Raw genomic sequence first — 144,179 nt, 5'->3', positions numbered from 1 at the left:
AACCACGGTGGGGAATTTGCTTGCAGGTATGAAGAAGAGAGAGGCAGCCGATGGATCGTGTCTGCTTGGAGCCAGCGGGTGAACGTCACGGGTGAGTCGGTTGGGGAAGGTGCGGTGAGCAGGAGAGAAGAGCCCAGGGCAAAAGGTCTCCCCAGAAATGCTAACATGTCCGTCCTCCTTTCGGCATCTCTCATCAGTCCAGATGCCACATTCGGGCACCCTGTGGAGTTACGCGTGGCTGGCGCCTCCTTTAATAATCCTGCTGGTGGCTTTTGCCTTCTACGGCTGGAAGAAAAAGAGCAGTAAGTGAAGCGATGTGAATTCAACGGTCAGTTCCCTGAGTTGCAGTTAGAGGCAGCTGCTTGGGGTTGGGGACGTTGACAGAGAGACCTGCCAGGGACGGTGGGACTGAGAGGAGGGGAAATACTTACAGGCAGTCCTCAACTTACAACCATTCATTCAGTGACTGTTCAAAGTTATGATAGTACTGGGAAAGTGACTTACAACTGTCGCAGCATCCTTAGAGTCATGTGATCAAAATTTATTTGCTCGGCAACTGGCATGTATTTACAATGGTTGCAGCATCCTGGGGTCACGTGATCACCAGTTGCAACCTTCCCAAAAGTATTCTGACAAGCAAAGTCAAAGGGGGAAGCTGGATTTGCTTAAGAACCATGTGTTTCATTTAATGACCCTGGTGATACACTTAATGACCATGGCAAAGTTGGGTGTGTCTCACTTAATGACCATATCGCTTAGTAATGGAAGTTCCAGTCCCAACTGTGGTCGTAAGTCGAGGACTACCTATACCAAGGAATCCAGGAAGAAACGTAAGATACAACCTCACCCCTTCCTCTTTCTCTTCCTTTTTCCTGTTGCCTTGGTATTATCACCATCCTGGGAAGAATCTGAAGCGAAGGAGAGGAAAGAAGAAAGAGGTGATCTGGGAGAAACGGATCCCCGAGCAGCAAGGGCAGCTGCTCCCTCCCCTGGCAAGGTACCTGGTGGGATTCGTAAACGATTTAGCTCAATCCATGCTGGGGAGATCTATTTACACTGGAAAGTTAAACCAGGTTCATAGAATCCCACTTCGTTACTCATGGTGTCCTCTACAGTCATCCAACCATGGTTTGTGCAGAATGAGAGTGTAATGGTTGCCTAATCCCAAATACTCAGTCTCACAAGCTCGGGCTTAAAGATAACTGATTTATTAAAGGAATAGTATGCAAATACAGAGAAAGCTGAGAATGAGCAAAAGTGCGCCAAACTTAAAAGCCTTGCCTTCAATCCAGTCCCGCCCCAAGCCCCCGTCAGCACGCACCCCTCCCAGGTGCTAGCAACCGTTACACGCGCCTGGGAAAGTAACCTTGAACAGGATTGCAAACCCAAACATACATTCCAAAGATCCAAAACAAAGGAGAGTGCAGGAATGGAAAAACCCCAGCATGAGCCAGGCGGGTATACACGTAAAACGGCTTGACATGTGAAACGTTACAATGTTAACAGAACATTGAAAGGGGAAACATGACATATTGCCCCCCCAAAAGAATGCTAAGGAGCGGGTTTGTCAGGATAGGTAGAGTGGAAACGAGTAACCAGGCGGGGTGAGCGCACATCAGGAGCGGAGACCCATTCAGGATGAGGGAAATGTTTCCAGCGAATGAGGTACTGCAAAGCGGAACGCTGGCAGCGGGAGTCTAAGATTTCCGAAACCTTGAAGTGTTGTTGCTTATCAATCATGAGAGGAGGCGGTGGAACCGGTTGGGGATGCCAGTGGTCCGACGGCAGTTAGGGCTTGAGCAAACTGCAATGAAAGACAGGATGTAAACGTTTGAGGTTATGGGGTAAATCGAGCTTAAAGGTAACAGGGTTAATTTGTGCCACAATCGGAAAAGGACCGACAAACTTAGGACCAAGTTTCTTTGAGGGTTGTGGTGACTTGATGAACTTGGTAGACAAGTAGACCCTATCCCCCACAGCAAAAGTAGGTTCATGGGAGCGTTTGGCATCGGCATGACGTTTGTAGGTGGCTTGGGCATGTAGCAGAGCTTGTTGAATGTTTAGCCACGAGTCCTTAAGGGTGTCAGCCCAGTCAGTGAGAGATGCTGGTAGGGGCTGCGGGTGCGGGAGTTCAGGGATCGGGACGAACTCCCGCCCGAAGACAGCCTTAAAGGGAACTTGACCAGTGCTTTGATGCACGGCGTTGTTATAGGCTACTTCAGCAAATGGAAGCAAGTCCACCCAGTTGTCCTGTTGGTAATTGACAAAAGCTCGAAGATATTGCTCGAGAGTAGAATTAACTGCCTCAGTGGATCCATCTGTCTCTGGATGCCAAGTGGTGGATAGGGCTTGCTTTGTGCCCAGCAGTTTTAAAAAAGCCCGCCAAAATTGTGACGTAAATTGTGTACCTCTGTCACTCACCAAACGGGCGGGGATACCGTGAAGGCGGTACACGTGAACGAGGAAGAGGCATGCCAGTTGTTGCGCGGTGGGGATAGAAGCGCATGGGATGAAATGGGCTTGTTTTGAAAAAAATTCTTTGACCACCCAAATGACGGTTTTTCGTTGACTGGGGGGCAGGTCGACGATAAAGTCCATGGAGATGTCTTGCCACGGGAAGGACGGAGTGGCAACTGGTTGGAGGAGACCTTGAGGCTTGCCAGTCTTGCGCTTTGTGGCTGCACAGACAGGGCATGCCGTGACATAGGCTTTAAGGTCTTTCAGCAAAGTTGGCCACCAGAATTGACGCCGAATTAGATGAAGTGTCTTTAGATATTCGAAATGTCCAGCTAACTTGTCGTCATGGCAACGCTGAAGGATTGTTTTCCGCAAAGCGTCAGGCACATAAAGACGATTGTTGCGCCAGGCAAAATTGTCAGTAAAAGTTACAGTGTGTCGGTTAGCCTGTAACCAAGTATCATTTTTAAGGTGGAATAGCAACTGTTGTTGCAAATCTGATGGAATTGGCAAGTGCGGTGAGCGGCCGGGAGGCGGAGTGGCTTGAGGTTGTGTTTGCTGTGCTCGCGCTTGGCTGCGTGTCACCGCAGCCAAACCCAATTGCTTTTCAGTCCAGACAGTACCCTGAACTGTTGGCCCTGGGCCAGCATCTTGGGGTCTGTGGGAGAGTGCATCGGCTAAGAAGTTTTTCTTGCCTGGTATGAATTTGAGGGTAAAGTCAAAACGGCTGAAAAACTCAGCCCAGCGAAGTTGTTTGGGGCTGAGTTTACGACTGGTGCTTAGTGCCTCCAGGTTCTTATGGTCAGTCCAGACTTCAAAAGGGTTTGAAGCCCCCTCTAATAAGTGGCGCCAAGTCTCTAAAGCAGTCTTTACAGCAAAAGCCTCTTTTTCCCAAACATGCCACCATCTCTCTGTTTCGGTGAATTTGCGAGAGAGGTAAGCACAGGGTTTTAAGGTGCCAGACTGGTCTGACTGGAGTAGTAGTGCTCCAATGGAGAAATCAGAAGCATCCACTTGTACTACGAAAGGTTTGGTAGGGTCTGGATGCTGCAAAATTGGTTCGGTAGTGAAGATTTGTTTGAGCGCTTCGAATGCCTGTTGACAGGTTGGAGTCCATTTAAGGAGCGCTCCTGGGTTTTTTGAACGCCGCGTATCCCCCTGCGCTTTAGTTTTCAACAGTTCAGTAAGGGGGAGGGCGATTTCAGCAAAATTTTGGGCAAATGCCCGATAGAAATTGACGAATCCAAGGAAACTTTGTAATTGTCTCCTGGTACGTGGAGGGTCCCATGCTACAATAGCTTCCACTTTGGCAGGGTCCATTTCAATGCCCTTAGCGGAAATCCTATATCCCAGATAATCAATTTGTGATTGATGGAAGGCACATTTGGACAGTTTAGCATACAACTCTGCTTTTCTCAATTTAGCAAGCACTTGACGCACCAAGTGAATATGTTCTGACATGGTTTCAGTATAAATCAATACATCATCCAAATACACCAGTACTCCCTTAAACAGGTGGTCATGCAAGACCTCATTGATAAGTTGCATAAAAACCCCAGGTGCCCCCGACAAACCAAAGGGTAAGACCTTGTATTGAAAAGCCCCGAGAGGACAGTTAAACGCTGTTTTCCACTCGTCCCCTTCCCTTATGCGAATGCGAAAATAGGCTTCTCTCAAATCCAATTTTGAGAAGATTTTGCCTCTGGCCAGATGTGATAACATATCTTTGATCAGGGGCAAAGGATATTTATTTAATATTGAGACTGCATTGAGCCCGCGAAAATTGGTACAGAGCCTCAATGAGCCATCCTTTTTTGGTCTAAAGAGGACAGGAGCCCCCACCGGGGAGTTAGCCAGCTCAATGAAACCCCTAGCCAGGTTTTTGTCAATGAACTCCCCCAGCGTAGCCAGCTCTTTGGGAGACATGGAGTAAATCTTTGGGTGAGGTAACTTTACATTAGGTAAGAACTCAATGGCACAGTCTGTTTTTCGGTGAGGTGGCAAGCGATCTGCTTCTTTCTCCCCAAACACATCAGCCAGATCTTGGTATTGGCTGGGCAACCCTTCTAGTGGTGAAAGAGTTTGTACTGTAGTGTTAGCCACCCGACCTCCCTCCATGTTCTCTAACAAGTCCTTTTCAGGTACTTTATAAAATCCATCAGCAAACGTTACTGTTCTATGTAACCAATTGATAAAAGGGTTTTCTTGCACAAACCAGGGCATTCCCAGAATCACCAAAGGGCCCCCCACCGGAGCAACGACAAATGACAATTTCTCCCAATGGGTGCCCATCTGTAAAGCCACCAGTCCTGTAGAGTGTGTGACTGCCTTCCCCCCCGCCATGGTCCAATTGCATGAAGATCATGGGCCGTGGCAGAGGGAACGTGGGCAGTTCTAGGGCAGCTACGACATCAGGATGCATCAGCGAACGAGAACAACCCGAGTCCAGCATGGCCCAGACTTTGACAGTCTTAGTTCTAGAGCCCAATTTTACTTTGACAGTCATTGTAGGGAAGTTCCCACTCACCGAATCGTGGTCGCGCCCGGTTTCCTCCACCTGTCCAAGGGCGCCCTTCAGGACAGGTGGAAGGCGTTTCCCGCCAGTTTGTGAAATTGTAATTCCTCGTCCTCATCCCCGAATGGGAGGTCTGGAGGGTCGAGCTCAGCACAGGCAGCCTTCATCTTGCGCGGCAGGGATGGCAATTTTCCCGGCGCTTTCCCGGGCCGTTCTTCTGGTCGGCGCCTTGGGCACGAAGTAGCACGATGCCCATCTTTCCCGCATCTTAAATGCTGCCCTCTCGCCAATCGCCGTTCCCTTTCTTCTTCCCAGGTTTTCGGTTTAGGGCGACTCGAAAATCCAGCGGCACGAGCCCCCTTCGCGGCTCGGGTCTGTCTCAGCTCCTTACTCTGGGCATACACTTGTAGGGCGCTTTCCGCACTGCCTGCCAACTGTATCCAGCCGTATAACATTTTGGGATTGTCCCTGCCCAAAGCCCAATGGAAGATTTCCGTCTCCAGTCCTTGCTTGAACATCTCCACCAAAGTCGACTGGGACCAGTCTTCCACCTTCCCCGCCAGGGCTTTAAATTCTAAAGCGTAGTCTGCGACAGAGAGGGTCCCTTGGTAGAGTTTTCTTAGGGCGTTCTTCGCTCTCTCCTGGGCTAATGGGTCTTCAAAGTGCTGTTTCAGCGCCCACAGAAACTCATCAAAGTCCTCTAACTCGGTGGCCTCAGCTTGGCACAGTGTTACGTACCAGTCAGCTGCCCTCCCCTTCAGCTTATTGGCAATGAAATTAATCTTGCCTTGTTCAGAGCGGAAATTCCGACCCCAATCTTCCATATAATGTCTAGCATTGGTAATGAAGAAGGAAAGTGTGGTAGGGTCCCCATCAAACTTCACCCCAAAAGGTGGGAAGGTTCTTACCGGCTCCACCGGCTGTGGTGGCTCCGCAAACAACAACGTGCGTCGAGCCACCAGTGGTGGCCGATCTCGGGACGCCCTTGACTCCCTTCCCCCCACGGGCCGGGGAGCTCGAGTCTTGCTTCTTCCCCTGAATGACAGGGAACTCCGTCGGGGGGGAAACAGCTGAGAGGGTTCCTCTTCCCAGTCTTCCTGTAGGGACCCCAAGCTTTTAGTGGCATTTTTGATGAGGGTCACTATCATTTCCATCTTGTCCTCTATTGCTTTCATACGTGCAGGGGTGACCGGCTCTTCTAAGGGTCTGTTGGTTACCACCACCCTCGGTGATAAGGGGATTTCGGGTTCCCAGGAAGGCTGTGGTGATCCCCTCCCCTGTGCTGCTCCCACCTCGGGCTGGGGTTGGAGTACACCCCCGGTGGCACCCTGCACCGCTAACAATAGCTCATCCAGTTGAGCATCTCGCCTCTCCCGACGTGCGGCTCTTTGCGCTCTCGAAGTTGGAGCTACCAGAGTCTTCGTCGAGTCTGGCTCTTCTTCGCTCCCCTCACTCTCGCGAAGCGGAGGTTCGATCATCGCTAGGGCTCCTCTCTACCCAACTTTGGACGGGGCTAGCGGAAAGTAATTAAATGATTCTCAGCTTTATGTAATGGTTGCCTAATCCCAAATACTCAGTCTCACAAGCTCGGGCTTAACGATAACTGATTTATTAAAGGAATAGTATGCAAATACAGAGAAAGCTGAGAATGAGCAAAAGTGCGCCAAATACAAACTTAAAAGCCTTGCCTTCGATCCAGTCCCGCCCCAAGTACCCGTCAGCACGCACCCCCTCCCAGGTGTTAGGAACCGTTAGACGCGCCTGGGAAAGTAACCTTGAACAGGATTGCAAACCCAAACATACATTCCAAAGATCCGAAACAAAGGAGAGTGCAGGAATGGAAAAACCCCAGCATGAGCCAGGCGGGTATACACGTAAAACGGCTTGACATGTGAAACGTTACAATGTTAACAGAACATTGAAAGGGGAAACATGACAGAGAGTGAGGAGGATGGGCTTTATGCTGCCCCAGTCGTGGCCACGCACTGAAAGGAGGTGGTGTCCTGTTAGCCCTGATCCTCCAATTCAGCCAGAATCTGTCTTCCTTAAGAGCGTTTTGCTTCGTAGATCCTGGGATATCAGAAGAAAAGCTTTAGCCCTGTGAGGACACTTACTCCAAGTTCCTTGATTTCCTCGGCTTCAGTCAAGGCACTGAATTGTGTTAGTACCCCTCAATCTTATTTAGATAAATGGGGAAAATTTGTCTCAATGGGGTCAGATATGGAAAGGTTTCATTGTCCAAGACGTGAAATGGCTGTAGCATTTCTTGTGGGCTTCTCAGGAGCGTCTCTTCAGCCCCTGGAATCAGAAACAGGAAACAGGCTGGGTCAGATCTGGGCCAGAGGGCAATCTGTCTCTTGCTCAGGCAGCTGTCCATCTTCCCACCCCTCAATCTGTGTATTAGTTTCCAGGGTCCCTTGAGGTGGTGCCGGAAAAGTCAAATTCATGTCTTTTGAAGCATGTTCCAAAATTCCGGAAAAATACTCTCTTAAACTCAATGAGTTCCTGTGGTGCAGCCACGTTTAACCCGTGAGCAGCATCCTCTGTTTTTCTTTCTTTCCCAGGACTCAGAGGTCACCTACAGCGTCCTTCAGGTCTCCTCCACCCAATCTGCTCCTGGACCAACGAGGGAGGACCCTCGCCCAGCAGAGGAAGAGGGGAGGGTGTTGTACAGCGACCTTCTGTTTCAGCCCAGCAGAGGAAGGGCAAGAAAACAGACAGAATACTGATTGCCTCAACATGCAGCTTCCTTTTCATCATTCGTCCTCTGATAGAGGACTTTTATAGACCACTTTTCCAATGTCTTCATTTGTGTAAACAGTTTTTAGGTCTTTGCAACTTTTAGAGACATGGGTTCTTCAAAGAATAAATACACAGTTAATCCAGGCAAGTGTGACCAAGGCTAGTTTGCTGAAAAAAGACCATCAGAATCATTTCCCCTCGTGTTGGTCCATTGTTTCTGACCTCCAGCCTGACAGGACGGCTATTTTTATTTTTAACTCTCTTGGGGGACGAGAGAGGCCAGGAGGACGGGTGCAGTGAGCTGCCACACAGAGAAAGGCTTTGGTGTGGTGAAGAGGGCCTGGCAGCTGAGCCGCGTCCTGGGCCGGAGCGTGGGTGTGAGGTCCTCGGTGGGGATGACGCAGTTCCTTCCTTGGCCCTTGCTGTTGAGGACTGACTCAAGAGAAGGTGCAGGTCTCCTTCTCTCTGGGAAAGGGAGCCTAATTCCAGTCTTCCTCCTAGGGAGTGAGGGCCAAGCAACCCGTACCCCAAGGAGGATCTGGCCCACCTTCTATTCCACCTGGGGAGGAGGCTCAAAGTGAATTCTTTCTCAGGAAATGGAGGGGATAATCCTTTTTTGACCTCACCTTTGAACCACTTCTGAGATTTCTTCCCAAAGTTTTGATGAAAACATTGCTTCTGCCACATGCTTCCCAAAACTGCTGCAGTGGCTGGGGAAATGGAGCGCCTTGTTTGCATAGTAAAGGTGGCTGTCTGTGGGACTCACGACTTGAAATTACACAAAATTTAACATTTGGGTCATCTATATTCATCTCAAGTCCTGAAGTCAGGGGGGTTTTCTAAAAAAATTTTTTTTCTAAAAAAAGTTCTGTTCCCCAGTGAGCAATCTGATGGCGTTCCTGGTTGTTGGTAAGAAGTTGCATAGATTTAGAGCTCCTTAGAACTAAGTGAAAGTCTATTTTGGTGACTGTAAATCATCTTTGAGGTAGCTAACCTCAGAATGCCAGACTTTCCTCGGCAATGACTGCGGTTGGCTTGAGGAAACAGGGTTTTATTGTGGTTCACAATTGTGGGGAAAGAGATGAAGCCTTTCCTAAGCACTGAATGATTCAGGGGTCTGGCTCTGCCTGCCAGGCAGTGGGGGGAAAGGTCCGCCTCCCTTCTGAAGCCTTCAAGGCTGATCTCCCTGATTGCCCAGGACAGCCTGGCACGTGCTTTAGTCTCTGAGAGATTCACATCTTTTTGTAACTAGAAAATCACCAACCCTCTGGAACAGCGTAAGGAGTTTTACTGTGAATGGTTGCAAACATGTCAGTGATCAAACCTGGGAAGTTACAGGTTAAAGTAGAATCAGTTCTAGATATGAGTTAGATACAGAATACTGATTGACTCCTCCACGCAATCTGCTCCTGGACCAACCAGGGAGGACCGTCGCCCAGCAGAGGAAGAGGGGACGGTGTTGTACAGCGACCTTCTGTTTCAGCCCCTCAAAGGAATGGCAAGAAAAGCGACAGAATACTGATTGCCTCAAAATGCAGCTTCCTTTTCATCCTTCTTCCTCTGATAGACGACTTTTATAGACCACTTTTCCAATGTTGTCATTTCTGTAAACAGTTTTTAGGTATATATAAATATACAGTTAATGCAGGCAAGTGTGACCAAGGCTAGTTTGCTGATTAAAGGCCAAGAAAATCATTCTCCCATCCTAAAATGCTTCTCCCCAAATGTTTGCTCAGGAGCAACTGAATACTTTGGAAACAGAATACTCACTGATTGAGTCGATCAATAGCGATGGTCGGTGCCCTAATTCCAAAGTTCTTGGAGAGATATTTGTTTGTTTGTGAAATTTTGTCACTGCCCATCTCACTCAAAGACTGACTCTGGGTGATAAATACAGATTGAAATACAATAAAAGCAGCAATTTTTAATAAAACATAAATACAAAGACACACACAGGCACACACCCATCCATCCATCTTACGAACAAAGTTTAACACCTTTTTGAAGAGAGAGGATGGTTTGGGTGCCCTTCACACCCATCAGAGTTTTTGAAGTCGTTCTGATGTTTTAGACAAAGCAAATTCCCCTTAGAGCTGTTTTAGTGGAACACACTGCTCATTCGCAGACTTAAATGTTCCAGAATTAAAGCTTTAACAGTTGTTTTATTATATGTGTCTCTGGCTCCACTATGGGAATGCGGGGCTTAGGATGAGAGGTGGAGCTGATCAGGTCAGCCATGCAGAAATGGCACTTAGGCCTTGCAAAAGAACAGCACATCCTGGCCCTTCCCTTTCTCACCTCCAGCCTCACAGGACGGCTATTTTTATTTTTAACTTTCTTGGGGTACAAGAGAGGCCAGGAGGATGGGTGCAGTGAGCTGCTGCACAGAGAAAGGCTTTGGTGTGGTGAAGAGGGCCTGGGAGCTGAGCCACGTCCTGGGCCGGGGTATGGCTGTGAGGTCCTCAGTGGGGATGACACAGTTCCTTCCTTGGCCCTTGCTGTTGAGGACTGACTCAAAAGAAGGTGCAGGTCTCCATCTCTCTGGGAAAGGGAGAAGAGAGCGACGGGGCCAAACTCCAGCTTCCCAGGGAACCCTGAACATGGAGAGCATCACCTGGATGACAGGTCTGGGACCTCCTTCTTCCTCCCTCTGATCTTCACCTGATTCTTCTCCTCCATCACTTTCTCTGGGCTCCTGATCTTGCAAGGCGTTGCCTTCACCAAGTCCTTGAGAATCCTTTCTCTTTTCTCCTGGGGGAGTTTCCTGCTGACCTCAGGGTGCCACTGCCTGTTGTGTTGCTTTTGTCCCCCAGCTTCCCATCCTCTTGAGCCTCCCTCCTGCCCATGCATTGCACGGGCCAAAGCCCCATGGCAGGGGCCTCCCGGATGTCTCCTATCAACATTTCAGGGCCTTCCTGGGAGGAGGGGGCTGCAGGCAGAAGCAGGAGGGATGGTTGTGCAGTGAGAGGCAGGAAGACCTTGAATTCCCTCATCTTCCTCCCAGGGAGTCGGGGCCAAGCGCTCCGTCCCCCAAGGAGTATCTGGCCCCCCTTCTCTTCCTCCTGGGGAGGAAGCTCAAAGCCAATTCTTTCTCACGAAATGGAGGGACGATCCTTTTTTGACCCCACTTTTCAACCACTTCTGAGATTTCTTCCCAAAGTTTTAATGAAAAGATTGTTTCTGCTACATCCTTCCCAAAAGGGCTGCTGGCTGGGGAAATGGAGCTCTTTGTTTGTGTTATAGGGTAGGCAATCAAAGGTCGCTCTCTGTGGGACTCACGACTTGAATTTACATAAATTTAACGTTTGGGTCATGAAGAGTCGGAAAAGACTAGACAAATAGACAACAAAACAAAAATAGACTTACGTTTAGTTTCTAATGAGCACTCAATCTGTGCATCTTCTCCATAAAATGGCGGTCTCCTTGTTCCTCTCGGCAGGCAGGGAGGTGTGGCTGCTCACCTGCTGGAAGAGGCCTCGGGAGACCCAGGTACGAGGCTACGCCCAGCCAGAGCCAGTCCTGGGGGCCTCTGGGGTCAACCACTCTTTCTCAGCCTGATCCACATTCAGGGTCAGCTCCTCTCGCTTGGAGAAATCAAGGGTGAGGGTTGGAGGAGAGCCAAGTTGGGCGAGGAAAATGAAGGAGGCAGAGAGGACCGAGAAGGACATTCCTCCATCGTTGCTTTAGGAGTCGAGATCCCCAACGGAAACTCAATGGCTGGCCTTGATCCCAGCAGCGCAGTCGTTCCCAAAGATAGGGCAGCATCTGCTTTGATGGAGAGGCGTGTCCCCAAATCACCCATGTTTTACATGTCTGAAGGTTACAGAACAAGCTTTTTAGGAGGCAAAGCACTGATATTTCGGAGTATAGAAGTCCACATGGAAAGCAAGAGAGGAGAAGGAATTTTACTGCAGCTTCGAGGGAAAATAATAGCCAGAATGCTGCCCCTTTCCACAAGGGAGGAATGAGGCTTGGATCAAGAAATCAGAATTCCCCACTTGCTGCAATTCCGGTCCTTTGGCTGCTTCAAACCACAGCACTCGACTTTGTTTCCCCTTTGAATGGTCAGCGATAGCATCTGGATTGTGTGTTTCCAATTTGTAAACCTGAGGGCTGCTCTCTGGGTCAATGGAGTCTAGCATGGAGGTGTTCTCTTACCAACAACCAGGAACGCCACTGGATTACTCACCGGGGAACAGAACTCTCCTTTTCTAGTCCGGGATTTCTTCCAGCAAACGCAAGTAAACTTCTTCGTTGTTTCATTTGCATTCAGATTTGCAGTGCTGGTATTCAAAGTATTTATCTGATGACACTTTTCTAGGGTGTCTGAACCTGATTCATCCTTACAATGGAAACAGAACTGTCCTGGCCCATCTCTTTCTGAAACTGAACAATTCAAGGCCATCCATTCTCCTGGAACAAAGATGGTGTGTGAAGGAAACAAGGACGGTCTGGAAGCTGCTTGAGGTGGATCTGTCCGTGAACCTGAGGAAGGAGACAGAAGCCATTTAGCCCTTCCTTTTGATCCTTTCCTGGAACCACATTTCCACTGACCTCTTTCTATTTTTTTTTCTATAGATTTTTTTTACTCAAATTTTTTGAAGACCTCTTAGAAGTAGCTGTATTGCTGGTAGCAAGGAATGTGGGAAGCGGTCAGGAAGAAAGGCTAGGAAGGGAGGTTGGTCCTCAGAGAAGCCTTACCTAGGAGGTTCATTCCTGTCACGCTGACTCTCGGTGTGCTAAGGGAGTGGACGTCCCCACCTCCTTCAATCACCCCGGAGGAAATGCTGCGTGAGAATTTTGTCTGCCTCTGCTGGAGAGATTGAATGTGGCTGACCGCTTTGCCAGGTGTCAAGCTCTGCTCGCATGATGTCAAAGCACCGACAGCTCATCTTCATTTTTACTTATTTGGATAGTCATTCAGTCAATTTATTCATCTCCAATACACGACCCTCGGTGGCTAACAAGGAATAAAAGCAAAATAAAAACATCCTGGCCAAATAATCATAAATTACTTGTGCAGCAGCCTAGATAAAACCTGACCCACACAATTAACATAACCCTGATGTGGGCTTAACCACACACCAGGGCCCCAGGTGCGCGAACAAAACCAGGTTTTCGGGGCCTTGAAGGAGCTGCAGCGTCGAAGCACGTCTGGGGGGAAACGAGAGGAAAGGTGGAGAGGCGAAGACGCCTTCGTTTGCCCCCACCTTTTTCTCCCCAAAAGTGATGGGTCAGCCTGACCAGCAGGTTTTCAGGGAAACACCTTGCTGGGAGGACCTGGGGAGACCTGCGAAGCCTTTCCAGGTCCCTTCCCTCCCCCCAGGCCTTTTGCACAGCTTCTGGCAGGACAGCAGTGTCTCCTTCCGGTCGGTGGTTCCTGCTTTCCTGCCTTGGCCCTGCAGTTATTTTCGGAAGCCCGGCCCCTCCTTCGGTCACCGGTCCTCTCCTGCGGCAGGCGGGAGCGAGCAGCGGCGTGTGTGTCTCGCAGTGCGGCAGAGGGACGGAGCCGGCTCGGCTCTTCCGGGGAGGTGGTCGGATTGCGATCGACGTGACGGGGCTGGGCTGAGAACCTCCTAGCCAGATAACCCTAAAGAACTTATGCAGCAGCCTGGATGAAACCTGAGCCTTTTGCTCATCAGGGCCTGCTTTGTGGGGAACAGGATGTGGGCTGGTGACCTCCAGTTGCCTCTTGCACTTTCAGCCCTCCTGCCACTTCCTCCTCTGGCAGAGCTGCGGACGCAGCGGAGGGGCGGCTGGTCCGGCCATTTCCCCTTCCGCCGGCAAGGGCCTTGGCTCCGTATTAACCTTTTGTTCTATATTTCCCCTTCTTACATTTTGAGGAAGGCCATTTGCATCTCGGGGGTACTTTGGCCGGGCTAAGGTGGAGCTGCAACTGTCTTTGGCTGATGGACCATCGGGAGAACAGAGGTGGGATGCTGCTGGCTGGGAGGCGGCCTCATCCCGCCCCGATGGGGCCGCTAGCTGCGTGGCCCTGCGCTTCTCGTCCGCCGTAAACCCAACCTCAGCCGGCACGATCCATGAGGGTCCAGGGAAACGAGCCCCGAAACCAGACTGAGCCAATGAACCCCAGCGCAGCCAAAAGTCTGGGCCAGGCACTGCACACAGACCAGCTCAGGATCACCTGTTTTATCTATTTATTTATCAAATTTATCACCGCCCATCTCCCCAGAAAAGGGACTTACAATGAAACATAGATTAAAATCCCTATAAAACAATAGAATGAATATGAGACGTAGTAAAATATAAACATGACAGGAACCCGATGGCTAAAAGGTCTCCGTACCCGCAAGCTGAATAGGGCCAACCTAGGAAACTAGCCATCCCCAAAGGGTGTAGCCACATGGGGAGGTTCCCTGTGCCATCCCATATGTGCCACGTGAGGGTTCCCTGCAGAATCCCATATGTGCCATGTGGGGAGGTTCCCTGTGGCATCCCATATGTGCCACGTGGGGAGGTTCCCTGTGGCATCCCATATGTGGCACGTGGGGAGGTTCCCTGTGGCATCCCATATGTGGCACGTGGGGAGGTTCCCTGTGGCATTCCGTATGTGCCACGTGAGGGTTCCCTGTGGCATCCCATATGTGGCACGTGGGGAGGTTCCCTGTGGCATCCCATAGGTGGCACGTGGGGAGGTTCCCTGTGGCATCCCATAGGTGGCACGTGGGGAGGTTCCCTGTGGCATCCCATAGGTGCCACGTGGGGAGGTTCCCTGTGGCATGCCATATGTGCCACGTGGAGAGGTTCCCTGTGGCATCCCATAGGTGGCATGTGGGGAGGTTCCCTGTGGCATCCCATAGGTGGCATGTGGGGAGGTTCCCTGTGGCATTCCGTATGTGCCACGTGAGGGTTCCCTGTGGCATCCCATATGTGGCACGTGGGGAGGTTCCCTGTGGCATCCCATAGGTGGCACGTGGGGAGGTTCCCTGTGGCATCCCATAGGTGCCACGTGGGGAGGTTCCCTGTGGCATGCCATATGTGCCACGTGGAGAGGTTCCCTGTGGCACCCCATAGGTGGCATGTGGGGAGGTTCCCTGTGGCATCCCATAGGTGGCATGTGGGGAGGTTCCCTGTGGCATCCCATAGGTGCCACGTGGGGAGGTTCCCTGTGGCATCCCATATGTGGCACGTGGAGAGGTTCCCTGTGGCATCCCATATGTGCCACGTGGGGAGGTTCCCTGTGGCATCCCATAGGTGGCACGTGGGGAGGTTCCCTGTGGCATCCCATATGTGCCACGTGGGGAGGTTCCCTGTGGCATCCCATATGTGGCACGTGGAGAGGTTCCTGTGGCATCCCATATGTGCCACGTGGGGAGGTTCCAGAGCAGCAGAAGGGGCGTGACCGTCTTCATTCCCTACCTAGAGTAGTTTCATTAACATGCACTCACATCCCTCTTACACGGTGTGCCATGAGCCAAGAAAACTTGGGAACCTCTGCATTAGAGTACAGTCATATGAATTGGACATTAACAGATCGTGGATCCCGGTAGATTTATGTCTGACGTACCAGCCTAACCTGGTAAAGGGGATTCGATGCAACAGAAGGCACCACGTATCAGTTCTAGCTTATTGTCAAAATAATACTGTAATCAGAACTGCCTGCATGCTGGCTGGGGGGATTCTGGGAGCTGAAGTCCACACATCTTCAAGCGGCCAAGGCGGAGACCCCCTGCTCTAACCTGTCCCTCTGGCTTGGAAGGACGTTTGGAGGAGATGTTGGCCTTCTGCCCTTCCCCACCACACAGGGTCAATCATCCTCTGTTTCTTTGTTTCCTTGGCTGTTTCTCATGATTTTGCATGGTTGCATCTTAATCCCCCAGCTCTGATCTGCTCCCGTAAGAACTTCTCGGCAGCCCATCTAGCACCGTAGAAGTGAAGGGCTCTTCAGGTGACCGGTATTTCCATCTTCTCAATCTAGTTTAAAATAAATGCCAGATGGATCCTGGTTCTTCAGATTATTTTCAAATTTTGGAGAGGAAGGCAAACCAGAGGGATGCGTATATGTTTTCCCAGAATCCCCAATCGGTCAGTGTTTGCTTCTTCTGGCCAATAGCAGAGTGCAGAGAACTACCAGCCAATCAGGGCTTGGTTGCTTTCCTTCCAAGCTGGCCAATAACAGAGAGCCATCTCCTGCTCCCACAGGTATTCCCAGATCCATGCCTGAAAGAGATCTCTTTCTTTTTGTCACAAAGGAATGGAAAATAAATTGGTGTTTCTGGGCAAATATTTCTGAATACAGGTAGTCCTTGCTTAATGACCACAACTGAGACCAGAATTTTGGTTGCTAAGAGAAGTGGTAATTAAGGGAATCTGACCTGATTTTACGAACTTCTTGCAGTGGTCATTCAGTGAATCACTGCAGCCGTTAAGTGGACCACATGGTCATTAAGTGAATTACACGGTTCCCCATTGATTTTGTTTGCCAGACACCAGCCAGGAAGGTCGAAAATGGCAATCACATGACCATAGGATGCTGTGATGGTCATAAATGCAAACCAGTTGCCAAATACCCAAATCGTGATCATGTGGCCGTGGGGACACTGCAACAGTCATAAGTGTGAGTACTGGTTGTAAGTCAGTTTTTTCAGCACCGTCATAAGTCTGAACCATCACTAAATGAATGGTCATTAAGTGAGGACTACCTGTATTGAATCCTTGTAAAATCCTAGAGGCTCATGTGCGAAGGGAGGAGGGCTGTTCACGAATAACCCTCCCAGCTCCTATTTATCAGGGCAGCAAACTGCATTCGGGCTCCCTTTCCTAACCATGCCAGCACACGGTCACGATGGGAGATGCAGAAAGCCCAAATCCCTTCTGAGGGTCCCTTTTCAAGCACAAGTCCGTGACAGATCATCGTTTTTGAAACGGCCTTCGCTGCCCTTGGAGTGGGGTTTTCCCTCCCACCGATGCGGGGATTGTGGTGCAAGGATGCCTCGAAATGGCTTGCAGCCTCTTGGTGGTTCAGTGATGAGGTCAACAGAATGTGGGGACTCATCTTGCCTCGCGACCAGGACGCCACTGTTGCCTGGAGGATCTCACAGAGCAGGGCTGATGAGTTCTGTGGCTGACTTGCAAGATGCAGCATGTGGGCCGGGCCACTGAATTTGGGAGGTGAAAAGAAAAGGGCTGTTTTGGAGGTAGGAGGGAGCGTTTCAAGCTGAGGGCTGAATTAGGGTTTGAAAGAAACTCTGTTCTTTTGCTCCTCTCTGTTCTCCATTCCAGATGCTTCATGCAACCTCTTGCTATTCTGAGGCTCTGTGGTTACCTGGTGGATTTGCAAAAGGCGCAGCAAGGCCCAGAGGAGGTGAACTGTCCTTGTGAGGGTTCATTAAAGCTTTGCTGTGCTCAGGAAGGCCCAGGAGCTCAGCGGTGAGCTGGGCTGGCCTGCGCTGGGCCTGCGAGGCACAGGGCTTGTGCGGGTGGAGAGGTGGGGATGACGTGCTTCCTCTCTGGCTCTGTGCTGTCAGGAGACCGTGCGTGCTGGTCCAGGCTGTCAGCCCTCGGCTTAGAAAGCCAAGCAGTGGTGGCGCTGAGAAGTCCTGCAAATTCAAGGGCACCTGGCAGAGCATGGAGGCCATTGCTTGGGAGACATGTTGAATGTTCCTCTCTTTTCTTGGTCTGCCTCAGCTGATGTTCCCTCCTCCACCATTCTGATGGCTCTCTTCTTTCCTGCCCTTTCTCTCCAGCTCCTCCTCCCTGAATCTATCTGCGGAGGTAAAGGTGACGTATTTCTTTCCTTCTCGTTTGCTGAATTTTGCTCTTTTCTCAGGCAAAATGGGGTAAAGGATGTGGACCTGAAGCTTTCCCTCCTAAGATACAGAGGGAAAAAAAGAATCCTAGCCATTACGGTTGAGAACGTGTTGGTACTTCAAGAAGCCAGAGAATAGATAATTGGTCAACCAAATAGGTGTGAACTGAAGGCTTCCTAAATCATCCTTTTCCTACCAGATTGGAATCATTAGTATAAAAGACCGAAATGGTGAATTAATATTGACCCTTTAATCAACCATTTGCATCGCATGCTAAGTAGCATACGATGACCACCGTTTATACAGGCTCACGTCGACATGTAAGAAATCTGAAAGCAACAGCTGACATTTTGTGCTTCATGAACAGGACGAGTCGTGAGATTGAACTTCCCTGGAACTCTTGTTTCTTTCCCTGAAACTTTAGGGATCATCTGAGATCGCTTCTTCACTTGAAAAATGGGAACTTGCCACTAATCCCTTTCCTTCATCATTTAAATAGAGAGAGTGTGGCTATTTAAACAGATTACAGTGGAAATAACGATATTGCATTCAGTAAGATGGATCCCTGTCTTGTTAGCAATAACAGAAAGCCAGACGTGGCTTTCTGCTTGCAAACAAGACTGTGATGCGTCACGGCCAGCTGTGACTGCAGCGTATTCAAGGGGCAGCTCTGGCGAAGATCTCCCTCTGCTCTCCTGTCTTCTCCATTGAGGCCACGCTTGCTGACCCGCTTCCTCTTGCAGACCATCTGGGAGGGGTTAGCAAGGCTGCTGGAAGAGGCACTTCACACAGATATGAATCTGGAGACAGATGGAAACATACCCCGTAAACTGAATTGATGGAGCACATTTGTTTGCCATCAGTGTTCTAAATCAACAGTGGCTGCACAGAGTTGATAGAATCCCAGGTCTCATAATCCTCATCCACCATGCGTAAGAGGCAATTGGAGCTGGAGCCCATCAGCCATCAGAAGGCCACCTTTTGCACACCCCTCGCCCAAGCCGTGCACTGGACTAGCTGCCGTGACTTCTCCCGAGGAATTCAGAGAATTAGAGCTGGTAGAGGTGTGGAGGGTTATGGCCCCCCTCGCCAGAAATGAAGGTTTGAGAGTTATTTGGGAGGAGAGGATTTGGTTGTTTCCACGTAAGTCCACCACGTGGGTTTCTCTTGAATTCTTGAGACACCCTGCTGCTTAACCCCTTGCAAGGATTTCTATGGGATTCTTTTTCAATCTCCTTTCCTTTCTCAGATTCTCAGCCCCTACCAGCCCCCAGCCTGTCCTGGTCCCCTCGGTATAACGTCTTCATCAGAGGAGAACATATCAAGCTGAGATGTTCCATCCCCAGAGGCCAGACCGGGGAGCGCATCTGCTTCTCTCACACGAAAGGAAACGGCCGATGGACCGACTGTGAAGGAGGGAAGGGAAGTACGGCGGAGATTTCCACACTACGCCTGTCTCCAAATGTAGCATTTCGTTGTTCTTATTGGGGGAGGAAAGTTGAGGGCACAGCATCCATGTCTGAAATGAGTCAACAGGTCGAAATCTCTGTCATGGGTAAGGGCCATTCTTCTCCTAAATGAAGCGTATGCATTTTCTGAAAGACGCCTGTGAGCCTCTTTTTCCTCTCTGGGACTGCCTAGATCCTCCACCGGCTCCCCGCCTTTCTCCAGTTCCTCCAGAGCCCCTGTATCTTGTTGGGGAGACGGTTACCCTCCGGTGCTCAGCCCCCAACACCACTCTTCAAAGCGGGGGGCGCTACCAGTTTTCCCAAAGCACAGAGGATCAGACGCCGAAAGAGAATCTGGACTGGCATGAAGACCCCTCGCTGGTCCTCACAGCCACAAGGGAGAATGCTGGAAGGTATGCCTGCCGGTACCTAGAGAGGGGACACGAGAGGAACACCTCTTCAGAGTGGAGTCGTCCTGTCTCAATTGTGGTGAGAGGTGTGGATTTTGTCTTCCTTTTTAAAATGTGGGTCTCTGTAACGGGGGCTGTGTTGATTTAGAGCCTGCATCTGGAGGTCTTTCCCTGACGTAGTCAGAGGAAAGTCTCCCCCCCGAAGACCGTGGAGTCAAGGCAACTCCAGGCTCGTTCCCGTCTCTTGCTGTCTCCAGGTCCACCGCCTCCCCCAGGGTTGAAAGTGGACCCTCCCTCTGGAGCGGTGGGGGAAGGCGAGCCCCTGTCCATCTCTTGTGTGTCCAGCGAGGGCAGCAATGCCAAACGGTTCCATTTCTCCTGGGAGGGTGTGGAGATGACCTCCAGCCCTGAAGGGCCCCTGAGGAGCAGCAGAGCACCGGGGAAGGTCACCCTGAGCATGTCTGTGGCCTTCCTGTCTGCCAAACACCAGCCAAGTGGGGGACTTGCTTGCAGATACGAGGAAAATATAGATGGGCGGTGGATCCTGTCTTCCTGGAGCCAGGTGTTGAATGTCACAGGTGAGGCTTTTTCAGGGGATGAAGCCATCTGCTGGCTAAATGCCATCAATGTTTTTGGTGACTTTTTAATATTTCTAGTAAGTCTAAACAGAATTCATCTGCCCCCAAAAGATACCAGGAGAAAAAAAAGAACTCCTTTATTCCTCCCTTCCTCTGTCCTTCGGGGCAAGGGTTTCCGAATTTCTGGCCCCAACATGCCCCACATAAATTGGGGAAGCAACATTTTCCAGAACCTGATTTAACTATCCAAAGACATCAGGCAGAATGATGCTTCTCCCCGCTCCCCTTTGTAGTTCCATCAGCACCGCTGGCCCCATCCCTGGGCTATGCCGCGTTGGCTCTTCTCGTCCCCTTCCTGGGAGTCCCGCTGGCCTTCTACTGGAGCAGGAGGAAGAACGGTAGGAGTCGGGGCTTCCTCTTCTGCGCATGCCGGTTCAGAGATAGTGCTTCTTCTTCCCGCCTTTCCCACACTTTAATGGACGTTTAGCCTTGGGATTCTCAGCCTTGGGACCAGGAGTGTCTTGGCTGTTGATCTAAGTGAGATCTCTGAGCTAAGAAGCCTGCTGTAACTACCCTCATTAGTCACTGAACAGGGGACATTTCCTGTTCTGGGAGCAGGTGGCTGAATTGAGAAGAGCGGAGCCGGCTTGAAAGGGGGCCTTCTCCCCCCAGCCTGAATTTAGCTTGGATCTCAGCAGGTAGCAGACCTCAGAAGGTGAGCATGTTGGCCCTGATTGATCCTTGGATGAGAGGCCACCAGTAACTTGCTTAGCCGTGGGAAGGGAACAATATGGAGACTGCGGCCAAGCGTGGAGCTGAGGTCAAGGGTTTCTATCTTTACTTTGTAAGATAATGAAATAATCCAGATGAGCAAGTAATGCCTGTCTATTCCTGGCTTTCTTTTCATGTGGATCTGAAAGCATCAGGAGGCCAGCAAAAACCTGAGCCTAAAGAGGAGGAGGAGGAAATTAAATTAAATGATCTTGGATCTGAGAGACTTGAGAGAGAAGATTTACAGGTAACCACCTGAAATATTCTTGCATTTCTGGACAGGACAGTTTGTGAAGGATTCGGGGAACCCAGGGCAGCTTCCGAGCTTTTCTGTGTCATCCGAGTGAAATGACCCCAGAGCAATGGGCTTAATTTACCGGTAGTGGAATTCTGACAGAATGCTAGAAACAGCTGCCTAGGGAGAGAGTGGGCTCACACGGAGAGGCTGGGCCCTCATCTTTCAAGGATACCTTAATTTAAGTCCTGCACTGTGGTGCATGGCCTAATGGCTCCCTTTGAGCTCTGGGCTCTATGATTCCCCTGACATTTTCTTTTTCAGACAGTTTGCTTTATTGTTATTTTCCAAACTAGAAAAGTTTGGGAGCTATAAATCAGTGCAATACAAAGTTAAAAAAAAATCTTTGAAATTAGCGATTCCTCCTGTCCTCTCATGCCCCAAATAAATCCAAGTGGATGGTTATACTGGTGTAAGTCTCTCTCTCTCTCTCTTTTTAATATATAATTTTTTATGAAGAATTTTGATTATAATAGTAAAATCTAATGCAAACTAAACTTAAAGAAAAGAAGGGAATAGAAAGAAGGAGTAAAAATGCAAAGGAAAAGAAAAAAAAGAAAGGTCTCTGATGTAATTCTTTCAAGGGCATTCTCTGGATGACAGGAAGTGGAGCAACTGGCCCTCCATTGATGCTGTGTTTTTCTTTCTTTCTTTCTTTCTTTCTTTCTTTCTTTCTTTCTTTCTTTCTTTCTTCCTTTCTTCCTTTCTTCCTTTCTTCCTTTCTTTCATTTCATGGGTAGCCCTGGTGAGGATTCCCTGTGGGACGGTGTAAAAGCTAAGCCAGTTTCCATTTATAATCATGCCCCAAAACCAGAATGGAAAGCCTCATTTATAACTCACGGTTTACTGTTACCCTCGGCTTCTCTTGGCTGTCTAGAATTCAAAGCTCGCCATCTATGCTTTGGCCAGTGGCCCATCCACTGGGACTCCTTTGGGATCCAGGACTGAGATTCGTCTGCCAACAGTGGAAGGTGACCACGTCCTGTACAGTGGGCTTTAGGGGAAGAACACACCAGAGACTCGTCAAAGGCCACTTTCAGAAGACCAGCCTTTCCATCATCAGGGAAGGAGGCGTTGTCGTGAGTCTGCCGGAGAACCCGAGAACAGGCAGGATTAAATGGTGGTGAGAACACAGAACGTTTTGAGCACCAAAAGCCCACCAGCCTTGACCCTTCCTCGCTTGTAGAGCTATCAGCCTACCAGACAGTTGCTGCCCTCTCCTTTTTGTTCAAAAGGTACATCCTGTCCCTCTTGCGTGAGAAGAAAAAAAGTGGAGGAAATGTCAATATTGTCAAATAAATATCAAATATTGTAAAGATTTTTTTAAAGTCCTGGTGATGATCGCTGTTGTGGTTTTCCTTGCCCCTGCTATGGCTGCTGTTCTGCCCCAGCACAACTGGATTCCATGGGGCTGGAAGAGGGGTCTACACAGGCGTCCCCTCCGATCATACAGATCTCCTATTTGTGCCATGCGTTCACTGCTTCAAATGGGGAATGCAACAGAGGAGAGCTGGGATATCCTGTGATGACAGAATCCTGGACCTGGTTCCATTGGATAGGTGGGGGGCTCAGTGATGGAAGAGTGGAACTACATTCTGTGGGGAAATCATCACCACCACCACCACCACCACCACCACCACCGTCCCTTTATGCTTTTGAAGTATACAGTTGACCATTGTTTCTCAAACTTGGGAACTTTAAGATGTGTGGACTTCAACTCCCAGAACTCCCCAGCCATCTTAAAGTTCCCAAGTTTGAGCAACACTGCATTAGACCTAACAGTCTGATGACCCTGGAGAGAAGGATAACAGAAGCCAGATTGTTGCCTTTTCTCTGGTGTGAAAAGAGACAATAGAGAGGACACCATTTATGTTAGAAGGTGCTGGCATCAGTAGAAGGGGGCAGGCTTGCAGCCTTTGTCGGAATGCAGAACTTGGAGGCCCTGGGTCAGACCTCAGTAAGGCCACCCCCTGTTGTCATCAGATGCTACACCGGGCTGCGAAGGTCACAGTGTGATTTACGTTGCTTTCTTCATCGTTTCTACGTAACACCTCCAAAGCTACGGTATGTAACTTACAACCTTACTTGCCTGGGGGCTCTTCTGCGTTCCCCTGGGGAGGGGCCCAGAGATCACTGTAGCTGTGCACGCCAATGCAAAATACCCTGTGGCATCCATCTCCAGTTGCTTGGGTTCCTCACTGCAGTGGGCAATTTCCCACCACTGCCCAGTCAATCGTTGCACTGGGAAGTGAGGGTCTCCTGAGCCTGACCCAGTTTGCTCTGACTTGCTGCCCTCCAGTCGCAGGGAGCTCCAATTCTCCCAAGTCTCAGCTGCCTGCTAGGAAGATTTGGGGCCAAGCTGTTTTACATCACAGAACACCTGACTGTATGCCTGCTGCTATTGTCCACCTTGGAAACCTCTTTAGTTTTTTAAATTTTGAAGTCACGTTTTCCCTCTTCTCCTGATACACTTGTGTTGCGGTGACAATCTAGCACACTTTATTCCTGATGTGATTGCCGATCCATTTAAGACAGTGATCCACTGGTCTCCTGTTGGCCACTGGGCAGAGCCCTCAAAGGCCCTTTTGGCTTGTGCTGCAGGAAGGACCAGACATTTTCTGGGTTATTTGTCAGGTTTTATGTGGGTTATTATAAGCATTCCTCCGGGTACTTTTGACAGAGTGCACTAGACCTATTTTTAAACTATGGTATCAGCCCTGCGACTGTAACTTGATGAGTTAAAGATTAAGATTGTCAGAAGCAAAACAAAGGAATCTAAAGGTGACTTGTTTGACCAGGGATAAATTAAGAAATATTTCTATAAAATTCTGGAAACCTTTTATGGACTTTTTGCCAACACATGGACAGAAATTACAACGATGTTTGGATTTGCAAATGGACAAGGGGGGGTGTTATAGAAAGAAGTGAATAATGTATGTAATTTTATAGGGGGTGGGGAAATATTAATTCCTTTGTCCTTATTTCAAGGAAATCAGGAGTCCTTTCTTTAAATACTTTTTTCTGTCTCTTACCTTCTCTCTTCCCTCTTCCCTCTTCCCTTTTCTTTTTATTTTCTTTTGCAATTTGTATTTCTTTTCTATTTCCTCCTTTCTTTCTGATTTCAGTTTGTATTATCTTTTAGCACTGTATTGCCAAACTCTTTAATAAAAAGTATTTTTTTTTAAAAAGTCATGAATAACTCTCCCAAATCCTATTTATCAGGGCAGCAAACCTGCATTTTGGGCCCCCTTTCCTAAGCATGCCAGCACCCGGTTACGCTGGGAGATGTGGGGAGCACAAATCCCCTGCATAGGTCCCTTTTCAAGCACAAGTCAGTGACAGGTCATTGTTTCTGAAACGGCACTTCCCTTCCCAGCGATGCAGTGATTGTGGTGCAAGAAGGTCTTGAAATGGCTTGGCTTGCAATTGTGAACCCTTGGTTAAGTGATTTTTATTTATTTATTCAAAAGATCTGTATGGCTGCCCAACACAACCCTGGGCGTTTCACAACAGCAGTAACTATAAAATCATAAACCATAAAGCCATGAAACCAAAACAGAATGGCCACGTAGCTTAACCTCCTCTTACCCCATTACTAGGACTCTGCTGTTGTCTGGAGGATCTCACAGAGCAGGGATTTCCAAACTTGATCAGGCTGTGGACCCTGGTTGGCAGAACGGGCCGATTAAAGCGCAGATGGCTCTAATTTGGGAATAAAGGAATCTTTTGCCACCGTGGAGCATGTTCAAAGATGAGAGCATGGAAAAGAAACTCTGTGGTTTTGCTTCTGCGTTTTCTTACTCTCGTGCAATTTCTTGCTCTTCTTGAGCTCTGTGGTTACACAGAGGCCTTGAAAAAGGCACACCGAGGACCGGGGGTAGTGAAATGCCTGTGTGGGTTTTCAGTCAATCTTTGCTGTGGTCAAGAAGGCCTAGGAGCTGAGCGGTGAGCTGGGCTGGCCTGCGCTGGGCCTGCTGGGGAAAGAGTTGGTGCGGGTGCAGAGCTGAGGACGACAAGCTTCCTTTCTTGCTCTGCTGTAGGACACGAGGTCTGCAGGTGCAGCTTGTCATCCCTTGGCTCAGAGAGCAGAGAAGGATCCCGTCCTGCAAACCGAAGGGAACCTGACAGAGCACGGAGGCTGTAGCTGGGATGACAGGTTGAAGGTTTCCCTCTCCTCTTGGCCCACTTCAGCTGATGGTCAATTTTGGGAGGAAAGAAGGAAAAGTCAACATTTTGTCCTTGGTCAATAGGATGAGAAATGAGATTTAGCTTCCTTGAAACTCTTGTTTTTCTTACTTCCTTTCTTGAAATGTTATGGAGTATATGGCCTTTGTGTCCTTCCTTGGAAAGTGGAAGGAAATGTCCCAAGTCCCTTTTCCTCTTATTTAGAGGAGACTTTATTTAAGTTGCCTCGAGTGGGAAGACGTTTTGTTGTGCCAGATAAGATAATCCACATATAATTGATCATGGGAAGATTGCCTTATTTTCTGCTTACAAGGCCCCGAGGTTTCCGCCCTGGCTTCAGCCCTGCAGGATTTCAGGAGGGAGAGATGGCAAAGATATTCCCGTCCTCAGTATTGGGCTGACGTTGATCTATATCTGTGCTCTTGGAGACAACCTGAAAGGGCTTAGGGAAGCTGCCTGGAGGGAGAGCTTAACACAGACAGGAATCTGCGGACGGAAGAAAGAATGTCACTTGCCGTGAATCTATAGAGGGTTCCTGTTTGCCATCAGTCGATCAGTCAACATGATCTCATCTGTCTACTTGAGGTCCTGCAGAAGTTGTGGAACACCAGCTATTATGAGCCCTATTCAGTGTGGCCAATAGTAGGGGATGATGGGGATTGTAATCCAGAAATACATGCAGAAAGCCACATTTTCTGTACATGCAGCTCTCAATTAGTATCCATTTAATTGTCTGGACTTCCATCAAGGAATCCTGTTAATTTTAGTTGGTGGAGGTGTTGACACTTCTGGTCTACTCCCCCTCCCTACTCATCAGATGTAAAGACCTAAGAGTTATTTGGGAGGAGATGATATGGTTGTTTCCATGTAAGTCCACCACGTGGGTTTCTCTAGAGTTCTTGAGGCACCCTGCTGCTTAACACCTTGCAAGGATTTTTATGGGATTCTTTTTAAATCTCCTTTCCTTTCTCAGATTCCCAGCCCCTACCAGCCCCCAGCCTGTCCTGGCCCCCTCGTTATAACTTCTTCATCAGAGGAGAACATATCAAGCTGAGATGCCAAACGGGTCCATTTCTCCCGGGATGGCGTGGAGATGACCTCCAGCCCTGAAGGGCCCCTGAGGAGCAGCAGAGCACCGGGGAAGGTCACCCTGAGCATGTCTGTGGCCTTCCTGTCTGCCAAACACCAGCCAAGTGGGGGACTTGCTTGCAGATACGAGGAAAATATAGATGGGCGGTGGATCCTGTCTTCCTGGAGCCAGGTGTTGACTGTCACAGGTGAGGCTTTTTCAGGGGATGCCATCAGTGTTGTGGGTGATTCTTTTAAAGGGGTACCTTTGCCACAGGAGGAGGCTAGAGAACATCTGATCCAGCCTTCCTGCATTCCAGCTGAGCTGCCTCTGCAGCTGAGCGCGTCTTTCTGCGGCTAGTCCTCACGGAGAGGACGTGGCAGTCCTGAGAGACACGTGGAGAGAAGCCCTCCTTAGCAGTTGCAGTCCAGCGTCATATTTCTGGATGGAAACGTCCTTTTCTTGGGGGTATATGGCTGGGAGCGGAGGGGAAAGATTTGCTTTGTTAAGACCAGGGCAGGGATTCACACAGTAGAAGGGTCTCTTCTTTCGTCCTTTGCTTGCCTTCGCTTTCACTAATGGGTCATTGGAGCCGAGCCAGACATTCCCATCTGTTTGTTCTGAGGCGGTTTTACTGGGGTGTGTGTTTGCGTGTGTGTGGATTAGTGGCACTTTTCCCTCCCTTTTCCAGGGAGAGAATAGTTGTGCCTCCCCTCCATTGCTCTGGGGTAGAAGTGTCCTTGGCTAAAGATGCAAACTTGAGCCGCACCATCACAGTAGCTTCCAGAGGCTTGCTTCCTATCGCTCTCGGACAGGCAACCTTTTTTGGAAGAAAAAGTTCTTGTTGAGACTGTTGCCTCCAAACGTCTTCTGTAAAGTCTTCTTTGAACACACAAAGAAACAACATGGGCTACCAGCCTTTTCCCCTTTCATGTCTCAGTCTCATCAGCAGCCTGGTCTCCAGGGGCTTTAGGACTTGGCTCTGCACGGTTTGCTCTCCTCCTGGCTTTCTTCCTGGGAGTCCCACTGGCTTTCTACTGCGGCAGAAGGAAGAACGGTAGGTGCGGGTGTTGGGTTCAGCTCCGACGTTGGGAGGAAGTGGCTGAATCAGGAGCGTTTCTCCTCCTGGACTGGATTTAGCCGGAGACCTCAACAGGTGGCGATCTCTAGCTGACCTGGGCTGTGCTGGGCAAGAAAGCTGCCCCTGGGTGATACCTTGGTGGGACACCAGCAGGAAATCCCAGGAGTGTAGGTCAGACTGGGAGGCAAACGATGCAACATCATCCTGGAAGAAATTGACGTCCATAATGCAATGAAGGAAAACTGCTGGTACCTCAAGAGTCTGGCTTCTTTAGCTTTTTGCAAGTGCCGAGGAAATGTGCAGACAGGGTGACAAGCAATGAGGCTTTATTTTAGATCAGGGAACCGGGGTGGGGTGTGGCACAGGCGTCTCTCGCTTTACCTTGCTACGTCTCCACCCCCCCCCCCCTTTACAGCATCCTGATAGAGTTTTTTCTACCTTTTCTGTACATCAGGCAAACTTTAACTCAAAAGGACAATGCAAGCAAAGGAGAGGAAAACAGAGAAACAATGGCAGAGGGAGCACCCTGACGAGATGTAGTGTCCCAGAGGTTGAGCTATTAGCAGTGAGCGAGGAGACTGCCAGAGATAAGAATTCACAGGACCTCCTGAGGTTTAGGCACCTACAAAGGTCCTGAGGGGGGCAACCAGGAAGGATTCTGGGCAAGGTGTAGCTGTGATTAGGTAATTGCCAGTCCCAGTCAAGCTCCACCTGAGAGGCTTGATCTCTTCAGTGGCGGGGGAAAGAGCCGCTATTGCTGAGATGTGTTGGAAGAACAGCGGGAAGCAGGGAGGGACGTTCAAGGGTGGGGAACAAGAAGGAAGAGCTCAGGGAGGTAGACCTGTCCTTTGCTCAAACCCATGATGGCCATGAGTAAAACAAGGGGAACGAGAGGCAGGTTTTCTCCTTAGAACTACAATCTACCTACCTACCTACCTACCTACCTACCTATATATATATCTACTTACCTACCTACCTATCATCTATCTATCATCTACCTACCTACCTACCTATCATCTATCTATCATCTACCTACCTACCTACCTACCTACCTACCTACCTACCATCTATCTATCCTCTGTCTGTCTATCAAATTTCGTCACTGTCCACCTCCATTTTTTACAGAATAATGTAAAAGCAACAGACTTAACAGAGAAAAGATACAGGAATGTAAACTTTCCATAAGAGAAAAGAATGAGGTAGCTAAGATGACTAGCTAATGCAGTTTTATACCTGGATTTCTTTTTCTTTTTCTGTGGAAGCATCGAAATATCAGCACACGTCTGAGCAGAAGGAGAGAAAGGAGGACCCCGCGTTAAATGAGCTTGGATCTTGGAAGGCAGCAGACTGACGGGCAATTGACCATACAGATGTAAGTCAGTTTCCTAAGGATTTCCCTGAATGGGAATTGAGAAATTATGGGATGCAAGAGAGACACTTGTCCACGGTGGCGCCCAGACTCCAGAATCACCTGCCAAAGGAGAACAAGCCACCTCCATCTACTGCCGGCCAGGGAAGAATCTTGTTCTTTCAGCAGAGCTTGGGGGTTTCGGCTCGCTTGTCTGAGGCTGCTCCAATCTGCTCCGAGTAATGTGATTTATTTCTGAAATAGACTCCACATTCCCAAAAACGGGAAGGTGACCTGGTGGCTGACACATGTTGGTTGCTCCCTTGCAGTTGACTTTGAGGAGATTAGACTTGTGGGTTTCTCCTTGCAGAGAATTCAGACAACGTCCAGAACTCTGTAGAGATTTTGAAACCACTAAAAATGCCACATGTCCTTTTCCCACCAAACTTTCCAGAGTGTGCAGGCAAACCAGGGACGAAACTTTTGCAGCCTTCTGTGAATCTCACTTAAAATGTCCTGCTTGACTTGTGCGGGTGATTTTTTAAATGATTGTTTTCTGTTTGCTGTGGCAATGGGCTTTCTGATAGCCGGTTAGTGGCTCCTTCTGATCCTCGCTTAAGAACATTGGTCATTTAACAGATCCAGTTCTTGGTCCTCAAGGGAGTGAGAAAAGCCTGCTTAATGGATTCCAGGACCAGGGTTTCGTTCCTGAGCACCGTCTTCTTAGACTCGCCTCGTCTCTGCGGGAAAGATGTCACCCAAGCTATTGTCCATCTCCCGCCTGCTACAGTTCTTGTGGTCTTAAAGATGAAGACTGGGTCTGTGTTGGAAGGAAAAGGGAGGACACCATTTTCTGCAAACCATCCAATAAACTATGTGTTGTGTTTTTTATTATTGCATTAAAGTTGTGATCCTAAATATAATTCGTTTAAATAAACAGATTGATTATTGCTACTGTTATTTGGCAATGAATGTGATGCTCAAAGTTTAAGGATCGTCTTTGCCTTGGTTTTGGGGTCATCTGACATGACCTCAGCTCTGCCCAGGCACCTGCCACCACCATCAGCTCTGTCTCACTGCTCAGGTCCACTGTCGGCCATTCTCCACGAGGCCTGCGCCCAAGGCGGTTGCTTTGCAGCTGAAAGGCAGGCCAGGGTCCACCCAAGGGTTGGCTTTCCCCATAGTCCATGCCGTGAAGGGCGTCTTAGGACATCAGGGGAAACGTCTGCCCATTTCCTTCAAACAGAGGCCAGAGACACCACTGAAGGAAAGGTGACGTGAAACACGCAGAACACTGAGACTTCAACAGGAAACCTGCTGTGGTTTACAGCGTGCAGTAGAAGGAGAATTTAATGACACAGTGTTCTTCTGACTGAAAGCTGTTGTTTCCAGTCATCTGGTTCACCCCCATAAACTCGGCAAAGGGAGGCTTGACGCCATTACAGCACCTTTCCTGTTGAAGAGGGGAAGCTACTTTGGCAGAATCGGGAGCGGTGTGGTGTCCCAGGTGGGAGACGAGAACCTCCGAAGGGAGGCTGTGGTTTCCGAGGAAGTTAGAGAAGTCGCTTAAAAGAGTCCTCAGAAAGCACAGAGACGGAAGTGAATCCAGCTGGAGCGGGGGGACAGCTCTACCACCACTGTCTTCTTCACTGAGTGGGGGAGCCCGTGATCTGGAGCACTAAGGGCTGGTGGTTATGACAGTGCCTTTGTAGACAAGCCCTGATTTGCTGCCCATTTGCAGGGATCAGCCAAGGATGCGCAAGCTTTTGCCGTACTGTCCACCTGCTTGTGGCCACACTCCATCCATCCTGGACTCAAGGATCCCATGACTCTCACCAGCTTCTCCTGGCCAATGGCTGTCCATGACCGTGGGGTTGCTCTAGGTCTTTATAACCTAACACCCATCCTTGTTTGTTTGATGAACCATGGTTGGTGGGTGCAAAGATCTCCTTCTGACCCAGCAGCTCATCGCCCAAGAGGATGGTAGCAGGGCGGAAAAGGACGAGGAAAGGAATAGTTGAGGGAAACACCGGTGGAGCTTGTGAGACAGGACCCCATCTCTCTAAGCCACAGCAGAACCTTCTAACCCTTTCAAGAGAAAGAGCTTAAACCATCCCTATAGATGAAATGATTGTTCCAGATTCAATTCTTTGTCAACCACGGATCCTCTGAGTAAATAGGATATGGAATAATCCCACACTTCAGATACCCCTGAACTGTCATTGATGGTCAAAGAGCAGCTTCAGGTCCTGACAAGAGGGAGGGTATGAGCCTCCAGGATGAAAGCTCTAAGCAGATAATTTTGGGGTACTTTCAGCAAAATTTTAAAGTAGTTGATCCATCCCCAAATTGGCGTGAAAACTGTAAGGAATTTCAGACTTCATAAACTTGTTTCTGCCCCTTGGGGTAACAGAGCAGAGGGGACCGGAATTCCAGAAGGAAGAATTTACCTCACAGACAAGATGGAAGGAAAACGGAAGAGGGATCAGAGGCACTAAAAAAGACTGAGGGAAAAGGTGCTTTAAAAAGTGCCCCCAAAAGCCAGAAATCAAAGAGGAGGTACATGGAAGGTGAAAAATAACAAAAAAGATGGTGGTACAAATAGAAAAGGCTACCAGATTCTGAACAGTGAGCAAAACTGCCATAACCAAGGAATGTGAGGCACGGAAGGGTCAGGCTGAGGGAACCAATGTGGAAGATAGGGAACTCTGACTTAGTAAAAGCGGGGTGAAAAGAAGAAGCTATGTAAGCCTCAAAACAAGAGAGGAAGCAAGTGGAATATAGTTAAAATAAAAAATAATAGTAAGACATTAATAGACATAGAAATGGCTCTCACACCCTGGACAGTGAGCACAGGAATGTGAAGGAAATTATGGTGGGGCAGCCAGTGTAGAAATATAAGAAGGTTTCTGACTAAAAAAAAGAGATTAGTTGTTACAAGAGGAAGCCATGAGAAGAAATGAAACTCCAAATCAGCCCAGTATTGAATATTTAGAGACATTAAAGGAACAGGACAGGCTGAGGAAAATGGAGGTGAAAGATGGAACTGGAGGGCAGATGCTTTAGTCCAATTCATCCCGTTCGACTGTGAATTGAGACTCCTGGCAGAAAACATTTGAAGAAGAAGCTGTAATGTGAATAAACCAGCTGTGCATCAAAGTTTCCAACACAACCTTTTTTTACCAGGAGAAAAGTGGATTTTTGTACACAAGAGCAAGGAAGACTTTTCTGGAATTTGTGCCCGTTGGTGCAGCTACTGAAGATGCCATGAGAGGAAGCCAAGGTCCAGCGGATCGGTTCTACTTTCAGTCACCTCTTGAGGCAAAAAAGGAAACTAAAGAAGGGAAGTCAGTTGGACTTATGAGGAGAGCTGAGGTGGTTGATGGGCAGAATGGTGTTGAACTGGGAAACCAAGAAAGCAGCTCTCTAGGCCAATCCGCAAGACCTGGATGTCACGAGAGAGGGAGGCCTTTTGTTCTGAAAACCAGAAATTTGAGAGACGTTTCAGAGGAAAAAGGAGGCAAAGGTGACATGCTGGAGTTTGGCTGGAAGGAGCCACAAGGCTGATGGTGATTTCAGGAGGCCAGAAGCACCTAATGGAGGCTCCCCAAATGTGGAAGAGAAGATGATGGAAACAGCTGGGGATTTCTTGGCCCCAACGGTGACAACAAGACGGCAAGGAGTTAAGGAAGAAAGAGAAAAAAATTGGCTCTGAAGATGGAAGACGACACAAACACGGGTGGGGGGGAAACCCACACGATTGCTGGCGTTTTATCATGAGATTGGTCTTCCCCCCCAACGCTCCAAAAGGCAATGGGAAAAAAAGAAGCTGGTTGTGTCAACCGTCCATTTTGCGGGTTTTGTTAGTCGTGTATTATTGCTGTGCTGAAGGACTTTGAAGCTGCTCAGATTCGCCTGACTGAGGCAGCATAGCAGTAGCAGAAATGATTGATTGATTGATTGATTGATAAATAAAGAAATAAAGAAATAAAGGGGGCTCCGGATCGTGGGCCTCTTTCTCTTCCTGAGTTCTTCCTTTCCTTTGTCTTCTGGCTGAGAAGAACATCTGCAAGCGAAGATGGGCCTTGCGCCCATCCCTTCCACGGCCGTCCCGTTGGCCGTCCTTTCCTTGGGCGTTCAGCAATTTCTGATGATCTCCCGTTGCTGTGTCGCAGACTGCTACGGTTGATAGGATGAGCAGCACCGTGGGTCCCGGTAGCTAGCTTTGAGGATGCAGCGTAGCTGGCAGGCCCGTGGATCTGTGGAACGGGGGATCGAGGCGTGGGAGATGCTGGTGTGGAAGTGAAGGAGGGCGTCCGGGAGCCGGCAGAGAGTCTTGGAAGCTGAGCGTAAAAGCACAATGCAAAAGCAACACCCCTGTTTTGCCTCTGCGCTTTCTTACTCCCAGGCCCATCGTGCAATTTCTTGCGCTTCTGAAGCTCTGTGGTTACCCAGTGGACTTGCAAAAGGCACACCGAGGACCGGGGGTGGTGAGCTGGGTCGGCCTGCGCTGGGCCTGCTAGGCAAGGAGCGTGGTGGGTGGAAAGGTGTCAATGACGTGCTTCCTCCCTTGCTCTGCTCTCAGGACACAGTGACACAGAGAACAGGACACAGAAGCGAGAGAACCGATCAATAAGCTATCAAACTGGTGTGAACTAAAAGCTCCCCAAATTGTCCCTGTTCTTATTTTTGATTTTTTTATATGTAAATGTTATTAAAAGTTTTAAAGGGAACATAAAAACTGAAACTAGTGCAGAGTAAAGAAAACAAAGAGAGAAAAAGAGAGAGAAGAAAAAAGACAAAAGTGCGGGAAAAAAGATAAAAAGAAATAGAAAGAAGCAGCTCCCATTGTACTTTGCAACAAATATAAGTATGATTACGCAGTTATCTCTTACTCTATGATTACCACAAAAGCTCACTTTTTTCTAATCCTTTTCTAATCTTCAAACCGCAAGTCGTAAGTGTATTTTTTTCTTTCATGCAAAAAGTCTCTAAGAGGTTTCCAAGTCAGCCATAAATGTAGATATTACCTTTTCTCTAATCAAGGAGGTCAATTTAGCCGTCTCTGCAAGGTCCATCATCTTCACCAACCAGTTCTCTATTGTGGGTAGTGTTGAACCTTTCCACTTTGGAGCGGATGGTAATCTCGCTGCAGTTGCCATCTGTAAAAACAAAGTTCCAGGGCTTTTTTCTAGCTGTCTGTCCATGAGTCCAAAAAGGAAAGTCTCTGGTTTCAGTTGTACATCAGTCTTTAAAAACTTCTGAATTCGTGTATTCATTTATATCCAAAATGGTTTGGCTTTTTTGCCTGTCCACCATACATGATAAAACGTCCTTTCCTGTTGTGCACATTTCCAGCGAAGAGTCCAAGTACTTTTGTACATTCTAGGTGACAAAGACCGACAATACAACATTTCATAAAAATTCTCTTTAAGGCCAGAGCATACTGGAAATTTCAACCCTTTCAACCACATGTTTTCCCACTGATTCATTTGTATATTGTAGCCACAATTTTTAGCCCATTTTATCACACATTTCTCACTTGTTCTTCTCATATTTCAACAAATGTTTACACATTTCGGCACTCACCTGTTCATCATTTGTACGTAATTCGATTTCAAACTCAGTCTTCCATTGTTCAAACCAGAAAACCTTTTATCCACTTTAAATCTTCCCGATAACTGTACCTAAGAGAACCATGGACAATTCTATCCTTCTGTTGTCAAATCTCCTCTTGATTTTATTCTACGATCCCCTTGAGAAACTTCTAGTATATCATGATAAGTGAACTTGTTCTTACTTCTGAGACATGATCCTTGTTTTCTTTCTGGAAAAAAAACATCCCTGTCCAGGAATCGGATCAAGTTGGAAAGACTTTGCTCAATTGAAGTGGCAAAGAAGTGAAAAGTCTCAGAGAGAAAGCCAACATTTGTCCTTGAGGAGTAATGAGATTTTGCTTCCTAGAAGCTCTCGTTTTTCTCAATTCCTTTCCTGAAATTATAGAGAGCATTTATCCTTTGCTTCCTCCCTTGGAAAAAGGGTAACTGTTGCAAATCCCTGTTCTTCATTGTTTAGAAGAGATTTTATCTACTTAGGTTGCCTCGAGTGGAATGTCGTTCTGTTGTATCAGACAAGATGAATCCACATGTATTTGGCAATATTTTCTGCTCACAAATAACACCCCAATCAGATCAGGCTCTGGATGCAGGACTTCAAGAGGTCGATCTGGCAGAGGTTTCCCGCTGCTTTCCCGTCCTCTCCTTACGCCCCTGGATCACTACCCTTGTCCTCTTGGGGACAACCTGAAAGGGGGTAGGGAAGCTGCGGAGAGGAAGAGCTTCCCACCGATGGGAACCTGCAGGCAGGAGGAGGTCCATCTCTTACGCTGAATTCACAGAGGGTTCCTCTTTGCCATCAATATGATCCGTGTCTACGTGAGATCCCCCCGAAGTTGGGGAGTACCAGCTCTCATGAGCCCTATCCAGTGTGGCCAATGGTAGGGGATGGTGGGGATTGTAATCCGGCAGTACACACAGGAAGCCACACTTTGTCCACATCCAGCTCTCAACAGGCATCCATTTAATTGTCTGGGCTTCCACCAAGGAATTCTGTTAATGGTGGCTGGTAGAGGCGTGGGCAGTGATGGTCCGCTTCTCCTCCCCAGTCATCGGATGTAAAGACCTAAGAGTTATTTGGGAAGAGATGATTTGGTTGCTTCCGTGCACGTCTATAACATGGTTTCTCTTGAATTCTTGCAACACGATCCTGCTTGGCAGCTTGCAAGGATTCTCATGGGATTCTTTTGAAATCTCCTTTCCTTTCTCAGATTTCCAGGATACTCTGGGGACTCCACCCCCAGCAGCTCCCACCCTGTCCTGGTTCCCCCCGTACCGCTCCCTTGTCAGAGAGGAAGAGATCGAGTTCAGTTGTTCCCCCCCAGAGGGACAGAAGGGAGAGAGTCACGTCTTCTGCCACATCAACGAAAAGGGCCAAGAGAATACGCATAAAGGACAGAACGGAAACACGCTGGCAATTTCTGCAATACGGATGGCTCCAAAAGCAACATTTTTTTGTTCTTACTGGGGGAAAAACAGGTCGGGCAGAAGGGCTGAGTCTCAAAGGAGCAATCAGGTTGAATTCTCTGTCCTTGGTAAGGAACTTTCTTCTCCTACAGGATATATTATATTAGTGAGATTTCAGGGATATTTTTGCCCCACTATTCTGGCTGTCAAGCTGCCCAATCTAGATTTCTTCAACCTCCTGATTCCAAGGAATATTATCTGTGGAAAGAGAACATGTCAACAGTTCCATTCTGCATAAAACAAAGTCCAACCAAGCACTTTAGTGCAGTTAGAGGAGTTGATTGGTGCCAGTCAAGACATTCATGGGACTTCCTGAAGGCCATTTTAATATTTCCCTCTTTTTCCTCTCTGGGACTGCCTAGATCCTCCACCGGCTCCCCGCCTTTCTCCAGTTCCTCCAGAGCCCCTGTATCTTGTTGGGGAGATGGTTACCCTCCGGTGCTCAGCCCCCAACGCCACTCTTCAAAGCGGGAGGCGCTACCAGTTTTCCCAAAGCACAGAGGATCAGACGCCTAAAGAGAATCTGGACTGGCATGAAGACCCCTCGCTGGTCCTCACAGCCACAAGGGAGAATGCTGGAAGGTATGCCTGCCGGTACCTAGAGAGGGGACACAACAGGAACACCTCTTCAGAGTGGAGTCGTCCTGTCTCAATTGTGGTGAGAGGTGTGGATTTTGTCTTCCTTTTTAAAATGGGGGTCTCTGTAACTGGGGCTGTGTTGATTTAGAGCCTGCATCTGGAGGTCTTTCCCTGACGTAGTCAGAGGAAAGTCTCCCCCCCGAAGACCGTGGAGTCAAGGCAACTCCAGGCTCGTTCCCATCTCTTGCTGCCTCCAGGTCCACCGCCTCCCCCAGGGTTGAAAGTGGACCCTCCCTCTGGAGCGGTGGGGGAAGGCGAGCCCCTGTCCATCTCTTGTGTGTCCAGCGAGGGCAGCAATGCCAAACGGTTCCATTTCTCCTGGGATGGTGTGGAGATTACCTCCAGCCCTGAAGGGCCCCTGAGGAGCAGCAGAGCACCGGGGAAGGTCACCCTGAGCATGTCTGTGACTTCCTGTCTGCCAAACACCAGCCAAGTGGGGGACTTGCTTGCAGATACGAGGAAAATATAGATGGGCGGTGGATCCTGTCTTCCTGGAGCCAGGTGTTGACTGTCACAGGTGAGGCTTTTTCAGGGGATGAAACCATCTGCTGGCTAAATGCCATCAATGTTTTTGGTGACTTTTTAATATTTCTAGTAAGTCTAAACAGAATTCATCTGCCCCCAAAAGATACCAGGAGAAAAAAAAAACTCCTTTATTCCTCCCTTCCTCTGTCCTTCGGGGCAAGGGTTTCTGAATTTCTCTCCCCAACACGCCCCACATAAATTGGGGAAGCAACATTTTCCAGAACCTGATTTAACTCTCCAAAGACATCATGCAGAATGATGCTTCTCCCCGCTCCCCTTTGTAGTTCCATCAGCACCACTGGCCCCATCCCTGGGCTATGCCGCGTTGGCTCTTCTCGTCCCCTTCTGGGAACCCCGTTGAATCCACATCACTCTTCTGATTCATTGTTCGTATATCTTTTTAAATTTTGAAGTCATCATCCAATTTCATTTGTACATCCATCATTTCCATCTCTTTCTGGTAGGCTGTGATTTTTAAATCCGCCTGTAAGTCAATTTCAGTTTTATTCAATGGGGCTCGTTCCTCTTCCGTAACACCTTCTGATTCCCCTCTAGAGTTAAATGTTCAAAAACTCCCTCCACCCATAGACCAAACATTTCTTTTCAGGAAGCCACCTTTTTTTGAAACTGGTACGATGGCTCTGAAGGTTCCACCCGAAAATCCAGTATATTTTGGGGAAAAAGAGGAATGGTTTTACATCCCTTGTCAACAGAACAGTTTTTTACGAAAACGCCCTGACTTCAGGACTTGGGATGAAAATATCCCAACGACCCAAATATTAAATTGATGTAAATTCAAGTCATGAGTGCCACAGACAGCCACATTACTACGCAAACAAGGAGCTCCATTTCCCCAGGCATTGCAGTCCTTTTGGGAACCATGTGGCAGAAGCAATGTTTTCATTAAAACTTTGGAAAGAAATCTCAGAAGTGGTTGAAAAGTGGGGTCAAAAAAGGATCGTCCCTCCATTTCGTGAGAAAGAATTGGCTTTGAGCTTCCTCCCCAGGAGGAAAAGAAGGGGGGCCAGATCCTCCTTGGGCGACGGGGCGCTTGGTCCTGACTCCCCAGGAGGAAGACGAGGGGGTGCAGGGTCTTCCTGCCTCTCACTGCACAACCGTCCCTCCCGCTTCTGCCTGCAGCCTCCTCCTCCCAGGAAGGCCCTGAAATTTTGATAGGAGACATTGGGGAGGCCCCTGCCATGGGGCTTTGGCCGGTGCAATGCATGGGCAGGAGGGAGGCTGAAGAGGATGGGAAGCTGGGGGACAGAAGCAACAGGACAGGCAATGGCACCCTGAGGTCAGCAGGAAACTCCCCCAGGAGAAAAGAGAAAGGATTCTCAAGCACTTGGTGAAGGCAATGCCTTGCAAGATCAGGAGCGCAGAGAAAGTGATGGAGGAGAAGAATCAGGTGAAGATCAGAGGGAGGAAGAAGGAGGTCCCAGACCTGTCATCCAGGTGATGCTCTCCATGTTCAGGGTTCCCTGGGAAGCTGGAGTTTGGCCGCGTCACCCTCTTCTCCCTTTCCCAGAGAGAAGGAGACCTGCACCTTCTCTTGAGTCAGTTCTCAACAGCAAGGGCCAAGGAAGGAACTGCGTCATCCCCTCAGAGGACCGCACACCCAGGCCCCGGCCCAGGACGTGGCTCAGCTGCCAGGCCCTCTCCACCACACCAAAGCCTTTCTCTGTGTGGCAGCTCACTGCACCCATCCTCCTGGCCTCTCTTGTACCCCAAGAGAGTTAAAAATAAAAACTGCCGTCCTGTGAGGCGGGAGGTGAGAAAGCAAAGGGCCAGGATGTGCTGTTCTTTTGCAAGGCCTAAGCACCATTTCTGCATGTCTGACCTGATCAGGTCCACCTCTCATCCTAAGCCACGCATTCCTGTAGTGGAGCCAGAGACACATATAATAAAACAACTGTTAAAGCTTTAATTATGGAACATTTAAGTCTGTGAATGAGCAGTTTGTTCCACTAAAACAGCTCTAAGGGGAATTTGCTGTTTCAAAAACTTCAGAATGACTCACTTAATGACCATATCGCTTAGCATGGAAGTTCCAGTCACAACTATGGTCGTAAGTCGAGGACTACCTATAGCAAGGAATCCAAGAAGAAACGAAGCAACAGAGAACACTGCCTGCAACCCCACTGCCAGCCGAGCCATTAAAACTGCAGAAGGTTGATCGATTTATTACCAGCAAGCAAGTCTCCCCTGTAAGTAACATTCCCCCGCTTCATCCAGCGGACAGATGCGACTCCCTTGAGTGGGATTTGCAGGCTGAGATGGAAGGCCAGCCACGTCCTGACCTCTCCTCGTCACCGACAGAGGATGCTTCCTCTCCATGGGCAGTTGCTGTTAGCTCAGCCACTGAACGATTTACGCAGCAGGGAGACACGGATCCTGACCCTAAATCCCCGAAAGAACAATAGGCACGGGGCTTTACAGGTAGGCCTAGCCTACTGTCAGGGTCAGTCTCGCTTCGCAATAAGACACAGACTCACTTAATGGGTATTAAGGATTTCTGGTTTATTGGAATGATGGCTGACAGAACAAAAAACGGGAACGGGGGTGGTGGTGTGGAGGTGCCCCTTTTTTACCCTCTTGTAGTGCCCTGGGCTCCCCCACCCTGCATTGTCCTGATCCCTCTTGATGGGACCCTTGACGGCTGCCTGGGCGTCTTCCTGGTGTCTTTCTTTGTCTTCAGGGCACCAGGTGCGGCTTATCTCCGTTCTTCCGACGCCCTTCTTTTCAGCTGCCTATGGGTCCATGGGTGTGGGTGGTTTTGGGTGCTTGTGTTAATCCCTGGTTTGATTATCTCCTTCCTCTATTTCTTAATGATCATGATCTACGTTGTGAGGCTCTTTGTGCCTTGCAACGAGGTCATGACATGCTGCCCCCCAAAGATGTTCTTATGGTGCTGGTTTCTCTGGGTATGCCTCGTGGAACTGTCTAGCTAGTTGTCTAGCCATGACGTGTCGTGCCTGGACCCACTCTGGGTGTGGGAAATGTTTCAATTTAACGAGGTATTGCAGCTTGCCTCTTTGCTTTCTTGAATCCAGTATCTCTTTTACTTCAAAATGTTGTTGGTTGTCTATCATTACGGGTGGGGCCGGAGGTTCTTCCGTATGCCATTTGGATGTGCTTGTTGGCTTCAGTAGTGCACAGTGAAATACTGGGTGGACCCGTCTCAAGTTGTAGGGCAGTTCCAGTTTGAAAGTAACTGGGTTGATTACCTGTGTGATTTTGAAAGGTCCGATGAATTTCGGTGCCAGTTTCTTCGAGGGTTGTGAAGTTTTTATGAACTTAGTGGAGAGGTAGACCCTATCTCCCACTTTGTAGTTCGGTGCCTCTGCCCTGTGGTTGTCTGCATATTTTTTGTATGTGGTTTGTGCGTCTGCTAGGGCCGTTTGGATGATTGGCCAGGTTGTTGCCAGCTGTGCCGCCCAGTCATCTGGTGAGCAGGGCGGGGTGTCAGGTTGCGGCAATTCTGGTATCGGTACAAAGTCCCTTCCGTAGACCACCTTAAATGGGGTGTGGCCAGTGCTCTGGTGTACCGCATTATTATAGGCCACCTCTGCAAAAGGTAGTAAGTCTACCCAGTTGTCCTGTTGGTAATTTATGAATGCCCTCAGGAACTGTTCAAGTGTTGAGTTTAGGATCTCTGTAGATCCGTCCGTGTGGGGATGCCACGCAGTGGACAGTGCTTGCTTAGTCCCGATTAGTTTTAAAAATTCCCGCCAAAACTTTGACATGAACTGTGTGCCTCTGTTGGTCACCAACCTGTAGGGGGCGCCGTGGATCCTGTATATGTGTGTTAGGAACAAGCGTGCCAGTTGTTGTGCAGAGGGGATAGTTGCGCACGGGATGAAATGTGCCTGCTTTGAGAAATACTTTTACCACCCATATCACTGTTTTTCTTTGGCTGGGTGGGAGGTCCACAATGAAATCCATGGAAATTTCTTCCCATGGGCGGGAGGGGCTGGCTACTGCCTGTAGCAGTCCTTGGGGTTTCCCCCCTTTCCGTTTGCTTGTGGCACATGTGGGGCAGTTGGCCACGTAGTCTTTTACGTCTTTTCTGAGGTTAGGCCACCAAAATTGCCTCCTCGTTAGGTGCAGGGTTTTTATGAACCCAAAATGTCCCGCAGTTTTGTCATCGTGCGATCTGTGTAAGATTTCCCCCCGCAGTGATTCTGGCACATACAAGGCTTTCTCTTTCCAGGCGATGCTGTCCTTGAAAGATACATGGTGTCAGTTGTTTTGCAACCATGTATCTGTTTGTAGTGCTTGTGTGAGTCTTTGTTGCCAGTTCGGTGAAATTGAACGGCAGCTCCGCTCGTTCCCTGTTGTTCGTGCTGGCGTGTGCTGATTCCTTGTCTGGCTGCGCGTGACCGCTGGGCAGCCCAGCTGTTTCTCGGTCCATACTGTCCCCACGATGTCGGAGGCTTGTATGTCGTCCTGTGGCCGTCGGGAGAGGGCATCTGCCAAGAAGTTCTTCTTGCCCAGTATGAATTTCAGCGTGAAATTGAACCAGCTGAAGAACTGAGCCCAATGCACCTGCTTCAGGCTGAGCCGCTTTGGCGTGCTGAGTGCCTCCAGGTTCTTGTGGTCTGTCCAAACCTCGAAGGGGCAAGTGGCCCCTTCCAGCAGGTGCCTCCATGTTTCCAGAGCTGTCTTTACTGCAAATGCCTCCTTTTCCCATACATGCCATCTCCGCTCAGTTTCGGAGAATTTGCGGGAAAGGTAGGCGCAAGGTTTTAGGTGGTTGTCGGAGTCCTTTTGGAGCAGGATGGCTCCGATGGAAAAGTCGGAGGCATCTGCCTGCACCACAAAAGGCTTGGTGGGATCGGGGTGTTGTAGCACTGGCTCAGCTGTAAAGAGGTTTTTTAGTCTCTCAAATGCGTTTGACAATCAGCTGTCCAGTTTAGTAGCGCCCCCGGGTTTCTTGATTTGCGCGTGTCCCCCAAGCCCTTAGTCTTTAGCAGGTTAGTTAGGGGCAAAATCGTCTCTGCCAGCCTTGGCGTGAACCCCTTGTAGAAATTAGTGAATCCAAGGAGGCTTTGAAGTTGTCTCCTCGTGCGTGGGCGCTCCCACGCCAGTATGGCTTGGACCTTGCTTGGGTCCATTTCTATTCCTTTAGCTGAAATCCTATACCCTAGATAGTCAATTTGTTTCCTATGAAACTTGCACTTGGAGAACTTAACAAACAGCTCTGCCTTGCGGAGTTTCCTGAGCACTTCTTTTACCAAGCGTTCGTGCTCACGTTCCGTTTCTGTGTAGATCAATACATCGTCGAGGTAAACCAAACCCCCCTTAAAAAGGTGGTCACGCAGGACCTCATTAATTAACTGCATAAATACCCCCGGTGCTCCTGCTAGTCCGAATGGGAGCACCTTATATTGAAACGCCCCCAATGGGCAGTTGAAAGCAGTTTTCCACTCATCCCCCTCCCGTATCCGTATGCGGTAATAGGCTTCCCTTATGTCCAGTTTAGAGAATACCCTACCCTTTGCCAGGTGGGACAAGATGTCCTTTATTAAGGGTAGGGGGTATTTATTTGAAATGCTTGCTGCGTTTAATCCGCGGTAATCTGTACAGAGCCGCAGTGACCTGTCCTTTTTCTCCCGAAAGAGGACTGGCGCTCCTACTGGAGAGTTTGCAGGCTCGATAAAACCTCTCGCCAAGTTTTTGTCCACAAAGTCCCTTAATGCTGCCAGCTCCCGCTGGGTCATGGCATATATTTTGGGTTTGGGTAGGGGTACCCCCGGGACCAGTTCAATGGTACAGTCCGTTTTTCTGTGGGGGGGGGAGTTTGTCTGCCTCTTTCTCGCCGAAAACGTCAGCAAAATCTGCGTATTTGGTTGGCAGTCCCTCTGGCATTGCCGTCTCTCTGTGCTCCGTAGTCGTCGTTGCCTCCCCCATGGCCGTTCGTGGGACCCTGTTCCCTGAAGGTGCTTGGTAACACCCGTCAGCAAACTTGATCTCTCTGGTTCTCCAATTGATGACTGGGTTTTGCTGCACGAGCCATGGGATCCCTAGTATGAGTAGGGGTTGCCCCACCGGTGCCACGATGAAAGCCAATTTTTCCTCATGGCTGCCGAGCCTTAGCGCGGTTTCTCCGGTGTATTGGGTGACCAGGCCCCCTCCCGCTGCAGATCCATCGAGCTGCGTGAACACCAAATGGTGCTGAAGTGGATAGCAGCTGAGGTTAAGCGCGGCTGCCAGGTCTGGGTGCATTAGGCTTTTAGAGCAACCCGAGTCAATTAGTGCCCAGACCTTTTCGGTTTTATCCCCATGGGTGAGGGTGACACGGACGTAGAGGGTGGGGCATTCCTCACTCACCCCTTTGTCGTTGCGCCTGTCACTGTCCTCCACCTGTCCTTCAGCGCCCCTTAGGCCAGGTGGTTGTCGTTTCCCGTCGGCTCGTCGAGGTTGCTTCCCTCCTCCTCTGAGCTGTAGGGGACGTGTCTGCGTCGGTACTCCCCCTTCGCTGCTGGTCGCTTTCTAGGCGCCGGGGTTGGTGCGGTTTGTGCCCTCCTCGGGCTCTCTCTGGGTGTCGATTTGGGGCATGCTGCTGCTTTGTGGTCTTCCTTTCCGCACATGAAGCACTGCCCTTTAGCGAAGCGCTGGTCCCGTTCCTCCTTCCATGGTTGGGGTCTCACCTTCCCCTGCCTTGCAGCTGTGCGTGGGGGTCTCGCTGCCTCCATCTGCTGCGTTTCCCTCTTGGCGTGGAGGAACGTGTCGTGGGCGTCCTCTGCTTCCCCCGCCAACCGGATCCATTCCGTCAGGGAGTTGGGGTTGTCGCGGCAGAGTGCCCACCGGAGAACATTTAAGTTGAGTCCGTGTTTGAATTTCTCAATCAGAGTCGATTGAGACCAGGTGTCCACTTTTCCAGCTAGGGCTTGAAACTCCATGGCATACTCTGCCACAGAGCGCTGGCTTTGTCTGAGTGTTTCCAGCGCCCTTTTCGCTTTTCCTTGCTCCAGGGGGTCCCTGAAGTGCCGCTCCAGCGCCTGCAGGAATTCCGTGCTGTCCTGCAGCGCCTGGGCCCCTGATTGGCACAGCTGGACGTACCAATCGGCGGCCCGCCCTTTTAGTTTTATGGCCAGGGCATTGACTTTGCCCCGTTCAGTTCTGAAACAGGGACCCCATTCCTCGAGGTAGTACCTCGCGTTTGTCAGGAAAAAGGAGAGTTTAGAGGGGTCCCCGTCAAACTTTATGCCAAAGTCCTTGGCTGTCATGAGTGCCGTTGAGCTGAAGACATCAGCACAACGGCACACATGACAATAACGAGGAAGCAGAGGAAGGGACTCAAGATAAGCATAGCACGCACAACAACAGACACAGACCCTGGCCGGATGATTCAGCCATCAGGACACAAAAGAGGAAGAAGGAAAGACAAAGACTAGGCGGATCACGAGGCACACCCAAGCTGTTAGCAAAAGCGCAACGGAGATCGCCCAGCTGACAGCAATCACCGGCTGAAGGAGGAAACCGATTATGGGCAATCCCGGGGCACCAGCTGGGGCCCCGCAACCCTTCACCTACCGGCACGACAGCATGCAGGACAAAGGGGGGATGACGTAACCCAGGGTGAGGGGGCGCTGACCGGCGCGGGGTATTTAAACCCCGCACCGGCGCGCTCCCCTCACTCTCAGCTTTTTTCGCAACTGGCTCTACGATTGAATAAACCAGAACCTGCTCTCCTCTGAATCAGCGTCTGTGTTTTACTCAGCGGTAGGCAGTGCATGACATAGGCAGCTGTTCTGGTTTGGCCCCCGGTGCCCTCTGTGCCGTGCAGTGGGCTCCCCGGGGGCTGCTGTGGGTTGGATTGTCTCCAGTCCTCTTGCTGAGTTTGTGTCTCTCTCTGGGTCTCCTCGCAAGTCCGTCGACCCGTCATCCGGGGGGGGCCGGGCATTCTCCCTTGGTCGAGCTCCGGGATCCGGGCTCCGCTGTCGCCGCCGCCGTACGCCGGGTCGTCCCTTTGCCTCTCATCCGGGTGCGTCTCCAGTCATCGGGTGGGTTCCTGGGGCCGAGCTCCGCCGCCACCGCCGCCGCCGCCGCTGAGGTCGTCCCGCCGTCTCTCGTCCGGGCGCGTCTCCGATCGGTGGGTGGGCTCCTGGGGTCGGGCTCCGCCGTAGTCGCCGCCGTCCGCTGGGTATCCACTCCGTCTCTCGTCCCGGTGTGCCTCCGGTCGTTGGGTGGGCTCCTTGGGCCGGGTTCCGCCGTCGCCGCCGCCACGCTCGCCCTGCCGCCTCTCGTCCGGGGGTGCCCCTGCGCTGCTTCTGCCGCGGGGTCCCTGCGCTGCCGTCAGCTGTTGTAGCATCAGCCGCATCTCCTGCATCCCTTCCTCCAGCGCGTCGAGCCTCGCCACCATCCGCGGACTCCCACTGGGGCGCTTGCCATTCTGCTCGCCCTCGTCGTTGGCCATTGTGGAGGACGGACCTTCCCTTGGCCCCTCCGCGGTGCCAGGCGCTCCCTCGCCTCCGTGCGCCCTGGGTGGCGGTTCATCTCGCGCTTCCTCCGGGGTTGCCTGCGAGCCTGGAGAGGGTCCCCTCATCTCGTCCCCGGTGGCCCGCGGGCTCTGGGGCGCCGGGGTGGTTCCCTCCCCCCCCGCTTCCCCCCAGCTGGATCCCATACTTACCGGGGCGTTACATTGCCCGGACCTCAGCTGCATCCCGCCCGAGGGGACGGGGACCTACAAAAGGTAGAATGGCTTCCATCCGGAGGCAATTATGGTCGAATCTGCTGACCTTTGGACAGGCTGTGGTGCCCAGCCTGCTCTTCAGAATGGAACCCTTTCTGAGCACATTTTCAATCTTTGCAGTTCGTGTTTTTCACGCTGAAGAAGTTAGATCACTCGTGGCTCAGCGCAGCCGAGAGGGTACTGGCACTTCAAAATAGGATAGTAAAACTCCCCCAGACAATCTCAGGACTTCTCATCAGCAGAGCCTCTGCCAAAGAAACTGTTGAGTGAACAATTAGCCCACCCAACAACTACTATATTATTATATTTGGTTTGTTGTTTATTTGTTCAGCAGCTTCCGACTCTTCGTGACTTCATGGACCAGCCCAGGCCAGAGCTTCCTGTTGGTCGTCAACACCCCCTGCTCCCCCAGGGACGAGTCCGTCACCTCCAGAATGTCATCCATCCACCTTGCCCTTGGTCGGCCCCTCTTCCTTTTGCCCTCCACTCTCCCCAGCATCAGCATCTTCTCCAGGGTGTCCTGTCTTCTCACTATGTGGCCAAAGTATTTCAGTTTTGCCTTTAATATCATTCCCTCAAGTGAGCAGTCTGGCTTTATTTCCTGGAGGATGGACTGGTTTGATCTTCTGGCAGTCCAAGGCACTCTCAGGATTTTCCTCCAACACCACCGTTCCAAAGCATCGATCTTCCTTCTCTCCGCCTTCCTTATGGTCCAGCTCTCGCAGCCATATGTTACTATGGGGAATATTTATTTATTTAATTTATTTAATTTTTATCCCAGCTTACTATATTTATAAATAACTCAAGGCAGAGAACATACCTACTACTCCTTCCTCTACCCCCTGTGAGACCTTTGTTGTCAGTGTGATGTCTCTGCTCTTAGCTATTTTATCGAGATTAAAGCTATTTTAATTCTTGGGATTTCTCCTCCCAAGAATTAAACATTTTCTGATTTCCTGGCTGCAGTCAGCATCTGCAGGAATCTTCGCACCTAGGAATACAAAGTCTTTCACTGCTTCTACATTTTCTCCCTCTATTTGCCAGTTATCAATCAAGCTGGTTGCCATAATCTTGGTTTTTTTGAGATTTAGCTGCAAACCAGCTTTTGCACTTTCTTCTTTCACCTTGGTCATAAGGCTCCTCAGTTCCTCTTCGCTTTCAGCCATCAAAGTGGTATCATCTGCATATCTGAGATCGTTAATGTTTCTTCCAGCGATTTTAACCCCAGCCTTGGATTCCTCAAGCCCAGCTTGTCGCATGATGTGTTCTGCATACAAGTTGAATAGGTAGGGTGAGAGTATACAGCCCTGCCGTACTCCTTTCCCAATCTTAAACCAGTCCGTTGTTCCGTGGTCTGTTCTTACTGTTGCTACTTGGTCGTTATACAGATTCTTCAGGAGGCAGACAAGATGACTTGGTATCCCCATACCGCTAAGAACTTGCCACAATTTGTTACGGTCCACACAGTCAAAGGCTTTAGAATAGTCAATAAAACAGAAATATATGTTTTTCTGAAACTCCCTGGCTTTTTCCATTATCCAGCGGATATTGGCAATTTGGTCCCTAGTTCCTCTGCCTTTTCTAAACCCAGCTTGTACCTCTGGCAATTCTCGCTCCATGAACTGCTGAAGTCTACCTTGCAGGATCTTGAGCATTACCTTACTGGCATGTGAAATGAGTGCCACTGTTCTATAGTTTGAACATTCTTTGGTGTTTCCCTTTTTTGGTATGGGGATATAAGTTGATTTTTTCCAGTCTGATGGCCATTCTTGTGTTTGCCAGATTTGCTGGCATATGGCATGCATCACCTTGACAGCATCATCTTGCAAGATTTTGAACAGTCCAGCTGGGATACCGTTGTCTCCTGCTGCCTTATTATTAGCCATGCTTCTTAAGGCCCATTCAACCTCACTCTTCAGGATGTCTGGCTCTAGCTCACTGACCACACCATCAAAGCTATCCCCGATATTGTTATCCTTCCTATACAGGTCTTCTGTATATTCCTGCCACCTTTTCTTGATCTCTTCTTCTTCTGTTAGGTCCTTGCCATCTTTGTTTTAGATCATGCCCATTTTTACCTGGGATTTACCTCCAATGTTTCTTATTTTCTGGAAGAGGTCTCTTGTCCTTCCTATTCTATTGTCTTCTTCCACTTCCACGCATTGCTTGTTTAAAAATAATTCCTTATCTCTTCTGGCTAACCTCTGGAATTTTGCATGTAATTGGGCATATCTCCCCCTATCACTGTTGCCTTTTGCTTTCCTTCTTTCTTGGGCTACTTCTAGTGTCTCCGCAGACAGCCATTTTGCCTTCTTGGTTTTCTCTTTCTTTGGGATGTATTTTGCTGCTGCCTCCTGAACAATGCTGCGAACGTCTATCCAGAGTTCTTCCGGGACCCTATCTACTAAGTCCAGTCCCTTAAATCTATTCTCCACCTCTACTGCATATTCCTTAGGAATATTAGTGAGCTCATATCTAGCTGATCTGTGGGTCTTCCCTAATCTCTTTAGTCTGATCCTAAATTGTGCAAGAAGAAGTTCATGATCTGAACTACAGTCAGCTCCAGGTCTTGTTTTTACCGACTGTACAGATGTCCGCCACCTTTGGCTGCAAAGGTTGTAGTCAATCTGATTTCGGTGTTGTCCATCTGGTGAAGTCCATGTATAAAGCCGTCTCTTAGGTTGTTGGAAGAGAGTGTTTGTTATGCAGAGTGAGTTGTCCTGGCATAATTCTATCAGCCTATGTCCTGCTTCATTTTGTTCTCCCAGGCCATGCTTTCCTGTAATTCCAGGTGTCATTTGACCGCCCACCTTAGCATTCCAGTCTCCCATGATGAAAATAACGTCTCTTTTAGGCGTGTTGTCTAGTAGGTGCTGCAGATCCTCATAGAACTGCTCTACTTCAGCTTCTTGAGCATCTGTGGTTGGGGTGTATATTTGGATCACTGTGATGCTAGATGGCTTGCCCTGAATTCGAACTGAGATCATTCTGTCGTTTTTTGGATTGTATCCAAGCACTGCTTTAGCCACTTGACTATTAATTATGAAGGCTACTCCATTTCTTCTGTGGTCCTCTTGTCCACAGTAGTACATCTGGTGGTTATTTGATGTGAAGTGGCCCATTCCAGTCCATTTCAGTTCACCGAGGCCCAAAACATCTATCTTTAATCTTGACATCTCACCAATAACCACATCCAGTTTGCCCTGGCTCATAGATCTTACATTCCAGGTTCCAATGGTGTGTTGATCCTTTGAACATCGGATTCACCATTCACCACAAGCACTGTCGGCCGCTAGCCGTCCTTTCGGCTTTGAGCTAGCTGCGTCATCACGTCTGGGGCTAGTTGAACTCATCCTCTGCTCCTCCCCAGTAGCATTTTGACCATCTTCCGACCTGGGGGTCTCATCTTCCGATGGTATACCGACATACCCCTGGTTGTACTGATCCATTTAGTTTTCACGGCAAGAATACTGGGGTGGGTTGCCATGACCTTCCCCAGGGATCGCATTTAGTCTGACCTCTCTGTCATGACCTTCCCGTCTTGGGTGGCCCTTCACGGTTTAGCTCATGGCATCACTGAGGTGCTCAAGCTCCAGCACCACGGCAAGGTAACGATCCTTTGCTGAAGATTATATTTGGTAGCTCTGTGAAATCATTTTATAGTGTGTTTTGTATTGAAATTTTATTATATTTTTATTGTTTTATATTGTAAACCGCCCAGAGTCCCTTCAAAATAAAAAATCCTTGCAGTTGCACAGGTTCATGCGGACTGGGCCTCCTCATCTCCACCTCTCCAAGGGTAGTACCTAAATTGATATCCTCGTCGAGGCAAATGACCTTGGCTTCTTTGCTTGACTTGGGTTCTGCCAAAAAACGTGGACTGTTAGCATCTGCCGGGACCTGGAATCCGTGATATTTCTTCTTTGCAGATATTAGGTCAACGTTGCCATTCTTTGACATGGTACACAGAGAATCCATTTTATAGAACTCATTGGGGTTGCATGCAATTCACCTAAACTTATACCGTCTTTGAGCCTAATATTCATCTTATGATGCATCTCTGAACTCCGTTTCATCATAGACTATTTCATCTTACCTTTTATCCTGATTTTACCCTGCCTTGCTATATCGATGTTATCTCACCGTAGCCTATTTTATCTCATTCTATTGTATCTTACCTTATTCTGTCTTATTGTATTTTACTGCGGCTGATGCTTTGATATGGTCAAATACAGTAATCAGTAAAAGTATAATAATAATAATAATAATAATAATAATAATAATATAAAAACACAACAATAAATAAGTAAATAAATAGACGAACAACAAATCAGAAGAGCGATGTGGATTATTTTCTTACACTGGTTTTACAAAAGGGACTTGCTGGGGATGCCAGCCTGGAATTGCAAAGGGGGAATGTGAAGAACCTTGAGAGAAGGGACGGAGGAGGCAGCAGAAGTTTGTATTTTCTTTGCGGAATTTAAAGATGGTTGGGAGAAAGAATAGAGAATTGGTGGATCTGATCAAGGTTGAAATAAAGGGTGGCTATTTCTGATGAAGTTTAATGGCTTCTTGATTGGGGCCGGACGATGATGGTTATTTCTGGTAAAGTGTAATTGTTTTTGGGTGGGACTTTGATTAATTGAAGAGAGGAAATGGGGTGTGTGTGTCTGTTTCCATGGGAAGGAAGGGTTCAGATGGGCGTAAATGACATTATATGTAATTTTGGGCTGTTACTTCTGATGAACCTTACCGGAGTTTTGCTGTTCAATATGGAGAGATGATGTTTTATTTTTTTATTCTATTTATTTGTTTAAAACAAATAAGTTGTTCACACCATTTATACCCGTTCAGGATGGAGGGGGAGGTTTCTTTTTCTGTTTTTCTTTCCCTTTCTTCTGTCTCTTTTTTTCTGCAATTTTTTCTTTTTAAATTTTTAAATCTATTTCTGTATTATGTAGTCATATTCGTTTTACTTGTATAATATGATCTTTAATCAAATTATGGGAAATATATATATACTCGGGGTCAGTCCCATGTTCAAGGCCTCCCTGCATCACTTCTTCCCCTTCAGTCTTCCATCTGGGTTTTATTGTTCCTGCTGATTTTCCTCTGCTCGTCTCTTCTGCTCTCTGTCCCTCTGGGAAGCCCCATTATGGAGGCTGAAGCTCCCAGTTCTGCAGAGAGATCTGAGTTTTTCCTGTTTCATGAAAGCCACATTCCCTTCTTCTCTCTTTCAGTTCTTTCCTGGATGATCCTGGGAGCAGGTAAGGCAGCGAGGTCAGTGGAATTTTGGTCCAGGAAAGGATCAAACGGAAGGGCTAAATGGCGTCTCTTTCCTTCCTCAGGTTCAGGGACAGGTCCATCCCAACCAGCCCTCAGGCTCTCCCTATTTCCTCCACATACACTCTTTGTTCAAGGAGAAGGGATTTCCTTAAACTGCTCCGTCACAAAAGGATATTTGGAAAAGTGGCGCTTTTTCTCTTGCAAGGACGAATCAGGTTCACAAATCCTAGACAGAGTTCACAGCAAGAGTATCCTGAACCTCAACACTACAGATCTGAACTCAAAGGAAACAACCAAAACATGTACATGCAGTTCTTGATCCTCTTACACACAGAGCAACAAGGTGGTGTTCTCCATTGTTGGTAAGAGAAATCTTTGTTGCATAGTCAACCTTGACACCATTTCCATAAGCCCAAATTCTCTTGGAGATGCTGGGCCACGACCTGTTTTCCGGTTAAAGGCGGAGGGAACCAGGAACTCTTCTGTGCTTCATCACGCAGGATGTCCCTTGCTGGTCCCCCGTCCCCCTTGAATCTCTCTTGCAGGTGTTCCTCCCCCTCCCCTGCTGAAGGTGGATCCCTTGTCCCAGACGGTGAAGGGAGGCGAATGTCTGCTCCTCCTTTGCTGGGCTGAAGGAAGCAGCACACCGAAAAAGTTCCGCTTCTACAAGGAAGGGGTGGAGACGACTTCCCACCAGGAATGTCCCCTAAGGAGTTCCAGTGAACCCAGAGATCCTCTTCAAAGTGCCTCTCTGGGCATCCCGTGTACCAAGTCCAACCACGGTGGGGAATTTGCTTGCAGGTACGAAGAAGAGAGAGGCAGCCGATGGATCGTGTCTGCTTGGAGCCAGCGGGTGAACGTCACGGGTGAGTCGGTTGGGGAAGGTGTGGTGAGCAGGAGAGAAGATCCCAGGGCAAAACGTCTCCCCAGAAATGCAAATACGTCCGTCCTTCTTTCGGCATCTCTCATCAGTCCAGACGCCACATTCAGGCACTGTGTGGAGTTACGCGTGGCTGGCGCCTCCTTTCATAATCCTGCTGGTGGCTTTTGCCTTCTACGGCTGGAAGAAAAAGAGCAGTAAGTGAAGCAATGTGAATTCAATGGTCGGTTCCCCGACATGCAGTCAGAGGGGGCTGCTTGGGGTTGGGGAGGTTGATGGAGAGACCTGCCAGGGACGGTGGGACTGAGAGGATGGGAAACAATTACAGGCAGTCCTCAACTTACAACCAATCATTCAGTGACCATTAAAACTTACAACGGTACTGGGAAAAGTGATTACAACCAGTCCGTACACTTACAACTGTCGCAGCATCCCTGCAGTCAGGAAGACTTCTTCCAAGTTCCTTGGTTTCCTTGGCTTCAGTCAAGGCACTGAATGATTCGCTTAAGAACCATGTGATTCATTTCATGACCATGGTGATTCACTTAATCACCATGGCAAAGTTGGGTGTGTCTCACTTAATGACCACCTCGCTTAGCAATAAAAGTTCCGGTCCCAATTATGGTCATAAGTGGAGGACTACGTATACCAAGGAATCCAGGAAGAAACGTACGATACCACATCACCCCTTCCTCTTTCTCTTCCTTTTTCCTGTTGCCTTGGCATTATCGCCATCCTGGGAAGAATCTGAAGCCAAGGAGAGGAAAGAAGAAAGAGATGATCTGGGAGAAACGGATCCCCGAGCAGCAAGGGCAGCTGCTCCCTCCCCTGGCAAGGTACCTGGTGGGATTCGTAAAAGATTTCGCTCAGTCCATGCTGGGGAGACCTGTTTACACTGGAAAGTTAAACCAGGCCCACAGAATCCCACTTGGTTACTGATGGCGTCCTCTACAGTCATCCAACCATGGTTTGTGCAGAATAAGAGTGAGGAGGATGGGCTTTATAGTGCCCCAGTCGTGGCCACGCACTGAAAGGAGGTGGTGTCCTGTTAGCCCTGATCCTCCAATTCAGCCAGAATCTGTCTTCCTTAAGAGCGTTTTGCTTCGTAGATCCTGCGATATCAGAAGAAAAGGGTTAGCCCTGTGAGAACAGTTCTTCCAAGTTCCTTGGTTTCCTCGGCTTCAGTCAAGGCACTGAATTGTGTCAGTACCCCTGGATCTTATTTAGATAAATGGGGAACATTTGTCTCTCTGGCCGTCAGATGTGGAAAGGGTTTCTGTCCAAGACATGAAATGGCTGTAGCATTTCTTGTGGGCTTCTCAGGAGCGTCTCTTCAGCCCCTGGAATCAGAAACAGGAAACAGGCTGGGTCAGATCTGGGCCAGAGGGCGATCCGTCTCTTGCTCAGGCAGCTGTCCATCTTCCCACCCCTCAGTCTGTGTATTAGTTTCCAGGGTCCCTTGAGGTGGTGCCGGAAAATCAAATTCATGTCTTTTGAAGCATGTTCCCAAATTCAGGAAAAATACTCTCTTGCGCTCTGTGAGTTCCTGTGGTGCAGCCACGTTTAATCCGTGAGCAGCATCCTCTGTTTTTCTTTCTTTCCCAGGACTCAGAGGTCACCTACAGCGTCCTTCAGGTCTCCTCCACCCAATCTGCTCCTGGACCAACGAGGGAGGACCGTCGCCCAGCAGAGGAAGAGGGGACGGTGTTGTACAGCGACCTCCTTTTTCAGCCCCTCAAAGGAAGGGCAAGAAAAGCGACAGAATACTGATTGCCTCAAAATGCAGCTTCCTTTTCATCATTCTTCCTCTGATAGATGACTTTCATAGTCCACTCTTCCAATATATTCACCTCTGTAAACAGTTTTTGGGTCTTTGCAACTTTTAGAGACGTGGGTTCTTCAAAGAATAAATATAGAGTTAATCCAGGCAAGTGTGACCAAGGCTAGTTTGCTGAAAAAAGGCCAAGAAAATCATTTCCCCCATCCTGAAATGCTTCTCCCCAAATCTTTGCTCAGGAGAAACTGAATACTTCGGAAACAGAGAAGAGTCACTGATTCAGTCAATCAATAGCGATGGTCGGTGCCCGAATTCCAAAGTTCTTGGAGAGATATTTATTTACTTATTCATTTAGATTTTAAATTCTGTCACTCCCCATTATTTATCTATTTATTTGTTTATTTATTTGTGGAATTTTGTCACCGCCCATCTCACTCAAAGGCTGACTCTGGCTGGTTTACACTAAAACTAAGATAAATACAGACTGAAATACAATGAAAGCAGCAATTTTAAATAAAATATAAATACAAACACACACACACCCATCCCTCCATCTTACAAACAAAGCTTAACACTTTTTTGAGGGGAGAGAATGGTTTGGGTTCCCTTCAAACCCATCACAGTTTTTGAAGTCATTATGATGTTTTAGACACAGCAAATTCCCCATAGAGCTGTTTTAGTGGAACACACTGCTCATTTTCAGATATAAATTTTCCATAATTAAAGGTTTAACAGTTGTTTTATTATTCGTGTCTCTGGCTCCACTATGGGAATGTGTGGCTTAGGATGAGAGGTGGAGCTGATCAGGTCAGCCATGCAGAAATGGCGCTTAGGCCTTGCAAAAGAACAGCACGATCTGGCCCTTCCCTTTCTCACCTCCAGCCTCACAGGACGGCAATTTTTATTTTTAATTCTCTTGGGGGACGAGAGAGGCCAGGAGGATGGGTGCAGTGAGCTGCTGCACAGAGAAAGGCTTTGGTGTGGTTAAGAGGGCCTGGCACCTGAGCCACGTCCTGGGCAGGGGCGTGGGTGTGAGGTCCTTGGTGGGGATGACGCAGTTCCTTCCTTGGCCCTTGCTGTTGAGGACTGACTCAAGAGAAGGTGCAGGTCTCCATCGCTCTGGGAAAGGGAGAAGAGAGCGACGGGGCCAAACTCCAGCTTCCCAGGGAACCCTGAACATGGAGAGCATCACCTGGATGACAGGTCTGGGACCTCCTTCTTCCTCCCTCTGATCTTCACCTGATTCTTCTCCCCCATCACTTTCTCTGGGCTCCTGATCTTGCAAGGCGTTGCCTTCACCAAGTCCTTGAGAATCCTTTCTCTTTTCTCCTGGGGGAGTTTCCTGCTGACCTCAGGGTGCCATTGCCTGTCCTGTTGCTTCTGTCCCCCAGCTTCCCATCCTCTTCAGCCTCCCTCCTGCCCATGCATTGCACCGGCCAAAGCCCCATGGCAGGGGCCTCCCCAATGTCTCCTATCAACATTTCAGGGTCTTCCTGGGAGGAGGAGGCTGCAGGCAGAAGCGGGAGGGACGGTTGTGCAGTGAGAGGCAGGAAGACCCTGCACCCCCTCGTCTTCCTCCTGGGGAGTCAGGACCAAGCGCCCCGTCGCCCAAGGAGGATCTGGCCCCCCTTCTCTTCCTCCTGGGGAGGAAGCTCAAAGCCAATTCTTTCTCACGAAATGGAGGGACGATCCTTTTTTGACCCCACTTTTCAACCACTTCTGAGATTTCTTTCCAAAGTTTTGATGAAAACATTGCTTCTGCCACATGGTTCCCAAAAGGGCTGCTGGCTGGGGAAATGGAGCTCCTTGTTTGCGTAGTAAAGTGGCTGTCTGTGGGACTCACGACTTGAATTTACATCACTTTAATGTTTGGGTTGTTGGGATATTTTTTTCTCAAGTCCAGAAGTCCGGGCATTTTTCTAAAAAAAATGTTCTGTTGAGAAGGGATGTAAAACCATTCCTCTTTTCCCCCAAAATATACTGGATTTTCATTTGGAACCTTCAAAGCCATCTTTGATGGTTCAAAAAAAGGTGGCTTCCTGAAAAGAAATGTTTGGTCTATGGGTGGAGGACGTTTTTGAACATTTTACTCTAGGGTGGAATCCGAAGGTATTACTGAAGGGAAACGAGCCCCATTAAATAAAACTGCAATTGACTTACAGGCGGATTTAAAAATTACAGCCTACCAAAAAGAGATGGAAATAATGGATGTACAAATGGAATTGGATGGTGACTTAAAAATTAAAAAAGATATACGAACAATGAATCAGAAGAGTGATGTGGATCATTTTCCAATACTAGTTTTAGAAAAGGGATTTGCTGGGGTTGCCACCTTGGAATTATGAAGGAGGGATGGCAAGAACTTTGAGGGAAGAGACCTAGGAGGAGGCAGATTTTTTTATTTTCTTTGAGGAATTTAAAGATGGTTGGGAGAAAGAAGAAAAAATAGAGAATTGGTTGATCTCATCAAGTTTAAAATAAAGGGTGGCTATTTCTGATGATGTTTAATGGCTTCTTGATTGGGGCCGGATGATGATGGTTATTTCTGGAAATGTGTAATTCTTTTTTTGGGTGGGACTTTGATTAATTGAAGAGAGGAAATGGGGGGGTGGGGTGTCTGTTTCAATGGGAAGGAAGGGTTCAGATGGGCGTAAATGACATAATATGTAATATTTTGGCTGTTACTTCCGATGACCCTTACTGGAGTTTTGCTGTTCAACATGGAGAGATGACGTTTTATTTTTTTATTCTATTTATTTCTTTATCACATTTTTCCACCGCTCATTTCAACAAAGACTCTCCTGTTTTAGAGATGGGCTTATAGAGAATGGGGGGAGGAATGGAATGAAGAAGAGTTTGGGGCATTTTAAGAAACAGTGATAAGTTGTTCACCCCATTTATACTGGTTGGGGATGGAGGGGGAGGATTCTTTTTCTATTTTCCTTTCTTTCCCTTTCTTTTGTCTCTTTTTTTTCTGCGCTTTTCTCTTTTTAATTTTTTTAATGTATTTCTGTATTATGTAGTCATATTCATTTGATTTGTATAATATAATCTTTAATAAAACTATGGGGAAAATATATATACTGGGTGTCAGTCCCATGTTCAAGGCCTCCCTGCACCATTTCGTCCCCTTCAGTCTTCCATCTGGGTTTTATGGTTCCTACTGATTTTCCTCTGCTCGTCTCTTCTGCTCTCTGTCCCTCTGGGAAGCCCCATTATGGAGGCTGAAGCTCCCAGGTTTACAAAGAGATCTGAGTTTTTCCTGTAACATGAAAGCCCCGTTCCCTTCTTCTCTCTTTCAGTTCTTTCATGGATGATCCTGGGAGCAGGTAAGGCAAACTCTTGCGCGGATCTTCTCTGCAGCCACAGAAACCTGGGATGGGGTCCTTGCTTCCTGGGAAGGGGAGAGAGGGGGAAATAATGCCCCAGGCCCAAATGTAAATGCAGAAGGGGAACAGCCTCTCCTTCTGCGTTGGCTGGTCCGATTTGGCCCTGGGGTGGGCATCATCCACTGCTGGGATCTGAGAGGCATTTGAGCATCGCTCAGTTCCGCCTTGATGAGGGGATTTCCGTGACGGAGACCCGTCCCTCAGCCGCACTGAAGAAGCAAAAGGAGGAAAACCCACCTCGATTACTCCTTCCTCTGGTAGGAGACCCATCTGCACAAACATCACACAACTGCTTCTGTTCACAAGAGAGGTGAAGAGGTGAACTGCCTTGACATGGGGACGATGAGGATGCCAAGGACTCAGGTGTCGCAGTTAGCAAACAGGCATTTTCCACCACCATTGCTAGGAAATTGCTAGAAAATTGGCATTTGTGACAGTCCAGCCTGACTGGTTGGGTGGGCATCAGCTCCAGAGAACAGCCATTGTGGGAAGGTTGAGATGCTTTGGCATCCTTGTCTCCATCGCTCCCATTCTCAGGGCTTTGCAAATGTTGGGAACTTAAGAGGGGCCAAATGAAGCCAAACGTGATCCTCTGTTCAGAAAGAGAAAGCAGTTCCCCGTCTGCCGTGAGAAGGGAAAGGGAATCGATGAAAGAGAATGTCAGAGTGAAGAGATTCGAGCGGTCCGTGAATCAAATATAGCAGATCATTCAGTATGTCATATTTCCCCCAAAGACTGTTATGGCACATGATTTCCTCAAACCTGAATACAGCTACTTCTGAGAAGTCTTCAAAGAATTTGAGTAAAAAAAATCTCTATAAAAAAAAAATAGAAAGAGGCCAGTGGAAATGTGGTTCCAGGAAAGGATCAAAAGGAAGGGCTAAATGGCTTCTGTCTCTTTTCTCAGGTTCACGGACAGATCCATCTCGAGCAGCTTCCAGACTGTCCTTGTTTCCTTCACACACCATCTTTGTTCCAGGAGAATGGATGACCTTGATTTGTTCAGTTTCAGAAAGAGATGGGCCAGGACAGTTCTGTTTCTCTTGTAGAGATGAATCAGGTTCAGGCACCCCAGGAAAATGTCATCAGATAAATACTTTGAATACCAGCACTGCCAATCTGAATGCAAATGAAACAACGAAGAACTTTACTTGCAGTTGTTGGGGGAAATTCCGGACTCCAGTAGGACAGTTCCATTCCCCACTGAGTAGTCCGGTGGCGTTCCTGGTTGTTGGTAAGAAGTTGCACAGATTTAGAGCTCCTTAGAACTAAGTGAAAGTCTATTGTGGCAACTGTAAATCGTCTTGGAGGTAGCTAACCTCAGACCGCCAGAATTTCCTGGGCAATGACTGCAGTTGGCTCGAGGAAAGAGTGTTTTCTTGTGATTCACGATTGTGTGGAAAGAGATGAAGCCTTTCCTAAGCCCTGAATGATTCAGGGGTCTGGCTCTGCCTGCCAGGCAGTGGGGGAAAGGTCCACCTCCCTTCTGACGCCTTCAAGGCTGATCTCCCTGATTGCCCAGGACAGCCTGGCACGTGCTTTAGTCTCTGAGAGATTCACATCTTTTTGGAACTAGAAAATCACCAACCCTCTGGAAGAGCGTAAGGAGTTTTACTGTGAATGGTTGCAAACATGTCAGTGATCAAACCTGGGAAGGTAGAGGTTAACGTAGAATCAGTTCTAAATATGATTTCTTCTGAAGCTCGATTTTCTCCTCTGATCCAGAAAAGATGCTTTTCAGGTTCCTTATCATAAAGTGGGCAGACCTGATACCATTTCCATAAGCCCAAATTCTCTTGGAGATGCTGGGCCACGAGCTGTTTTCCTCTTAAAGGCAGAGGGAACCAGGAACTCTTCTGTGCTTCATCATGCATGATGTCCCTTGCTGGTCTGCCGTCCCCCTTGAATCTCTCTTGCAGGTATTCCTCCCCCTCCTCTGCTGAAGGTGGATCCCTTGTCCCAGACGGTGAAGGGAGGCGAATGTCTGCTCCTCCTTTGCTGGGCTGAAGGAAGCAGCACACCGAAGAGGTTCCGTTTCTACAAGGATGAGGTGGAGACAACTTCCCACCAGGAATGTCCCCTAAGGAATTCCAGTGAACCCAGAGATCCTCTTCAAAGTGCCTCTCTGGGCATCCCGCATGCCAAGCCCAACCACGGTGGGCAATTTGCTTGCAGGTATGAAGAAGAGAGAGGCAGCCGATGGATCGTGTCTGCTTGGAGCCAGCGGGTGAACGTCACGGGTGAGTCGGTTGGGGAAGGTGCGGTGAGCAGGAGAGAAGAGCCCAGGGCAAAAGGTCTCCCCAGAAATGCTAACACGTCCGTCCTCCTTTCGGCATCTCTCATCAGTCCAGACGCCACATTCGGGCACTGTGTGGAGTTACGCGTGGCTGGCGCCTCCTGTGATAATCCTGCTGGTGGCTTTTGCCTTCTACGGCTGGAAGAAAAAGCGCGGTAAGTGGAGCGATTTGAATTCAACGGTCGGTTCCCCGACATGCAGTCAGAGGCGGCTGCTTGGGGTTGGGGACGTTGACGGAGAGACCTGCCAGGGACGGTGGGACTGAGAGGATGGGAAACACTTACAGGCAGTCCTCAACTTATGACCATTCATTCAGTGACCATTCAAACTTACGATGGTACTCAGAAAAGTGATTACGACCGGTCCGTACACTTACAACTGTCACAGCATCCCTGCAGTCATGTGATCAAAATTCAGGTGCTTCGAAACCAGCATCTCTTTCTGATGGTTGCAGCATCCCGGGATCACGTGATCACCAGTTGCAACCTTCCCAGAAGGCTTCTGACAAGCAACGTCAAAGGGGGAAGGCGGATTCGCTTAAGAAGCATGTGATTCATTTCATGACCATGGTGATTCACTTAATGGCCATGGCAAAGTTGGGTGTGTCTCACTTTATGACCATATCGCTTAGCAATGGAAGTTCTGGTCCCAATTGTGGTCATAAGTCAAGGACTACGTATAGCAAGGAATCCAGGAAGAAACGTAAGATACCACCTCACCCCTTCCTCTTTCTCTTCCTTTTTCCTGTTGCCTTGGCATTATCGCCATCCTGGGAAGAATCTGAAGCCAAGGAGAGGAAAGAAGAAAGAGATGATCTGGGAGAAACGGATCCCCGAGCAGCAAGGGCAGCTGCTCCCTCCCCTGGCAAGGTACCTGGTGGGATTCGTAAAAGATTTCGCTCAGTCCATGCTGGGGAGACCTGTTTACACTGGAAAGTTAAACCAGGCCCACAGAATCCCACTTGGTTACCCTTGGCGTCCTCTACAGTCATCCAACCATGGTTTGTGCAGAATGAGAGTGAGGAGGATGGGCTTTATGGTGCCCCAGTCGTGGCCACGCACTGAAAGGAGGTGGTGTCCTGTTAGCCCTGATCCTCCAATTCAGCCAGAATCTGTCTTCCTTAAGAGCGTTTTGCTTCGTAGATCCTGGGATATCAGAAGAAAAGGGTTAGCCCTGTGAGAACAGCTCTTCCAAGTTCCTTGATTTCCTCAGCTTCAGTCAAGGCACTGAATTGTGTTAGTACCCCTGGATCTTATTTAAATAAGTGGGGACCATTTGTCTCAATGGGGTCAGATGTGGAAAGGGTTTCTGTCCAAGAAACAGGCTGGGTCAGATCTGGGCCAGAGGGCGATCCTCCTCTTGCTCAGGCAGCTGTCCATCTTCCCACCCCTCAATCTGTGTATTAGTTTCCAGGGTCGCTTGAGGTGGTGCCGGAAAAGTCAAATTCATTTCTTTTGAAGCATGTTCCCAAATTGCGGAAAAATACTCTCTTGCGCTCTGTGAATTCCTGTGGTGCAGCCACGTTTAATCCGTGAGCAGCATCCTCTGTTTTTCTTTCTTTCCTAGGACTCAGAGGTCACCTACAGCGTCCTTCAGGTCTCCTCCACCCAATCTGCTCCTGGACCAAGGACGGAGGACCCTCGCCCAGCAGAGGAAGAGGGGACGGTGTTGTACAGCGACCTCCTTTTTCAGCCCCTCAAAGGAAGGGCAAGAAAAGCGACAGAATACTGATTGCCTCAAAATGCAGCTTCCTTTTCATCATTCTTCCTCTGATAGAGGACTTTTATAGACCACTTTTCCAATGCCTTCATTGCTGTAAGCAGTTTTTAGGTCTTGTCAACTTTTAGAGACATGGCTCTTCCCTTCCCTTCCCTTCCTTTTCTCTTTTTAATTTTTTTAATGTATTTCTGTATTATGTGGTCATATATGTTGTGTAATATAATCTTTTATAAAATTATGGGAAAAATATATCTACTGGGTGTCAGTTCCAAGTTCAAGGCCTCCCTGCATCACTTCTTCCCCTTCAGTCTTCCATCTGGGTTTTATTGTTCCTACTGATTTTCCTCTGCTCGTCTCTTCTGCTCTCTGTCCCTCTGGGAAGCCCCATTATGAAGGCTGAAGCTCCCAGTTCTGCAGAGAGATCTGAGTTTTTCCTGTTTCATGAAAGCCCCGTTCCCTTCTTCTCCCTTTCAGTTCTTTCATGGATGATCCTGGGAGCAGGTAAGGCAAACTCTTGCGCGGATCCTCTCTGCAGCCACACATACCTGGGATGGGGTCCTTGCTGCCTGGGAAGGGGAGAGAGGGCTGTTGGCAGATTGCTGGGAACACCGTTGGCCCAGGAGAGATCAGAAAAGTCTCACACCAGGCATTTCTATAAAAGTAATTTATTTACAGAAAGCAAAAACATATTTAAAAGGCTTGGCTCTCAGTGAGAGCAGCTTGACTCTCTACATGCCTGCACAGAAAGGATACAGAAACTAAAACAAGTCCAAGCAAGTTCTTCTTTCCCCAGGTGCAAAAATTAACATTCGAAAAGGGGACAGTTGCATTCAACCTCTGCACCCGGCCAAAATGATGAGTTACCATAGTAACCTTAATCTGTAGTAGAAAACAATATATTAACTCTCCCCTTTTTATACTACAGAATAAGATGCAAACCAATTTTCTTTGACAACTCTGTATGCCTTTCCATTCACATTATTTTAACATTATCTCCCCTTTGGTTTAACAGAAAGCTACCATCCTTCTCCCTGTGTTTTTCCAAACCTAGGTTATTTGTTATATTTCCAAGGCTTTTTAACGTGAAATGGCTTTTCATGCAGGCTTCAAAATCAAGCCTTTGTTTTTCTGTTGATGTGAACAGCAGCAAATCATCAACATAAATGCAGATACATACAGCCTTGTTTGTCCTTCTTCATAGATACACAGGGATCTGCTTTTCCTTTTTCAAAACCAAAATTCTGCAGTTTTTCAACTAATTTTTGGTTCCAGGATCTAGCAGCTTGTTTTAACCCATAGATTGACTTCTGCAGTTCACAGACTAGATTCTCCCCTTTTTCATAGCCAGGGGGTTGCTGCATGTATAATTTGTGGTCTAAATCACCATAGAGAAATGCAGTCTGAATGTCATAGTGGTTAACTGACATTCCTTTCAGTGCAGCAACTTTTAACAGTAATCTAATTGATTCACCTTTTGTAACTGGTGCAAAAGTCTTGTCAAAGTTTAAATCTTTCCTTTGAGTGAACCCTTTTGCAACCAACCTTGCTTTATATTTTTGGATTTTGCCATCAGCATCCCTTTTCAGTTTGAAAACCCACCTACAACCCAGACAGCATTCATTGGGAGGTAGATTTACCAGTTTCCATGTTTTATTTTCTTTCAAGGATGCTAATTCCTGTTGCATGGCAGAATGCCAATTTTGTGCAATCTCAGGTGGTAAAGCATTCACTTGTTCTAAAGACTCAGGTTCTGTGAATATGTGAAAAGCCTTTACTGTTTCAGCCTGAAAACGTGATGGAGGAACGCCTTTATTACTCCTCTGAGATCTGCGAGGTAATACAGGGCTTAAATTTTGACTCCTGTCACTTTCCTGAGAAGCATCTGTCTCATCAGACAGATCTTGAGTTTGCTTTTCTGGTTTAATGTCCTCATCAGGCAAAAAATCACCATCAGCAAGTCCTTGCTGTTCTCTTGTGGTGGTCAGATCAACTGGAGAGCTAGAGTTTAATCTCCCCCAGTTTTGTTCAGCAAAAGAAGCGCTTTTGCTAATTATTAATTTCTCTCCCATTATGAACCTGTAGCTCCTTTGGCTTTGTTCATAGCCAACAAAGATGGCTTTCTTTGTTGTGGGGCCTCCTTTCCTTCTCTGCTGTTTTGGAATATGAACCCAAGCAGTGCTACCAAACACTCTAAGATGGTTTACCTTTGGTTTCACACCATAAAACAAATGGAATGGAGTGTCCTGAAGCACAGAGTTATACAACCTGTTTTGTACATAACAGGCAGTAGATATGGCCTCTCCCAAGTACTTAAAACATAATCGTGAATCTTTTAACTTGCATTCCATCGCATTTTGCAAGGTTCTGCCCTTTCTTTCAGCAACACCATTTTGCTGAGGGGTGTAAGGGTTAGAAAGATTTTGTTCTATCCCCTTTTCCACTAGGGACCTTTTCAATTTGTGAGAAAGGTACTCTCCTCCTCTGTCACATTGGAGTGCAGATACAGGCCTAGGGAATTTTCTATTTGCCCATGTCACAAAACTTTTAAATTTCTCAAATGCCTCATCTTTATGTTTTAAGATGTAGATAAATGTGTATCTTGAGAAATCATCAGTGATGGTCATTGCATACCTTGCTTGTCCAAGACTTGGAGCAAAAGGACCAATAATGTCAGAGTGTACAATTTCCAAAGGTCTAGTTGTAACTCTGTCACTGTGCTTACTCACAGGAGCTTTTAGTGTTTTGCACTCTTTGCAAACTACACAGTCTAAATATTTATCACAGGGTTTTATCTTTAGGTCAGCACACAGCTGAGGCATTTGTGCTATATACTTGAAATTAGCATGACCAAATCTCCTGTGCATCAGGTGTACACATTGGTCATGATATGGAGTGTTGCCAACTGCAGCCTTGCAGCTTGGCTTCCTTGCATTTTGCACAATGTACAAGGAGTCTTTTAACATACCAGTAGCACACAATTTTCCATTTTTACGTATCTCACAACCATTTTTCTTAAATGTTATGACATACCCTGTTGCAGCCAATTATGCCACAGATAAAAGGTTTGATTGTAAATTTGGCACATACAACACACCTTTTACAGTTTCTCCCAAGCAGGATGAATACAAGTCACCTTGTCCCATAATTTTGGTCACAGACCCATCAGCCAAAGATACACTTTGTCTTTCAGTTTTAGACAGTGACACAAAAGAGCTTTTACAATTACATAAATGACAATTGGCCCCAGAATCTAACACCCATACATCAGAATTACCCTTCTCAGCAACCTGTGCAATTTGGCTTGTCTGAAGAGCCTTCTTCTGTGCTGCCCTTGTGTTCTTCTTCTCTGTCTTTCTACTCTTGGGTCTCATGGCACAGTCTCTTTGCAAATGTCCAGCTGAACCACAGGTGAAGCGTCGCTGGCTGGCTAGCGCTGTGGCCTCAGCTTCCTTTCCCTTCTTTTCCCTTGTTTTCTGGTATTCCAGAAGAGATGGGGGGGGGATCTTTCCTCTCTCTTCTCCCATTCAACGAGTAAGCGCTGCGTAACATACGATGGGGTGAGGTCTGCTTCAGGCATAGCCTCCAGGGTACAAATCAGCGTGTCCCACGTTTCATTCAGTGAGAACAGGAGGATATAGGATTTTGTGAGAGGTGTAAATTCCATTCCTCTCTCCTGCAACTCAACAAACAGCTGCTGAATATAATGCAGGTGCTCAGGAAGGCTCTCTCCTTCTGCAAGGTAGGCTTTGTACAGCTTTCTTGTCAGGGTAACTTTACTCCCTGCTGTTGCCTTTACATACAAGTCTCTCAAAGCATCCCAAAGTTGCTTTGCAGACTGCATACCTCGCATGCGGACTAGCTGATTGTCCTCAGTTCCCAGGATAATGGTGGCTCTAGCCCGCTCATCCTGTCTCAGCCATTCAGCACTGGGATTTTGGGGGTTTTGTTCACCAATTGGCAGCCAAAGATTCTCTCTGCGAAGATACATCTCCATCTTCAGGGCCCAAGTCAAATAGTTGGTCTCTGATAGGCGCTCCAGAGGCATCGCTGAGGGCTGGGAGGTAGCCATGGCTTCTTCCTTCTTTTGCAAGTCACCTCAGCTGGCTTCTTTGTCCTGTAGACCGGCAGTTGCTGGAAAATCTCCAGGTGGCCCCAAAGAAAATCTTCACAGGTCTTTGCTACCTGCCTTGAAATTGTGCATGAGGTGTGGAGCTGATCTCTCTATTCTCTCTGGGTTTTGCTGGGCTGTTTACTGGGCCCATAACCTGTTGGCAGATTGCTGGGAAAGCCTTTGGCCCAGGAGAGATCAGAAAAGTCACACACCAGGCATTTCTATAAAAATAATTTATTTACAGAAAGCAAAAACATATTTAAAAGGCTTGGCTCTCAGTGAGAGCAGCTTGACTCTCTACATGCCTGCACAGAAAGGAAACAGAAACTAAAACAAGTCCAAACAAGTTCTTCTTTCCCCAGGTGCAAAAATTAACATTCGAAAAGGGAACAGTTGCATTCAACCTCTGCACGCAGCCAAAATGATGAGTTACCATAGTAACCTTAATCTGTAGTAGAAAACAATATATTAAGGGCAAAATAATGCCCCAGGCCGAAATGTAAATGCAGAAGGGGAACAGCCTCTCCTTCTGCGTTTGCTGGTCCGATTTGGTCCGATTACACACAATCCACATGCTATTGCTAACCAATCAACAGGGAAACAAAGCCGAGTGCCATGGTTTTCTAGCAGCCAAAGGATTTGAATTGCGGCAAGGGAGGGAAGTGGTGAATTCTGATTTCTTGATCAGGCTGAGAAAGAGCGGTTGACCCCAAAGGCCCCCAGGACTGGCTCTGGCTGGGCGTAGCCTTGTACCTGGGTCTCTCGAGGCCTCTTCCAGCAGGTGAGCAGCCACACCTCCCTGCCTGCCAAGAGGAACAAGCAGACTGCCATTTTTATGGAGAAGATGCACAGATTTAGAGCTCCTTAGAAACTAAATGTAAGTCTATTTTTGTTTTGTTTTCTATTTGTGTAGTCGCTTCTGACTCTTTGTGACTTCATGGACCAGCCCATGCCAGAGCTTCCTGTCAGTTGTCGCTACCCCCAGCTCCCCCAAGGTCAAATCCGTCACCTCTTGTATGTCATCCATCCACCTTGCCCTTGGTCGGCCCCTCTTCCTTTGTCCTCCACTCTCCCCAGCATCAGCATCTTCTCCAGGGTGTCCTGTCTTCTCATTATGTGGCCAAAGTACTTCAGTTTTGCCTTTAATACCATTCCCTCAAGTGAGCAGTCTGGCTTTATTTCCTGGAGGATGGACCGGTTTGATCTTCTTGCAATCCAAGGCACTCTCAGAATTTTCCTCCAACATCACAGTTCCAAAGCATCCATCTTCCTTCGCTCAGCCTTCCTTATGGTCCAGCTCTCGCAGCCATATGTTACTACGGGGAACACCATTGCTTTAACTATGTGGACCTTTGTTGTCAGTGTGATGTCTCTGCTCTTAACTATTTTATCGAGATTTATCATTGTTCTTCTCCCAAGGATTAAGCGTCTTCTGATTTCCTGACTGCAGTCAGCATCTGCAGTAATCTTCGCACCTAGAAATACAAAATCTTTCACTGCTTCTACATTTTCTCCCTCTATTTGCCAGTTATCAATCAAGCTGGTTGCCATAATCTTGGCTTTTTTGAGGTTTAGCTGCAAGCCAGCTTTTGCACTTTCTTCTTTCACCTTGGTCATAAGGCTCCTCAGTTCCTCTTTGCTTTCAGCCATCAAAGTCGTATCATCTGCCTATCTGAGATTGTTAGTGTTTCCTCCAGCGATTTTAACTCCAGCCTTGGATTCCTCAAGGCCAGCATGTCGCATGATGTGTTCTGCGTACAAGTTGAATAGGCAGGATGAGAGGATACAGCCCTGCCGTACTCCTTTCCCAATCTTAAACCAGTCCGTTGTTCCGTGGTCTGTTCTTACTGTTGCTACTTGGTCGTTATACAGATTCTTCAGGAAGCAGACAAGATGACTTGGTATCCCCATACCACTAAGAACTTGCCACCATTTGTTATGGTCCACACAGTCAAAGGCTTTAGAATAGTCAAAAAAACAGAAATAGATGTTTTTCTGAAACTCCCTGGCTTTTTCCATGATCCAGCGGATATTGGCAATTTGGTCCCTAGTTCCTCTGCCTTTTCTAAACCCAGCTTGTACCTCTGGCAATTCTCGCTCCATGAATTGCTGAAGTCTACCTTGCAGGATCTTGAGCATTACCTTACTGGCATGTGAAATGAGTGTCACTCTTCGATAGTTTGAACATTCTTTGGTGTTCCCCTTTTTTGGTGTGGGAATATAAGTTGATTTTTTCCAATCTGATGGCCATTCTTGTGTTTTCCAAATTTGCTGGCATATAGCATGCATTACCTTGACAGCATCATCTTGTAAGATTTTGAACAGTTCAGCTGGGATGCCATCATCTCCTGCTGCCTTGTTATTAGCAATGTGTCAGGGTCAGTCTCACTTCGCAATAAGACACAGACTCACTTAATGGGTATTAAGGATTTCTGGTTTATTGGAATGATGGCTGACAGAACAAAAAACGGGAACGGGGGTGGTGGTGTGGAGGTGCCCCTTTTATACCTCCTCGTAGTGCCCCGGGCTCCCCCACCCTGCATTGTCCTGATCATTCTTGATGGGACCCTTGATGGCTGCCTGGGCGTTTTCCCGGTGTCTTCCTTTGTCCCCCGGATTCGGTTGTGTCCTCCAGGGCACCAGGTGCGGCTTATCTCCGTTCTTCCAACATCCTTCTATTCAGCTGTCTATGGGTCCATGGGTGTGGGTGCTTTTGGGTGCTTGTGTTAATCCCTGGTTTGATTATCTCCTTCCTCTATTTCTTAATGATCATGATCTACGTTGTGAGGCTCTTTGTGCCTTGCAATGAGGTCATGACACAATGCTTCTTAAGGCCCACTCAACCTCACTCTTCAGGATGTCTGGCTCTAGCTCACTGACCACACTGTCAAAGCTATCCCTGATATTGTTATCCGTCCTATACAGGTCTTCTGTATGTTCCTGCCACCTTTTCTTGATCTCTTCTTCTTCTGCTGTTAGGTCCTTGCCATCTTTGTTTTAGATCATGCCCATTTTTACCTGGGATTTACCTCCAATGTTTCTTATTTTCTGGAAGAGGTCTCTTGTCCTTCCTATTCTATTGTCTTCTTCCACTTCCGCGCATTGCTTGTTTAAACATAATTCCTTATCTCTTCTGGCTAACCTCTGGAATTTTGCATTTAATTGGGCATATCTCCCCCTATCACTGTTGCCTTTTGCTTTCCTTCTTTCTTGGGCTACTTCTAGTGTCTCAGCAGACAGGCACTTTACCTTCTTGGTTTTCTCTTTCTTTGGGATGTATTTTGTTGCCGCCTCCTGAACAATGTTGCAAACTTCTGTCCATAGTTCTTCCGGGACCCTATCTACTAAGTCCAGTCCCTTAAATCGATTCTTCACCTCCACTGCATATTCCTTAGGAATATTAGTGAGCTCATATCTAGCTGATCTGTGGGTCTTCCCTAATCTCTTTAGTCTGATCCTAAATTGTTCAAGAAGAAGTTTGTGATCAGAACTACAGTCAGCTCCAGGTCTTGTCTTTACCAACTGTATAGATGTCCACCACCTTTGGCTGCAAAGGATGTAGTCAATCTGATTTCGGTGTTGTCCATCTGGTGAAGTCCATGTATAAAGCCATCTCTTAGGTTGTTGGAAGAGAGTGTTTGTTATGCAGAGTGAGTTGTCCTGGCAAAATACTATCAGCCTATGTCCTGCTTCGTTTTGTTCTCCCAGGCCATGCTTTCCTGTAATTCCAGGTGTCATTTGACTGCCCACCTTAGCATTCCAGTCTCCTGTGATAAAAATAATGTCTCTTTTAGGCGTGTTGTCCAGTGGGTGCTGCAGATCCTCATAGAACTGCTCTACTTCAGCTTCTTGAGCATCTGTGGTTGGGGTGTATATTTGGATCACTGTGATGTTAGATGGCTTGCCCTGAATTTGAATAGAGATCATTCTGTCATTCTTTGGATTGTATCCAAGCACTGCTTTAGCCACTTGACTATTAATTATGAAGGCTACTCCATTCCTTCTGTGGTCCTCTTGTCCACAGTAGTAGATCTGGTGGTCATTTGATGTGAAGTGGTCCATTCCAGTCCATTTCAGTTCACTGAGGCCCAAAACATCTATCTTTAATTTTGACATCTCACCAACAACCACATCCAATTTGCCCTGGCTCATAGATCTTACATTCCAGGTTCCAAAGGTGTGTTGATCCTTAGAACATCGGATTCACCGTTCACCACCAGCACCGTCGGCCGCTAGCCGTCCTTTCGGCTTTGAGCTAGCTGCGTCATCACGTCTGGGGCTAGTTGAACTCATCCTCTGTTCCTCCCCAGTAGCATTTTGACCATCTTCCGACCTGGGAGCCTCATCTTCCGATGGTACACCGACATACCTCTGGTTGTACTGATCCATTTAGTTTTCATGGCAAAAATACTGGGGTGGGTTGCCATGACCTTCCCCAGGGATCGCATTTAGTCTGACCTCTCTGTCATGACCTTCCCGTCTTGGGTGGCCCTTCACGGTTTAGCTCATGGCATCATTGAGGTGCTCAAGCTCCAGCACCACGGCAAGGTAACGATCCTTTGCTGAAGATTATATTTGGTAGCTCTGTGAAATCATTTTATAGTGTGTTTTGTATTGAAATTTTATTATATTTTTATTGTTTTATATTGTAAACTGCCCAGAGTCCCCTCAAAATCAAAAATCCTTGCAGTTGCACAGGTTCACGTGGACTGGGCCTCCTCATCTCCACCTCTCCAAGGGTAGTACCTAAATTGATATCCTCGTCGAGGCAAATGACCTTGGCGTCTTTGCTTGACTTGGGTTCTGCCAAAAGACCTGGACTGTTAGCATCTGCCCGGGACCTGGAATCCATGATATTTCTTCTTTGCAGATATTAGGTCAACGTTGCCATTCTTTAACATGGTACACAGAGAATCCATTTTATAGAACTCATTGCGGTTGCATGCAATTCACCTAAACTTATATCGTCTTTGAGCCTAATATTCATCTTATGATGCATCTCTGAACTCCGTTTCATCATAGACTATTTCATCTTACCTTTTATCCTGATTTTACCCTGCCTTGCTATATCGATGTTATCTCACCATAGCCTATTTTATCTCATTCTATTGTATCTTACCTTATTCTGTCTTACGGTATTTTACCGCGGCCGATGCTTTGATATGGTCTAATACAGTAATCAATAAAAGTATAATAATAATAATACTAATAATATAAAAACACAACAATAAATAAATAAATAAATAAATAGACGAACAACAAATCAGAAGAGCGATGTGGATTATTTTCTTACACTGGTTTTACAAAAGGGACTTGCTGGGGATGCCAGCCTGGAATTGCAAAGGGGGAACGTGAAGAACCTTGAGAGAAGGGACGGAGCAGGCGGCAGAAGTTTGTATTTTCTTTGAGGAATGTAAAGATGGTTGGGAGAAAGAAGAAAGAATAGAGAATTGGTGGATCTGATCAAGGTTGAAATAAAGGGTGGCTATTTCTGATGAAGTTTAATGGCTTCTTGATTGGGGCCGGACGATGATGGTTATTTCTGGTAAAGTGTAATTGTTTTTTGGGTGGGACTCGACTTTGATTAGTTGAAGAGAGGAAATGGGTGTTTGTGTGTGTCTCTCTGTTTAAATGGGAAGGAAGGGTTCAGATAGGGCGTAAATGACAGAATATGTAATTTCTGTCTGTTATTTCCGATGACCCTTACTGGACTTTTGCTGTTCAACATGGAGAGACAAGGATTTAGAGATGGGCTTACGGAGAACGGGGTGAGGAATGGAATGAAGAAGAGTTTGGTGCATTTTAAGAAATGCATTAATTAAGCTGTCCTCTAATGGCTTCAGAGGGTTATGGGGCAGATTTTTACAGAAGGAGAATTTATTTTCAATAGAGAAGAAGATAAACAGCTGAAATTTTCTTTTTCGGCTTGTTTTGTTTTTGCACGAGCATTGTTCTTTTTTGAGAGAATACTCAGTGTAAATGCCGAGGAGGTGATCTTGCACGAGGAAATAGCCAGCAAGCATAAAGGGAAGATTTTTTAAAAAACCCTTTTCTTAGACAAACAGGCCAGTGTATCCCTGCCTCACAATCTGGTAATTTTTAAACTCAATCCCGGAGAGTTTTATCCCTGGACAATTTGGGTGGAGAAGCGGGCAAGGATTCTGCATCTGCGTAATTTTTGAAGGAAGACCCCCCAAATTCATATTCAGAAGGCTATGCAAACTGGGTAGCCAAGGACCTTAAACTCCAAGGACTAACCATGAATTCCTTAAATGGACCAATGATGGTATAGGTCCAGCACAGGGAGCCCAAGCCTCATTCCTCCCTTGAGGAAAGCGGCAGCATCCTGGATATGATTTTCACTCCAAGCTGAAGTAAAGTTCCTTCTCCTCTCTTGCTTTCCATGCTCATTTCTATACTCCCAAACATCAGTGCTTTGCCTCCTAAAAAGCTTGTTCTGTAACCTTCAGACATGTAAAACATGGGCGATTTGGGGACACGCCTCTCCATCAAAGCAGATGCTGCCCTATCTTTGGGAACGACTGCGCTGCTAGGATCAAGGCCAGCCACTGAGTTTCCACTGGGGATCAGGACTCCTAAAGCAACGATGGAGGAATGTCCTTCTCTCTCCTCTCTGCCTCCTTCATTTTCCTCACCCACCTGGGCTCTCCCCCAACCCTCACCCTTGATTTCTCCAAGCGAGAGGAGTTGACCCTGGATGTTGACCAGGCTGAGAAAGAGCGGTTGACCCCAAAGGCCCCCAGGACTGGCTCTGCTGGGCGTAGCCTCGTACCTGGGTCTCCCGAGGCCTCTTCCGGCAGGTGAGCAGCCACACCTCCCTGTCTCCCAAGAGGAACAAGGAGACCCCCATTTTTATGGAGAAGTTGCACAGATTTAGAGCTCCTTAGAACTAAGTGAAAGTCTATTTTGGTGACTGTAAATCGTCTTGGATGTAGCTAACCTCAGAACGCCAGAATTTCCTGGGCAATGACTGCGGTTGGCTTGAGGAAACCAACCTTTTATTGTGGTTCACAATTGTGGGGAAAGAGATGAAGCCTTTCCTAAGCACTGAATGATTCAGGGGTCTGGCTCTGCCTGCCAGGCAGTGGGGGAAAGGTCCACCTCCCTTCTGACGCCTTCAAGGCTGATCTCCCTGATTGCCCAGGACAGCCTGGCACGTGCTTTAGTCTCTGAGAGATTCACTTCTTTTTGGAACTAGAAAATCACCCACCCTCTGGAAGAGCGTAAGGAGTTTTACTGTGAATGTTTGCAAACATGTCAGCAATCAAACCTGCGAAATTGCAGGATAAAGTAGAATCAGTTCCAAATATGATTTCTTCTTAAGCTCCAAATTTTCTCCTCTTATCAAGAAAAGACACTTTTCAGGTTCCGTAGCATAAAGTGGGCAGACCTGATACCATTTCCGTAAGCCCAAATTCTCTTGGAGATCCTGGGCTACGAGCTTTTTTCCTGTTAAGGGTGGAGGGAACCAAGAAATCCTCATTGCTTCATCACGCATGATGTCCCTTGCTGGTCCCCCATCCCCCTTGAATCTCTCTTGCAGGTATCCCTCCCCCTCCCCTGCTGAAGGTGGATCCCTTGTCCCAGACGGTGAAGGGAGGCGAATGTCTGCTCCTCCTTTGCTGGGCTGAAGGAAGCAGCACACCGAAAACGTTCAGTTTCTACAAGGATGGGGTGGAGATGACTTCCCACCAGGAATGTCCCCTAAGGAGTTCCAGTGAACCCAGAGATCCTCTTCAAAGTGCCTCTCTGGGCATCCTGCATGCCAAGCCCAACCACGGTGGGGAATTTGCTTGCAGGTATGAAGAAGAGAGAGGCAGCCGATGGATCGTGTCTGCTTGGAGCCAGCGGGTGAACGTCACGGGTGAGTCGGTTGGGGAAGGTGCGGTGAGCAGGAGAGAAGAGCCCAGGGCAAAAGGTCTCCCCAGAAATGCTAACACGTCCGTCCTCCTTTTGGCATCTCTCATCAGTCCAGACGCCACATTCGGGCACTGTGTGGAGTTACGCGTGGCTGGCGCCTCCTTTGATAATCCTGCTGGTGGCTTTTGCCTTCTACGGCTGGAAGAAAAAGAGCAGTAAGTGAAGCGATGTGAATTCAACGGTTGGTTCCCCGACATGCAGTCAGAGGGGGCTGCTTGGGGTTGGGGACGTTGACGGAGAGACCTGCCAGGGACGGTGGGACTGAGAGGATGGGAAACACTTACAGGCAGTCCTCAACTTATGACCATTCCACTAGTGATTGTTCAAAGGTATGACCATACTAGGAAATTGATTATGACCAGTCCGTACAGTTACAACTGTCACAAAATTCCTGCCATCACGCGATCAATATTAGGAGCTCGGTGTCATGTTCTCCGTTTCAATGTTCTGTATACATCGTAACGCTTCACATGTCACTCTATTGCTCCGTGTTTGTCTGTTGGAAATTTCCAGCCCTGCGAGGCTGTAATCTCTGGAATGCATGTTTGGGTTGGTAACTCTGTTCAAGGTTACTTTCCCAGGCCGAGGTATGACGGTGCTTGACATCTGGGATGGGGTGCTTGCTACGATGGGGCACGGGGTGGAGTTGGATTGAAGCAACAGTATTTGATTTGTATTTCGCGCGCTTTTGGTTTATTCTCAGCTTTGTCTGTATCTGCACAGTATTCCTTTAATAAATCTTTAAGCTCGAGCTTGTGAGACTGAGTACATTGGAATAGGCAACCATTACATAAAGCTGAGAATCATCTTTAACCTTTCCGCTAGCCCCATCCAAACATTTGGTAAAGAGGGATGCTAGCGATGTCAGAACCCGTACTGCAAGAGTGCGAGGAGGGCGAAGGAGAACCAGACACCACAAGAGCGCTGGTGGTCCCGAGCTCCCAAGCCCAGAGGGCAGCCCGCCGGGATAAGCGGGGTGCCCTGGTGGAAGAGCGGGGTTTACCATCTGAGGTGAGCGGCGCTACAGGGGATGACTACCGAACCGGGGAGGAGGGAGACTCCGAGGTCGAATCACCCCAAGCGTCCTGGGAACCAGAGATCCCGCTGTCGCTGATGGTGGTAGTGACTGAGGGTCCATTAGAAGCCCCGGTCACCCCTGCACGCATGAGGGCATTGGAGGAAAAAATGGACATTATTGTTGCCCTGTTAAAGGACCACCCCAGAGAGTCGGAATCCCGGCAGGAGGGTCTGGAGGAATTTCCACCTCGATGGCCCAACCCGGGAGCGAGGTCCCCATCCCTGCCGAGGAGGAGAAATAGAACTGGGGTTTTCCGGCAAGCGAGGGGCCGAGAGTCGGGAGTGACCAGGGAAGGGTCACAGGCGGCGGCCAGGCGTTCGTTGGCCTTTGCGGAACCAGCTGAGCCGAGAGAGTCGGCAAGAGCCCCTCCGCCTTTCACGGTAAAGTTCGATGGCGACCCTACCAAGCTGTCATTCTTCCTTACCAACGTTAGAAATTATATGGCGGACTGGGGTCGAAGTTTTCGCTCCGAGCCAGGCAAAATTAATGCCATCGCCAATAAGCTAAAGGGGAGGGCAGCAGATTGGTATGTGCAATTATGCCAAGCTGAAGCTCCAGAACTAGAGGAGTTTGAGGAGTTCCTGTGGGCATTAAAACAACACTTTGAAGACCCCTTGGCTCAGGAACGGGTGAAGCGGGCATTGAGGAAACTTGCCCAGGGATCCCTCTCCATTGTGGACTACACTTTGGAGTTTAAAGCCCTGGCTGGAAAGGTGGAGGACTGGTCCCAGTCAACCCTGTTGGAAATGTTCAAACAGGGACTGGAGACGGAGGTCCTCCGATGGGCTTTAGGACGGGACGATCCGAAAACATTATATGGGTGGATTCAGCTAGCTGGTAATGCTGAAGACGCCCTAGAGACGTTCGCACATAATAAAGAATTGAAACAAGGCAAGTTCAGTAAAAGTGTCCGGACCCCGGGATTCCCAAGCCGCCCCAAGTCGAAAAGTTGGGAGGAGGAGAAAGAACGCTGTTTTGCGAAGGGACAGTGCTTGCGATGTGGGAAAGAAGGACATCGTGCAGCGGCGTGCCCAAGGAAGAGATCCGAGGAGCGACCGGGAAAGTCGTCTGGCAAGTCCCCTTCGGTACCAAGGAAGGTGAGAGCTGCCCGCGCGGAGGACGACCATGACGATCACCAATTCGGGGGAGAGGACAAACAGCTGGATTTCGAGCCACCAGCAGGAAAAGCCAGCCACCTGCCCTGAACGGTGCCCTAAGGCAGGTGGAAAGAGGGGCGCGATCACGATTCGGTGAGTGGGAATTTTCCTACACTGACGGTCAAGGTAAAATTAGGCTCCAGTACCCGAACTGTGGAAGTGTGGGCAATGCTGGACTCGGGCTGCTCGAGATCTCTGATGCACCCCGATCTGGTAACCGCATTAGAGCTCCCCAGGTTCCCATTGAAGCGGCCAATGATTTTTACCCAACTGGATGGGACTATGGCAGGGGGGAAACCAGTAACCCACTCCACGGGACTGGTGGCATTGCAAATGGGAAGTCATTGGGAGAAATTACCCTTTGTAATAGCCCCGGTGGGGGGCCCATTGGTCATCCTGGGGATGCCCTGGTTTGTCAAGCAAAATCCAGCTATCAACTGGCTGCATAGAACTGTGACATTTGCTGATGGATTTTATAAGGTGCCAGAAAAGGATTTGTTGGAGGACAATGAAGGGGGGCGGGCAGCCACCACCACAGTACAAACGCTGGAACCACTAGAGGGACTGCCTGCGCAATATCAGGACTTCGCAGATGTGTTTGGCGAAAAGGAGGCAGATCGCCTGCCCCCTCATCGAAAGACTGATTGTGCTATTGAATTGTTACCCAATGTAAAGTTGCCCAACCCAAAAATCTATGCCATGTCCCCGAAGGAGTTGGCCACCTTACGGGAGTTCATTGACAAGAATTTGGCCAGGGGTTTTATTGAGCCAGCCAACTCTCCGGTGGGGGCACCTGTCCTATTTAGACCAAAGAAGGATGGTTCTTTGAGGTACAGATTTCCGGGGGCTCAATGCAGTGTCAATATTAAACAAATATCCTTTGCCCCTCCTCAAAGACATGTTAGCACATCTGGCCAGAGGCAAGATTTTCTCAAAACTGGATTTAAGGGAGGCCTATTTTCACATTCGCATAAGGAAAGGGAACGAGTGGAAAACAGCATTTAACTGTCCTCTGGGGGCTTTTCAATACAAAGTGTTACCTTTTAGATTGTCGGGAGCACCTGGGGTATTTATGCAGCTTATCAATGAGGTCTTGCATGACCACCTGTTCAAGGGGGTGTTGGTCTATTTGGATGATGTATTAATCTATACTGAAACCATGGCAGAACATGTGCACTTGGTGCGTCAAGTGCTGGCTAAACTCCGAAAAGCTGAGCTGTATGCTAAGTTATCTAAATGTGCTTTTCATCAGTCCCAAATTGACTATCTGGGCTACCGGATTTCAGAAGGGGGGATTGAGATGGACCCAGCAAAAATGGAAGCCATTGTCGCCTGGGAACCCCCGTGCACGCGACGCCAATTACAAAGTTTCCTTGGCTTCGCCAATTTCTATCGGGCATTTGCCCAAAATTTTGCGGAAATTGCCCTCCCCCTCACTGACTTATTAAAAACCAACGCTCAGGGGGACACGCGGCAATCAAAGAATCCAGGCACGCTCCTTAAATGGACTCCAGCCTGCCAGCAGGCTTTTGACGTGCTTAAACAGCTGTTCACCACTGAACCCATCCTCAAACATCCCGACCCAACTAAACCATTTGTAGTACAAGTCGATGCCTCCAACTTCTCTATCAGAGCCCTGTTGCTCCAAGCTGACCAGTCAGGCACTTTGAAACCCTGTGCATATTTGTCTCGCAAATTCACTGAGACGGAGAGGCGATGGCATGTTTGGGAAAAAGAGGCTTTTGCTGTAAAAGCTGCCTTGGACACTTGGCGACATTTATTGGAGGGGGCTTCTCACCCTTTTGAAGTTTGGACTGATCATAAAAATCTCGAAGCCTTAACCACCAGTTGCAAACTCAGCGCTAAGCAACTGCGATGGGCCGAATTTTTCAGCCGCTTTGATTTCTCTCTCAAGTTTATCCCGGGGAGGAAAAACTTTTTGGCCGACGCCCTGTCCCGCAGGCCCCAGGATTCTGGTCCTGCGCCAACCATCCAGGGCACAGTATGGACCGAAAAGCAATTGGCATTGGCGGCCGTGACACGCAGTCAAACACGCGCCCATTCAACTCAGCAGCCAGCCACTCCTCCCTCTCCCACTCCGGGACAATTGCCAATTTCCGCAGATTTGCAACAACAGTTTCTTCTTCATCTTAAATCTGATACATGGTTACAGGCTAACTTGAACTCTGTTTCTTTTCATGGGGATTTTGCATGGCGCAATGATCGCCTTTATGTCCCTGAGGCTTTGCGAAAAACAATCCTCCTGCACTGCCACGATGATAAGCTAGCTGGGCACTTTGGCTACCTTAAAACCCTCCATCTCATCCGACGTCAATTTTGGTGGCCAGCGCTCATCAGGGATGTCAAAGACTATGTGGCTGCCTGCCCTGTTTGCACAGCAACTAAGCGCAAACTTGGAAAGCCACATGGCTTGCTCCAACCGGTGGCTAGCCCAACCTACCCTTGGCAGGAGATCTCCATGAATTTTATAGTGGACTTACCGCCCAGTCAACGTAAAACCGTAATTTGGGTGGTCAAAGATTTCTTTTCCAAACAGGCACACTTCATTCCCTGCACGTCCATTCCCACCGCACAGCAGCTGGCACGTCTTTTTCTCTTACACGTGTACCGCTTACACGGGAGCCCCTCCCGTTTGGTGAGTGACAGTGGTTCACAATTTACGTCACAGTTTTGGCGGGCCTTTTTGAAACTGGTGGGCACCCAGCAAGCCCTTTCTACGGCATGGCATCCGGAGATGGATGGATCTACTGAAGCTGTCAACTCCACCCTGGAACAGTATCTCCGTGCTTTTGTAAATTATCAACAGGACAATTGGGTTGACCTTCTTCCCTTTGCTGAAGTTGCTTATAACAACGCTGTCCACCAAAGTACTGGCCAGGTGCCTTTTAAAGCTGTCTTCGGCTGCGATTTCGTCCCGATTCCGGAACTCCCGCATCCGCAATCTCTACCTTCCTCTCTCACCGATTGGGCGCAGACTTTAGCCGACTCTTGGCACAATATCCAACAGGCATTACACCATTCGCAAGCATCCTACAAAAAACATGCCGACGCAAAGCGTTCCCCCCAACCCACATTCAAAGTCGGAGATAAAGTCTACCTTTCCACTAAATTTATCAAATCCTCACAACCCTCCAAGAAGCTGGGCCCTAAGTTCATTGCTCCATTTCCTATTGTTGCCCAAATCAATCCTGTAACTTTTAAATTGGATTTGCCACATAATCTTAAACGTTTGCATCCTGTTTTTCATTGCAGCTTACTCAAACTGCTCATCCTCTCGGATCGCTGGCATCCTCAGCAAGCACCCCCTCCACCCATTATGATTGACGCTCAGCAACACTTCAAGGTTAAGGACATCCTTGACTCTCGTCATAAACGCTCTACTTTACAATATCTCATCTGATGGAAGCATTTCCCACACCCTGAGTGGGTTGCCGCTCCTGATGTGCATTCCCCGAACCTCGTCACTAAATTTCATGCTGCCTATCCCTCCAAACCTGCTCCTTAATGTTTTTTTGGGGGGGGCAGTATGTCATGTTCTCCGTTTCAATGTTCTGTATACATCGTAACGTTTCACATGTCACTGTTCTAATCCTTGCTTGCCTGTTGGAAATTTCCAGCCCTGCAAGGCTGTAATCTCTGGAATGCATGTTTGGGTTGGTAACTCCGTTCAAGGTTACTTTCCCAGGCCGAGGTATGACGGTGCTTGACATCTGGGATGGGGTGCTTGCTACGATGGGGCACGGGGCGGAGTTGGATTGAAGCAACAGTATTTGATTTGTATTTCGCGCGCTTTTGGTTTATTCTCAGCTTTGTCTGTATCTGCACAGTATTCCTTTAATAAATCAGTTATCTTTAAGCTCGAGCTTGTGAGACTGAGTACATTGGAATAGGCAACCATTACACTCGGCAACTGGCATGTCTTTACGATGGTTGCAGCATCCCGGGGTCACGTGATCACCAGTTGCAACCTTCCCAGAAGGATTCTGACAAGCAAAGTCAAAGGGCGAAACCAGATTCACTTAAGAACCATGTGATTCATTTCATGACCATGGTGATACACTTAATGACCATGGCAAAGTTGGGTGTGTCTCACTTAATGACCACCCCGCTTAGCAATAAAAGTTTTGGTCCCAATTATGGTCATAAGTAGAGGACTACGTATAGCAAGAAATCCAGGAACAAACGTACGATACCACCTCACCCCTTCATCTTTCTCTTCCTTTTTCCTGTTGCCTTGGTATTATCGCCATCCTGGGAAGAATCTGAAGCCAAGGAGAGGAAAGAAGAAAGAGGTGATCTGGGAGAAACGGATCCCCGAGCAGCAAGGGCAGCTGCTCCCTCCCCTGGCAAGGTACCTGGTGGGATTCGTAAATGATTTAGCTCAGTCCATGCTGGGGAGACCTGTTTACACTGGAAAGTTAAACCAGGCCCACAGAATCCCACTTGGTTACTGATGGCGTCCTCTACAGTCATCCAACCATGGTTTGTGCAGAATAAGAGTGAGGAAGATGGGCTTTATAGTGCCCCAGTCGTGGCCACGCACTGAAAGGAGGTGGTGTCCTGTTAGCTTTGATCCTCCAATTCAGCCAGAATCTGTCTTCCTTAAGAGCGTTTTGCTTCGTAGATCCTGCGATATCAGAAGAAAAGGGTTAGCCCTGTGAGAACAGTTCTTCCAAGTTCCTTGGTTTCCTCGGCTTCAGTCAAGGCACTGAATTGTGTTAGTACCCCTGGATCTTATTTAAATAAATGAGGAACATTTGTCTCTATGGCCTTCACATGTGGAAATGGTTTCATTGTCCAAGACGTGAAATGGCTGTAGCATTTCTTGTGGGCTTCTCAGGAGCGTCTCTTCAGCACCTGGGATCAGAAACAGGAAACCAGGCTGGGTCAGATCTGGGCCAGAGGGCGATCCTTCTCTTGCTCAGGCAGCTGTCCATCTTCCCACCCCTCAATCTGTGTATTAGTTTCCAGGGTCCCTTGAGGTGGTGCCGGAAAAGTCAAATTCATGTCTTTTGAAGCAAGTTCCAAACTTGCGGATAAATACTCTCTTGCGCTCAATGAGTTCCTGTGGTGGAGTCACGTTTAACCCGTGAGCAACATCCTCTGTTTTTCTTTCTTTTCCAAGGACTCAGAGGTCACCTCCAAGGCCTCACTGCATCATTGCTTCCCCTTCAGTCTTCCATCTGGGTTTTATTGTTCCTACTGATTTTCCTCTGCTGGTCTCTTCTGCTCTCTGTCCCTCTGGGAAGCCCCATTATGGAGGCTGAAGCTCCCAGGTTTACACAGAGATCTGAGTTTTTCCTGTTTCATGAAAGCCACGTTCCCTTCTTCTCTCTTTCAGTTCTTTCATGGATGATCCTTGGAGGAGGTAAGGGAAACTTCTAGAGATGTGGGTTCTTCAAAGAATAAATACACAGTTAATCCAGGCAAGTTTGACCAAGGCTAGTTTTTTGAAAAAAGGCCAAGAAAATCATTTCCTCCATCCTGAAATGCATCTCCCCGAATCTTTGCTCAGGAGAAACTGAATACTTTGGAAACAGAGAATAGTCACTGATTCAGTCAATCAATAGCGATGGTCGGTGCCCTCATTCCAAAGTTCTTGGAGAGATATTTATTTATGTACCTATTTATTTATTTATTTGTGGAATTTTGTCACCGCCCATCTCACTCAAAGGCTGACTCTGGCTGGTTTACACTAAAACTAAGATAAATACAGATTGAAATACAATAAAAGCAGCAATTTTAAATAAAAAATAAATACAAACACACACACAGGCACACACCCACCCATCCATCCATCTGACAAGCACAGTTTAAACCTTTTTTGAAGAGAGAGGATGGTTTGGGTGCCCTTCAAAACCATCATAGTTTTTGAAGTCATTCTGATGTTTTAGACACAGTAAATTCCCCTTAGAGCTGTTTTAGTGGAACAAACTGCTCATTCGCAGACTTAAATGTTCCATAATTAAAGCTTTAACAGTTGCTCTATTATTCGTGTCTCTGGTCCACTATCGGAATGCGTGGCTTAGGATGAGAGGTGGAGCTGATCAGGACAGAAATGTAGAAATGGTGCTTAGACCTTGCAAAAGAACAGCACAACCTGGCTCTTTGCTTTCTCACCTCCAGCCTCACAGGACGGCTATTTTTATTTTTAACTCTTTTCGGCTACAAGATAGGCCAGGAGGATGGGTGCAGTGAGCTGCTGCACAGAGAAAGGCTTTGGTGTGGTGACGAGGGCCTGGGAGCTGAGCCGCGTCCTGGGCCGGGGCGTGGGTGTGAGGTCCTGGGTGGGTATGACGCAGTTCCTTCCTTGGTTGTTGCTGTTGAGGACTGACTCAAGAGAAGGTGCAGGTCTCCATCTCTCTGGGAAAGGGAGAAGAGGGCGACGGAGCCAAACTCCAGCTTCCCAAGGAATCCCTGAACATGGAGAGCATCACCTGGATGACAGGTCTGGGACCCCCTTCTTCCTCCCTCTGATCTTCACCTGATTCTTCTCCTCCATCACTTTCTCTGGGCTCCTGATCTTGCAAGGCGTTGCCTTCACCAAGTCCTTGAGAATCCTTTCTCTTTTCTCCTGGGGGGGTTTCCTGCTAACCTCAGGGTGCCATTGCCTCTCGTGTTGCTTCTGTCCCCCAGCTTCCCATCCTCTTTAGCCTCCCTCCTGCCCATGCATTGCACCAGCCAAAGCCCCATGGCAGGGGCCTCCCCGACGTCTCCTCTCAACATTTCAGGGTCTTCCTTAGAGGAGGGGGCTGCAGGCAGAAGCAGGAGGGACGGTTGTGCAGCGAGAGGCAGGAAGACCCTGCACCCCCTCGTCTTCCTCCCAGGGAGTCAGGGCCAAATGCCCCATCTCCCAAGGAGGATCTGGCCCCCCTTCTCGTCCACCTGGGGAGGAAGCTCAGTGCCAATTCATTCTCAGGAAATGGAGGGGATGATCGTTTTTTGACCCCACTTTTGAACCACTTCTTAGATTTCTTCTCAAAGTTTTGATGAAAACATTGCTTCTGGCACATGGTTCCTAAAAGGGCTTCAAGGACTGGGGAAATGGAGCTCCTTGTTTGTGTAGTAAAGTGGCTGTCTGTGGGACTCATGACTTGAATTTACATCAATTTAATGTTTGGGTTGTTGGGATATTTGCATCTGAACTCCTGAAGTGAGGGCGTTTTTCTAAAAAAATGTTCTGTTGACAAGAGATGTAAAACCATTCCTCTTTTCCCCCAAAATATACTGGATTTTCGGGTGGAACCTTGAAAGCCATCTTACCAGTTTCAAAAAAAGGTGGCTTCCTTAAAAGAAATGTTTGGTCTATGGGTGGAGGATGTTTTTGAACATTTAACTCTAGAGGGGAATCAGAAGGTGTTACTGAAGAGGAATGAGCCCCATTGAATAAAACTGAACCTGACTTACAGGCGGATTTAAAAATTACAGGCTACTAGAAAGAGATGGAAATAAAGGATGTGCAAATGGAATTGGATGGTGACTTAAAAATTAAAAAAGATATACGAACAATGAATCAGAAGAGCGATGTGGGTTTTTTTCTCACACGGATTTTACAAAAGGGATTTCCTCTCTCTTTTACTTGGAATTACGAAGGAGGGATGGCAAGAACTTTGAGGGAAGAGACGTAGGAGGAGGCAGAAGGTTGTATTTTTTTGAGGGATTTAAAGATGGTTGGGAGAAAGAATCGAGAATTGGCTGATCTGATCAAGCTTGAAATAAAGGGTTGCTATTTCTGATGATGTTTAATGGCTTCTTGATTGGGGCCAGATGAAGATGGTTATGTCTGGTAAAGTGTAATTGTTTTTTTGAGTGGGACTTTGATTAATTGAAGAGCGGAAATGGGTGTGTGTGTCTGTCTGTTTCCATGGGAAGGAAGGGTTCAGATAGGGCTTAAATGACATAATATGTAATACTTGGGCTGTTACTTCCGATGACCCTTACTGGAGTTTTGCTGTTCAATATGGAGAGATGACGTTTTATTTTATTTATTTGTTTGTTTGTTTATCACATTTTTTCCACCGCTCATCTCAACAAAGACTCTCCTGTTTTAGAGATGGGCTTATAGAGAACGGGGGGAGGAATGGAATGAAGAAGAGTTTGGGGTATTTTAAGAAACAGTGATAAGTTGTTCACCCCATTTATACTGGTTGGGGATGGAGGGGGAGGTTTCTTTTTCTATTTTTCTTTCTTTCCCTTTCGTTTGTCTCTTTGTTTTCTCTGCAGTTTTTTCTTTTTATATTTTTAAATGTATTTCTCTATTATGTAGTTATATTCATTTTATTTGTATAATATAATCTTTAATAAAATTATGAGAACAAAATATATATATACTGGGTGTCAGTCCCATGTTCAAGGCCTCCCTGCATCATTTCTTCCCCTTCAGTCTTCCATCTGGGTTTTATTGTTCCTACTGATTTTCCTCTGCTCGTCTCTTCTGCTCTCTGTCCCTCTGGGAAGCCCCATTATGAAGGCTGAAGCTCCCAGTTCTGCAGAGAGATCTGAGTTTTTCTTGTTTCATGAAAGCCACGTTCCCTTCTTCTCTCTTTCAGTTCTTTCCTGGATGATCCTGGGAGCAGGTAAGGCAGCAAGGTCAGTGGAATTTTGGTTCCAGGAAGGATCAAACGGAAGGGCTAAATGGCGTCTCTTTCCTTCCTCAGGTTCAGGGACGGATTTAAACCAACCAGCCCTCAGGCTCTCTTTATTTCCTCCACATACACTCTTTGTTCAAGGAGAATGGATTTCCCTAAACTGCTCCAGAACAAAAGAATATTTGGCAAAGTTGTCCTCTTTCTCTTGCAAGGATGAATCAGGTTCAGAAATCCTACACAGATTTCACAGGGAGAGTATCCTGAACCTCAGCACTACAGACCTGAACTCAAAGGAAACAACCAAAACATGTAGATGCAGTTCCTGGACATGGTCCTCTTACCCACAGAGCAACGAGGTGGTGTTCTCCATTGTTGGTAAGAGAAATCTTTGTTGCATAGTCAACCTTGACACCATTTCCATAAGCCCAAATTCTCTTGGAGATGCTGGGCCACGAGCTGGCTCCTGGTTAAAGGCGGAGGGAACCGGGAAGTCTTCCATGCTTCATCACACATGATGTCCCCTGCTGGTCCCCCGTCCCCCTTGAATCTCTCTTGCAGGTGTTCCTCCCCCTCCCCTGCTGAAGGTGGATCCCTTGTCCCAGACGGTGAAGGGAGGCGAATGTCTGCTCCTCCTTTGCTGGGCTGAAGGAAGCAGCACACCGAAGAGGTTCCGTTTCTTCAAGGATGGGGTGGAGATGACTTCCCACCAGGAATGTCCCCTAAGGAGTTCCAGTGAACCCAGAGACCGTCTTCAAAGTGCCTCTCTGGGCATCCCGCATGCCAAGCCCAACCACGGTGGGGAATTTGCTTGCAGGTATGAAGAAGAGAGAGGCAGCCGATGGATCGTGTCTGCTTGGAGCCAGCAGGTGAACGTCACGGGTGAGTCGGTTGGGGAAGGTGCGGTGAGCAGGAGAGAAGAGCCCAGGGCAAAACGTCTCCCCAGAAATGCTAACATGTCCGTCCTCCTTTCGGCATCTCTCATCAGTCCAGACGCCACATTCGGGCACTGTGTGGAGTTACGCATGGCTGGCGCTTCCTTTGATAATCCTGCTGGTGGCTTTTGCCTTCTACGGCTGGAAGAAAAAGAGCAGTAAGTGGAGCGATTTGAATTCAACGGTCGGTTCCCCGACATGCAGTCAGAGGTGGCTGCTTGGGGTTGGGGACGTTGACAGAGAGACCTGCCAGGGACGGTGGGACTGAGAGGATGGGAAAGACTTACGACCATTCAACTAGGGATTGTTCAAAGGTATGACCATACTAGGAAATTGAATATGACCAGTCCGTACACTTACAACCGTTACAGAATTCATGCAGTCATGTGATCAAAATTAGGAGCTCGGCAACTGGCATGTCTTTCTGATGGTTGCAGCATCCCGGGATCACGTGATCACCAGTTGCAACCTTCCCAGAAGGATTCTGACAAGCAAAGTCAAAGGGGGAAGCTGGATTCTCTTAAGAACCATGTGATTCATTTCATGACCATGGTGATACACTTAATGACCATGGCAAAGTTGGGTGTGTCTCAGTTAATGACCACCTTGCTTAGCAAAAAAAGTTCTGGTCCCAATTGTGGTCATAAGTCGAGGACTACCTATAGCAAGGAATCCAGGAACAAACGTACGATACAACCTCACCCCTTCCTCTTTCTCTTCCTTTTTCCTGTTGCCTTGGTATTATCGCCATCCTGGGAAGGATCTGAAGCCAAGGAGAGGAAAGAAGAAAGAGATGATCTGGGAGAAACGGATCCCCGAGCAGCAAGGGCAGCTGCTCCCTCCCCTGGCAAGGTACCTGGTGGGATTCGTAAAAGATTTAGCTCAGTCCATGCTGGGGAGACCTGTTTACACTGGAAAGTTAAACCAGGCCCACAGAATCCCACTTTGTTACTGATGGCGTCCTCTACAGTCATCCAACCATGGTTTGTGCAGAATAAGAGTGAGGAGGATGGGCTTTATAGTGCCCCAGTCGTGGCCACGCACTGAAAGGAGGTGGTGTCCTGTTAGCCCTGATCCTCCAATTCAGCCAGAATCTGTCTTCCTTAAGAGCGTTTTGCTTTGTAGATCCTGCGATATCAGAAGAAAATGGTTAGCCCTGTGAGAACACTTACTCCAAGTTCCTTGGTTTCCTCGGCTTCAGTCAAGGCACTGAATGGTGTTAGTACCCCTGGATCTTATTTAAATAAATGGGGAACATTTGTCTCTATAGCCTTCACATGTGGAAATGGTTTCATTGTCCAAGACGTGAAATGGCTGTAGCATTTCTTGTGGGCTTCTCAGGAGCGTCTCTTCAGCACCTGGGATCAGAAACAGGAAACCAGGCTGGGTCAGATCTGGGCCACAGGGCGATCCTTCTCTTGCTCAGGCAGCTGTCCATCTTCCCACCCCTCAGTCTGTGTATTAGTTTCCAGGGTCCCTTGAGGTGGTGCCAGAAAAATCAAATTCATTTCTTTTGTAGCAAGTTCCAAACTTGTGGATAAATACTCTCTTGCGCTCAGTGAGTTCCTGTGGTGGAGCCACGTTTAACCCGTGAGCAACATCCTCTGTTTTTCTTTCTTTCCCAGGACTCAGAGGTCACCTACAGCATCCTTCAGGTCTCCTCCACCCAATCTGTTCCTGGACCAACAATGGAGGACCGTCGCCCAGCAGAGGAAGAGGGGAGGGTGTTGTACAGCGACCTTCTGTTTCAGCCCATCAAAGGAAGAGCAAGAAAACAGACAAGATACTGATTGCCTCAAAATGCAGCTTCCTTTTCATCATTCTTCCTCTGATAGAGGACTTTTATAGACCACTTTTCCAATGTTGTCATTTGTGTAAACAGTTTTTAGGTCTTTGCAACTTTTAGAGACGTGGGTTTTTCAAAGAATAAATATACAGTTAATCCAGGCAAGTGTGACCAAGGCTAGTTTGCTGAAAAAAGGCCAGGAAAATCATTCTCCCATCCTGAAATGCATCTCCCCAAATGTTTGCTCAGGAGCACCTGAATACTTTGGAAACAGAGAACAGTCACTGATTCAGTCAATCAATAGCGATGGTCGGTGCCCTCATTCCAAAGTTCTTGGAGAGATATTTATTTACTTATTCATTTATATTTTAAAGTTTGTCACTACCCATCTCACTCAAAGACTGGCTCTGGCTGGTTTACAATAAAACTACAAGAAATATAGATTGAAGTACAATAAAAGCAGAAATTTTAAATAAAACATAAATACTGTCATGATCCATCGAACCAGTGTCTGAGCATTATTCAGAGGCAGGCAGCGCATGACAAATACAAACACAGAAACAGGCACACACCCATCCATTAATCCAACCATCTTACAAACAAAGTTTAACATTTTTTTGAGAGAGATGATGCTTTGGGTGCCCATCAAGCCCATCACAGTGTTTGAAGTCATTCTGATGTTTTTGACACAGCAAATTCCCTGTAGAGCTGTTTTAGTGGAACACTAAACACCTTCCTTGGCCCTTGCTGTTGAGGACTGACTCAAGAGAAGGTGCAGGTCTCCATCTCTCTGGGAAAGGCAGAAGAGAGTGACAGGGCCAAACTCCAGCTTCCCAGGGAACCCTGAACATGGAGAGCATCACCTGGATGACAGGTCTGGGACCTTCTTCTTCCTCTGGCATGTTCGCCGTTTCAATGTCTTTGATACATCGTAACGTTTCGCATGTCATTAACTGGATGCGTGTTTCATCTTTCCCGGGAGGATGGGAATATTTATCTTTTGGCTTTGCTCTGGAATGTATTTGCATTATCTACTGCGTTCAAGGTTACTTTCCCAGGCTAGCAGCTCTGACGATTGCTAGCACCTGTGACGGGCGGGGCTGTTACGAGGGGGGCGGGATACGTTTGCACCAAGGGTTTAAGTTTGTATTTGGCGCGCTTTTGCTCATTCTCAGCTTTCTCTGTATTTGCCTTTAGTTCCTTAATAAATCAGATTTCATATAGCAGCCTCTTGTGAGTCTGAGTATTTGGGCTGGGGGCAATCATTACATAAAGTTGAGAATCTAAGATCCCAATTCCGCTGGCCCCTGTCCAGGAAAAGACAAGTTGTCTAACCCTGTGAGGGAGAGCGCCAGCGATGACCGAACCCGACATCATGATGATGGAAGAAGGGGAACCGGACTCGACTGTGAGGCAACCCGACCGACCGTCCCAAGGGGGGGAGCTGTCAGCTATCCTAGAAGAGGCGAGCTCCGAGTCGGAGGGTGAAGCCGGGGGCATGAAAACTGCCCCGGAGACTACCGTGACTTCTCCGGGTGAGCTGGTCACCTGGGATGAGACCCAAGGGGATGTCACGGTGGCGGGGGGCCCATCCTGGAGGCAGAGATACCCATTATCCCCCACCGTGGTTCAGGTGCAGCCAACGGAGGGCTCTCCCACCCCGGATCGTATCCGAGTGCTGGAGTCAAAAATGGACTTGTTAGAAACTATACTGAAGCAGCTGAGTCTAGATGTGACCTCGTTGAGAGAAACCCGGGAAGGATCAAGCCAACGGCATTCAACCCCTTCGTCCCATGGGCAGTCCCCGGAGCGGCGACAGCCGGCGCGGATGCGCGAGGGGGACCAGACGGTCCAGATGGAAATAGCAGCATCGCCGGTGCGGCCGCCCCGGGGCCCCGCGCCGCCGCGAGCCCGGGAAGCACAAACCCCTGTAGCCCCGGTGGCGGGGCGCAGCCCGGCGGGGGGCAGGATGAGAGACTTCCCTGTCAAGTTTGATGGGGACCCGACCAAACTCTCATTTTTCCTGACGAATGCTAAAGCCTACATGGAGGAATGGGGGTCGCTTTTTCAATCGGAAAAGGCAAAGATCATCACCATTGCCACCAAACTGAAAGGGAGGGCGGCAGACTGGTATGTCCAGATGTGCCAGTCGGAAGCGCCTGAACTGGAGAAATTCAACGAGTTTCTCTGGGCATTGAGGCAACACTTTGAGGATCCCCTGGCGAAAGAGAGGGCAAAGCGAGCTTTGAAAGAACTTAAGCAGGGGTCAAGATCCATGGCTGATTATGCGCTAGAGTTTAAAGCGCTCGCTGGGAAGGTGGATGACTGGTCCCAAGCCACCATCATCGAGTTATTCAAGGACGGCCTGAACACAGAGGTGCTGCGCTGGTCCTTGGGGAGGGACGACCCATATACGCTGTACAAATGGATCCAGCTGGCGGGGAGGGCTGAGCATGCCCATGAGATCTTCGCCCATCGAAAGACCACCAAATCGGGGCGGGAGGTGAAGCCCAGCCGCCCATCGAGCACCGGGGGGAGACCAGGACAACGGCCCTGGGACGAGGAGCAAGAGAAGCGGTATGCAAAAGGCCAGTGTCTGAGATGTGGTAAGGAGGGGCATCGAGTGGCGGTGTGCCCGAAGGCAAAGGGAGAGGAACGGCTCGGCAAGCCGTCGACGAAGTCCCCTGCCCTGCTGAGGAAGCAGAAAGCCGCGGTGGCTGAAACCGAGGGAGACGATGTGATGTTCTACGAGGATGAGGGTGAGCCCGAACTACTGCAGCCAGCGGGAAACGCCAGCCACCTGCTTTAAAGGGTGCCGCAGGGCAGGTGGTGGAAGAAGGGCGCGAACCTTCATCGGTGAGTGGCAGTTACCGCATTCTCACGGTGAAGTTGAAGTTGGGCTCCCGATCCAAGACTGTAGAAGTATGGGCCATGATCGATTCGGGGTGTTCCAGATGTCTGATGCACCCCGATGTGGTAGCGGCTCTGGAGCTACCCACGTTCCCTTTACAGCGACCCATCGCCTTTACACAGCTGGATGGGTCCATGGCAGGGGGCAAACCGGTCACCCATTTCACAGGGCGGGTAGCCTTGCAGCTGGGCAGCCATCGGGAAGGTTTGTCTTTTGTCGTGGCTCCGGTAGGGGGTCCCCTGGTGGTGTTGGGGGTGCCCTGGTTGGTTCAGCAAAATCCCCAAATAAACTGGGTTTACCGGACTATCACGTTTAGGGATGGGTTCTACCAAGCGACAGAGGGGAAGGATACCCCAGAGGAGATGGTGGGGGTTGCGGCAGCTGCGACTCCGCCTCTCCCGGCCCTTCCTCTGGAAGGCTTGCCGCCAGAGTACCGGATGTTTGCTGATGTGTTTGGCGAAAAGGAAGCCGACCAATTGCCCCCTCATCGAAAAACGGACTGTGCCATTGAACTGGTGCCCAACACCCAATTGCCCAAGCCACAGATTTATTCCATGACACAAAAGGAACTGACTCTGTTGAGAGACTTTGTGGACAAAAATTTGGCGCGCAGATTCATTGAGCCAGCGAATTCACCGGTGGGGGCGCCGGTTCTCTTTCGCCCAAAAAAGGATGGGACATTGAGACTTTGTACCGATTTCCGCGGATTAAATGCCGTCTCAATTTCCAATAAATATCCCCTGCCATTGATCAAGGACATGTTGTCACATCTGGCTAAGGGAAAAATCTTCTCTAAACTCGATTTAAGAGAAGCCTACTATCGTGTACGAATCAAGGAAGGCGATGAGTGGAAAACTGCCTTCAATTGCCCATTGGGAGCATTCCAGTATAAGGTGTTACCTTTTGGTTTGGCCGGGGCCCCTGGGGTATTTATGCAATTGATCAATGAAGTACTGCATGAGCATTTGTTTAAGGGGGTATTGGTGTATTTGGATGATGTGTTGATTTATACTGAAACCATGGAAGAGCATGTGTCTCTGGTGAAAAGGGTGCTGAGTAAACTCAGATCAGCAGAATTGTATGCCAAACTGTCTAAATATGCATTTCACCAGACACAAATTGACTATTTGGGGTATAGAATTTCAGATAAAGGCATTGAAATGGACCCTGCCAAGGTGCAGGCTATCATGGACTGGGAAAGTCCCCGCACCCGCAGGCAACTTCAACGTTTCCTGGGGTTCAGTAACTACTACAGATTATTCATAAGGGGATTCGCTGAAATTGCCTTGCCACTAACCGACTTGCTCCGAACCAAGGGTTTGGGAGACACTCGGAGAGTAAAGAATCCAGGGGCGCTGTTGCACTGGACGCCTGCTTGTCAAACGGCATTTGAGTGGCTTAAGGCAGCTTTTATCAAAGAGCCCATTTTGCAACATCCTGATCCCTCAAAACCTTTTGTGGTTCAGGCTGATGCCTCCGATTATTCCATTGGGGCATTGTTGATGCAACAAGACAGGACAGGATGCCTCAAGCCATGTGCCTACCTGTCCCACAAGTTCTCCGAGACTGAACGACGTTGGCATGTATGGGAGAAAGAGGCATTCGCAGTAAAAGCCACGTTAGAAGCTTGGCGGCATCTGCTAGAGGGGGCGAATCATCCCTTTGAGGTGTGGACTGACCATAAAAATTTGGAGGCTCTTAGCACCCCTCGAAAACTGAGCCCGAAACAAGTCCGTTGGGCTCAATTTTTTAACCGGTTCAATTTTCAATTGAAGTTTATTCCGGGGAAAAGGAATTTCCTGGCTGATGCATTGTCAAGGCAACCTCAGGACTCTGGGGCAGCGCCAGAGGTGGTTAGCACCCTGTGGACGGCGCCCCAATTGGGCATGCAGGCTGTGACGCGTAGCCAAACGCGCGCGCAGCAGCCACCCGCTGCAGACGCCGCCCAGCCGAGCGCTTTGTCAATTCCCTCCCAGTTGCAACAAAAGTTTCTAAAAGAGCTGAAAACTGATACTTGGTTGCTTGCAAATAAAGACAATGTTACTTTTGACCAAGGCTTCGCTTGGAAATCTAACCGCCTCTACGTCCCTGAAAGCCTAAGAAAAGAGGTGTTACTACGTTCGCACGATGACAAACTAGCGGGTCACTTCGGGTTTGTTAAAACCTTACACCTTGTTCGGAGGCAATTCTGGTGGCCCACATTACGCAAAGATGTCAAGGACTATATTGCCTCCTGCACTGTTTGTGCGATGTCTAAGCGCAAGGTGGGGAAGCCTCAAGGGCTGCTGCAGCCGGTGGCTGCCCCTTCTTGCCCCTGGGATGAAATTTCCATGGACTTTATTGTTGAATTACCACCCAGTCAACACAAAACTGTCATTTGGGTGGTCAAAGACTATTTCTCAAAACAAGCCCACTTCATCCCTTGCGCATCCATTCCGTCGGCACGACAATTGGCCCGCCTATTTCTGGTACACGTGTACAGGCTACACGGATGTCCCTCCCGTTTGATTTCGGACAGGGGCACACAATTTACCTCACAATTTTGGCGGGCGTTCCTCAAATTGTTAGGAACGAAGCAAGCCCTGTCCACGGCGTGGCATCCCCAGACGGACGGGGCCACAGAGGCTTTAAATTCTACTCTGGAGCAGTACCTTCGAGCTTTTGTGAATTACCAGCAGGACAACTGGGTAGACCTCCTCCCTTTTGCTGAAGTGGCTTACAACAATGCGGTTCATCAAAGCACCGGCCAAACCCCATTTCGTGTGGCCCAAGGCAAAGACTTTGTACCTATCCCGGATCTACCGCAACCTCCAGGCAGATCAGCCACTCCGGGTGATTGGGCAACGCAACTGGCAGACTCCTGGCCGATGATTCAAAAGGCACTAGCTGATGCACAATTGGATTATAAACAGTATGCTGATCGGAAGCGTGCCCCTCAGCCGGCATTTCAAGTAGGGGACTCGGTTTACCTTTCCACTAAGTTCATAAAGTCCTCACAACCTTCCAAGAAACTGGCTCCTAAATTTGTGGGTCCTTTCCCAATTACCGCTCAAATTAACCCTGTGACTTTTAAACTTGACTTGCCTCATAACCTCAAATGCTTACACCCTGTTTTTCATTGCAGTTTGCTCAAACCGACTATTCGTTCTGACCGCTGGCATCGTCAACCTCCACCTCCAACCCCCATCATGATTGACGGTCAGCAACACTTTGAAGTTAAAGAAATTTTGGACTCTAGACGCCTTCACAATACTCTGCAATACTTAGTTCGTTGGAAACATTTCCCTCATCCAGAGTGGGTCGCTGCACCAGATGTGGCTTCCCCTGTCCTAGTTGCCCGTTTCCACTCTGCTTATCCCACTAAGCCGGGTCCCTAGGGGTATTTTTAGGGGGGCGGTATGTCATGTTCGCCGTTTCAATGTCTTTGATACATCGTAACGTTTCGCATGTCATTAACTGGATGCGTGTTTCATCTTTCCCGGGAGGATGGGAGTATTTATCTTTTGGCTTTGCTCTGGAATGTATTTGCATTATCTACTGCGTTCAAGGTTACTTTCCCAGGCTAGCAGCTCTGACGATTGCTAGCACCTGTGATGGGCGGGGCTGTTACGAGGGGGGCGGGATGCGTTTGCACCAAGGGTTTAAGTTTGTATTTGGTGCGCTTTTGCTCATTCTCAGCTTTCTCTGTATTTGCCTTTAGTTCCTTAATAAATCAGATTTCATATAGCAGCCTCTTGTGAGTCTGAGTATTTGGGCTGGGGGCAATCATTACATCCTCCCTCTGATCGAAACCTGATTCTTCTCCTCCATCACTTTCTGTGGGCTCCTGGTCTTGCAAGGTGGAGCCTTCACCAAGTCCTTGAGAATCCTTTCTCTTTTCTCCTGGGGGAGTTTCCTGCTGACCTCAGGGTACCACTGCCTGTCGTGTTGCTTCTGTCCCCCAGCTTCCCATCCTCTTGAGCCTCCCTCCTGCCCATGCATTGCACGGGCCAAAGCCCCATGGCAGGGGCCTCCCGGATGTCTCCTATCAACATTTCAGGGCCTTCCTTGGAGGAGGGGGCTGCAGGCAGAAGCAGGAGGGACGGTTGTGCAGCGAGAGGCAGGAAGACCCTGCACCCCCTCGTCTTCCTCTCAGGGAGAGAGGGCCAAATGCCCCATCTCCCAAGGAGGATCTGGCCCCCCTTCTCTTCCACCTGGGGAGGAAACTAAAGGCCAATTATTTCTCATGAAATGGAGGGGATGATCCTTTTTTGACACCACTTTTGAACCACTTCTTGGATTTCTTCCCAACGTTTTGATGAAAACATTGCTTCTGCCACATGCTTCCCAAAACGGCTGCAACAGCTGGGGAAATGGAGCTCCTTGTTTGTGTAATAGGGTAGCAATCAAAGGTCGCTCTCTGTGGGACTCATGACTTGAATTTACATAAATTTAACGTTTGGGTCACGAAGAGTCGGAAAAGACTAGACAAATAGACAACAAAACAAAAATAGACTTACATTTAGTTTCTAATAAGCACTCAATCTGTGCATCTTCTCCATAAAAATGGTGCTCTCCTTGTTCCTCTTGGGAGACAGGGAGGTGTGGCTGCTCACCTGCCGGAAGAGGCCTCGGGAGACCCAGGTACGAGGCTACGCCCAGCCAGAGCCAGTCCTGGGGGCCTCTGGGGTCAACCGCTCTTTCTCAGCCTGGTCAACATTCAGGGTCAGCTCCTCTCGCTTGGAGAAATCAAGGGTGAGGGTTGGGGGAGAGCCCAGGTGGGTGAGGAAAATGAAGGAGGCAGAGAGGAGAGAGAAGGACATTCCTGCATCGTTGCTTTAGGAGTCGAGATCCCCAGTGGAAACTCAATGGCTGGCCTTGATCCCAGCAGCGGAGTCATTCCCAAAGTTAGGGCAGCATCTGCTTGGATGGAGAAGCGTGTCCCCAAATCGCCCATGTTTTACATGTCTGAAGGTTACAGAACAAGCTTTTTAGGAGGCAAAGCACTGATATTTGGGAGTATAGAAATGAGCATGGAAAGCAAGAGAGGAGAAGGAATTTTACTTCAGCTTGGAGGGAAAATTATAACCAGGATGCTGCCACTTTCCACAAGGGAGGAATGAGGCTTGGATCAAGAAATGGGAATTGCCCACTTCCCTCCCTTGCTGCAATTCAGGTCCTTTGGCTGATTTAAACCACAGCACTCGGCTTTGTTTCCCCTTTGAATGGTCAGCGATAGCATGTGGATTGTGTGTTTCCAATTTGTAAACCTGAGGGCCGCTCTCTGGGTCAATGGAGTCTAGCATTGAGGTGTTCTCTTACCAACAACCAGGAACGCCACCAGATTACTCAGTGCGGAAGTGAACTCTCCTTTTCTAGTCCGGGATTTCTTCCAGCAAACGCAAGTAAACTTCTTTGTTGTTTTATTTGCATTAAGATTTGCAGTGCTGGTATTCAAAGTATTTATCTGATGACACTTTCTTAGGGTGTGTGAACTTGATTCATCTTTACAAGAGAAACAGAACTGTCCTGGCCCATCTCTTTCTGAAACTGAACAGTTCAAGGTCATCCATTCTCCTCGAACAAAGATGGTGTGTGAAGGAAACAGGGAAGGTCTGGAAGCTGCTCGAGTTGGATCTGTCCGTGAAACTGAGGAAGGAGATAGAAGCCATTTAGCTCTTCCTTTTGATCCTTTCCTGGAACCACATTTCCACTGACCTCTTTTTTTTTTTTTGTATAGATTTTTTTTACTCAAATTATTTGAAGACTTCTTAGAAGCAGCTGTATTCAGGTTTCTGCAGATGGGTCTCCTACCAAAGGAAGGAGTAATCAAGGTGGGTTTTCCTCCTTTTGCTTCTTCAGTGTGGCTGAGGGACGGGTCTCCGTCAAGGAAATCCCCTCATCAAGGTGGAACTGAGCGATGCTCAAATGCCTCTCAGATCCCAGCAGTGGACGATGCCCACCCCAGGGCCAAATCGGACCAGCCAACGCAGAAGGAGAGGCTGTTCCCCTTCTGCATTTACATTTTGGCCTGGGGCGTTATTTCCCCCCCTCTCCCCTTCGCAGGCAGCAAGGACCCCATCCCAGGTTTCTGTGGCTGCAGAGAGGATCCTTGCAAGAGTTTCCCTTACCTCCTCCCAGGATCATCCACGAAAGAACTGAAAGAGAGAAGAAGGGAACGGGGCTCTCATGAAACAGGAAAAACTCAGATCTCTATGAAAACCTGGGAGTTTCAGCTTCCATAAAGGGGCTTCCCAGAGGGACAGAGAGCAGAAGAGACGAGCAGAGGAAAATCAGTAGGAACAATAAAACCCAGATGGAAGACTGAAGGGGAAGAAGCGATGCAGGGAGGCCTTGAACATGGGACTGACACCAAGTATATATATTTTTCCCATAATTTTATTAAAGATTATATTATACAAATAAAACGAATATGACTACATAATACAGAAATACGTTTAAAAAATTAAAAAGAGAAAAGGAAGGGAAGTTTTTGACATCACGCCTTAGCATGGGCCACCAGAACCGGCGCCGAACCAAGTGAAGGTTTTTGACAAAGCCAAAGTGACCAGCCACTTTATCATCATGGGAATGGAGCAAAATGTCTTTGCGCAAATCATCAGGTACATAAAGACAGTTGTGCTTCCAAGCAAAGCCCCGGTCAAAAGTAACATTGTCCATATTCGCTTGCAACCAAGTGTCAGATTTCAATTTGGAGAGAAACTGTTGTTGCAAGTCAGAGGGAATTGGCAAAGTTCCCGCGTGGGGTGAAAGTGAAACGTCGGGCTGCTGTGCACAAGTCTGGCTGCGAGTCACAGCTGCCATACCCAACTGGGGTTCAGTCCACACTGTGCCCACCATGTCAGGAACAGAGCTTGAATCCTGGGGCAAGCGGGAAAGGGCATCAGCTAAAACGTTTTTCTTTCCAGGAATAAACTTTAACTTGAAATCAAAACGGCTGAAGAATTGAGCCCATCTGATTTGCTTTGGGCTGAGCTTCCGCGGCGCACTGAGCGCCTCAAGATTCTTGTGATCAGTCCAAACCTCAAAAGGGTAGGTAGCCCCCTCTAACAAGTGGCACCAAGTGTCCAAAGCAGCTTTAACTGCAAAAGCCTCTTTTTCCCAAACGTGCCACTGTCTTTCTGTCTCAGAAAACTTACGGGATAAGTAAGCACAGGGCTTTAGACACCCTGACTCATCTGCCTGCAGCAGGAGTGCTCCAATGGAAAAGTCAGAGGCATCCACTTGAACCACAAAAGGCTTGGTTGGATCGGGATGTTGCAGAATGGGTTCAGCAGTGAATAGCTGCTTAAGTTTGTCAAAAGCCACCTGGCATGCAGGCGTCCATTTAAGCAACGCCCCAGGGTTTTTTACCCTTCGGGTATCACCCAACCCTTTTGTTTTGAGTAATTCAGTGAGGGGCAACGCTATCTCAGCGAACCCCTGGATAAATTGCCAATAATAGTTAGCGAACCCTAGGAAACTCTGGAGCTGCCTACGCGTGCGTGGCCGCTCCCATTCCAGGATGGCTTGAATCTTAGCTGGATCCATCTCAATACCCTTGTCAGAAATTCTATAGCCCAGATAGTCAATTTGAGACATATGAAATGCACATTTAGATAGTTTAGCATACAGTTCAGCCTTTCTCAGCTTGCTGAGCACTTGCCTCATCAGTTTATCATGTTCTTCCATAGTTTCAGTATAAATCAACACATCATCCAAATACACCAAGACCCCTTTGAATAAATGGTCATGCAAGACCTCATTGATCAGTTGCACAAAGACCCCAGGCGCTCCCGCCAACCCAAAAGGTAACACTTTATACTGGAAAGAGCCCAGAGGGCAATTGAATGCAGTTTTCCATTCATCCCCCTCCCGTATGCGAATGTGGAAATATGCCTCCCTCAGATCCAACTTGGAGAATATTTTCCCCTTCGCCAGATGTGCTAACATGTCTTTGATTAACGGTAAGGGATATTTATTCAATTTTGATACTGCATTTAATCCACGGAAATCTGTACATAGTCGCAAAGTTCCATCTTTCTTTGGGCTGAAGAGAACAGGAGCACCTACCGGGGAATTGGCTGGTTCAATAAAACCCCTGGCCAGATTTTTGTTGACAAACTCTCATAGCGTTGCCAGTTCCTTCTGGGTCATAGCATAAATTTTTGGCTTAGGCAATTGTGCATTAGGGATAAACTCTATGGCACAGTCAGTTTTGCGGTGCAGCAGCAGCTGATCCGCCTCCTTTTCGCCAAACACATCTGCAAAGTCCTGGTATTGTTCCGGCAGCCCGTCTAGCAGACCGGTGAGGAAATGCGGAGATGCTGCTGCCGCCCTCCCCACAGCGCCATTGTCCAATTCATCCCCCTCAGGGGCTTTGTAGAACCCATCTGCAAAAGTCACAGTCCTGTGCACCCAATTTATCTCTGGGCTCTGTTGGACAAACCAGGGCATCCCCAAAATGACAAACGGACCCCCCACAGGCGCCACCACAAAAGGCAGTTTCTCCCAGTGGCTGCCTTTTCCATGCTGGAATCTCACTCTCTCCGGAGTGAGGGTCCTTTCCCTTCTTTGTCCCATGGAATCCATTTCCCCCATGCTGGAATCCTCACTCTCTCCCGAGTGGGAAGTAGGTTCAGTCATCACTAACTTTATTTTCTCACAGTAACACTGGAAGGAGGTTAGTGGTAAAAGGTTTAAGATTCTCAGCTTTATGTAATGGTTGCCTATTCTGGCATACTCAGTCTCACAAGCAGGTTCTTAAGGAAAACTGATTTATTGAAAGAATAGTGTGCAAATACAAAGAAAGCTGAGAATGACCAAAAGTGTGCCAAATACAAACTAAAAACCCTCGCTTCAAACCCGATCCCGCCCCTCGCCCCACCATAGCAACCACCCCCTCCCAGGTGTTGGTAACCGTTACACATCAGCCTGGGAAAGTAACCTTGAACACATGCGATAACCCAAACATACATTCCCCAGCAACAGTAAGGAGATTACAGCCCGGCACGGCTGAAATTCTCCTCCCAGCAACTGACAGACACGGATCAGGAAATTGACATGCGAAACGTTACGATGTACCCAGACCATTGGAACGATGAACATGACACTCGCTTTGATGTCTGTCTAGGATTTGTGAACCTGATTCGTCCTTGCAAGAGAAAGAGCGCCGCTTTTCCAAATATCGTTTTGTGCTGGAGCAGTTTAAGGAAATCCCTTCTCCTTGAACAAAGAGCGTATGTGGAGGAAATAGGGAGAGCCTGAGGGCTGGTTGGATTAAATCTGTCCCGGAACCTGAGGAAGGAAAGAGAAGCCATTTAGCCCTTCCGTTTGATCCTTCCTGGACCAAAATTCCACTGACCTCGCTGCCTTACCTGCACCCAGGATCATCCAGGAAAGAACTGAAAGAGAGAAGAAGGGAATGTGGCTCTCATGAAACAGGAAGAACTCAGATCTCTCTGCAGAACTGGGAGCTTCAGCCTTCATAATGGGGCTTCCCAGAGGGACAGAGAGCAGAAGAGACGAGCAGAGGAAAATCAGTAGGAACAATAAAACCCAGATGGAAGACTGAAGGGGAAGAAATGATGCAGGGAGGCCTTGAACGTGGGACTGACACCCAGTAGATATATTTTTCTCATAATTTTATTAAAGATTATATTATACAAATAAAATGAATATAACTACATAATAAATACATTTAAAAATTTAAAAAGAAAAAACTGCAGGAAAAAAAAGAGACAAACGAAAGGGAAAGAAAGAAAAATAGAAAAAGAATCCTCCCCCTCCATCCCCAACCAGGATAAATGGGGTGAACAACTTATCACTGTTTCTTAAAATGCCCCAAACTCTTCTTCATTCCATTCCTCACCCCGTTCCCTATAAGCCCATCTCTAAAACGAGAGAGTCTTGTTGAGATGAGCGGTGGAAAAATGTGATAAACAAACAAATAAATAAATAAAATAAAACGTCATCTCTCCATATTGAATAGCAAAACTCCAGTAAGGGTCATCAGAAGTAACAGCCCAAATATTACATATTATCTCATTTACGCCCTATCTGAACCCTTCCTTCCCTTTGAAACAGACACACACACCCCATTTCCGCTCTTCAATTAATCAAAGTTCCACTCAAAAAAACAATTTTACCAGACATAACCATCTTCATCCGGCCCCAATTGAGAAGCCATTAAACATCATCAGAAATAGCCACCGTTTATTTCAACCTTGATCAGATCAGCCAATTCTCGATTCTTTCTCCCAACCATCTTTAAATCCCTCAAAAAAATACGAACTTCTGCCTCCTCCTACGTCTCTTCCCTCAAAGGTCTTGCCAACCCTCCTTCGGAATTCCAAGGTGGCAACCCCAGCAAATCCCTTTTGTAAAACCCGTGTGAGAAAAAAAACCACATCGCACTTCTGATTCATTGTTCGTATGTTGTTGTTTATTCGTTTAGTCGCTTCCGACTCTTCGTGACTTCATGGACCAGCCCATGCCAGAGCTTCCTGTCGGTCGTCAACACCCCCAGCTCCCCCAGGGACGAGTCCGTCACCTCTAGAATATCATCCATCCACCTTGCCCTTGGTCGGCCCCTCTTCCTTTTGCCTTCCACTCTCCCCAGCATCAGCATCTTCTCCAGGGTGTCCTGTCTTCTCACTATGTGGCCAAAGTATTTCAGTTTTGCCTTTAATACCATTCCCTCAAGTGAGCAGTCTGGCTTTATTTCCTGGAGGATGGACTGGTTTGATCTTCTGGCAGTCCAAGGCACTCTCAGAATTTTCCTCCAACACCACAGTTCAAAAGCATCCATCTTCCTTCGCTCAGCCTTCCTTATGGTCCAGCTCTCGCAGCCATATGTTACTACGGGGAGCACCATTGCTTTAACTATGCGGGCCTTTGTTGTCAGTGTGATGTCTCTGCTCTTGACTATTTTATCGAGATTTGTCATTGCTCTTCTCCCAAGGATTAAGCGTCTTCTGATTTCCTGACTGCAGTCAGCATCTGCAGTAATATTCGCACCTAGGAATACAAAGTCTTTCACTGCCTCTACATTTTCTCCCTCTATTTGCCAGTTATCAATCAAGCTGGTTGCCATCATCTTGGTTTTTTTGAGGTTTAGCTGCAAGCCAGCTTTTGCACTTTCTTCTTTCACCTTCATCATAAGGCTCCTCAGTTCCTCTTCGCTTTCAGCCATCAAAGTGGTATCATCTGCATATCTGAGATTGTTAATGTTTCTTCCAGTGATTTTAACTCCAGCCTTGGATTCCTCAAGCCCAGCATGCCTCATGATGTGTTCTGCGTACAAGTTGAATAGGTAGGGTGAGAGGATACAGCCCTGCCGTACTCCTTTCCCAATCTTAAACCAGTCCGTTGTTCCGTGGTCTGTTCTTACTGTTGCTACTTGGTCGTTATACAGATTCTTCAGGAGGCAGACAAGATGACTTGGTATCCCCATACCACTAAGAACTTGCCACAATTTGTTATGGTCCACACAGTCAAAGGCTTTAGAATAGTCAATAACACAGAAATAGATGTTTTTCTGAAACTCCCTGGCTTTTTCCATTATCCGGCGGATATTGGCAATTTGGTCCCTAGTTCCTTTGCCTTTTCTAAACCCAGCTTGTACATCTGGCAATTCTCGCTCCATGAACTGCTGAAGTCTACCTTGCAGGATCTTGAGCATTACCTTACTGGCATGTGAAATGAGTGCCACTGTTCGATAGTTTGAACAGTCTTTAGTGTTTCCCTTTTTTGGTATGGGGATATAAGTTGATTTTTTCCAATCTGATGGCCATTCTTGTGTTTTCCAAATTTGCTGGCATATAGCATGCATTACCTTGACAGCATCCTCTTGCGAGATTTTGAACAGTTCAGCTGGGATGCCGTCGTCTCCTGCTGCCTTGTTATTAGCAATGCTTCTTAAGGCCCACTCAACCTCACTCTTCAGGATGTCTGGCTCTAGCTCACTGACCACACCGTCAAAGCTATCCCCGATATGGTTATCCTTCCTATACAGGTCTTCCGTATATTCTTGCCACCTTTTCTTGATCTCTTCTTCTTCTGTTAGGTCCTTGCCATCTTTGTTTTTGATCATACCCATTTTGGCCTGGAATTTACCTCCAATGTTTCTAATTTTCTGGAAGAGGTCTCTTGTCCTTCGTATTCTATTGTCTTCTTCCAGTTTTGCACATTGCTGGTTTAAAAATAATTCCTTATCTCTTCTGGCTAATCTCTGGAATTTTGCCTTTAATTGGGCATATCTCCCCCTATCACTGTTGCCTTTTGCTTTCCTTCTTTCTTGGGCTCTTTCTAGTGTCTCAGCAGACAGCCATTTTGCCTTCTTGGTTTTCTCTTTCTTTGGGATGTATTTTGTTGCCGCCTCCTGAACAATGCTGCGAACTTCTGTCCAGAGTTCTTCCGGGACCCTATCTACTAAGTCCAGTCCCTTAAATCTATTCTTCACCTCCACTGCATATTCCTTAGGAATATTAGTGAGCTCATATCTAGCTGATCTGTGGGTCTTCCCTAATCTCTTTAGTCTGATCCTAAATTGTACAAGAAGAACTTCGTGATCTGAACTACAGTCAGCTCCAGGTCTTGTTTTTACCGACTGTATAGATGTCCACCACCTTTGGCTGCAAAGGATGTAGTCAATCTGATTTCGGTGTTGTCCATCTGGTGAAGTCCATGTATAAAGCCGTCTCTTAGGTTTTTGTTCGTATATCTTTTTTAATTTTTAAGTCACCATCCAATTCAATTTGCACATCCATTATTTCCATCTCTTTCTGTTAGCATGTAATTTTTAAATCCGCCTGTAGGTCAAGTTCAGTTTTATTCAATGGGGCTCGTTCCTCTTCAGTAACACCTTCTGATTCCACTCGAGTTAAATGTTCAAAAACTCCCTCCACCCATAGACCAAACATTTCTTTTCAGGAAGCCACCTTCTTTTGAAACTGGTACAATGGCTTTGAAGGTTCCATCTGAAAATCCAGCATATTTGGGGGGAAAAGAGGAATGGTTTTACATCCCTTGTTAACAGAACATTTTTTTGGAAAAACACCCTGACTTCAGGACTTGAGATGAAAATATCTAGATGACCCGAATGTTAAATTTATGTAAATTCAAGTTGTGACTTCCACTGACAGCCACCTTTACTACACAAACAAGGAGCTCCATTTCCCCAGCCATTGCAGCCCTTTTGGGAAGCATTTGGCAGAAACAATCTTTTCATTAAAACATTGGGAAGAAATCTCAGAAGTGGTTCAAAAGTGGTGTCAAAAAACAAACATCTCCTCCATTTCCTGAGAAATCATTGGCCTTTAGCTTCCTCCCCAGGTGGACGAGAAGGGGGGCCAGATCCCCCTTGGGGGACGGGGCGTTTGGCCCTGACTCCCTGGGAGGAAGATGAGGGGGTGCAGGGTCTTCCTGCCTCTCACTGTCCAACCATCCCTCCTGCTTCTGCCTGCAGCTCCCTCCTCCCAGGAAGACCCTGAAATGTTGAGAGGAGACATCCGGGAGGCCCCTGCCATGGGGCTTTGGCCGGTGCAATGCATGGGCAGAAGGGAGGCTCAAGAGGATGGGAAGCTGGGGGACAGAAGCAACATGACAGGCAATGGCACCCTGAGATCAGCAGGAAACTCCCCCAGGAGAAAAGAGAAAGGATTCTCAAGGACTTGGTGAAGGCAACGCCTTGCAAGATCAGGAGCCCAGAGAAAGTGATGGAGGAGAAGAATCAGGTTTCGATCAGAGGGAGGAAGAAGGAGGTCCCAGACCTGTCATCCAGGTGATGCTCTCCATGTTCAGGGTTCCCTGGGAAGCTGGAGTTTGGCTCCGTCACTCTCTTCTCCCTTTCCCAGAGAGAAGGAGACCTGCACCTTCTCTTGAGTCAGTCCTCAACAGCAAGGGCCAAGGAAGGAACTGCGTCATCCCCACCAAGGACCTCACACCCACGCCCCGGCCCAGGACGTGGCTCAGCTCCCAGGCCCTCTTCACCACACCAAAGCCTTTCTCTGTGCAGCAGCTCACTGCACCCATCCTCCTGTCCTCTCTCGTCCCCCAAGAGAGTTAAAAATAAAAATTGCCGTCCTGTGAGGCTGGAGGTGAGAAAGCAAAGGGCCAGGTGTTCTTTTGCAAGGCCTAAGCGCCATTTCTGCATGGCTGACCTGATCAGCTCCACCTCGCATCGTAAGCCACGCATTCCCATAGTGGAGCCAGAGACACGAATTATAGAACAACTGTTAAAGCTTTAATTATGGAAATTTAAATCTGTGAATGAGCAGTGTGTTCCGCTAAAAGAGCTCTACGGGGAATTTGCTGTGTCTAAAACATCATAATGACTTCAAAAACTGTGATGGGTTTGAAGGGAACCCAAACCATCCTCTCCCTTCAAAAAAGTGCTAAGCTTTGTTTGTAAGATGGAGGGATGGGTGTGTGTGTGTTTGTATTTATATTTTATTTAAAATTGCTGCTTTTATTGTATTTTAATCTGTATTTATCTTAGTTTTATTGTAAATCACCCAGAGCCACTCTTTGAGTGAGATGGGCGGTGATAAAATTCAAAATATAAATAAATAAATAAATATCTGTCCAAGAACTTTGGAATTAGGGCACAGAACATTGCTGTTGATTTATTAATGAATAAATAGTCTTTTTAAAATATCACTACATCTTCTATTTTTTTGATGGTCAGAGAACTATGAATGTGGTGTTGTGAAATCCGTCCTTGATTCAATCTGTTCACCTGCTCTTGAATTACACCCTGAAAATTTGGTATTTACTGTCATATGAAGGAGGGACCCAATCCACCATTCAAGTGAGAAGGCCCCGAAACCATATTATTTCAGCAAACCTTTTGTTCAGAGGGCAATTGTAGATGCCTCTATGATTTTTGCTGAATCGCTGTCCTATTTTCATTACTCTATTTTACATTGTTGAACCATATTAATTAGGCTGACCATATTTCCTTGAGACAAAAATGAGACATTGGGATGGCAAAACGAGACAGGCTTAAAAACAGGACATTGGGATGGCCGAACGGGGCAGGGCTGGGCGAGGGGCTGGATCAGCAGGCAGGAACTTCTCCGGTTTTCTTGGGCTGGGAATCTTCGGATTCCTTTGTTTGCAAGAGGCAAGGCTGGGCTGGAGAGTCTAGTGTACGGTTGTCCCCGACAGGCCGTTCCTCCTCTGGCCGTGCTTTTACGTTCTTTTCTTCCTGCCATTTCAAGGCAGGAGCCAATCGGCTGGCCCTTTGATCACTGCCTATCAGCCGATCCTGTTTTTTTTCTTTTTAGGTTTCCCGCCGGGTTGAGCTCTGCGGCTTTTTTCCCCGCCATTGCTGCTGAGCTCCCCCTCTTTCCACTCAAAGTCAAACTGCATTCTGACAGGTTCGCGGGAACTTTCACATTTCTAAGTAAGGTTTTTAAGAAAACAGGACAAAATGGACATTTATATTAAAACGACAGGATGGTCTGGAAATGTTAAAAGAACGGGACTGCCCCATTCAAAACGGGACGTATGGTCAGCCTAATATTAATATGTGTACACAGCCCAGAGCCTTTTGTGATTCTGGTGGCTTAGAAATATTGGAAAAGAAATATCTCAGAGGCCTAGCAAAAAGTGTCTATCCTGTGTTGCTTCTGCCTTTCACAGCACAGCCGCTTTCTACGGCAAAGTCTTTCTTCTCTGCTTCTGTTCACGGAACGACTTTATGCAGCGCATCTTTTTCTTCTCCGTCCAACTCGTTCTCCATCCTGGACTCAAGACAGCCAAACCAGGAAGTGTGCAAGCTCAGAAAGGGAGCCGTTTCCCTTGTGCATCCATACTTTGGCTTTGGGGTTTCAGCTTGCCTTTTCCGTTACATTAATATTTCTTGAAGATAAAAGCCGTTACATTCTGAACGGAAAAAATCAACGATTGTAGGTGTCAAATGGACTCAGCGTCTTAAATTCCTAAGGAAAAAAAAGACTTGACGACTGAGGTCACAGGTCCCAAAGACGCAAAATAAATTTAAGCCAATTGTTTATTTTGTTATGCTGATAGGTCAAAGAAAGAAAGTCAAAGACAGGAATCAGGTAACAGGTTAAATGAAGGCTTGTTGAAAGGAAAGGAGATAAGAAAGCATGAGAGGCAATCCAAATCCCTCCCTTTGCAATAGGGATCGCCATTAAACGACAGGTGGCTGGTTTCGTAGAGGTCTCAGTGAAGCGATCTGCACGCTGCCCTGCTCCCTGCACCCTTCCTCCTGGCCTCTCTCATCCCCAGGGGGACTTAAGAAAAGGCCGTCTGGAGAAGCCAGAAGTGAGAAAGCAAAGAATTCCAGTCCTCCTGCTCTTTTGCAAGGCATCACACCGTCTGTCTGTGTCTGACCTGATCAGCTCCACCTCTCATCCTATGCCACGCATTTCCACCATGGAGCCAGAGACGCGTATAAGAAAAAGAATAATAAAGCATTAATTAAGAAAAGTAGAAACCGCCTTAATGTTCAAAAGAGCAGCGTGTTCTACTAAAATAGCTCTGAAAGGCACTATGTCTAAAACACCAGAATGATTAGCATAACCGATCGTATCCAAAACATCGTCCCACGTCAAAAAATAGTTAGAAATTGTTCCTAAGGTGTATCGTATCTCCAGGAACTTTGGAATAAGGGGAGAGAAGATCCTAGACTAGTCGATCAACAGCAAATGGCCTTTTTAAAATATCAAGTACGTATTTTACTTGGGTTTGATATTCACAGTACTATGAAGGTTGTTTTGCCAAAACCATTCTTGACTGAATGAATCCATGAATCTGCTCTGGAATTACACCCCCAAATTCGGAATTCTTGCGTAGATGAAGAAGGGAGCCAACCCACCATTCACCTGAGAAGGCCCTTAGACCATATTATTTCAGTAAACCTTTTGTTCAAAGGGCAATTGGAGATGCCTCTCTGATTTTTGCTGAATCGCTGTCCTATTTTCATTACTCTATTTTACGTTGTTGAACTGTATTAATGTGTGTTAATTAATTAATGGCTAGTTCAGTCCAGAAATTGAGAAAGACAGCAGATAACATGCATAACGGCTTCACTTTTCTGTTGATGGGCCTGACTGAGCAGATTCACCCAACAGGAGCTGAAGAGATGCCCAGGAGAAAGGCTGTAAACACCCTTGGGTGCCTCTCCTTTCTTTCAGCACCTGTTAACTCAGAGGTGAGTCACCTCCAGTTCCTTTGGGATGGGATGGGATGGGATGGGATGGGATGGGATGGGATGGGATGGGATGGGATGGTCTGTAGTTCTTCATCAGTTCCTCCTCCATCTATTAAAATTTATTTAAGGCTTAGTTCATCTAGTTTAATTCAGTTATCAGATCTTGCAATAGCCAGTTCTCCTCTCTAGCTGTTACCATTTTCAATTCTCTCTCTCTGGACTTTCTGAGAGGGGGTTATGGGGGCTACCATGGAGGACCCACGATGGTGGGTCCACCCATTTTCAAAATGGGTACTGTGGTGGCTGTGGCACCCATATAAAACTCGCTGACCGGATATTCAACTTCTGGGCTTGCTCCCTGCTGATTGTTAAATTTTCTGGAATTTTGCAAGCCAGTTGAGAGCAGAGCTAAGCCATGATGCCTAAACCACCAATCAGCTGTTTAGCAGCAAGCTGTGTGGAGCCAGTGGTTATACATTAACCAGCCCACCAATGGTCTCGTGTGACTTATCTTTTTGTCATGGATTTTATTTTGCCTTGTCTCTCGTTCATCTTTAGTGAGGATCATAGTCTCGCTTCACATGGCTACAGGCAAGATCAGGCATCAGAGTCTCTTACTTGTTCCAAGCAGGATCCATGAAAGAGCTGAAAGAGACAGGAAGGAAGAACTGACTTAACAGAATATGAAAACTTTCTAAAATCAAAGTTTCAATCAACCTTTTGCTGTTTATTTCCATTCTTTTTAAGTTCCTAAGCTTGTAATTAAAACTTCCTTTCATTAAGGATTGAAGGCAAACTCACCTGGTGCTAGCAATTTCCAAAAGTGACTAGAAAAGGAGGTATGCAAATTAAGGGTCCTTTCAAAGTTGCCAACCACCGTTTGAGCAAGATGACTATTCCCTCGTCTCCCAGAGATCTAAACCAGCCAGAGACTGCTGTCTTGAGGTCTCCTTGTGAGGAACAACTGTCTGGAGCACTTGTGGGCCATCTCTTATCTGGAGAGGTTCAAGGATCCGGCCTACTTGCTGGGTCTTCGTTCCTCCCGTCCGTCTTCAGTCCGCCATTCTTCCTCCAGAAGTCACAGTTCCAGGTACCTTCATAGTGTGTGTGTGTGTGTGTGTGTGTGTGTGTGAGTTGCCGTCAAGTCATTTATGACTCATGGTGACCCTACATATAACAGAACGAAATGCTGTTCGGTCTTGCACCATGTGCCTGACTGTTCCAGTGTTTGCATCCGTTGTAGCGGTAATCGTATCCATCCATCGCATTGAAGGTCTTCCTCTTTTCCGCTGGACCTCGACTTTACCAAACGTGATGTCCTTTTCAAGCGATCGGTCTTTCCTGATGATGTGCCCAAAGTATGAGAGTCTAAGCCTAGTTATCTTTGCCTCTAGGGAACATTCTGGTTGTATTTCTTCTAAAACTGATTCGTTTGTTCTTCTGGCACTCCATGGTACTTTCAACAATCTTCGCCAACACCACAATTCAAATGCATCCATTCTTCTTCTATCTTCCTTTTTTAATGTCCAACTTTCACAGGCATATGTGGCAATTGAGAAGACCATGGCGTGAGTCAGACACAGCTTCATCGTGTAGGACCTGGCTATCTGAAGGAGTGCCCCTCTCTCATTATTTCTGCCCACCCTGTATGATCTGACAGGATGGGCACCCTTTGTGTCCCCTCCATCAAGCAATACCATTTGATGGGATCTAGGAATGATGCCTCCTCTGTCATCACCCCTGCCCTCTGAGATAGATCACTGTTACCCTGAAAGCCTTTAAACATTCTTTAAAAGCCTGGCTTTTTCCCCAAACTCCAGGAGAGATCACTGGTGGGCCCATCAAATGGGCAGATGTTAAGTGTTTCCCCCTTACTGTGTGCTTTAGTTTGTTCTTTTTAGGCATTGTATTTGTTTTCACTTTATGGTGCCCAGAGCTGGTTTTGAAATGGGGCAGCCTTATAAATTGAAATAATAAGTGGGCTTAAAATTAGAACGTTAAAACTAGAAGAAAATATATTTTTAAGCTGAAACAAAGCAGCAGATGTGTAATATAAAACATCTCAGCCCAACAGTTTCCTGTTGCATAGCTGAGAATTAGTGGAGCTGGTGCCCAAAACATCTGGAAGACCTCAAGTCAGAGAAAACTGGGTTAGAACCAGAAAACATTCACTTCCCAGGACAACTTTTTGCTCCAGGCTTTCCCAGACGTTGGTCTAGTTCCATTCTTGCATCACGGAGCCCCCCACCTATCCAATGGAACCAGGTCCAGAAATTTGTCGTCACCGGATATCCCAGCTTTCCTCTGCTGCATTCCCTGTTTGAAGCAGTGAAGACATTGCATGACTGGGAAGTCTGTGTGACTGGAGCGGAAGACTGTGTAGACCCAACGTCTGGCCCATGGGATCCAGTTGTGGGGCAGAACAGCAGCCGTGCCAAGGAGAAGGAAAGCCTCAACAGCGATCACAGAATCACCAGCATTTTTAAAAAATCTGTATAATATTTTTTATTTCTTTGACAATATTTATATCCCCTCCACTCTTCTCTCCTTAAGCAACGGGAACAGGATGTACCTTTCAGCACAGAAAGGGGAAGGCAGGACAGGGCATTAATTCCTGGCCAGCAACTGCATGACAGGCCAATATTTCTACTAGCCAGGAAGGGTAAAGGCCAATAGGCTGTCAGTTCTCAGTGATTTCTGTGGACTCCCAAAGGTAGAGCTGTGTCTATTCTGAAAAACCCTGAAGAAATCACTGGTGGTGGAAAGGCTGGTCAGTCTTCTGAACGTGGCCTCTGGGTAGCTACTCAGCTGGACTGCTGGTAGCTTGAAAGCGGAGCTTGCTGTACACCACTCGGTCACCTTCCGTCGTCTTCAGACGACTCTCAGCCCTGGGTCCCGAAGGAGTCACGGTGGATAACTTGCAGAGAAAAGCATCGGTGAGCTCTGAATACTAGAAAGCCAAGAAAAGACAAGGGTGGAATTAAGCCAGAGCCCAACAGTGCTTTGGAGCATGTTTCTAAAGGGAAGCTGGGTTAACTCAGTCATTACCAGCACTAGCCAAGTGTAAAAAGCAACCCCACTGTTCCTCCACTTCCTGTCATCCAGAGAGCTGTGCTTGAGAGGCTTAGACCAGGATAACCATCCACTTTGATTTATTATGGCTTGAAAGGAGGAATCCCTAATTTCTAAGATGCTTTCAGGAAGAAAACTTCACATTGCAGTGATTTGCAGCTCCCAAGCTTTTCTAGTTTGAAAAATAACAACTTATTAACAATCAAACAAACTTATTAACAATCAAACAAACATTAGCAATAGAAAAGCCAAAAGACCAGAACACCTCCTCACCCGGATATGCAAAGACTAACGCTAGGAATAACACCAGATGAACCATCAAATGGCACAATACACCCTGATCAAGGAACGATTAACTCAGGCAGTCAACCAAGCAGCAAACCACAGCCCAGTCAACGAACTCCCAAGGGGAGAACAACACCCCCACCCACACAAGCAGGGCAAGCCACGGTGTATCAACTGAGAGCAAGGCCCACTCCCTCTTTGCACTGAAGATGTTGCCTAGCCTGGCAATGAAATGTCTGCAAGAAAACAGCAAGGCTCGGAGAGCACCAAGGACTCCACAATAAAAAAAATTGTCTGGAAAATAAAATGTCAGTAGAATCACAGACTCCTAGAGTTCAAAGGGGGCCATTAGGCCATGCCACTCAGCGCAGGAGTTAAATGAAGGCATCCCTGAAAGGTTGTTGTCTGGCTTCTGTTTCAATACCTCCAGCAAAGGGTTGGAGCTATTGAACCCTTTGCTGGAGGTACTGAACAACACCTCCCGTAAGTGGTTCCTCTGTCAATCTCAGCTCACTGTCAGAAGGGTTTTCTAGCATACCATCAGAATTTTGCTACCTGTAAATTAAATCCATTCCTCTGGGGTCCTGTCCTTTGGGATGATCAAGAAAAGCTCTCGACTTTTTCTTTGTGACAGATTGCCAGAAATGGTGACTCCCCATCATCACAGTCTTCTCCTTTGAAAGCAGAACAGTCGCAGCTCCCTCAGTTTCCCTAACAGGGCTTAATTTCCAGCCCATGATCATCTTCATTGCACTTCCCTGAACCTGCCCTGGGTTCCCCAAATCCTTCATAAACTGTCATGCCCAGAAATGGAAAAATACTTGAGGTGGTTACCTGTAAATCTTCTCTCTCAAGTCTCTCAGATCCAAGATCATTTAATTTAGTTTCCTCCTCCTTCTCTTTAGGCTCAGATTTTTGCTGGCCTCCTGATGCTTTCAGATTGCACATGAAAAGAAAGCCAGGAATAGACAGGCATTACTTGCTCATCTGGATTATTTCATTATCTTACAAAGTAAAGATAGAAACCCCTTGACCTCAGCTCCACGCTTGGCCGCAGTCTCCATATTGTTTCCTTCCCACGGCTAAGCAAGTTACTGGTGGTCTCTCATCCAAGGATCAATCAGGGCCAACATGCTCACCTTCTGAGGTCTGCTACCTGCTGAGATCCAGGCTAAATTCAGGCTGGGGGGAGAAGGCCCCCTTTCAAGCCGGCTCCACTCTTCTCAATTCAGCCACCTCCTCCCAGAACAGGAAATGTCCCCAGCTCAGTGACTAATGAGGGTAGTTACAGCAGGCTTCTTAGCTCAGAGATGCCCATTAGATCAACAGCCAAGACACTCCTGGTCCCAAGGCTGAGAATCCCAAGGCTAAACGTCCATTAAAGTGTGGGAAAGGCGGGAAGAAGAAGCACTATCTTTGAACCAGCATGCGCAGAAGAGGAAGCCCCGACTCCTACCGTTCTTCCTCCTGCTCCAGTAGAAGGCCAGTGGGACTCCCAGGAAGGGGACGAGAAGAGCCAACGCGGCATAGCCCAGGGATGGGGCCAGCGGTGCTGATGGAACTACAAAGGGGAGCGGGGAGAAGTATCATTCTGCATGATGTCTTTGGATAGTTAAATCAAGTTTTGGAAAATGTTGCTTCCCCAATTTATGTGGGGCATGTTGGGGCCAGAAATTCGGAAACCCTTGCCCAAAGGACAGAGGAAGGGAGGAATAAAGGAGTTGTTTTTTTTCTCCTGGTATCTTTTGGGGGCAGATGAATTCTGTTTAGACTTACTAGAAATATTAAAAAGTCACCAAAAACATTGATGGCATTTAGCCAGCAGATGGTTTCATCCCCTGAAAAAGCCTCACCTGTGACAGTCAACACCTGGCTCCAGGAAGACAGGATCCACCGCCCATCTATATTTTCCTCGTATCTGCAAGCAAGTCCCCCACTTGGCTGGTGTTTGGCAGACAGGAAGGCCACAGACATGTTTAGGGTGACCTTCCCTGGTGCTCTGCTGCTCCTCAGGGGCCCTTCAGGGCTGGAGGTCATCTCCACGCCATCCCAGGAGAAATGGAACCATTTGGCATTGCTGCCCTCACTGGACACACAAGAGATGGACAGGGGCTCGCCTTCCCCCACCGCTCCAGAGGGAGGGTCCACTTTCAACCCTGGGGGAGGCGGTGGACCTGGAGACAGCAAGAGACGGGAACGAGCCTGGAGTTGCCTTGACTCCACAGTCTTCGGGGGGGAGACTTTCCTCTGACCACGTCAGGGAAAGACCTCCAGATGGAGGCTCTAAATCAACACAGCCCCAGTTACAGAGACCCCCATTTTAAAAAGGAAGACAAAATCCACACCTCTCACCACAATTGAGACAGGACGACTCCACTCTGAAGAGGTGTTCCTCTCGTGTCCCCTCTCTAGGTACCGGCAGGCATACCTTCCAGCATTCTCCCTTGTGGCTGTGAGGACCAGCGAGGGGTCTTCATGCCAGTCCAGATTCTCCTTAGGCGTCTGATCCTCTGTGCTTTGGGAAAACTGGTAGCGCCCCCCGCTTTGAAGAGTGGCGTTGGGAGCTGAGCACCGGAGGGTAACCGTCTCCCCAACAAGATACAGAGGCTCTGGAGGAACTGGAGAAAGGCGGGGAGCCGGTGGAGGATCTAGGCAGTCCCGGAGAGGAAAAAGAGGGAAATATTAAAATGGCCTTCAGGAAGTCCCATGAATGTCTTGACTGGCACCAATCAACTCATCTAACTGCACTAAAGTTCTTGGTTGGACTTTGTTTTATGCAGAATGGAACTGTTGACATGTTCTCTTTCCACAGATAATATTCCTTGGAATCAGGAGGTTGAAGAAATCTAGATTGGGCAGCTTCTCAAGGATTCTCAAGGACTTGGTGAAGGCAACGCCTTGCAAGATCAGGAGCCCAGAGAAAGTGATGGGGGAGAAGAATCAGGTGAAGATCAGAGGGAGGAAGAAGGAGGTCCCAGACCTGTCATCCAGGTGATGCTCTCCATGTTCAGGGTTCCCTGGGAAGCTGGAGTTTGGCCCCGTCGCTCTCTTCTCCCTTTCCCAGAGCGATGGAGACCTGCACCTTCTCTTGAGTCAGTCCTCAACAGCAAGGGCCAAGGAAGGAACTGCGTCATCCCCACCAAGGACCTCACACCCACGCCCCTGCCCAGGACGTGGCTCAGGTGCCAGGCCCTCTTAACCACACCAAAGCCTTTCTCTGTGCAGCAGCTCACTGCACCCGTCCTCCTGGCCTCTCTCGTCCCCCAAGAGAGTTAAAAATAAAAATTGCCGTCCTGTGAGGCTGGAGGTGAGAAAGGGAAGGGCCAGATCGTGCTGTTCTTTTGCAAGGCCTAAGCGCCATTTCTGCATGGCTGACCTGATCAGCTCCACCTCTCATCCTAAGCCACACATTCCCATAGTGGAGCCAGAGACACGAATAATAAAACAACTGTTAAACCTTTAATTATGGAAAATTTATATCTGAAAATGAGCAGTGTGTTCCACTAAAACAGCTCTATGGGGAATTTGCTGTGTCTAAAACATCATAATGACTTCAAAAACTGTGATGGGTTTGAAGGGAACCCAAACCATTCTCTCCCCTCAAAAAAGTGTTAAGCTTTGTTTGTAAGATGGAGGGATGGGTGTGTGTGTGTTTGTATTTATATTTTATTTAAAATTGCTGCTTTCATTGTATTTCAGTCTGTATTTATCTTAGTTTTAGTGTAAACCAGCCAGAGTCAGCCTTTGAGTGAGATGGGCGGTGACAAAATTCCACAAATAAATAAACAAATAAATAGATAAATAATGGGGAGTGACAGAATTTAAAATCTAAATGAATAAGTAAATAAATATCTCTCCAAGAACTTTGGAATTCGGGCACCGACCATCGCTATTGATTGACTGAATCAGTGACTCTTCTCTGTTTCCGAAGTATTCAGTTTCTCCTGAGCAAAGATTTGGGGAGAAGCATTTCAGGATGGGGGAAATGATTTTCTTGGCCTTTTTTCAGCAAACTAGCCTTGGTCACACTTGCCTGGATTAACTCTATATTTATTCTTTGAAGAACCGACGTCTCTAAAAGTTGCAAAGACCCAAAAACTGTTTACAGAGGTGAATATATTGGAAGAGTGGACTATGAAAGTCATCTATCAGAGGAAGAATGATGAAAAGGAAGCTGCATTTTGAGGCAATCAGTATTCTGTCGCTTTTCTTGCCCTTCCTTTGAGGGGCTGAAAAAGGAGGTCGCTGTACAACACCGTCCCCTCTTCCTCTGCTGGGCAACGGTCCTCCCTCGTTGGTCCAGGAGCAGATTGGGTGGAGGAGACCTGAAGGACGCTGTAGGTGACCTCTGAGTCCTGGGAAAGAAAGAAAAACAGAGGATGCTGCTCACGGATTAAACGTGGCTGCACCACAGGAACTCACAGAGCGCAAGAGAGTATTTTTCCTGAATTTGGGAACATGCTTCAAAAGAAATGAATTTGATTTTCCGGCACCACCTCAAGCGACCCTGGAAACTAATACACAGATTGAGGGGTGGGAAGATGGACAGCTGCCTGAGCAAGAGACGGATTGCCCTCTGGCCCAGATCTGACCCAGCCTGTTTCCTGTTTCTGATTCCAGGGGCTGAAGAGACGCTCCTGAGAAGCCCACAAGAAATGCTACAGCCATTTCATGTCTTGGACAGAAACCCTTTCCACATCTGACGGCCAGAGAGACAAATGTTCCCCATTTATCTAAATAAGATCCAGGGGTACTAACACCATTCAGTGCCTTGACTGAAGCCGAGGAAACCAAGGAACTTGGAAGAACTGTTCACACAGGGCTAACCCTTTTCTTCTGATATCGCAGGATCTACGAAGCAAAACGCTCTTAAGGAAGACAGATTCTGGCTGAATTGGAGGATCAGGGCTAACAGGACACCACCTCCTTTCAGTGCGTGGCCACGACTGGGGCACTATAAAGCCCATCCTCCTCACTCTCATTCTGCACAAACCATGGTTGGATGACTGTAGAGGACGCCATCAGTAACCAAGTGGGATTCTGTGGGCCTGGTTTAACTTTCCAGTGTAAACAGGTCTCCCCAGCATGGACTGAGCGAAATCTTTTACGAATCCCACCAGGTACCTTGCCAGGGGAGGGAGCAGCTGCCCTTGCTGCTCGGGGATCCGTTTCTCCCAGATCACCTCTTTCTTCTTTCCTCTCCTTGGCTTCAGATTCTTCCCAGGATGGCGATAATACCAAGGCAACAGGAAAAAGGAAGAGAAAGAGGAAGGGGTGATGTGGTATCGTACGTTTCTTCCTGGATTCCTTGGTATACGTAGTCCTCCACTTATGACCATAATTGGGACCGGAACTTTTATTGCTAAGCGAGGTGGTCATTAAGTGAGACACACCCAACTTTGCCATGGTGATTAAGTGAATCACCATGGTCATGAAATGAATCACATGGTTCTTAAGCGAATCATTCAGTGCCTTGACTGAAGCCAAGGAAACCAAGGAACTTGGAAGAAGTCTTCCTGACTGCAGGGATGCTGCGACAGTTGTAAGTGTACGGACTGGTTGTAATCACTTTTCCCAGTACCGTCGTAAGTTTTAATGGTCACTGAATGATTGGTTGTAAGTTGAGGACTGCCTGTAATTGTTTCCCATCCTCTCAGTCCCACCGTCCCTGGCAGGTCTCTCCGTCAACGTCCCCAACCCCAAGCAGCCCCCTCTGACTGCATGTCGGGGAACCGACCATTGAATTCAAATCGCTTCACTTACTGCTCTTTTTCTTCCAGCCGTAGAAGGCAAAAGCCACCAGCAGGATTATCAAAGGAAGCGCCAGCCACGCGTAACTCCACACAGTGCCTGAATGTGGCGTCTGGACTGATGAGAGATGCCGAAAGAAGGACGGACGTATTTGCATTTCTGGGGAGACCTTTTGCCCTGGGCTCTTCCCTCTTGCTCACCGCACCTTCCCCAACCGACTCACCCGTGACGTTCACCCGCTGGCTCCAAGCAGACACGATCCATCGGCTGCCTCTCTCTTCTTCGTACCTGCAAGCAAATTCCCCACCGTGGTTGGACTTGGTACACGGGATGCCCAGAGAGGCACTTTGAAGAGGATCTCTGGGTTCACTGGAACTGCTTAGGGGACATTCCTGGTGGGAAGTCGTCTCCACCCCATCCATGTAGAAATGGAACCTCTTCGGTGTGCTGCTTCCTTCAGCCCAGCAAAGGAGGAGCAGACATTCGCCTCCCTTCACCGTCTGGGACAAGGTATCCACCTTCAGCAGGGGAGGGGGAGGAACACCTGCAAGAGAGATTCAAGGGGGACGGGGGACCAGCAGGGGACATCCTGCGTGATGAAGCACAGAAGAGTTCCTGGTTCCCTCCGCCTTTAACCGGAAAACAGCTCGTGGCCCAGCATCTCCAAGAGAATTTGGGCTTATGGAAATGGTGTCAAGGTTGACTATGCAACAAAGATTTCTCTTACCAACAATGGAGAACACCACCTTGTTGCTCTGTGTGTAAGAGGACCAAGAACTGCATGTACATGTTTTGGTTGTTTCCTTTGAGTTCAGATCTGTAGTGTTGAGGTTCAGGATACTCTTGCTGTGAACTCTGTCTAGGATTTGTGAACCTGATTCGTCCTTGCAAGAGAAAAAGCGCCACTTTTCCAAATATCCTTTTGTGACGGAGCAGTTTAAGGAAATCCCTTCTCCTTGAACAAAGAGTGTATGTGGAGGAAATAGGGAGAGCCTGAGGGCTGGTTGGGATGGACCTGTCCCTGAACCTGAGGAAGGAAAGAGACGCCATTTAGCCCTTCCGTTTGATCCTTTCCTGGACCAAAATTCCACTGACCTCGCTGCCTTACCTGCTCCCAGGATCATCCAGGAAAGAACTGAAAGAGAGAAGAAGGGAATGTGGCTTTCATGAAACAGGAAAAACTCAGATCTCTCTGCAGAACTGGGAGCTTCAGCCTCCATAATGGGGCTTCCCAGAGGGACAGAGAGCAGAAGAGACGAGCAGAGGAAAATCAGCAGGAACAATAAAACCCAGATGGAAGACTGAAGGGGAAGAAGTGATGCAGGGAGGCCTTGAACATGGGACTGACCCCGAGTATATATATATTTCCCATAATTTGATTAAAGATCATATTATACAAGTAAAACGAATATGACTACATAATACAGAAATAGATTTAAAAATTTAAAAAGAAAAAATTGCAGAAAAAAAGAGACAGAAGAAAGGGAAAGAAAAACAGAAAAAGAAACCTCCCCCTCCATCCTGAACGGGTATAAATGGTGTGAACAACTTATTTGTTTTAAACAAATAAATAGAATAAAAAAATAAAACATCATCTCTCCATATTGAACAGCAAAACTCCGGTAAGGTTCATCAGAAGTAACAGCCCAAAATTACATATAATGTCATTTACGTCCATCTGAACCCTTCCTTCCCATGGAAACAGACACACACACCCCATTTCCTCTCTTCAATTAATCAAAGTCCCACCCAAAAACAATTACACTTTACCAGAAATAACCATCATCGTCCGGCCCCAATCAAGAAGCCATTAAACTTCATCAGAAATAGCCACCCTTTATTTCAACCTTGATCAGATCCACCAATTCTCTATTCTTTCTCCCAACCATCTTTAAATTCCGCAAAGAAAATACAAACTTCTGCTGCCTCCTCCGTCCCTTCTCTCAAGGTTCTTCACATTCCCCCTTTGCAATTCCAGGCTGGCATCCCCAGCAAGTCCCTTTTGTAAAACCAGTGTAAGAAAATAATCCACATCGCTCTTCTGATTTGTTGTTCGTCTATTTATTTACTTATTTATTGTTGTGTTTTTATATTATTATTATTATTATTATTATTATTATTATACTTTTACTGATTACTGTATTTGACCATATCAAAGCATCAGCCGCAGTAAAATACAATAAGACAGAATAAGGTAAGATACAATAGAATGAGATAAAATAGGCTACGGTGAGATAACATCGATATAGCAAGGCAGGGTAAAATCAGGATAAAAGGTAAGATGAAATAGTCTATGATGAAACGGAGTTCAGAGATGCATCATAAGATGAATATTAGGCTCAAAGACGGTATAAGTTTAGGTGAATTGCATGCAACCCCAATGAGTTCTATAAAATGGATTCTCTGTGTACCATGTCAAAGAATGGCAACGTTGACCTAATATCTGCAAAGAAGAAATATCACGGATTCCAGGTCCCGGCAGATGCTAACAGTCCACGTTTTTTGGCAGAACCCAAGTCAAGCAAAGAAGCCAAGGTCATTTGCCTCGACGAGGATATCAATTTAGGTACTACCCTTGGAGAGGTGGAGATGAGGAGGCCCAGTCCGCATGAACCTGTGCAACTGCAAGGATTTTTTATTTTGAAGGGACTCTGGGCGGTTTACAATATAAAACAATAAAAATATAATAAAATTTCAATACAAAACACACTATAAAATGATTTCACAGAGCTACCAAATATAATCTTCAGCAAAGGATCGTTACCTTGCCGTGGTGCTGGAGCTTGAGCACCTCAGTGATGCCATGAGCTAAACCGTGAAGGGCCACCCAAGACGGGAAGGTCATGACAGAGAGGTCAGACTAAATGCGATCCCTGGGGAAGGTCATGGCAACCCACCCCAGTATTCTTGCCGTGAAAACTAAATGGATCAGTACAACCAGGGGTATGTCGGTATACCATCGGAAGATGAGACCCCCAGGTCGGAAGATGGTCAAAATGCTACTGGGGAGGAGCAGAGGATGAGTTCAACTAGCCCCAGACGTGATGACGCAGCTAGCTCAAAGCCGAAAGGACGGCTAGCGGCCGACAGTGCTTGTGGTGAACGGTGAATCCGATGTTCAAAGGATCAACACACCTTTGGAACCTGGAATGTAAGATCTATGAGCCAGGGCAAACTGGATGTGGTTATTGGTGAGATGTCAAGATTAAAGATAGATGTTTTGGGCCTCGGTGAACTGAAATGGACTGGAATGGGCCACTTCACATCAAATAACCACCAGATGTACTACTGTGGACAAGAGGACCACAGAAGAAATGGAGTAGCCTTCATAATTAATAGTCAAGTGGCTAAAGCAGTGCTTGGATACAATCCAAAAAACGACAGAATGATCTCAGTTCGAATTCAGGGCAAGCCATCTAGCATCACAGTGATCCAAATATACACCCCAACCACAGATGCTCAAGAAGCTGAAGTAGAGCAGTTCTATGAGGATCTGCAGCACCTACTGGACAACACGCCTAAAAGAGACGTTATTTTCATCATGGGAGACTGGAATGCTAAGGTGGGCGGTCAAATGACACCTGGAATTACAGGAAAGCATGGCCTGGGAGAACAAAATGAAGCAGGACATAGGCTGATAGAATTATGCCAGGACAACTCACTCTGCATAACAAACACTCTCTTCCAACAACCTAAGAGACGGCTTTATACATGGACTTCACCAGATGGACAACACCGAAATCAGATTGACTACAACCTTTGCAGCCAAAGGTGGCGGACATCTGTACAGTCGGTAAAAACAAGACCTGGAGCTGACTGTAGTTCAGATCATGAACTTCTTCTTGCACAATTTAGGATCAGACTAAAGAGATTAGGGAAGACCCACAGATCAGCTAGATATGAGCTCACTAATATTCCTAAGGAATATGCAGTAGAGGTGGAGAATAGATTTAAGGGACTGGACTTAGTAGATAGGGTCCCGGAAGAACTCTGGATAGACGTTCGCAGCATTGTTCAGGAGGCAGCAGCAAAATACATCCCAAAGAAAGAGAAAACCAAGAAGGCAAAATGGCTGTCTGCGGAGACACTAGAAGTAGCCCAAGAAAGAAGGAAAGCAAAAGGCAACAGTGATAGGGGGAGATATGCCCAATTACATGCAAAATTCCAGAGGTTAGCCAGAAGAGATAAGGAATTATTTTTAAACAAGCAATGCGTGGAAGTGGAAGAAGACAATAGAATAGGAAGGACAAGAGACCTCTTCCAGAAAATAAGAAACATTGGAGGTAAATCCCAGGTAAAAATGGGCATGATCTAAAACAAAGATGGCAAGGACCTAACAGAAGAAGAAGAGATCAAGAAAAGGTGGCAGGAATATACAGAAGACCTGTATAGGAAGGATAACAATATCGGGGATAGCTTTGATGGTGTGGTCAGTGAGCTAGAGCCAGACATCCTGAAGAGTGAGGTTGAATGGGCCTTAAGAAGCATGGCTAATAATAAGGCAGCAGGAGACAACGGTATCCCAGCTGGACTGTTCAAAATCTTGCAAGATGATGCTGTCAAGGTGATGCATGCTATATGCCAGCAAATCTGGCAAACACAAGAATGGCCATCAGACTGGAAAAAATCAACTTATATCCCCATACCAAAAAAGGGAAACACCAAAGAATGTTCAAACTATAGAACAGTGGCACTCATTTCACATGCCAGTAAGGTAATGCTCAAGATCCTGCAAGGTAGACTTCAGCAGTTCATGGAGCGAGAATTGTCAGAGGTACAAGCTGGGTTTAGAAAAGGCAGAGGAACTAGGGACCAAATTGCCAATATCCGCTGGATAATGGAAAAAGCCAGGGAGTTTCAGAAAAACATATATTTCTGTTTTATTGACTATTCTAAAGCCTTTGACTGTGTGGACCGTAACAAATTGTGGCAAGTTCTTAGCGGTATGGGGATACCAAGTCATCTTGTCTGCCTCCTGAAGAATCTGTATAACGACCAAGTAGCAACAGTAAGAACAGACCACGGAACAACGGACTGGTTTAAGATTGGGAAAGGAGTACGGCAGGGCTGTATACTCTCACCCTACCTATTCAACTTGTATGCAGAACACATCATGCGACAAGCTGGGCTTGAGGAATCCAAGGCTGGGGTTAAAATCGCTGGAAGAAACATTAACGATCTCAGATATGCAGATGATACCACTTTGATGGCTGAAAGCGAAGAGGAACTGAGGAGCCTTATGACCAAGGTGAAAGAAGAAAGTGCAAAAGCTGGTTTGCAGCTAAATCTCAAAAAAACCAAGATTATGGCAACCAGCTTGATTGATAACTGGCAAATAGAGGGAGAAAATGTAGAAGCAGTGAAAGACTTTGTATTCCTAGGTGCGAAGATTCCTGCAGATGCTGACTGCAGCCAGGAAATCAGAAAATGTTTAATTCTTGGGAGGAGAAATCCCAAGAATTAAAATAGCTTTAATCTCGATAAAATAGCTAAGAGCAGAGACATCACACTGACAACAAAGGTCTCACAGGGGGTAGAGGAAGGAGTAGTAGGTATGTTCTCTGCCTTGAGTTATTTATAAATATAGTAAGCTGGGATAAAAATTAAATAAATTAAATAAATAAATATTCCCCATAGTAACATATGGCTGCGAGAGCTGGACCATAAGGAAGGCGGAGAGAAGGAAGATCGATGCTTTGGAACGGTGGTGTTGGAGGAAAATCCTGAGAGTGCCTTGGACTGCCAGAAGATCAAACCAGTCCATCCTCCAGGAAATAAAGCCAGACTGCTCACTTGAGGGAATGATATTAAAGGCAAAACTGAAATACTTTGGCCACATAGTGAGAAGACAGGACACCCTGGAGAAGATGCTGATGCTGGGGAGAGTGGAGGGCAAAAGGAAGAGGGGCCGACCAAGGGCAAGGTGGATGGATGACATTCTGGAGGTGACGGACTCGTCCCTGGGGGAGCAGGGGGTGTTGACGACCAACAGGAAGCTCTGGCCTGGGCTGGTCCATGAAGTCACGAAGAGTCGGAAGCTGCTGAACAAATAAACAACAAACCAAATATAATAATATAGTAGTTGTTGGGTGGGCTAATTGTTCACTCGACAGTTTCTTTGGCAGAGGCTCTGCTGATGAGAAGTCCTGAGATTGTCTGGGGGAGTTTTACTATCCTATTTTGAAGTGCCAGTACCCTCTCGGCTGCGCTGAGCCACGAGTGATCTAACTTCTTCAGCGTGAAAAACACGAACTGCAAAGATTGAAAATGTGCTCAGAAAGGGTTCCATTCTGAAGAGCAGGCTGGGCACCACAGCCTGTCCAAAGGTCAGCAGATTCGACCATAATTGCCTCCGGATGGAAGCCATTCTACCTTTTGTAGGTCCCCGTCCCCTCGGGCGGGATGCAGCTGAGGTCCGGGCAATGTAACGCCCCGGTAAGTATGGGATCCAGCTGGGGGGAAGCGGGGGGGGAGGGAACCACCCCGGCGCCCCAGAGCCCGCGGGCCACCGGGGACGAGATGAGGGGACCCTCTCCAGGCTCGCAGGCAACCCCGGAGGAAGCGCGAGATGAACCGCCACCCAGGGCGCACGGAGGCGAGGGAGCGCCTGGCACCGCGGAGGGGCCAAGGGAAGGTCCGTCCTCCACAATGGCCAACGACGAGGGCGAGCAGAATGGCAAGCGCCCCAGTGGGAGTCCGCGGATGGCGGCGAGGCTCGACGCGCTGGAGGAAGGGATGCAGGAGATGCGGCTGATGCTACAACAGCTGACGGCAGCGCAGGGACCCCGCGGCAGAAGCAGCGCAGGGGCACCCCCGGACGAGAGGCGGCAGGGCGAGCGTGGCGGCGGCGACGGCGGAACCCGGCCCAAGGAGCCCACCCGATGACCGGAGGCACACCGGGACGAGAGACGGAGCGGATACCCAGCGGACGGCGGCGACTACGGCGGAGCCCGACCCCAGGAGCCCACCCACCGATCGGAGACGCGCCCGGATGAGAGACGGCAGGATGACCTCAGCGGCGGCGGCGGCGGTGGCGGCGGAGCTCGGCCCCAGGAACCCACCCGATGACTGGAGACGCACCCGGATGAGAGGCAAAGGGACGACCCGGCGTACGGCGGCGGCGACAGCGGAGCCCGGATCCCGGAGCTCGACCAAGGGAGAATGCCCCGCCCCCCCCGGATGACGGGTCGACGGACTTGCGAGGAGACCCAGAGAGAGACACAAACTCAGCAAGAGGACTGGAGACAATCCAACCCACAGCAGCCCCCGGGGAGCCCACTGCACGGCACAGAGGGCACCGGGGGCCAAACCAGAACAGCTGCCTATGTCATGCACTGCCTACCGCTGAGTAAAACACAGACGCTGATTCAGAGGAGAGCAGGTTCTGGTTTATTCAATCGTAGAGCCAGTTGCGAAAAAAGCTGAGAGTGAGGGGAGCGCGCCGGTGCGGGGTTTAAATACCCCGCGCCGGTCAGCGCCCCCTCACCCTGGGTTACGTCATCCCCCCTTTGTCCTGCATGCTGTCGTGCCGGTAGGTGAAGGGTTGCGGGGCCCCAGCTGGTGCCCCGGGATTGCCCATAATCGGTTTCCTCCTTCAGCCGGTGATTGCTGTCAGCTGGGCGATCTCCGTTGCGCTTTTGCTAACAGCTTGGGTGTGCCTCGTGATCCGCCTAGTCTTTGTCTTTCCTTCTTCCTCTTTTGTGTCCTGATGGCTGAATCATCCGGCCAGGGTCTGTGTCTGTTGTTGTGCGTGCTATGCTTATCTTGAGTCCCTTCCTCTGCTTCCTCGTTATTGTCATGTGTGCCGTTGTGCTGATGTCTTCAGCTCAACGGCACTCATGACAGCCAAGGACTTTGGCATAAAGTTTGACGGGGACCCCTCTAAACTCTCCTTTTTCCTGACAAACGCGAGGTACTACCTCGAGGAATGGGGTCCCTGTTTCAGAACTGAACGGGGCAAAGTCAATGCCCTGGCCATAAAACTAAAAGGGCGGGCCGCCGATTGGTACGTCCAGCTGTGCCAATCAGGGGCCCAGGCGCTGCAGGACAGCACGGAATTCCTGCAGGCGCTGGAGCGGCACTTCAGGGACCCCCTGGAGCAAGGAAAAGCGAAAAGGGCGCTGGAAACACTCAGACAAAGCCAGCGCTCTGTGGCAGAGTATGCCATGGAGTTTCAAGCCCTAGCTGGAAAAGTGGACACCTGGTCTCAATCGACTCTGATTGAGAAATTCAAACACGGACTCAACTTAAACGTTCTCCGGTGGGCACTCTGCCGCGACAACCCCAACTCCCTGAAGGAATGGATCCGGTTGGCGGGGGAAGCAGAGGACGCCCACGACACGTTCCTCCACGCCAAGAGGGAAACGCAGCAGATGGAGGCAGCGAGACCCCCACGCACAGCTGCAAGGCAGGGGAAGGTGAGACCCCAACCATGGAAGGAGGAACGGGACCAGCGCTTCGCTAAAGGGCAGTGCTTCATGTGCGGAAAGGAAGACCACAAAGCAGCAGCATGCCCCAAATCGACACCCAGAGAGAGCCCGAGGAGGGCACAAACCGCACCAACCCCGGCGCCTAGAAAGCGACCAGCAGCGAAGGGGGAGTACCGACGCAGACACGTCCCCTACAGCTCAGAGGAGGAGGGAAGCAACCTCGACGAGCCGACGGGAAACGACAACCACCTGGCCTAAGGGGCGCCGAAGGACAGGTGGAGGACAGTGACAGGCGCAACGACAAAGGGGTGAGTGAGGAATGCCCCACCCTCTACGTCCGTGTCACCCTCACCCATGGGGATAAAACCGAAAAGGTCTGGGCACTAATTGACTCGGGTTGCTCTAAAAGCCTAATGCACCCAGACCTGGCAGCCGCGCTTAACCTCAGCTGCTATCCACTTCAGCACCATTTGGTGTTCATGCAGCTCGATGGATCTGCAGCGGGAGGGGGCCTGGTCACCCAATACACCGGAGAAACCGCGCTAAGGCTCGGCAGCCACGAGGAAAAATTGGCTTTCATCGTGGCACCGGTGGGGCAACCCCTACTCATACTAGGGATCCCATGGCTCGTGCAGCAAAACCCAGTCATCAATTGGAGAACCAGAGAGATCAAGTTTGCTGACGGGTGTTACCAAGCACCTTCAGGGAACAGGGTCCCACGAACGGCCATGGGGGAGGCAACGACGACTACGGAGCACAGAGAGACGGCAATGCCAGAGGGACTGCCAACCAAATACGCAGATTTTGCTGACGTTTTCGGCGAGAAAGAGGCAGACAAACTCCCCCCCCCCACAGAAAAACGGACTGTACCATTGAACTGGTCCCGGGGGTACCCCTACCCAAACCCAAAATATATGCCATGACCCAGCGGGAGCTGGCAGCATTAAGGGACTTTGTGGACAAAAACTTGGCGAGAGGTTTTATCGAGCCTGCAAACTCTCCAGTAGGAGCGCCAGTCCTCTTTCGGGAGAAAAAGGACAGGTCACTGCGGCTCTGTACAGATTACCGCGGATTAAACGCAGCAAGCATTTCAAATAAATACCCCCTACCCTTAATAAAGGACATCTTGTCCCACCTGGCAAAGGGTAGGGTATTCTCTAAACTGGACATAAGGGAAGCCTATTACCGCATACGGATACGGGAGGGGGATGAGTGGAAAACTGCTTTCAACTGCCCATTGGGGGCGTTTCAATATAAGGTGCTCCCATTCGGACTAGCAGGAGCACCGGGGGTATTTATGCAGTTAATTAATGAGGTCCTGCGTGACCACCTTTTTAAGGGGGGTTTGGTTTACCTCGACGATGTATTGATCTACACAGAAACGGAACGTGAGCACGAACGCTTGGTAAAAGAAGTGCTCAGGAAACTCCGCAAGGCAGAGCTGTTTGTTAAGTTCTCCAAGTGCAAGTTTCATAGGAAACAAATTGACTATCTAGGGTATAGGATTTCAGCTAAAGGAATAGAAATGGACCCAAGCAAGGTCCAAGCCATACTGGCGTGGGAGCGCCCACGCACGAGGAGACAACTTCAAAGCCTCCTTGGATTCACTAATTTCTACAAGGGGTTCACGCCAAGGCTGGCAGAGACGATTTTGCCCCTAACTAACCTGCTAAAGACTAAGGGCTTGGGGGACACGCGCAAATCAAGAAACCCGGGGGCGCTACTAAACTGGACAGCTGATTGTCAAACGCATTTGAGAGACTAAAAAACCTCTTTACAGCTGAGCCAGTGCTACAACACCCCGATCCCACCAAGCCTTTTGTGGTGCAGGCAGATGCCTCCGACTTTTCCATCGGAGCCATCCTGCTCCAAAAGGACTCCGACAACCACCTAAAACCTTGCGCCTACCTTTCCCGCAAATTCTCCGAAACTGAGCGGAGATGGCATGTATGGGAAAAGGAGGCATTTGCAGTAAAGACAGCTCTGGAAACATGGAGGCACCTGCTGGAAGGGGCCACTTGCCCCTTCGAGGTTTGGACAGACCACAAGAACCTGGAGGCACTCAGCACGCCAAAGCGGCTCAGCCCGAAGCAGGTGCATTGGGCTCAGTTCTTCAGCTGGTTCAATTTCACGCTGAAATTCATACTGGGCAAGAAGAACTTCTTGGCAGATGCCCTCTCCCGACGGCCACAGGACGACACGCAAGCCTCCGACATCGTGGGGACAGTATGGACCGAGAAACAGCTGGGCTGCCCAGCGGTCACGCGCAGCCAGACAAGGAATCAGCACACGCCAGCACGAACAACAGGGAACGAGCGGAGCTGCCGTTCAATTTCACCGAACTGGCAACAAAGACTCACACAAGCACTACAAACAGATACATGGTTGCAAAACAACTGACACCATGTATCTTTCAAGGACAGCATCGCCTGGAAAGAGAAAGCCTTGTATGTGCCAGAATCACTGCGGGGGGAAATCTTACACAGATCGCACGATGACAAAACTGCGGGACATTTTGGGTTCATAAAAACCCTGCACCTAACGAGGAGGCAATTTTGGTGGCCTAACCTCAGAAAAGACGTAAAAGACTACGTGGCCAACTGCCCCACATGTGCCACAACCAAACGGAAAGGGGGGAAACCCCAAGGACTGCTACAGGCAGTAGCCAGCCCCTCCCGCCCATGGGAAGAAATTTCCATGGATTTCATTGTGGACCTCCCACCCAGCCAAAGAAAAACAGTGATATGGGTGGTAAAAGTATTTCTCAAAGCAGGCACATTTCATCCCGTGCGCAACTATCCCCTCTGCACAACAACTGGCACGCTTGTTCCTAACACACATATACAGGATCCACGGCGCCCCCTACAGGTTGGTGACCAACAGAGGCACACAGTTCATGTCAAAGTTTTGGCGGGAATTTTTAAAACTAATCGGGACTAAGCAAGCACTGTCCACTGCGTGGCATCCCCACACGGACGGATCTACAGAGATCCTAAACTCAACACTTGAACAGTTCCTGAGGGCATTCATAAATTACCAACAGGACAACTGGGTAGACTTACTACCTTTTGCAGAGGTGGCCTATAATAATGCGGTACACCAGAGCACTGGCCACACCCCATTTAAGGTGGTCTACGGAAGGGACTTTGTACCGATACCAGAATTGCCGCAACCTGACACCCCGCCCTGCTCACCAGATGACTGGGCGGCACAGCTGGCAACAACCTGGCCAATCATCCAAACGGCCCTAGCAGACGCACAAACCACATACAAAAAATATGCAGACAACCACAGGGCAGAGGCACTGAACTACAAAGTGGGAGATAGGGTCTACCTCTCCACTAAGTTCATAAAAACTTCACAACCCTCGAAGAAACTGGCACCGAAATTCATCGGACCTTTCAAAATCACACAGGTAATCAACCCAGTTACTTTCAAACTGGAACTGCCCTACAACTTGAGACGGGTCCACCCAGTATTTCACTGTGCACTACTGAAGCCAACAAGCACATCCAAATGGCATACGGAAGAACCTCCGGCCCCACCCGTAATGATAGACAACCAACAACATTTTGAAGTAAAAGAGATACTGGATTCAAGAAAGCAAAGAGGCAAGCTGCAATACCTCGTTAAATGGAAACATTTCCCACACCCAGAGTGGGTCCAGGCACGACACGTCATGGCTAGACAACTAGCAAGACAGTTCCATGAGGCATACCCAGAGAAACCAGCACCATAAGAACATCTTTGGGGGGCAGCATGTCATGACCTCGTTGCAAGGCACAAAGAGCCTCACAACGTAGATCATGATCATTAAGAAATAGAGGAAGGAGATAATCAAACCAGGGATTAACACAAGCACCCAAAACCACCCACACCCATGGACCCATAGGCAGCTGAAAAGAAGGGCGTCGGAAGAACAGAGATAAGCCGCACCTGGTGCCCTGAAGACAAAGAAAGACACCAGGAAGACGCCCAGGCAGCCGTCAAGGGTCCCATCAAGAGGGATCAGGACAATGCAGGGTGGGGGAGCCCAGGGCACTACAAGAGGGTAAAAAAGGGGCACCTCCACACCACCACCCCCGTTCCCGTTTTTCGTTCTGTCAGCCATCATTCCAATAAACCAGAAATCCTTAATACCCATTAAGTGAGTCTGTGTCTTATTGCGAAGCGAGACTGACCCTGACAGTAGGCTAGGCCTACCTGTAAAGCCCCGTGCCTATTGTTCTTTCGGGGATTTAGGGTCAGGATCCGTGTCTCCCTGCTGCGTAAATCGTTCAGCGGCTGAGCTAACAGCAACTGCCCATGGAGAGGAAGCATCCTCTGTCGGTGACGAGGAGAGGTCTGGACGTGGCTGGCCTTCCATCTCAGCCCGCAAATCCCACTCAAGGGGGTCGCATCTGTCCGCTGGATGAAGCGGGGGAATGTTACTTACAGGGGAGACTTGCTTGCTGGTAATAAATCGATCAACCTTCTGCAGTTTTAATGGCTCGGCTGGCAGTGGGGTTGCAGGCAGTGTTCTCTGTTGCTTCGTTTCTTCTTGGATTCCTTGCTATAGGTAGTCCTCGACTTACGACCATAGTTGTGACTGGAACTTCCATGCTAAGCGATATGGTCATTAAGTGAGTCATTCTGAAGTTTTTGAAACAGCAAATTCCCCTTAGAGCTGTTTTAGTGGAACAAACTGCTCATTCACAGACTTAAATGTTCCATAATTAAAGCTTTAACAGTTGTTTTATTATATGTGTCTCTGGCTCCACTACAGGAATGCGTGGCTTAGGATGAGAGGTGGAGCTGATCAGGTCAGACATGCAGAAATGGTGCTTAGGCCTTGCAAAAGAACAGCACATCCTGGCCCTTTGCTTTCTCACCTCCCGCCTCACAGGACGGCAGTTTTTATTTTTAACTCTCTTGGGGTACAAGAGAGGCCAGGAGGATGGGTGCAGTGAGCTGCCACACAGAGAAAGGCTTTGGTGTGGTGGAGAGGGCCTGGCAGCTGAGCCACGTCCTGGGCCGGGGCCTGGGTGTGCGGTCCTCTGAGGGGATGACGCAGTTCCTTCCTTGGCCCTTGCTGTTGAGAACTGACTCAAGAGAAGGTGCAGGTCTCCTTCTCTCTGGGAAAGGGAGAAGAGGGTGACGCGGCCAAACTCCAGCTTCCCAGGGAACCCTGAACATGGAGAGCATCACCTGGATGACAGGTCTGGGACCTCCTTCTTCCTCCCTCTGATCTTCACCTGATTCTTCTCCTCCATCACTTTCTCTGCGCTCCTGATCTTGCAAGGCGTTGCCTTCACCAAGTGCTTGAGAATCCTTTCTCTTTTCTTCTGGGGGAGTTTCCTGCTGACCTCAGGGTGCCATTGCCTGTCCTGTTGCTTCTGTCCCCCAGCTTCCCATCCTCTTCAGCCTCCCTCCTGCCCATGCATTGCACCGGCCAAAGCCCCATGGCAGGGGCCTCCCCAATGTCTCCTATCAACATTTCAGGGCCTTCCTGGGAGGAGGAGGCTGCAGGCAGAAGCGGGAGGGACGGTTGTGCAGTGAGAGGCAGGAAGACCCTGCACCCCCTCGTCTTCCTCCTGGGGAGTCAGGACCAAGCGCCCCGTCGCCCAAGGAGGATCTGGCCCCCCTTCTTTTCCTCCTGGGGAGGAAGCTCAAAGCCAATTCTTTCTCACGAAATGGAGGGACGATCCTTTTTTGACCCCACTTTTCAACCACTTCTGAGATTTCTTTCCAAAGTTTTAATGAAAACATTGCTTCTGCCACATGGTTCCCAAAAGGACTGCAATGCCTGGGGAAATGGAGCTCCTTGTTTGCGTAGTAATGTGGCTGTCTGTGGCACTCATGACTTGAATTTACATCAATTTAATATTTGGGTCGTTGGGATATTTTCATCCCAAGTCCTGAAGTCAGGGCGTTTTCGTAAAAAACTGTTCTGTTGACAAGGGATGTAAAACCATTCCTCTTTTTCCCCAAAATATACTGGATTTTCGGGTGGAACCTTCAGAGCCATCGTACCAGTTTCAAAAAAAGGTGGCTTCCTGAAAAGAAATGTTTGGTCTATGGGTGGAGGGAGTTTTTGAACATTTAACTCTAGAGGGGAATCAGAAGGTGTTACTGAAGAGGAAGGAGCCCCATTGAATAAAACTGAAATTGACTTACAGGCGGATTTAAAAATCACAGCCTACCAGAAAGAGATGGAAATGATGGATGTACAAATGAAATTGGATGATGACTTCAAAATTTAAAAAGATATACGAACAATGAATCAGAAGAGTGATGTGGATTCAACGGGGTTCCCAGAAGGGGACGAGAAGAGCCAACGCGGCATAGCCCAGGGATGGGGCCAGTGGTGCTGATGGAACTACAAAGGGGAGCAGGGAGAAGCATCATTCTGCATGATGTCTTTGGAGAGTTAAATCAGGTTCTGGAAAATGTTGCTTCCCCAATTTATGTGGGGCGTGTTGGGGCCAGAAATTCAGAAACCCTTGCCCCGAAGGACAGAGGAAGGGAGGAATAAAGGAGTTTTTTTTTTCTCCTGGTATCTTTTGGGGGCAGATGAATTCTGTTTAGACTTACTAGAAATATTAAAAAGTCACCAAAAACATTGATGGCATTTAGCCAGCAGATGGTTTCATCCCCTGAAAAAGCCTCACCTGTGACAGTCAACACCTGGCTCCAGGAAGACAGGATCCACCGCCCATCTATATTTTCCTCGTATCTGCAAGCAAGTCCCCCACTTGGCTGGTGTTTGGCAGACAGGAAGTCACAGACATGCTCAGGGTGACCTTCCCCGGTGCTCTGCTGCTCCTCAGGGGCCCTTCAGGGCTGGAGGTAATCTCCACACCATCCCAGGAGAAATGGAACCGTTTGGCATTGCTGCCCTCGCTGGACACACAAGAGATGGACAGGGGCTCGCCTTCCCCCACCGCTCCAGAGGGAGGGTCCACTTTCAACCCTGGGGGAGGCGGTGGACCTGGAGGCAGCAAGAGACGGGAACTAGCCTGGAGTTGCCTTGACTCCACGGTCTTCGGGGGGGAGACTTTCCTCTGACTACGTCAGGGAAAGACCTCCAGATGCAGGCTCTAAATCAACACAGCCCCCGTTACAGAGACCCACATTTTAAAAAGGAAGGAAAAATCCACACCTCTCACCACAATTGAGACAGGACGACTCCACTCTGAAGAGGTGTTCCTCTCGTGTCCCCTCTCTAGGTACCGGCAGGCATACCTTCCAGCATTCTCCCTTGTGGCTGTGAGGACCAGCGAGGGGTCTTCATGCCAGTCCAGATTCTCTTTCGGCGTCTGATCCTCTGTGCTTTGGGAAAACTGGTAGCGCCCCCCGCTTTGAAGAGTGGCGTTGGGGGCTGAGCACCGGAGGGTAACCGTCTCCCCAACAAGATACAGGGGCTCTGGAGGAACTGGAGAAAGGCGGGGAGCCGGTGGAGGATCTAGGCAGTCCCAGAGAGGAAAAAGAGGGAAATATTAAAATGGCCTTCAGGAAGTCCCATGAATGTCTTGACTGGCACCAATCAACTCATCTAACTGCACTAAAGTGCTTGGTTGCACTTTGTTTTATGCAGAATGGAACTGTTGACATGTTCTCTTTCCACAGATAATATTCCTTGGAATCAGGAGGTTGAAGAAATCTAGATTGGGCAGCTTGACAGCCAGAATAGTGGGGCAAAAATATCCCTGAAATCTCACTAATATAATATATCCTGTAGGAGAAGAAAGTTCCTTACCAAGGACAGAGAATTCAACCTGATTGCTCCTTTGAGACTCAGCCCTTCTGCCCGACCTGTTTTTCCCCCAGTAAGAACAAAAAAATGTTGCTTTTGGAGCCATCCGTATTGCAGAAATTGCCAGCGTGTTTCCGTTCTGTCCTTTATACATATTCTTTTGGCCCTTTTCGTTGATGTGGTAGAAGACGTGACTCTCTCCCTTCTGTCCCTCTGGGGGGGAACAACTGAACTCGATCTCTTCCTCTCTGACAAGGGAGCGGTACGGGGGAAACCAGGACAGGGTGGGAGCTGCTGGGGGTGGAGTCCCCAGAGTATCCTGGAAATCTGAGAAAGGAAAGGAGATTTAAAAAGAATCCCATGAACATCCTTGCAAGCTGCCAAGCCGGATCGTGTTGCAAGAATTCAAGAGAAACCATGTTATAGACGTGCACGGAAGCAACCAAATCATCTCTTCCCAAATAACTCTTAGGTCTTTACATCCGATGACTGGGGAGGAGAAGCGGACCATCACTGCCCACGCCTCTACCAGCCACCATTAACAGAATTCCTTGGTGGAAGCCCAGACAATTAAATGGATGCCTGTTGAGAGCTGGATGTGGACAAAGTGTGGCTTCCTGTGTGTACTGCCGGATTACAATCCCCACCATCCCCTACCATTGGCCACACTGGATAGGGCTCATGAGAGCTGGTACTCCCCAACTTCGGGGGGATCTCACGTAGACACGGATCATATTGATGGCAAAGAGGAACCCTCTGTGAATTCAGCGTAAGAGATGGACCTCCTCCTGCCTGCAGGTTCCCATCGGTGGGAAGCTCTTCCTCTCCGCAGCTTCCCTACCCCCTTTCAGGTTGTCCCCAAGAGGACAAGGGTAGTGATCCAGGGGCGTAAGGAGAGGACGGGAAAGCAGCGGGAAACCTCTGCCAGATCGACCTCTTGAAGTCCTGCATCCAGAGCCTGATCTGATTGGGGTGTTATTTGTGAGCAGAAAATATTGCCAAATACATGTGGATTCATCTTGTCTGATACAACAGAACGACATTCCACTCGAGGCAACCTAAGTAGATAAAATCTCTTCTAAATAATGAAGAACAGGGATTTGCAACAGTTACCCATTTTCCAAGGGAGGAAGCAAAGGATAAATGCTCTCTATAATTTCAGGAAAGGAATTGAGAAAAACGAGAGCTTCTAGGAAGCAAAATCTCATTACTCCTCAAGGACAAATGTTGGCTTTCTCTCTGAGACTTTTCACTTCTTTGCCACTTCAATTGAGCAAAGTCTTTCCAACTTGATCCGATTCCTGGACAGGGATGTTTTTTTTCCAGAAAGAAAACAAGGATCATGTCTCAGAAGTAAGAACAAGTTCACTTATCATGATATACTGGAAGTTTCTCAAGGGGATCGTAGAATAAAATCAAGAGGAGATTTGACAACAGAAGGATAGAATTGTCCATGGTTCTCTTAGGTACAGTTATCGGGAAGATTTAAAGTGGATAAAAGGTTTTCTGGTTTGAACAATGGAAGACTGAGTTTGAAATCGAATTACGTACAAATGATGAACAGGTGAGTGCCGAAATGTGTAAACATTTGTTGAAATATGAGAAGAACAAGTGAGAAATGTGTGATAAAATGGGCTAAAAATTGTGGCTACAATATACAAATGAATCAGTGGGAAAACATGTGGTTGAAAGGGTTGAAATTTCCAGTATGCTCTGGCCTTAAAGAGAATTTTTATGAAATGTTGTATTGTCGGTCTTTGTCACCTAGAATGTACAAAAGTACTTGGACTCTTCGCTGGAAATGTGCACAACAGGAAAGGACGTTTTATCATGTATGGTGGACAGGCAAAAAAGCCAAACAATTTTGGATATAAATGAATACACGAATTCAGAAGTTTTTAAAGACTGATGTACAACTGAAACCAGAGACTTTCCTTTTTGGATTCATGGACAGACAGCTAGAAAAAAGCCCTGGAACTTTGTTTTTACAGATGACAACTGCAGCGAGATTACCATGCGCTCCAAAGTGGAAAGGTTCAACACTACCCACAATAGAGAACTGGTTGGTGAAGATGATGGACCTTGCAGAGACGGCTAAATTGACCTCCTTGATTAGAGAAAAGGTAATATCTACATTTATGGCTGACTTGGAAATCTCTTAGAGACTTTTTGCATGAAAGAAAAAAATACACTTACGACTTGCGGTTTGAAGATTAGAAAAGGATTAGAAAAAAGTGAGCTTTTGTGGTAATCATAGAGTAAGAGATAACTGCGTAATCATACTTATATTTGTTGCAAAGTACAATGGGAGCTGCTTCTTTCTATTTCTTTTTATCTTTTTTCCCGCACTTTTGTCTTTTTTCTTCTCTCTCTTTTTCTCTCTTTGTTTTCTTTACTCTGCACTAGTTTCAGTTTTTATGTTCCCTTTAAAACTTTTAATAACATTTACATATAAAAAAATCAAAAATAAGAACAGGGACAATTTGGGGAGCTTTTAGTTCACACCAGTTTGATAGCTTATTGATTGGTTCTCTGGCTTCTGTGTCCTGTTCTCTGTGTCACTGTGTCCTGAGAGCAGAGCAAGGGAGGAAGCACGTCATCGACACCTTTCCACCCACCACGCTCCTTGCCTAGCAGGCCCAGCGCAGGCCAACCCAGCTCACCACCCCCGGTCCTCGGTGTGCCTTTTGCAAGTCCACTGGGTAACCACAGAGCTTCAGAAGCGCAAGAAATTGCACGATGGGTCTGGGAGTAAGAAAGCGCAGAGGCAAAACAGGGGTGTTTCTTTTGCATTGTGCTTTTACGCTCAGCTTCAAAGACTCTCTGCCAGCTCCCGGACGCCCTCCTTCACTTCCACACCAGCATCTCCCACGCCTCGATCCCCCATTCCACAGATCCACGGGCCTGCCAGCTACGCTGCATCCTCAAAGCTAGCTACCGGGACCCACGGTGCTGCTCATCCTATCAACCGTAGCAGTCTGCGACACAGCAACGGGAGATCATCAGAAATTGCTGAACGCCCAAGGAAAGGACGGCCAACGGGACGGCCGTGGAAGGGATGGGCGCAAGGCCCATCTTCGCTTCCAGATGTTCTTCTCAGCCAGAGAGACAAAGGAAAGGAAGAACTCAGGAAGAGAAAGAGGCCCACGATCCGGAGCCCCCTTTATTTCTTTATTTCTTTATTTATCAATCAATCAATCAATCAATCATTTCTGCTACTGCTATGCTGCCTCAGTCAGGCGAATCTGAGCAGCTTCAAAGTCCTTCAGCACAGCAATAATACACGACTAACAAAACCCGCCAAATGGACGGTTGACACAACCAGCTTCTTTTTTTCCCGTTGCCTTTTGGAGCGTTGGGGGGGGGAGACCAATCTCATGATAAAACGCCAGCAATCGTGTGGGTTTCCCCCCCACCCGTGTTTGTGTCGTCTTCCATCTTCAGAGCCAATTTTTTTCTCTTTCTTCCTTAACTCCTTGCCGTCTTGTTGTCACCGTTGGGGCCAAGAAATCCCCAGCTGTTTCCATCATCTTCTCTTCCACATTTGGGGAGCCTCCATTAGGTGCTTCTGGCCTCCTGAAATCACCATCAGCCTTGTGGCTCCTTCCAGCCAAACTCCAGCATGTCACCTTTGCCTCCTTTTTCCTCTGAAACGTCTCTCAAATTTCTGGTTTTCAGAACAAAAGGCCTCCTTCTCTCGTGACATCCAGGTCTTGCGGATTGGCCTAGAGAGCTGCTTTCTTGGTTTCCCAGTTCAACACCATTCTGCCCATCAACCACCTCAGCTCTCCTCATAAGTCCAACTGACTTCCCTTCTTTAGTTTCCTTTTTTGCCTCAAGAGGTGACTGAAAGTAGAACCGATCCGCTGGACCTTGGCTTCCTCTCATGGCATCTTCAGTAGCTGCACCAACGGGCACAAATTCCAGAAAAGTCTTCCTTGCTCTTGTGTACAAAAATCCACTTTTCTCCTGGTAAAAAAAGGTTGTGTTGGAAACTTTGATGCACAGCTGGTTTATTCACATTACAGCTTCTTCTTCAAATGTTTTCTGGCAGGAGTCTCAATTCACAGGATGAATTGAACTAAAGCATCTGCCCTCCAGTTCCATCTTTCACCTCCATTTTCCTCAGCCTGTCCTGTTCCTTTAATGTCTCTAAATATTCAATACTGGGCTGATTTGGAGTTTCATTTCTTCTCATGGCTTCCTCTTGTAACAACTAATCTCTTTTTTTTAGTCAGAAACCTTCTTATATTTCTACACTGGCTGCCCCACCATAATTTCCTTCACATTCCTGTGCTCACTGTCCAGGGTGTGAGAGCCATTTCTATGTCTATTAATGTCTTACTATTATTTTTTATTTTAACTATATTCCACTTGCTTCCTCTCTTGTTTTGAGGCTTACATAGCTTCTTCTTTTCACCGCCCTTTGACTAAGTCAGAGTTCCCTATCTTCCACATTGGTTCCCTCAGCCTGACCCTTCCGTGCCTCACATTCCTTGGTTATGGCAGTTTTGCTCACTGTTCAGAATCTGGTAGCCTTTTCTATTTGTACCACCATCTTTTTTGTTATTTTTCACCTTCCATGTACCTCCTCTTTGATTTCTGGCTTTTGGGGGCACCTTTTAAAGCACCTTTTCCCTCAGTCTTTTTTAGTGCCTCTGATCCCTCTTCCGTTTTCCTTCCATCTTGTCTGTGAGGTAAATTCTTCCTTCTGGAATTCCGGTCCCCTCTGCTCTGTTACCCCAAGGGGCAGAAACAAGTTTATGAAGTCTGAAATTCCTTACAGTTTTCACGCCAATTTGGGGATGGATCAACTACTTTAAAATTTTGCTGAAATTACCCCAAAATTATCTGCTTAGAGCTTTCATCCTGGAGGCTCATACCCTCCCTCTTGTCAGGACCTGAAGCTGCTCTTTGACCATCAATGACAGTTCAGGGGTATCTGAAGTGTGGGATTATTCCATATCCCATTTACTCAGAGGATCCGTGGTTGACAAAGAATTGAATCTGGAACAATCATTTCATCTATAGGGATGGTTTAAGCTCTTTCTCTTGAAAGGGTTAGAAGGTTCTGCTGTGGCTTAGAGAGATGGGGTCCTGTCTCACAAGCTCCACCGGTGTTTCCCTCAACTATTCCTTTCCTCGTCCTTTTCCGCCCTGCTACCATCCTCTTGGGCGATGAGCCGCTGGGTCAGAAGGAGATCTTTGCACCCACCAACCATGGTTCATCAAACAAACAAGGATGGGTGTTAGGTTATAAAGACCTAGAGCAACCCCACGGTCATGGACAGCCATTGGCCAGGAGAAGCTGGTGAGAGTCATGGGATCCTTGAGTCCAGGATGGATGGAGTGTGGCCACAAGCAGGTGGACAGTACGGCAAAAGCTTGCGCATCCTTGGCTGATCCCTGCAAATGGGCAGCAAATCAGGGCTTGTCTACAAAGGCACTGTCATAACCACCAGCCCTTAGTGCTCCAGATCACGGGCTCCCCCACTCAGTGAAGAAGACAGTGGTGGTAGGGCTGTCCCCCCGCTCCAGCTGGATTCACTTCCGTCTCTGTGCTTTCTGAGGACTCTTTTAAGCGACTTCTCTAACTTCCTCGGAAACCACAGCCTCCCTTCGGAGGTTCTCGTCTCCCACCTGGGACACCACACCGCTCCCGATTCTGCCAAAGTAGCTTCCCCTCTTCAACAGGAAAGGTGCTGTAATGGCGTCAAGCCTCCCTTTGCAGAGTTTATGGGGGTGAACCAGATGACTGGAAACAACAGCTTTCAGTCAGAAGAACACTGTGTCATTAAATTCTCCTTCTACTGCACGCTGTAAACCACAGCAGGTTTCCTGTTGAAGTCTCAGTGTTCTGCGTGTTTCACGTCACCTTTCCTTCAGTGGTGTCTCTGGCCTCTGTTTGAAGGAAATGGGCAGACGTTTCCCCTGATGTCCTAAGACGCCCTTCACGGCATGGACTATGGGGAAAGCCAACCCTTGGGTGGACCCTGGCCTGCCTTTCAGCTGCAAAGCAACCGCCTTGGGCGCAGGCCTCGTGGAGAATGGCCGACAGTGGACCTGAGCAGTGAGACAGAGCTGATGGTGGTGGCAGGTGCCTGGGCAGAGCTGAGGTCATGTCAGATGACCCCAAAACCAAGGCAAAGACGATCCTTAAACTTTGAGCATCACATTCATTGCCAAATAACAGTAGCAATAATCAATCTGTTTATTTAAACGAATTATATTTAGGATCACAACTTTAATGCAATAATAAAAAACACAACACATAGTTTATTGGATGGTTTGCAGAAAATGGTGTCCTCCCTTTTCCTTCCAACACAGATCCAGTCTTCATCTTTAAGACCACAAGAACTGTAGCAGGCGGGAGATGGACAATAGCTTGGGTGACATCTTTCCCGCAGAGACGAGGCGAGTCTAAGAAGACGGTGCTCAGGAACGAAACCCTGGTCCTGGAATCCATTAAGCAGGCTTTTCTCACTCCCTTGAGGACCAAGAACTGGATCTGTTAAATGACCAATGTTCTTAAGCGAGGATCAGAAGGAGCCACTAACCGGCTATCAGAAAGCCCATTGCCACAGCAAACAGAAAACAATCATTTAAAAAATCACCCGCACAAGTCAAGCAGGACATTTTAAGTGAGATTCACAGAAGGCTGCAAAAGTTTCGTCCCTGGTTTGCCTGCACACTCTGGAAAGTTTGGTGGGAAAAGGACATGTGGCATTTTTAGTGGTTTCAAAATCTCTACAGAGTTCTGGACGTTGTCTGAATTCTCTGCAAGGAGAAACCCACAAGTCTAATCTACTCAAAGTCAACTGCAAGGGAGCAACCAACATGTGTCAGCCACCAGGTCACCTTCCCGTTTTTGGGAATGTGGAGTCTATTTCAGAAATAAATCACATTACTCGGAGCAGATTGGAGCAGCCTCAGACAAGCGAGCCGAAACCCCCAAGCTCTGCTGAAAGAACAAGATTCTTCCCTGGCCGGCAGTAGATGGAGGTGGCTTGTTCTCCTTTGGCAGGTGATTCTGGAGTCTGGGCGCCACCGTGGACAAGTGTCTCTCTTGCATCCCATAATTTCTCAATTCCCATTCAGGGAAATCCTTAGGAAACTGACTTACATCTGTATGGTCAATTGCCCGTCAGTCTGCTGCCTTCCAAGATCCAAGCTCATTTAACGCGGGGTCCTCCTTTCTCTCTTCCTGCTCAGACATGTGCTGATATTTCGATGCTTCCACAGAAAAAGAAAAAGAAATCCAGGTATAAAACTGCATTAGCTAGTCATCTTAGCTACCTCATTCTTTTCTCTTATGGAAAGTTTACATTCCTGTATCTTTTCTCTGTTAAGTCTGTTGCTTTTACATTATTCTGTAAAAAATGGAGGTGGACAGTGACGAAATTTGATAGACAGACAGAGGATAGATAGATGGTAGGTAGGTAGGTAGGTAGGTAGATGATAGATAGATGATAGGTAGGTAGGTAGGTAGATGATAGATAGATGATAGGTAGGTAGGTAAGTAGATATATATATAGGTAGGTAGGTAGGTAGGTAGGTAGGTAGGTAGGTAGATTGTAGTTCTAAGGAGAAAACCTGCCTCTCGTTCCCCTTGTTTTACTCATGGCCATCATGGGTTTGAGCAAAGGACAGGTCTACCTCCCTGAGCTCTTCCTTCTGGTTCCCCACCCTTGAACTTCCCTCCCTGCTTCCCGCTGTTTTCCAACACATCTCAGCAATAGCGGCTCTTTCCCCCGCCACTGAAGAGATCAAGCCTCTCAGGTGGAGCTTGACTGGGACTGGCAATTACCTAATCACAGCTACACCTTGCCCAGAATCCTTCCTGGTTGCCCCCCTCAGGACCTTTGTAGGTGCCTCAGGAGGTCCTGTGAATTCTTATCTCTGGCAGTCTCCTCGTTCACTGCTAATAGCTCAACCTCTGGGACGCTACATCTCGTCAGGGTGCTCCCTCTGCCATTGTTTCTCTGTTTTCCTCTCCTTTGCTTGCATTGTCCTTTTGAGTTAAAGTTTGCCTGATGTACAGAAAAGGTATAAAAAAGTCTATCAGGATGCTGTAAAGGGGGGGAGGGGGGAGATGTAGCAAGGTAAAGCGAGAGACGCCTGTGCCACACCCCACCCCGGTTCCCTGATCTAAAATAAAGCCTCATTGCTTGTCACCCTGTCTGCACATTTCCTCGGCACTTGCAAAAAGCTAAAGAAGCCGGACTCTTGAGGTACCAGCAGTTTTCCTTCATTGCATTATGGACGTCAATTTCTTCCAGGATGATGTTGCATCGTTTGCCTCCCAGTCTGACCTACACTCCTGGGATTTCCTGCTGGTGTCCCACCAAGGTATCGCCCAGGGGCAGCTTTGTTGCCCAGCACAGCCCAGGTCAGCTAGAGATTGCCACCTGTTGAGGTCTCCGGCTAAATCCAGTCCAGGAGGAGAAACGCTCCTGATTCAGCCACTTCCTCCCAACGTCGGAGCTGAACCCAACACCCGCACCTACCGTTCTTCCTTCTGCCGCAGTAGAAAGCCAGTGGGACTCCCAGGAAGAAAGCCAGGAGGAGAGCAAACCGTGCAGAGCCAAGTCCTAAAGCCCCTGGAGACCAGGCTGCTGATGAGACTGAGACATGAAAGGGGAAAAGGCTGGTAGCCCATGTTGTTTCTTTGTGTGTTCAAAGAAGACTTTACAGAAGACGTTTGGAGGCAACAGTCTCAACAAGAACTTTTTCTTCCAAAAAAGGTTGCCTGTCCGAGAGCGATAGGAAGCAAGCCTCTGGAAGCTACTGTGATGGTGCGGCTCAAGTTTGCATCTTTAGCCAAGGACACTTCTACCCCAGAGCAATGGAGGGGAGGCACAACTATTCTCTCCCTGGAAAAGGGAGGGAAAAGTGCCACTAATCCACACACACGCAAACACACACCCCAGTAAAACCGCCTCAGAACAAACAGATGGGAATGTCTGGCTCGGCTCCAATGACTCATTAGTGAAAGCGAAGGCAAGCAAAGGACGAAAGAAGAGACCCTTCTACTGTGTGAATCCCTGCCCTGGTCTTAACAAAGCAAATCTTTCCCCTCCGCTCCCAGCCATATACCCCCAAGAAAAGGACGTTTCCATCCAGAAATATGACGCTGGACTGCAACTGCTAAGGAGGGCTTCTCTCCACGTGTCTCTCAGGACTGCCACGTCCTCTCCGTGAGGACTAGCCGCAGAAAGACGCGCTCAGCTGCAGAGGCAGCTCAGCTGGAATGCAGGAAGGCTGGATCAGATGTTCTCTAGCCTCCTCCTGTGGCAAAGGTACCCCTTTAAAAGAATCACCCACAACACTGATGGCATCCCCTGAAAAAGCCTCACCTGTGACAGTCAACACCTGGCTCCAGGAAGACAGGATCCACCGCCCATCTATATTTTCCTCGTATCTGCAAGCAAGTCCCCCACTTGGCTGGTGTTTGGCAGACAGGAAGGCCACAAACATGCTCAGGGTGACCTTCCCCGGTGCTCTGCTGCTCCTCAGGGGCCCTTCAGGGCTGGAGGTCATCTCCACGCCATCCCGGGAGAAATGGACCCGTTTGGCATCTCAGCTTGATATGTTCTCCTCTGATGAAGAAGTTATAACGAGGGGGCCAGGACAGGCTGGGGGCTGGTAGGGGCTGGGAATCTGAGAAAGGAAAGGAGATTTAAAAAGAATCCCATAAAAATCCTTGCAAGGTGTTAAGCAGCAGGGTGCCTCAAGAACTCTAGAGAAACCCACGTGGTGGACTTACATGGAAACAACCAAATCATCTCCTCCCAAATAACTCTTAAGTCTTTACATCTGATGAGTAGGGAGGGGGAGTAGACCAGAAGTGTCAACACCTCCACCAACTAAAATTAACAGGATTCCTTGATGGAAGTCCAGACAATTAAATGGATACTAATTGAGAGCTGCATGTACAGAAAATGTGGCTTTCTGCATGTATTTCTGGATTACAATCCCCATCATCCCCTACCATTGGCCACACTGAATAGGGCTCATAATAGCTGGTGTTCCACAACTTCTGCAGGACCTCAAGTAGACAGATGAGATCGCGTTGACTGATCGACTGATGGCAAACAGGAACCCTCTATAGAATCACGGCAAGTGACATTCTTTCTTCCGTCCGCAGATTCCTGTCTGTGTTAAGCTCTCCCTCCAGGCAGCTTCCCTAAGCCCTTTCAGGTTGTCTCCAAGAGCACAGATATAGATCAACGTCGGCCCAATACTGAGGACGGGAATATCTTTGCCATCTCTCCCTCCTGAAGTCCTGCAGGGCTGAAGCCAGGGCGGAAACCTCGGGGCCTTGTAAGCAGAAAATAAGGCAATCTTCCCATGATCAATTATATGTGGATTATCTTATCTGGCACAACGAAACTTCTTCCCACTCCAGGCCACTTAAATAAAGCCTCCTCTAAATAAAAGGAAAAGGGACTTGGGACATTTCCTTCCACTCTCCAAGGAAGGAAACAAAGGCCATATACTCCATAAAATTTCAAGAAAGGAAGTAAGAAAAACAAGAGTTTCAAGGAAGCTAAATCTCATTTGTCATCCTATTGATCAAGGACAAAATGTAGACTTTTCCTTCTTTCCTCCCAAAATTGACCATCAGCTGAAGTGGGCCAAGAGGAGAGGGAAACCTTCAACCTGTCATCCCAGCTACAGCCTCCGTGCTCTGTCAGGTTCCCTTCGGTTTGCAGGACGGGATCCTTCTCTGCTCTCTGAGCCAAGGGATGACAAGCTGCACCTGCAGACCTCGTGTCCTACAGCAGAGCAAGAAAGGAAGCTTGTCGTCCTCAGCTCTGCACCCGCACCAACTCTTTCCCCAGCAGGCCCAGCGCAGGCCAGCCCAGCTCACCGCTCAGCTCCTAGGCCTTCTTGACCACAGCAAAGATTGACTGAAAACCCACACAGGCATTTCACAACCTCCGGTCCTCGGTGTGCCTTTTTCAAGGCCTCTGTGTAACCACAGAGCTCAAGAAGAGCAAGAAATTGCACGAGAGTAAGAAAACGCAGAAGCAAAACCACAGAGTTTCTTTTCCATGCTCTCATCTTTGAACATGCTCCACGGTGGCAAAAGATTCCTTTATTCCCAAATTAGAGCCATCTGCGCTTTAATCGGCCCGTTCTGCCAACCAGGGTCCACAGCCTGATCAAGTTTGGAAATCCCTGCTCTGTGAGATCCTCCAGACAACAGCAGAGTCCTAGTAATGGGGTAAGAGGAGGTTAAGCTACGTGGCCATTCTGTTTTGGTTTCATGGCTTTATGGTTTATGATTTTATAGTTACTGCTGTTGTGAAACGCCCAGGGTTGTGTTGGGCAGCCATACAGATCTTTTGAATAAATAAATAAAAATCACTTAACCAAGGGTTCACAATTGCAAGCCAAGCCATTTCAAGACCTTCTTGCACCACAATCACTGCATCGCTGGGAAGGGAAGTGCCGTTTCAGAAACAATGACCTGTCACTGACTTGTGCTTGAAAAGGGACCTATGCAGGGGATTTGTGCTCCCCACATCTCCCAGCGTAACCGGGTGCTGGCATGCTTAGGAAAGGGGGCCCAAAATGCAGGTTTGCTGCCCTGATAAATAGGATTTGGGAGTTATTCATGACTTTTTTTAAAAAAAATACTTTTTATTAAAGAGTTTGGCAATACAGTGCTAAAAGATAATGCAAACTGAAATCAGAAAGAAAGGAGGAAATAGAAAAGAAATACAAATTGCAAAAGAAAATAAAAAGAAAAGGGAAGAGGGAAGAGGGAAGAGAGAAGATAAGAGACAGAAAGAAGAGTATTTAAAGAAAGGACTCCTGATTTCCTTGAAATAAGGACAAAGGAATTAATATTTCCCCACCCCCTATAAAATTACACACATTATTCACTTCTTCCTATAACACCCCCCCCCCCTCGTCCATTTGCAAATCCAAAAATCGTTGTAATTTCTGTCCATGTGTCGGCAAAAAGTCCATAAAGGGTTTCCAGAATTTTATAGAAATATTTCTTAATTTATCCCTGGTCAAACAAGTCACCTTTAGATTCCTTTGTTTTGCTTCTGACAATCTTAATCTTTAACTCATCAAGTTACAATCGCAGGGCTGATACCATAGTTTAAAAACAGGTCTAGTGCACTCTGTCAAAAGTACCCGGAGGAATGCTTATAATAACCCACATAAAACCTGACAAATAACCCAGAAAATGTCTGGTCCTTCCTGCAGCACAAGCCAAAAGGGCCTTTGAGGGCTCTG

Source organism: Candoia aspera, chromosome 4 (genome assembly GCF_035149785.1).
Source record: "Candoia aspera isolate rCanAsp1 chromosome 4, rCanAsp1.hap2, whole genome shotgun sequence".
In the NCBI taxonomy this organism is placed as follows: Eukaryota; Metazoa; Chordata; class Lepidosauria; order Squamata; family Boidae; genus Candoia; species Candoia aspera.
The sequence above is the reverse complement of the archived record's forward strand: the minus strand, read 5'-3'. Positions refer to the sequence as shown.